This window comes from Rhyacophila brunnea, unplaced genomic scaffold (assembly GCF_057557595.1).
Source record: "Rhyacophila brunnea isolate RB1 unplaced genomic scaffold, BYU_Rbru_1.0 scaffold_4, whole genome shotgun sequence".
NCBI classification, from domain to species: domain Eukaryota; kingdom Metazoa; phylum Arthropoda; class Insecta; order Trichoptera; family Rhyacophilidae; genus Rhyacophila; species Rhyacophila brunnea.
Window position 1 is genome coordinate 20,095,362 of NW_028233068.1, and position 144,179 is coordinate 20,239,540.

The 144,179-nt window shown below is 33.4% G+C and overlaps 6 protein-coding genes across 11 annotated transcripts in view; 2 read left to right on the forward strand and 4 right to left on the reverse strand.

Annotated features, from left to right (window-relative positions):
* Positions 1-11,979, forward strand: part of gek (serine/threonine-protein kinase gek) — a 106,228-nt gene extending 94,249 nt beyond the window's left edge. For both annotated transcript variants that reach the window (XM_085953666.1, XM_085953667.1), the window contains exons 39-43: positions 1,070-1,235; positions 1,324-1,408; positions 5,050-5,143; positions 9,265-9,367; positions 10,930-11,979. In XM_085953666.1, coding sequence (XP_085809792.1) covers positions 1,070-1,235; positions 1,324-1,408; positions 5,050-5,143; positions 9,265-9,367; positions 10,930-11,040 — 559 coding nt within the window. In that variant the 3' untranslated portion in view covers positions 11,041-11,979. The remainder of the gene's footprint in view (positions 1-1,069; positions 1,236-1,323; positions 1,409-5,049; positions 5,144-9,264; positions 9,368-10,929) is intronic.
* An 18,863-nt stretch (positions 11,980-30,842) lies between these two features.
* LOC147067061 (uncharacterized) lies at positions 30,843-67,052 on the reverse strand. 3 transcript variants are annotated; one of them, XM_085954440.1, is made up of 21 exons: positions 66,873-67,052; positions 63,705-63,804; positions 63,027-63,172; positions 61,630-61,963; positions 60,957-61,397; positions 56,946-57,042; positions 56,490-56,641; positions 56,067-56,208; positions 55,455-55,607; positions 54,311-54,458; positions 53,021-53,144; positions 52,755-52,872; positions 51,952-52,089; positions 50,092-50,230; positions 46,716-46,857; positions 40,864-41,004; positions 36,568-36,696; positions 35,702-35,777; positions 33,927-34,055; positions 33,145-33,305; positions 30,843-32,270 (listed from the first exon to the last, which is right to left on the reverse strand). In XM_085954440.1, the coding sequence occupies exons 2-21, from the start codon at positions 63,801-63,803 to the stop codon at positions 32,190-32,192; spliced, it is 3,090 nt and encodes a 1,029-aa protein (XP_085810566.1). In that variant the 5' UTR covers position 63,804; positions 66,873-67,052; the 3' UTR covers positions 30,843-32,189. The 3 variants fall into 3 exon arrangements, with proteins under 3 accessions (XP_085810566.1, XP_085810568.1, XP_085810567.1); XM_085954442.1 differs by having other exon boundaries at positions 56,958-57,042; positions 66,873-67,045; XM_085954441.1 differs by having other exon boundaries at positions 56,952-57,042; positions 66,873-67,045.
* A 2,547-nt stretch (positions 67,053-69,599) lies between these two features.
* On the reverse strand, positions 69,600-81,321 carry LOC147067062 (damage-control phosphatase 1-like). 2 transcript variants are annotated; one of them, XM_085953848.1, is made up of 9 exons: positions 81,134-81,321; positions 78,392-78,497; positions 76,887-77,107; positions 75,728-75,878; positions 75,453-75,636; positions 73,108-73,403; positions 71,055-71,232; positions 70,673-70,799; positions 69,600-70,545 (listed from the first exon to the last, which is right to left on the reverse strand). In XM_085953848.1, exons 1-9 carry the CDS (start codon positions 81,223-81,225, stop codon positions 70,491-70,493), a joined length of 1,410 nt encoding a protein of 469 aa, XP_085809974.1. In that variant the 5' UTR covers positions 81,226-81,321; the 3' UTR covers positions 69,600-70,490. The 2 variants fall into 2 exon arrangements, with proteins under 2 accessions (XP_085809974.1, XP_085809973.1); XM_085953847.1 differs by lacking the exon at positions 81,134-81,321 and adding an exon at positions 80,447-80,680.
* Positions 81,322-87,039: 5,718 nt separating this feature from the next.
* On the forward strand, positions 87,040-92,530 carry LOC147067063 (uncharacterized). Its single transcript, XM_085954327.1, has 2 exons — positions 87,040-87,148; positions 91,037-92,530. The coding sequence occupies exon 2, from the start codon at positions 91,129-91,131 to the stop codon at positions 92,365-92,367; it is 1,239 nt and encodes a 412-aa protein (XP_085810453.1). The 5' UTR covers positions 87,040-87,148; positions 91,037-91,128; the 3' UTR covers positions 92,368-92,530.
* An 18,700-nt stretch (positions 92,531-111,230) lies between these two features.
* LOC147067064 (uncharacterized) lies at positions 111,231-117,604 on the reverse strand. Its single transcript, XM_085953670.1, has 2 exons — positions 117,312-117,604; positions 111,231-112,947 (listed from the first exon to the last, which is right to left on the reverse strand). The coding sequence occupies exon 2, from the start codon at positions 112,915-112,917 to the stop codon at positions 111,523-111,525; it is 1,395 nt and encodes a 464-aa protein (XP_085809796.1). The 5' UTR covers positions 112,918-112,947; positions 117,312-117,604; the 3' UTR covers positions 111,231-111,522.
* A 10,085-nt stretch (positions 117,605-127,689) lies between these two features.
* LOC147067065 (uncharacterized) lies at positions 127,690-138,459 on the reverse strand. 2 transcript variants are annotated; one of them, XM_085953713.1, is made up of 3 exons: positions 138,282-138,459; positions 128,670-130,204; positions 127,690-127,828 (listed from the first exon to the last, which is right to left on the reverse strand). In XM_085953713.1, exon 2 carries the CDS (start codon positions 130,172-130,174, stop codon positions 128,687-128,689), a length of 1,488 nt encoding a protein of 495 aa, XP_085809839.1. In that variant the 5' UTR covers positions 130,175-130,204; positions 138,282-138,459; the 3' UTR covers positions 127,690-127,828; positions 128,670-128,686. The 2 variants fall into 2 exon arrangements, with proteins under 2 accessions (XP_085809839.1, XP_085809838.1); XM_085953712.1 differs by having other exon boundaries at positions 127,690-130,204.
* Between the last annotated feature and the right edge of the window lie 5,720 nt (positions 138,460-144,179).

Below are 144,179 nucleotides of genomic sequence, written 5' to 3' on the forward strand. Positions count from 1 at the left end.
TAAAAAAAATACATTTCAGACAGAGGGCACAAGTCGTCCACCATTTCGAGTTGGTGTACATATTGTTTTTAGTTGTAATTATTCTGTATTTTACTTTTTTATTCTGATGTACGGTTCTGGGTTTTTACTGTAGATATCGCAAAGCGTTTTGCGTACTCGTTTTATATACAGTGCTTCCCAATATTTTTGCGTCAAGGCACTCGGCACACTATTCAAGTTATAAAATTTCCGAAACACTAAAGAATACGCATCGATCATTTTTTTCAAACTCTTAAATTGGCGTATTTTGCTTAGGTATTTAACCCGAAAAACTTAAACAGGTGCAATTCTTTGTAATAAAGGTTTTTCGTAATAGCATAATCTAATATTTAGGGGTCGTCTGTATATGACATCATACGGTTTTTGGTAGCCATAGTCACAAAATCTCTTATCCCCCTGTCTAATTAATTATGTCACATTTTGAACTTGTATTCATTAATAATCAAAATCGTCAATTTATTTGAGTTCGTAGGTACTTATTTTATTCTCAGAAAATTTGTTGGTTTTGTGATGTGTCTTTTTTACAACAAATCCCCTTTACCGCAAATCAAATTTCTTTTCACCCTTGTCTTGTGATATAAATAACCCCATATTGTGTTATATAAAAAAAAACACATCAAAATTGAATGTGCTAACAGGATATTCCATAATAATTAATAGATTGATACTAATGCTTATTATCAGTTCAGTTTAGTCATAAAAAACTTACCTAATAAAAAATCATTTAAACAATATTGTGTGGTGCACCAGTAAGATTTCTATGACCTTTTCTGGAAAATGTACCCATTTTCTGTCAAATATTGTATGGAATGATGTAGGTATTACTATAAAATAAATATATCAATGTTGTAACCTTATACTTACTTGATTTCGCATATATTTCTGTTGGAGGGACCTCAACATTTACAATTTTAAAACGGTTGGTTAAAAAGTGAAATCGTCATTATCGAATTATTGATGGCTTTATTTGATAACATGGCAATAAAATGGAGTGAAATAGGTATGCATATATTTGTTTGTTTTTCCCCAGGTCTGAGCGAAGATCTAAGCTAATCTCAGGGCCTTCTAACTTCAACCACATCTCGCACATGGGGCCCGGAGACAAAATTCAGATGCAGCGTCTTCTGGAGTTGCCGGCCGCCATCGAAGTGGTCAACCGCACCCGCCAACAGCCTCAAAGGCCTGGCAGTCATCAGGTGACATTGCTCATACCATTTTTTACCAACACTAATTTATGGCAATTTAACAGCTGGCTATTTTATACAATTTTTTGTGTGTTTTCAGATGTATGCCAACAGAGATAAGAGAACTTCCCCTCTGACAGTTTCACATATATCTCACCCCAACCAACACCTTCCTGCATATAATGGTCAGTTTAATATATATATTTAATACATAGTCTTTGAATTATTATTGTCATTTTAATCACATAAACATATCAACATCTTCCTTTTCTTTTGTTTCAATTAGGGGTTACTCACTTCTGCTTATGAATAACTTATGATCTTGGGTTGCATATTATGTAATATATTAACTTGGGTTGCATATTATGTAATATATTATATATATATAACTTAAATGTCAAATCCATTATTCCATACATTTTGCAGACCATTGATATTGAATTCGATGATCTAAGACAAATTGATACTGCAAAGATTATACATATAGTAGACCTTGAAATATTCTATATGACTGTGTTGTGTATGATTATTAGGAAAAGGTACGATTTGAAAAAAAATATTTATTCCGAAGTTATATAGATTTTTTTATTATTTTTTCGATTATCTGGACTTATTGTTATACAAACTATCGTGATCCCCAAAGAGTTCAGATAATCTAGGTTCTATTGTAGTACACATTAGTGCAGGAGAGATGACACAAGAGTGTGCAAAATAAATCACTCTTAAACATAGGTACTCTACAAACATAAAAATCTCATTTATCAGAGATCCATACAAAAAAATGTTTGTCTCACTTACATTATAATTGTAAATTACCAATGATTAATGTCGAACACTTCAATAATTTAAATATTGTTTGTATCCATAATGAAATCAAGTATCATTACACAATAACACCTCTCTGTATATTATGATATGTATGTATGACATGGCCCCACGATGGCCGAGCGACTAACGCGTCACCTTATTCAATTCAATTCAATTTATTTATTTTTACATATTGTGGACATTACAAATTATAAGTTTAAGACGTTCACAACATGACATAAAAAAAGAGATAGATAGTATGTTATTAAACAGTAGAAATATGTACATACAAAAATATTAATTATATAGGTACATGGAAATACACCGGATGAGTTAAGCAAACCCTATTTTAAAAATTTATAAAATAACGTCCACCTATACTCATCCTCACGTAGGTGGAATATATCAACACCCGAAGCAATTTCGTTGAACATAGTTATCGCCCTCCCAATTGGCATTACCAGTGGCAGGTTGGTTCTGCACCTTGGGAGAATAAACAACTGATGTTCTCTATTTCTAAGATAGTTATCAGGGACACACAGATCAACACTGCCCAGAATGGCAGAGTTCTCATTTATACCTCGTATAAGTCGAAAAAAATACATAGCTAAATAAAGATTTCTTCTAAATTGCAAACTGCAATATGTAAGCATGCCTAAGAGAAAGTCAGTTGGATAAAGCCACGGATAGTATCTGTACAACCTCAAATAAAGGAGTCTCAAGAATTTCTTCTGAACCCTCTCCACCATAAGGCCATACTTCAACTGATGCGGTGCCCAAACAATAGACCCACCCACAAGTCTACTTCGAACTAAAGAATTAAATAAAAGTTTTAATACCGTAATATCCGAAAAGACCCGGGAAGTACGCATGACGAAGCCCAACATTTTAAGCGCCTTGTTACAAATGGTAACTATATGGCTAATAAATGTCAGTTTACTCTCAAACGTAATGCCAAGATCCCTTACAGATGATATTCGTGACAAAACTCTGCCATGCATCGAGTATTGGAAAAACAACACTTTTGAGGCTCTGGTAAACGACAAAAGATTGCATTTATCAATATTGAATTCTAGTTTGTTACGCCTGCCCCAATCTAATATATTATCTATATCAAGTTGGAGCTGACGACAATCGTCCAAGGTGACAACTTCCAAAAAGAGTTTCAAGAGTCATCAGCGAACAACAAAAACATAGCATTTTTTATTACCAATGCTATGTCATTTATAAAAATCGTGAACAGCAACGGCCCTAAGTTTGAGCCCTGAGGGACACCAGAAAATAACTCCCGAATAGCTTCAAAAATCGATCAGACAATCCAAAAAGTTGGAGTTTTTCCATCAGGACATCATGATCGAATTTGTGAAATGCTTTCGAGAAGTCATTGTAATAACAGTCAACCTGGTGGCCTCTATCCAGGGCCGATGACACATAATTAGTAAATACCATCAGGTTAGTTTCCGTTGATCGGCCTGCTCTAAATCCATGCTGTTCATTTATTATAAATGACTCAATTTTTGGAGAAATCATGTTGTGCATGATCATCTCAAGAACTTTTGCTGGTGCAGAGAGAACAGGCCTGTAATTTTCCACTGATGACTCTGTACCACTCTTATGGATTGGAGTAACCTTCGACATCTTCCACGTTTCCGGAAAGATACCTGTCTCCATTGTAATGTAAATATATGCAAGTGGGCCTTTGATAAAATCAACACACCCCTTCAAAAAAAATGTAGGGACGTTATCAGGTCCCAAAGAGTGAGTATTTTTTAGTTTTTTAATAAATTTTAACGCATCACTCTCATCAACTGGAAAAATATCAATGGACTGGGCACCGCATGATGGCTGTCTCGACGCAGAGGCAACATCCAAATAAGGAATACTACTTGCGTAGACAGACCCGAAGTGACCAGCAAATGCTTCTGCCACTCCATATCCGGTCACCTCTTCGCCTTTCCAACTCATCGAATCGGCATACGCGCCATCCCTTCTTAATGATTTAATATAATCCCAAAACGATTTGGGATTTTCACGAATGCAATCTTCTACCGATTCCATATATGTTCGATAGGCCATTCGAACAGCTTGCCTCACTCTCAAGCGATAAAGGCTAAACATTTCATAGTCGCGTTGACCATGCTCAGCCTTCCAAGCTTTGTGATAGCAATGCTTGATCTGAATGTCCCCAATAATCTCTCGAGAAAACCACCTCGGGTATCGCCTTCCACCATGACATGGCAACCTTCTTGAAAAACATTCATCAAACACATTATATACAGTATTATAAAAGAATTGTACCGCCTCATTTACATCACAAATCCCGAGCAACTCACTCCAATCTACTTCACTCATTAATGAGTAAAGTAGTTTGAAGTTTCCACCTTCAAACTTCCATCCCCTGCACCGGTCGGTTTCATGTGAGGGTATTTCAGTTCGCAGCGGGCGAATCGACCGAAACCTGAGCACAAAAACCAAAGTAGGATGATAGTCATCCTCTCGTACAAGAGGGGACATGCATCGGGAAACTGACAAATTGATGTTGCTGAATACCCTATCCAGAAGCCCATTACTAGAGGCTCAGAAGGCTTAGCAGAGGCTCAGAAGCCCATTACTACTTATAATATCGTGGGTCCCGAGTTTAATCCTGGGTCTGGCAAACACACATATGGTTTTTCAATGTGTTTTTGGAGTATGGACCTAATAGGTTAAGCAAGTGCCTAACATCCAATTCTCGTAAAAACAATAATTTTTTGATACAAACCTCCACTCTGTGGAGGCCCATATGATCTTGTTAGGATCTAACATGGTCAAAAAAAAAATTATGATGGCCGCCTAATCAAGGGCAATCAGTGCAGATAGACAAATTCAAGAGGAGACCAACGACCGTCCCTTGGCATGGCCTCCTGTGTGCACCGCACACACTGCGTATATGAATACGGGCACCTCTGCATGGGTGTATGGTAATACCATTTTATACCGATGGAAATAATTATAAAGGATTTTGCATATATATTTCCAGGATCAAAGAGAGCTGCTCCAGTTAGACCCAAAGAGCAGCCTCCAGCTACCCCCGATTACATGCCTGTTGCGGGATCCCGGGATAACATGGACAGGTAATTACTTCACAAATATCACAACATATTGTTCATAACAGCAATAACGATTAATAACTAACACTGTTATTAATTTGATAGTCTTTCCGATTAATGGTTGTGCTTTAAATGTGGCCAAGATCCACAATGGATTTTATTGCCGATGAAAAATGAATAATGCTCTATATTCTATTCTCATCAGTACGAGTACAGTATTGGAAAATACCTTTATAAATGTATTATACTGAACTCTAGTTTGGTAAGGAATCAAAAAGAGTTTAGACAGAGTCCAACTGTGTTGAAATATTCACCATGAGGCATTATCATAATACATAATATCGTCGCCGTAGATGTCAAGGGAGCCAAGCCACAAATTGAGTAAAGTACACAAAAGCATTTTAAAATCATTAAAGATGCAGTGGTCAATGGATTTAAGCCATAAAGCTCTTTTGACTACATATTTTGTACATTTCAATATTCAGTGGTCAAGAGATATAACACACATAACTTCTAAGATACTAGTTATTTATGATAAGTTATTTGTATAAAATAATAAAAAGATAACACCACAAAGTATATTCTATGTTGAAAGTTTCACCGTTATATCTTTAAAAACAAAAAAGTTCAATAAAAAAATGTTACTTTTCTTTGTCACACAAAATCTTTGAGTGCCTGTTTCTCAACAATATGATTTTGTGGACTGGCTCCCTTGACATCTACGGCGACGATATGCTTCATCTGGATTTGAGTATCTATGATTTTTTCAAAAACCCCAAGCAACAAAACAATGATACAAATGCTTTCTATTATCTTCTGAGAAGAAGATAATAATACGAGGGTGGGTCAATAATTCCTTAGAAAAAAGCATTAAAACAGTTTTTATTTTTGTATTTTTTTTTATTTCTCAACATAATCTCCTTGGAGCTCAATACACTTGGTTAGACGTTTCTCAATTTTTTTTAAACCGTCAGAAAAATAAGTTTTCGGAAGGTCCTCAAAATAAGCATTTGTCCGATCGATGACTTCTTCATTTGAAAAAAAACCTTGTCCACTTAGCCATTTTTTTAAGTTTGGGAAAAGGAAAAAGTCACTGGGGGCTAAATCTGGCGAATACGGTGGGTGGTCGACCAATTCGAACTTCAATTCTTCAATTTTAGCCATTGATCGTAAACATGTGTGAACACGGGCATTGTTCTGATGAAAGAGGATTTTTTTCCTGTTTAAATGAGGCCATTTTTCTTCAATTTCGTTTTTTAGCTGGTCCAATAAAGATGCATAATAATCCCCTGTTATTGTTTTTCCTTTTTCCAAATAGTCAACGAAAATAATTTCACGTGCATCCCAAAATACAGTAGCCATAACCTTACCAGCTGATTTTACGGTTTTCGCCTTCTTTGGACATGGTTTGTCTTCGCAATCCACTGCTTTGACTGTTCTTTCGTCTCGGGAGTATAGTGGTGTATCCATGTTTCATCTACAGTCACAAAGCGACGAAAAAATTCATCCGGATTGCGTTGCATGAGCGACAACAGGGCTTTAGAGGCCACCACCCTATTGCGTTTATTGTCGACTGTGAGCAAACGCGGCACCCATCTTGCAGAAATATTTTTCATGCCCAATTTGTCATGTAAAATAGAAATGACGCTACCTTTTGAGATCCCTGTAACCTCAATTATCTCACTCAACTTTAATCTTCGGTCACTTAACACCATATCGTGGATTTTATTGATCATTTCTGGTGTAGTCACCTCTACAGGACGTCCTGAGCGTGGTTCATCCTTTGTTGATGTACGACCACGTTTAAATTCATTTAACCAGTTATAAATAGTTGCAAGTGAAGGAGCAGATATGCCGTGAACTAAATCCAACTCATTTTTTATTTCCTTTGCTGTTAACCCTTTTATATTAAAATGTTTAATAACAGCTCTAAACTCAATTTTCTCCATTTTCCATTTTTCCATTTTTAAATGTACGAAAAACACACAACAACCCGACCAATCTGATTGAAACTTCGCAGCATACTGAATCGGTAGTGCCGCTGCATGAAAACAAACCGCTGACAGTACTAGTCGCGCCACTTGTCGGCTTTTCTAAGGACTTATTGACCCACCCTCGTATATACCTACATAATGTGGTGTCCATATTCTGCATCTCTCTACCTTAGTATTGGTTTGTGACACAGACCACTTTTATCAAAAAAAACTTTTTTACGTAAAACGATCATTGAGTATTGTTATGTTACATATCCAGTGACAAAAGACCGAAAAGTATTGAAATAAACTAGTTTTAAGTATATTTTTGTTCCAAATCCATAAAAATAATACAAAAGATTGCATTGGTTTGTTCCATATCTGGATATAGAACAAACCAATAGTATTAATTCGCTACGCTATATTATAAGTTGTATTGGTTTGTTCCATATCCTTTTCGACCAATGGCATTGCGCATTTTATCTGGAAGAATGTGGGCAAAGAACAAAACAATACGTAATTTAGTGAGTTTTTTTAGTCATAGTTACATTTAGTTACGTCATGCATAACGTTTGACTGGCTTTAATTTGTTTGTGATTCGTCTTGTATTATTATAAATAGATATTTTAAAGTAAATAATGGATTTTTCTCCATCTCCCCGTAGAATTTCTGATAACATTTGATTTGGAAAATGTTTTTTTCTCTTCCGAAGGCAAACGTATAATTTTAAAGTCTTAACTACAGCTTATTGCAATATAAATAAAATTGTATACGATTGTATTTGGCACGAATTCCTGAATGGCAGATCTGGAAATATTTTGGAAATACTGCCGCAGATCATTCGTGACATTCCATCCATAAATCATATAGGTACTTAATAATTTTGTGGCCGGATAAAAATGTGTAGGTACCTCAAAATAAAAACTCTGTTTTGGACAAAATAAAAACTGCTCTCCTTGATATAGGTATTTTCAAATATTAACGTAATTGAACAAAAGTTTTCTGAACCTGGGCATGGAACATTACAAGAGGTAAATACTGTTCATAGCATAATTGAACGTTTCCTAAGAAATTGGGAGGTTTATTCTCCATTTTCATTGATTCGGTAGGTACTAAGGTATATTGAAAATTTCATCGAAAAAAAATGTTTTTTTTTTAAGTTTTACAGATGTTGAGGCTGATTTTTTCGACTACCTCCCAAACCATTGCAGCCTCTTATGCTTTTACCAATATTCAATTCAAAAAATTAAAGCATTTAAAATACGAAAAACAATCTCTTCTGTCAAATGTGAAATGGAAGATGGATTTCAACGATGACTTCATTGAAATAAATTTGATATGTCATAATATAATTATCCCTCCCAGTAGCTCTAGAAAAAAAAATGGGTTCCTCTTCCTATACAAAATAGTAATTGCAATATTTTACCTCAAATTCCTATTTAAAAAAAATATGTTCCAACAGGAAACTCGGAAATCGTTGACATTAATTAGTCACAAAATGATAAGGATTTCTTCAAAACATTATATGCATTGTATGCAATGAAAATTATATTAATTTTTTTTTCTGGAAACGTTTAATTGCCTTATTTCCCTTTATATTTCTTATTTTTTCGATGATATTGTATTATAATTTACATTATGTCCTTTTTCAATCACTTACCAAGATTAAGTATTTTAATATTCTTATTGCAACAATTTTTCTTATCGCAATTAATGATAAATATAATGACCTATAATGTGTATTTTATTATTGACGAAAACACAGTAACAATGAAATATTACGCGCGTTGTAACACAAAAATAGGAAAAAATATTATCTTGGTTTGTTCCATATCCACAAAAATGAAAAACATTTTGCATTTTGTGGATAAAATAAAGCATTACGGTGTATAAGTGCCATGTAAAATCACTATTTATAAGATATATAGCTGAATATAATAATATCCCAACAGAAAGTTTGTTTCTAAACCAAACGCAATCGTAGTAGTAAGCATGTGTACATGTAGTGCTCGTTTCCCGCTGATTATTGAAGTTATTTGAATTGGTCTGTGTCACAAACCAATAGTAGGTTAGCGATCTGTAAACGGGTGACGAGTTTATGGAGAGTAATTTATATATACATTTACTTACATTATGTCTAGGCGTATTTGATTAATGTTATTTGTTTTTCAGGTCTCTCGGAGGTGGCTCTCAGGGCAGCGGCTCACTTCTCTTGGATCGGTCTATCACTCCGCTCAGCCTTGGCAGCATGAGTTCGCTTCACGATGTTTTAAAGGTTCATAACAACTATACATTATAATTAGTCAGAATATTAAATCTAGGGTAGTTCTCCGTTTTTGTTCCTTTGCCACAGTTGGTCACAAACTTATATTACAACAATCTGGGTTATTGCTTTCAACCATCTTGATGAAATTGACCTCACAAGTAGTAGTTCTTTGTAATTATCTTTTCTATATAGTAAACATTATGGAAATATTATTGCCACAACCATAATACATACTGAGGCTATACTGACAGAAAGCATTAACTCATTAACACAAGTTCTGAGATAATCGCAAAAAGTAATTTTTTTTTCAAAGGGTTCTCCCACGTAGATTTTTTTATGATTTAAAAACATTTTTTCTACATTATAAAGACTAACCTTTATGGCAAACACAATATACGACATGTTACAAGTCCTGTATTTTGTATACGCAGAACGCATTAGGTCATTATCATGCTTTCTATCAGAATAAAAAATAACAATATGATTTAATAATGTTTCTATTTTCTCACCATTATATCCTATGCCTTTGTGCGTTTTACCAGGACGTGAGCGTAAAATTGTATACATTTTGGCATTTAAAACAGAAAAACAGCAAAAAATTAAATACTGCGTTCTGTCAGTATACCCTCGATACAGAGAAAAAAATGGGACGCATTCATCGATCATCTGAGGTTTTAGCGAATAGATAGGTATCTACACAATTCGGAACAGCCTCAGAAACATATACATACACCCCTTCTCTTGGCTGTGTTAACTTTTAGACTATTTTGAGAAATAATCTATGTCACGGGTCATGGCCGCCGCATAGTTCCCTGCGAACTGTCAAATATCGAGTTGCGAGTAATAACATATTTTTTTTAATACATACTGCAATGACATGACTAATAAAATTGTAGGTTATATTGATATGTTCAATTCTTGTTTGACATTTCAACACAAAATTTTGAGGTTTTGGTGGAAAAACCATATATACGCTAGGACGAACATTACCCGAATTTGACCAAGATCTGCAAATATGTGACATATTTCACACGACATGTCTACCAACTTAAATTTTCGCCGTATTACGAATTTACTAATTATTGTAAATAACCGCTGATAAACCGCCTTGTGTTTCGTGTTTATTTGGACCAATAAAAATAATGGAAACATGCTAAAGTCTTAACTGTTAAGAATAGCTATGCAAGTGTCTTGAATAAAAAAAAAAATACCGAAAGGAATATAACATATAATTTGTATTTACATATATATTTTCTTAAATTCTGTGACTCCTATCAACATTTTTATATAATATATAAAGTAAATTACCATGTTCGTTCCTAAATTAGCATATGGGTCTCCACAGGTGGAGGTTATATTAACAGACTTTTTATGAGGAATAGTTGTGTTAGCCATTCGCCCAACCCATTGGTCTCTGGATCAAATGCACAGTGAAAAAAACAGCATGCATTTTTTTCCCAGTTGCGGGTTTGAGCCTGCCCAAATATTCATCAAGAAAGACTGTATTCATTATTAATGCAAACTTTAAGCTCCAAACTTAATTGTATTAAAGGTGTTTTGTGCAATTTCAGGTAGTAGATCGATCAGCGGACTCAGGCGATAGTTCAGGTGGGCCATCGCCTCCCAGGCGCCGCAGTCTCAGCGCTGAAAGGGACCGCAATTCACCCGGTTACGATTCCTAAACGTTTCCCGTTATCAACACAACGTTACCTACCCATCCACCCCATTGTAAACGAAACACCCATGTGACAATATTTACATGGACAATTTGTTTGGACACTGTTACTCTTTTATACTCATGTTTTATATTGTCACTTTGCACTATACTTGTAGAAAAGCAAAAACTTTAATTCCAATATAAATCAAATGTAGCATGTGCAAGAAAATAATATTTAACCACATCGATTCAATTCGGTTACATCGTTATGGAACAAAAACGATGTACATAGTAAGTACTTGCAATAAATTTTGTAGTTTATAATTTTTCAAAAATTCTTTAATACTACAAAATGGTACCTATTTTAATGTTTGTACTTTAAAAATAATGTGCAATGATCACTTTTATAATAAATTATTATTCAGTCATTCAATACTCATAGTCAGAGTTTCTTACAATAATAATATTTATGTATTAGGTAAAATATCCTTAAAAATAGGTCAATATCAAAATAAATTGAATTAGTCCACGTTAGTTGTATCAATTTTATTTTTTTTCTCCATAACCACTCTGGAGTAGAAAGTGTGGCCTCCGAAATTAAGCGGACGTATCTTGACAATATTTTTTAGATGTTTTCTCATTTGTCATTCGGTCAAGTACATCATACAGTGACCGTTATCATATAACTCTGAAATAAGCAGAAATCTGTTATTTATTTTGATGTTGGTTTATTGTTAATTTATCACTAGTAATTTTTCCACTGAGGTTAACAATAATATTTACAGAAGTTTTCTGTCTTACGAAATATTTGAATTTACCTTATAACCTGAGATGTGGTAAATCACACTGATCTTAGAAATCTCTCTATCATGCCTTTACTGGCGCAATACAATTAATTATATCATACATTATATTGAAGTAATTTATAATCGCACTGTACATTTTTATATCGCAATTTTATATTAAATAATATATAAAAAAAAATATTAGGATGGTGTATCATTGGATTATTCAGTCGATAATTGCATAACAAATACCAATATACTAACCTATGCAAACAAATAATTTGTAGGTAAATGTTTACCTAAGTGTAATTATTAATTATTTTAGTAATTATTAATCAATTATATTTTATAATCTTGAGTGATATCCATTTTTTTAATGAAGTGGATTGCGTTACGTTTAGTTCTAGTCTTTTATAATACAATATCATTCATGATTTTACACCTGTGTCTTAACATATCTTGTCATGTATGGCCTGACAATTTGCTGTAATATGATTTTTTCTAATTACACGTTTTATCACCACAATATACAATGTAGGTTACCGGTAACAAAAATTCAATTAGTCAATATAGTGCAGTGGCTTAGTTGATAACATCTATAACAATTTAACAATGTCTGGTCATTATAGACCAGTTGGGCAGATACCCTAAACTATATCTGTATATTTATGTTACCATGATTTTCTGCATTTGAATATTGATATAGTTTATACTTTAAGCCACAGAACTGATTAAAGCACGGAAATGTGATAGCAAATCGGCAGGGAATATGGGTTTGAAGCCGGGTCAATTTATTACTATAAATGACAGTGTCAGGCCATGAAACCTGAGAAACAAATATTACGAAAATATTGAATGCACGTTTCATTTACTCGACAAATTTTAAAACATATTATGGTACGAGGGTGGGTCAATAATTCCTTAGAAAAAAGCATTAAAACAGTTTTTATTTTTGTATTTTTTTTTTATTTCTCAACATAATCTCCTTGGAGCTCAATACACTTGGTTAGACGTTTCTCAATTTTTTTTAAACCGTCAGAAAAATAAGTTTTCGGAAGGTCCTCAAAATAAGCATTTGTCCGATCGATGACTTCTTCATTTGAAAAAAAACGTTGTCCACTTAGCCATTTTTTTAAGTTTGGGAAAAGGAAAAAGTCACTGGGGGCTAAATCTGACGAATACGGTGGGTGGTCGACCAATTCGAACTTCAATTCTTCAATTTTAGCCATTGATCGTAAACATGTGTGAACACGGGCATTGTCCTGATGAAAGAGGATTTTTTTCCTGTTTAAATGAGGCCGTTTTTCTTCAATTTCGTTTTTTAGCTGGTCCAATAAAGATGCATAATAATCCCCTGTTATTGTTTTTCCTTTTTCCAAATATTCAAAGAAAATAATTCCACGTGCATCCCAAAATACAGTAGCCATAACCTTACCAGCTGATTTTACGGTTTTCGCCTTCTTTGGACATGGTTCGCCTTTCGCAATCCACTGCTTTGACTGTTCTTTCGTCTCGGGAGTATAGTGGTGTATCCATGTTTCATCTACAGTCACAAAGCGACGAAAAAATTCATCCGGATTGCGTTGCATGAGCGACAACAGGGCTTTAGAGGCCACCACCCTATTGCGTTTATTGTCGACTGTGAGCAAACGCGGCACCCATCTTGCAGAAATTTTTTTCATGCCCAATTTGTCATGTAAAATAGAAATGACGCTACCTTTTGAGATCCCTGTAACCTCAATTATCTCACTCAACTTTAATCTTCGGTCACTTAACACCATATCGTCGATTTTATTGATCATTTCTGGTGTAGTCACCTCTACAGGACGTCCTGAGCGTGGTTCATCATTTGTTGATGTACGACCACGTTTAAATTCATTTAACCAGTTATAAATAGTTGCAAGTGAAGGAGCAGATATGCCGTGAACTAAATCCAACTCATTTTTTATTTCCTTTGCTGTTAACCCTTTTATATTAAAATGTTTAATAACAGCTCTAAACTCAATTTTCTCCATTTTCCATTTTCCACAAGCAAATTTTTTTTTTAAATGTACGAGAAACACACAACAACCCGACCAATCTGATTGAAACTTCGCAGCATACTGAATCGGTAGTGCCGCTGCATGAAAACAAACCGCTTACAGTACTAGTCGCGCCATCTGTCGGCTTTTCTAAGGACTTATTGACCCACCCTCGTACCGAATATGTAGGTACCTATTGAAAATAACATATTCTTTAACACGTGTTTATGTTTATCCCATATTTCTCCATGCTCAAGAATTATGCCTACTATGCCTTATTTTGGTGTTCCTTACTTCAAACGTTCGTTCATTCATACATGAAAAGACATGTTCATTATATAATGTGTTTAAGATGTTGATAATTTGTATGTAATATGGTAAGTGTCCTTGGAAGGCGTATCAAAAATATGACTATGATCAAGTCAAATGTTTTTTTGTACGGCAGATTGTGTTTAGTGATAATTATGCATTTGAAGACCTATATCTGAGGAGACAGTCATTGTTATTGTAGTTAGCTATCTGTCTTTGGTGGAGCTGAGACATGTTTGCTAAAGATGACATGTAAATAAGATCACATACCTCAAATAATGTATCTACATTGAAGCAGAATAAAAATTTCTGTGGAAAAACCTAAACGGTCTCATTTTTGTTCATTAGGCTGTTCTGCTATAATGTATATATTCTAGATTTCAACAAGCTGAAATATGTTATTGCGTTACTATAAAAAATGAGCCATATTGTCAATTATTATAATATTTCCTCTGGATTGATTGAATTGTTATAAAAACAATATATTGATTGTCATTTGGATATTAAAAACCTTTGAATGCATAATTATTTTATTTTATGAATTGACGTATTATTATTGAAATGTAAGTAGTTCTTAAGTTATTTATTTTATTTTTAAATTATCTCAATTTTGGTATCGTGTCAGTGGTAAAAGTTTGTCATAAACTTTATAACTAAACATAAGCATAATGTTGTATCAGTATAATAATAAAAAAGATGAACATTTATGCAATTTTAACACAATGATAATATGTCGCTTTAAGGCTTTTTATGATCATGTGAATGAATGGGTTGTGAATTTTTAAATCACTAATGATTTTTGACAACGCTTATTATCAAATCTGTTTTGAGATATCTATAAAAAAGGTATTCCTCTCAAAAAGATCACTACTCATACCTACTGCTTTATCGAGTGTGTCCAGTGATAAAATTAATGACATCCGAAGAAATTATGCTAGAAACGAGTTTTGATTAAATTATATATTATATCATACGCTTAGTTAACATCGATAGAAGAATTGTGGTAAAAACCTGTAATCAAAAAAAAGATTTTATGGACACATTCACTATACTCTTTATAATAAAATAATGTCAATGTTTACAATCCGCATAAACGAGAATTAATATTTTTGACTGCGTTCAATAAAAAAAGGCTTTCTATCAGTCGGTCGCAGTATGGAATCGAAGCAAGTCTCGTGCGGCGGTGATTGCGACAGATTGCTAATCTCTCGTCCATTGCGGGACATGACTGGTAATATTATCATTTCTGCGTTTCCAAGCATATTTTGAAAACACGAATTATGGTCTCGTTGAATTTAAAAATATTATCAATGATGTTAAGGAAAATAAAATTACCCTATCGAGTTAGGCGTAAGTAATGCAAAATATGACATTTACATTTATAAATAAATACTTAAATATATTACGGTAACATAGATATGAAATTCTAGCTTTCTATACAAAATTACGGAAACAATAATAAATTATTATGTACTCGGTATCGTTATGGAATAGGTAAGTTTGTAAAATAATGACTAAAACTTTCACCGAACAAAAATACCACTTTGAAAATCGCAATTTTATCAAAATGTTATAATACGTCGTCAGATATTATCCTTCTTTTAATATATACGAACACTAGGAATCTGTCATTCCATAAAATGTGTATCTGAATTATGTAATACAATAAAGAAAACCATTGTGCAGGTGTGAAAGAGGACTAATATAAAATTATCTATTATACGACGACTAGCGTGTACTGTCGAACAATAATTTCTTGTCCACGTGTTAAAACTGTGAACTGACAATCCCCTCCAGTAAAGCTAATCGCATCTCCGTTTTCAAATAAGGAACGCCCCCAAATTTATCATATCATTTTACGCTTCCTTACTGCATGGATCTATCAATTTACATAATTTGAAGCTTTTTATAATTAAAATATGTCTAAAACGATCAGGAGTAACGTTAGAATTATTATTAGTAAAATTTTGGTTGTGAAAGAAGGGAGTCGCGTCTAAAAAGAGTGCAGTTACGTTATTTAAACGTACCTCTAGCACGTGTTGCCGCCATGACAGGTATCACTGAGAAGTCTTTTATATGCGACTACAACGGTTTCCTGTTGTCGCCGATTACTTGTTATCGGACTGTAGTAATCTGATATTTTTATTCGGTACAAGTTTTACATGTCATTATTTTTTACTTAGGTACCTTATATAGTAAAGCAATATCCAATTGGGGCAAAATGTATACATTGTTAAATTTTGTCACATCTTTTAATTAGTTACCATTTATTATAATTCCGTAATCAAAATACCTACATACCATGATTACGAATATAAGTGGGATTTTATTTAAAATTTAATATCTCAAACAGTCATGATATGACTTCCATTGGTATACTATGCTTAGGTACATGTAAAATTAATTTAACTGATTTAGAATTTACTTTTGTGGTGATTATTCAAACACAATAAATTCAACATTCTCCGTTAATATTGTATACTTTTGGACCTATTGGAATTGAATGAATTAAAACTTTTGCAAGTTAAAAATTGTTAATAATACAACTAGATTGCTAGACGTGACGAATGGCGAAATGAAGTGTTATTGTAGATTAGTGCAGTGCCTCTCGGAATGTGCACAGCAGTACCAGACAGAGCAAGTTATATTTCATCATTTGTTATTTTGGTTGATACTATAATATTATCTATGGCTACTTTGTCGAAATTCTCGTAAAATTCAATCAACAATGACATTTTGCTGAATCACAAGTATTTTCAGAGAAAATTATGCATAATAACATCATATCTCGTCACGCACATTCCGAGAGGGTCGCAAGTTTAGAGAATTAGATGTTTTCGCAAATTTTATACCATTTAAGAATATAAGAAAACGTTTTCTAGCTGTTTTGCTAACATAATAACAATAATATATAAAGTCAATTGAATATAATGTATATCCATTAGCGTTTAATAGATGGCATGTACAGTAATATTTATATTTATCAATGCCGCCTTATAGTTGCGTCATCATATAATTTTAAAGAATTTTATAGTGGATATTCAACGAAAACGTGTGAAAGTCTTCCCACTGGTTGACGAGTCTCCCTAAGCCTTTTATGTACTGCAATTATCAGTTTGACTCGCATGAAGGCATACTATAGTCAAACCGTGACACAAAACTATAAACTCTGATGGTAGTGCCACTTATTGCTTATACTTCAAATGCAATCTTCTTCTTCCACCCTGTCACGACCCAATATTGGGGCATAGGGCAAGCACAAGTTCGCGCCACTTCCCTCGGTCCATCGCCAACTCTTGCACCTTTCGCCATGTCAGACATGCAGCACGTAGGTCGCTCCTGTAGCACCGCTGCAGAGTGAGGGAGGGCCAGCCATGGCGACGGAACCCTTAAGGCTGTCCCACAAGGGTACGAAGTGTCACACTCTTTGGCACCATCCGGAATACGTGTCCTAGCCATGTAAGGCGTCACTTTGTGATAATCTCAATCACCGAAGGCTGCTTGCTGTGTCTGCTCACGAACTCGGATGTTTGTAACGATTTGAATGCAATACAAATGATAAACTATTTGTAGAAAATGGTAATTATTGCATATCGAAATAAATAGTAATAATTTGAACAAAATATGCAATCAAAAATCTTCATTTATTGTGAAAATGTTTATCACATTGCATTCGAAAATAATCAATAACTAATACCATCATATTCACAATTCAGTGCCACGGCCTGACTATAATCGGCCTTGCTTCCAGCCCTAATTGAAAATTGCATTTCTTTCGAAATATAAAATATACAATACCTTACAATTTTTTACATGAAAACTTTAAATAGTTTACTGTTTCGGAGGATTCGACGCTTCCATTGTAGATCGAAAGTTATGTTATTTGGCCTAAAAGTAAATGGAGACAAAAAACTATCATGCGAATATGAGACCTGAAAGGTAAATGTGTAATTCTGGACTGAAGAATTATGTTAGTGGAGAACGCAGCATTTTCAGTCACTTTGCGATTTGTTTATTTGTCGATGAGTACACAAGTGTACACAAGTTGTTATAATATGAATAAGTAATAATGGCGAATTTGGTTTTTTTATGTGATGGAAAAAGTTACGTTTTTCTCATGCGAGACACTCTATCCAGAATTATAATGTATGTATTTATTGTATTAATAGTAAACCTTATGGCGGAATATTTTGTCAATTCAAATTTTATATTACCTACCGACAGTACATTTACTTATTTAGAATTTAAAATAATATTATCGCATATTAACAGCCTGATTGTATTATTAATTTTTATTATAGGTTAACGAACGTTATGGTACAGGCTAACATTTCAATGATTATATTCAAATCATGTTATTATACTAAAGCGGCTATTTCTATTCTTTACATACCACATTTTAAAATATCAAACATTGCATTATATTTACGGACCATTCTAATTACAGATTTGAATAGGTAATCAGTCCTATCAAAGTTCTTAAAATATGCTTTGCTCCGTGTACATTAGACAGTTAATTGAAGCAGTTTGCTCGAAAGCTGATTGATTTATCGGTGGAAATATCTATCTATCATGCTCATAAAATTGTCTCGTTGAGGCATTGCAGAATCGACATTAGTGTTCTCGCTGCAGTGTTTTGTGAACTGATGAATCGACCAACTTACAGCTGCATACTCAATGTTTTATGATTTAACGATAATCATTAGAATAATATGTTTTATGTTACCATTTTTAATTAATTATTTAGCACACCAACAATCATTCTTATAAACAGCGAAAAAGTTCAATTATGTCTGCATTCCTGTTTTTTAAGATAAGGCATATAGTTACATTTACAATGGTAAATGATTTGCCTTTCTTCAACTTGATTAACCCAGTGAATTAAAAATTGTTTCAGCTCGCTTAGACATTTTTATTTTTCTTTAAGAATCTCCAAAAGTAATAATGCATTTATTAAAAGATTCTCATTTTTCAAAACATGCTTTTCTTTTGCACTATTTATCAAGGCTATAGAGATCTGTATATTCTTATTTCTGCTTACGTATAGTATTTTAAGGTTATCTGTACAAATGTGATTTTTTACTTTTTTCAAACATGTCCTCACATGTAACATTCATTATATTGCACATATTATTTCACCATTATCACATCATCTAAATTTACTGCATTATGTATTAGTATATTGTTTAATAGATGGCGGATTTATATCTCTCGACGTTGTATTACAATGCCCGTGCACTCTTAAATATTTAGTCTGGCCCAATCCAGGGAAACAAGTCCTATGAAATGACATCTGAAGCATGTGAAGTTTAATTATTTTTTATTGCTGAAGTCAATCTTCGCTTAGTATTTTTAAAAACATAATGTAATACTTTTAAGGCCTCTCCGTACAATGCTAGGAGGCTAGTCAGTTTTAAATGCATTTCACGTTACGCATCTTCAATGTGCTGTATACACTGACAAACGTTGTGTGAAACCGATTTTATAAACCCTTTTAGTTTTACATTTTCTACTACCCAACTGCAAATAATTTATTTATTTTACTGCGTAAACCAATATATAATCGACTAGCATTTTAATTTAAAAATTAACCACCGATAGACATTTCCAGACAAGGGCAGTGCATGGAAGTGAGCCATTTTATTATGTCGCAGTAAATAATCATACATAATTATTTATTTTAAAAAATAATGTATTATTTTGCTGTATAATTAATTGATTTAGTTTTTGTTTATTATATGAATATAAAACTGTATTCGCTTAATATTAATCTAGCAAATAAGTGCTTTGACTCGTTGGGGTCTGTCCTGTAATGTTTCAATTTATTAACAATACATTATTATCCTTCGAAAATGTCCATTGATTGACCCTAGAGATTAAATTAATGAATTTTTGTATTTATTGTTATTATTTAAAATTGAGAAAGCATGCCAACTAGTGATTATCGCTGTTGCAATTTAAAAAAATACTCAACTGAAATATTGTCCCTGTGTACCTATTAAAAAAATTCTTATAAAACCTTATCTCCAGCATATTAATTCCGTAAATAATTACATACATATTATTTTGCCATTAATTTATCACTCTTATGTAGCCCTTACAATTCAATACAAATTCACATTGTCATTAAAGTATATACGGTGTATATCCTGTAGAAAAACAACAGAACACGTTGAAGCTTGCAATATCTTATCAGTTAGCATGTTATAGATCTTCGAAATCAAACTTAATCTATCTGAAAATGGTTTCAGAAACCATTTCTCCCAGAAGCTCTAGTAGTATAAAATATTTACTGGGTAATTACGTTTTGGCATGTATTTCTTATATTCGATGAATATTGTATTTTTTTATTGTGATTTATATCAAATGATCTGCTATGTAAATTTTGTATTTAATAAATATTTAGAAATTTTCTTCAACTTGACAATAAATTATTGTTTCAATCTGTAAACCTTGATTTTCCTAACCTCAGCTTCTTTCGTATTGTGGTCAGAAAAGGCATGGATTTTTAAACAGTATGAAACTTATTCCGGAAGTAAAGTTTTCTATTATCCGGTCGCCACCCTAATTTTGGATAATCTGAATAATTAATAAGGTGAGTCGGGGTAAGTGTAGCTACTAAGATATCTTAGTATCTACTACAAATTGGATGATGCCACCTATGGAAAGGTGATAGCAAAGTCACCGATTTATAAAAATAATTAGAAATGGTGTCGATACCATGTTTTTTGAGGTGACTACATGGATTATTCTCCAGACGACATTTTGAAGTCGACGAGTGAGATGGTAGCTCAGAGGTCGGCACCATGCCCAGACCTATTTATGAAATGATAGGTGAAATAGAGTATTTTTCCTATATGGTATGTCACAATTATACACGTCGGTCGTTTTCTAACTCATGTTACAGTAAGTCAATGAAGGAATAAGACAGATACGTATCGATGAAGAATTTTTCAAAGTCGAGTGTGAACACACGACGCATAACAGATAAGACGGGGTAAGAAAAAAAGTAATCAAACCACAAAATTTATTTGTGTCTATAAATATAATATATTAAACTGCAAAATTCTTTAAAGTAAAAAATTATATTTGTCTGAACAAAAATTTATGTCAACAGCACTGGACCCGAGAGTATAGGTGTGGAAAACGTAACTTTTTCTGTCAAAAAAGCGAAATTATCTTATTTAAAACATATTCGCAAGTATTTGATATTCAATATAGGTACGTACCTGTTGTACCATAAAACTTATGTAGTTGCACTAAAAGCCGGCTGACACGATCATGTTTTTTGACGTAAATGAAAAATATTTGTCAAAATAATTGCTTATAATTAAGATTTAATACATAATTTTATTAAAATTGTAATTCTGTCGTCCAACATTTGGCACAGAGGTGCGGAAGAAGTTTCCCAAGCTGGTCCAACTGGTAAGAAATAACTTCACTTCGATTCGATATCTATTCATCATACAATCAATTCAAAATATATTTTCAAGTGAATTAAATATGTATAGCGAAAAATTAAACAGTATATTATACTTGATACTCCTATATTAAAATTTGATACAACCGGTTTTATAATAATTGCTGTGCTTGATCGCACTTTGGTATATAGAGATTGTACACAATCTATTTTTGAATCAAAATCTTTGTCCACCTTGTCTTTTAAGGTGGTGCAATTAATCAACTACAAAAACTGTCAGACGTACACACAGCAATAGACCATATTTTGCTACCATCTTTAAGTAAAGGCTCACAGATCCCTGTATAGTGAACAACCTTCTACAATACTAACACACTTTGCATTCACCTCAGGAACTGTTGTATGTTTTCTTCAACGAATAATGCACAAGAATTAAGAATTTAGTAATCTTTATTGAAAGCACAACATTGCGGGTGGGTTCATTTCCCACCCAGTAGGTATAAGTATTTTGTAAAAATCGTATGTTTCTAAATCTATATATATAAAACAAAGTCGGGTTAGTTACACCATTTATAACTCAAGAACGGCTGGACCGATTTTTATGATCTTTGATTTGTTGGATTTGTCTCCGCCCCGAATAGCAGAATAACTATTAAAACATTGGATAAATCACGGAAAAAAACAAATTATGAAGAAGATTAATTTTCTCATACATTTTGTATGGAAAGGCTTTTGACTGACATCGATGCATTTGAATGATGAAAACCTCGCGCATTCGAAAATAAAAGAAAATCACAAAAAATTTAAATCCGTATACAACGCCATCTCTGATACATGATAGAAACAATAAAGAAGAAACAAACAAACAAAAGAAAGAATGATAGTCGAAATGTCTAACTGTCAATTGTGTAGTGTGCCCAACATTTCGTGCTTCATGTTAACAGCTCAATTTGCTTGAAAACGATACTCATTGGGATATGACAATCGCTGAAGCAATTGTTTCTGCATCTCCAAGTCAGATACGCACATTATTTCGACATACTTCCCATCGAATCCACCTGAACTGTGGAACAAGTGAAAGGATGACATGTCAGAAGACATTTTACATCGAATTTGTGTCAGTTCAGGAAATCCCGATCTCGAGGTGAATGAGGAGATACATAACCAGGCTTTGCTTTTGATCGAATACATGTGTTACCTCATGTGCGGCAGTTTTTTAGTCAAGTTAGGAATGCCAACGCCACATCGTGGAATGAACGACGCTTTCAATCGAGAATTGGAACGTGATCGTGAATATGATCGAGATGCATTGAACCAATCAGTTCGAACGAATGTACCACTGTTGAACCCTCAACAGAAGGAAGTGTACGATACGTTAATGAAGACAATTGATGATGGAAATGGTGGGTTATTTTTCCTCGACGCGCCCGATGGAACTGGGAAGACATTCCTCATGTCATTGATTTTGGCTACTGTTCGTGCGAGATCCGAAAATGCTGTAGCAGTTGCTTCTTCTGTGATAGCGGCCACGTTGTTAGAAGGATGCCGAACGCCTCATTCAACGTTGAAATTTCCGACTGAAAAACTGACATGCAACATTGCGAAATACTCAGCAATGGCCAAAGTTCTGTTAGCAAGTAAAATCATCACCTGGGATGGATGCACAATGGCGCACAAACTCGCATTGAAAGCACTCAATCGAACTATGAAAGATCTGCGCAATGACTCAAGAAGTTTTGGAGGCGCAATGATTCTACTATCTGGCGATTTTCGCCAAACACTACCAGTCATTCCAAGATCGACCGCTGCTGATGAAATAAATGCTTGCCCCAAATCATCGACTCTGTGGTACTATGTGAAGACACTTCAGCTGATGACAAACATGCGAGTTGCATTGCTAAACGATCCATCTGTCGAAGATTTCTCCAAGCAATTGCTGACTATCGGTAACGGCCGTGTTCCTGTCGATAAATCGAGCGGATTGATTTCGTTTCCGCTGAATTTTTCCAATTTCGTCTTAACTAAGGACGAACTCATCAACAAAGTGTTACCGAACATCATTGCTAATCACAAACATGACAATTGGTTGAGTGAACGAGCATTCTTGCGGTAAAGAACAAAGATGTGGATCACTTAAACTTCACAATTCAAAATCAAATCGTTGGTCCACTGCATTCCTTCAAATCTATCGACTGTGTAACAAACGAAGACGAAGCAATCAACTATCCAACTGAATTTTTAAACTCATTGGATCTGCCTGGCTTGCCACCGCACAATTTACGATTGAAGGTTAGCTCGGTAGTCATCATTGAATTGAAATTGAATTACAATATGTGAATTTACCAGACCCAGGATTCGAACATGGGACCCTCGACACTATAGACCGGCGCTTAATCCACGCGGCCATCGTGTGTACAGTTCAATATAATTAAAATAATTTTCATTTTGATTTGATTTTTGCACATTTATTGAACTTATTCATTTTGAGTATTCATTTTAACTTAATAAAAAACTGAATTTAATTCAGCTAATAACAAGATTATCGATTCTGAGGCGGTACGAAGTTTGCCGGGTCAGCTAGTTGTATATAAAATTAATAATATATAAAACAGTAGTTGACTTGTTTACGAAATTTTCAATCTAGAAAAGAACATAGGTAAATAACAATGCCGCTAATACTTTTCGTTTTTATACTGCGTACTCTTGACTTTAGTTAGGTACTAATAAAAATAATGTACGGCAACTAAAAAAGCTGTAGCAGTAGCTAATTGAACATTAAATTTGATGAAACAACTTTACGAGCTCAAATAGTTACGCTAATCTAGAAATTGCCCACAGAATTTTCAGTACACAAAATCATTCCGCTTGCAAGTGTTTAGTGGAGAGGGAAACACTGAAGTTGACAGTATTAGATGATTAGTGAGCTATCGAAACACAAACTTCTTTTAGATTCAATTAAATTTGTCATTATTCACATTTATAGCATCACGTTAATATGATTGTAATTACTTATTCCGTGTGATTCCTTTATAATGTTTTATTTCTGAGGAACATAATATTATTTAATTATAATAGGTAGGTATACTAAAATAATTATTATTACAAGTATACGAAATACCGTAATTAAACATCATAAAATAGTTACCAAACAAATATGTATTTATTAGTTAGCACATTTTTTTTGTATATCATTGCCACGCATATTCATTTTTTATGAGTAAGACATAAAATTTAAGGTAGGCTAAGAACAATAGTGGTTTTGTGTATTGAAATAGGCCAAATAGGGTAACCCCCCAGTGCAAAAATATATTGTTTGTGAGCAGTTCTGTTAAAAGTTAATTTCAGTTTATTTATACCGCATGTTACATGATTGGTATGCACTAATCCAGTGTTTCCCAACGTGGGGCATACGCCCCACCGGGGGGCAATTTGAATGTTTTGTGGGGCAATGTGCAAATCATTAAATATTTGGTACATTTTTTTGTTAAAAAATGCATTTCTGAAGATTTTTGAAGCGTTAAAGTGGGGCATGGCACAAATAAGGTTGGGAAACACTGCACTAATCACACACATACAATCTTTGCATGCCTACCTGGCTCACAACAAATCAGTTGACTGTCTGTGCTTCTATTGAATTTAAGTAAAATGAGTAGCCAAAAATGTAAAGCAGGTCCGAATTCGTGAATATAAAGAGTCTTGGAAAAAATCGTATTTCTGCATTGAACGCGAAAACAATATAATATGTTTAAAATGTACATTAACAGTTATTTAAGCTTTTAGGGAATGCGTTATAATAAATCATTGCACAAAAAGGCACCCAGAATACGATCAAATGTACACATAGGCACAACAAACATTCCAGTACAATTTGAAACTTTAGGTTAGGTTTAGGTCGTTTAGGACAATAAACTGGACTTTGTATACCTCATCATGTTAATTTGTGAAAAATTGTATTGGTCTTAGTTAAGTGCATCTTTAAGAAGTAATGGCAGTGAATGAAATAGGTGTGGGGTTAGAGTGGTTAGATTGTTCTAAAAATCGGGATCGCAAATTATGTAAATAAGATATTATTGTGTCATATTGTTTAATTTCGTGTGGTCACCAGAGTGATTATAATTTCCTGTATAGATTGCTCTGTTGATGGTTGTAAAATTTGGTGAGTATATGTGTTTTGATACTCTGCTTCACGTGTTGTTATCGTTTTACTTATTGATAATCATTTTAAAGCTTTAATCGAGTAGACACACTTCCCCCACGAAAGTAAACGCGTGGGGTAAGTGTGCCTTTGTTTTGTGTCACACTTCCCCCATATTTTTTCTATGAATTCGCATAGTCATTATTTTAACTAGTGATGGGACACGACGCATTATTTATATTGATCGAAAAAATGTTCACAATTGAAATAAAATGTTTTTTTATGTTAGCTAAGTAGGTAGGTACTCGGAAGAGTGCATGTGTTTCAATTTAATACACAAGTTTTTAAAATAAGTGCTTATCTAACATGTGATAATAATTAATGCGCATTTTTTCCACATGTAAATATAAACGAAAGACAGATAAAGGAGCTTACGACCAAGGAAAATTACAAAAAAAAGTTGAAAGTGTAAAAAAACAGGATATGTCATATGGATATGTATAATCATGTTTACGAAAGAAGACAATTTTAACAGAAGTAAAATATTACCCAAAGAGATTGAAACATCTTTTGCAGAAAATTTGCATACGTTGGAAAAGCAAGTCTCACAAAAAAAGTAGTCCTCGAATTAATTGGACAGTATATTAAAGAAAATAATATTGACACACCGTTTAACCCTAACCCTAATCGTACCCGGACACAATTGGTTTATAGGTTATATTAAAAGAAATAAGTTATTATTTAAAGATGATGGTTACTTAAACCCTAACGGCTAAAATTATTAAACATGGAACATGCTTTGCCCACTGATTCTCTGAATGCTGGTTGTCCAAATTCTTGAAGGAAAATAAAAAAAATTGCGGGGCGCGGGTCACACGTTATTCCCGAAGCGACATTCGCGGCCAACTGAAGCCACTCCAACCCGCGCCGCGCTACTTTCGTGACTTTATTTTTTGTTTTCGTTACCGCTGCCTGTGCGATGTTTTCGTAACGCATCCGGCCAGGTGGGCAAGACAAAAGCATGTTCCATGCTAAAAACCGCAAGCCGTAGAATATGTTTGAATAAAAGTTTGCGATCCTTTTGTAATCAATTAGTACTATAACTTGTCTTATTAAACAGTACAATCATCAACCTGAATTTAAAGGATTGTCCACAATGGATATATAATGTTGACTTGTCAACATGACATAACAAGTTCTTCCCATGATCCTTCAAAAAGTTAGTGTCATCGGATTTCCATCAACTATCTACGTTAATTAATAAAAAATACGTTGTTTTTCTTTTGGGACATCACTAGCGCTTCATACATTAGTATGACACACCCCAAAAAAAATGTTTTAGTCCATTTTGTTGAAATTCTATACTGTAGTTTTAACTCAAGACTCAATATCCATTAAATGAAATATTACCTTTCTATGCATATAATACATTATGGTTTTGAAGTACTTTTGGAATAAAGATGAATTTAGTTACACTTGCCCCAATATTGGGGTAAGTGTAACAAACTGACTAGTGATCAAAAAATATTAAAATGTCGTATTATAGTAAGAGATTTGCAGTGGGTTCCTTCTGTACATATTAACCCATCGCACCCTATTGGCGCCGGTGTTACAGGATGCAGGATATGATGAAAATCAAAAAAAAATAATCATATTTTGATTTTTTTTAAAGTTGAAATTACTTAAGGGGACGTTCTACAGAATTGGCCTTGAGAATTGAAAATATGATTTTTTAACATGTGGTCCATAATATCTGGTCTACTAGTTAATATAAAAAGGTCATGTCAAAGTTGTTTGTGTCAATAAATTTGCTCTATGACTCGATCCGACTCATATTTCATCAGGGCTGTCGAAGACATAAATCATAAATATTTATAATTTTAAATTTTTATTTATAATATATTATATTATTTAGGTTTTGTGCATCTAATGGCGGGTCCACACTGGCAACAAGTTAAGTTGCTGGCAACCTCGTTAGATTTTACGATAATTATGATGATTATCGTAAAATTTCTTAAGCAATTATGGTAAGTATCATAAAATTTAATGTGGTTGCCAGTGTGGAAATCCACTGTGGTTCACGTAGTGGCATGGACCTGGGGTTAACTAATTCAGGAAGTCAACACCCATGATAGAATTTTTTCCAGTTTTGGTTGCATTATATTCCAAAACTCTTCTGTAAAAATCGTTTCCGATTTTATAAATGGAAATTTCTCGGTGTACATAGTAAACAAACCTACGAATAAAAAAAGACAAGAAGGAACATACTGATTCATCGCAGTAAAATCTGGCAATCAAATTCGCCATTTTGAAAAGCGACGATTTTGCGTAAACAAATATCACGTGGTCTGTACGTGTGCGGCAAACTTCGAATGTGTTAGTAATTTTGTGTATTTTATGTTTGTGTATCACGCATTGTCGGCCATATTTGCCGGCCTTTCTGATTGCCGTAATTTGTACACATCTTCCTTCCTGTCTTTTTTTATTCGTAGAAACAAACAGTATTTTTTATTAGTTACTAGCTGAAGTACCCGGCTTCGCACAGGGTCGCTTCGTGGTTATATTTATCTTAGATATTTGAAAAATAATAAGAGGTAATTATTTTTTTAATATTAAAATATCTGTGTAATACAATATGGCAATATGAAAATAATTCTAATAGGAGTAAAGGTCAAACATAAGAACACTAAATTAAAATCGAATCCAAAATATGAAAACGTTATTAATGTTATTAATATGTAGTAAAAAAAAAATCAAAATTGGATGGAACAAACAAACAACAAACTTTGTATGTTATATAATAATAATTTAGAAACCTTCGTAGGTGTGCGCACACAACTGACAAAAGTTTCATTGCAATTGGATGAATGGTATAAGAACGAATACGAATAGAAGAAGATAGAATAGAAGAAAAAGAAGAAGAAAATAGTTGTATCAATTCAGAAACCTTTGCGGGCGTGAACACAACACTTAATCAAATTTTCATTGCAATCGGATGAATGGTATAGGAACGCATACGAATAGAAGAAGATGGTTGTACTAATTTAGAACTCTTCGCGGGCGTGCTAACAACAACTGGTCAAAATTTCATCGCAATCGGATGAATGGTATAAGAACGCATACAAATAGAAGAAGATAGAATAGAAGAAAAAGAAAATAGTTGTAACAATTCAGAAACTTTTGCGGCGTGAGCACAACACTTCACAGTGATCAAAATTTCATTGCAATCGGATGAATGGTATAGGAACGCATACGAATAGAAGATAGAATAGAAGAAGAAGATGGTTATACTAATTCAGAAACCTTCGCGGGTGTTGGCACAATTACTGACGAAAATTTTATTGCAATCAGATGAATGGAATAGAAACGCATACGAATAGAAGAAGAAGAAGAAGAAGATAGTTATACTTATTCAAAAACCATTGCGGGTGTTACCACAACAACTGACGAATGTTTCATCGCAATCGGATGAATGGTATAGGGACCATACGAATAAAAGAAGATAGAATGAAGAAGAAGAAGAAGAAGATGGTTGTACTAATTCATAAATCTTTGCGGGTGTGCATACAACCACTTACCAAAATTTCATTGGAATCGGATGAATGGTATAGGAACCATACGAATAAAAGAAAATATAATGAAGAAGAAGAAGAAGATGATGATTTTTCTAATTCAGAAACCTTCATGGGTGTGCATGCAACCACTTACCAAAATTTCATTGCAATCGGATGAATGGTATAGGAACGCATACGGGACAGACACACAGACAGACAGACAGACATTCATTTTTATATATTAGTATAGCCTATACTCTTCCCGCAAGTGCAAGCAATAAGTTTACAAAGTTTTATCGCAATCGGATGAACGGTATGGCTGCGCATTAAATACGAACAAACAAACACACAAACACACAAATATTAATTTTTATATATTAGAAGATATGAAGTTGGCCTTGAATCTGTAATAAAATAATACACAATTAAAAGATTTTGAAATAGAAAAAAACACATTTCCAAGCTTTCAGCCATGCTCACTCATGAATGTCATTCGTAAGTATATACATATTTTGATGTTATCTTGCAAAGTGCGAATGTAATGTTTTCAAATAATTGATATGGATTAATTATACCATCATACTATTTTCTCGAAATCATAAACATACTATAATAGTATTTGAGTATCAACCTATGTTCAATTTGAATTGGGTTATAATAATAATATACCCGTATATATATCAATAGTATGTTTGCTACAAAATCCACCCAAGTTATCAGTACGTACTTGCACAGGTTTGATTAAAAACTACGATGAAATTAACATTTTAAAAATATTAATTCATGATGATTAGTGATTTTTGCGAAAAGATCGATTTAAATTAACTTACTTACGACGCCGAGGTCCTTTTTATACTAAATTATATTTGAATGTCGAGCTCTTCAGCCCCCCCTTAATAATATATGTAGCTATCTATCATTTTATGATGTTAGTTATATACAGTCCAATATATTTTTTTAGAAATATTTGATTTATAAATTTTTTTTTAATTTAAATTTGTCAAAATAATGATCAGTTTGCTAGGTATGAGGTGTTTGAGACAGTAAAAAACATAAAATGCCGCTCCATCTTCTAAATATCTTGAAGAGTATTATATTTAGCTCCAGTTTTAGTATATCTTCCTTTTATTATTTACTTCTATCATGGACTTTTTATCTGTCATTTTGTATAAAAAAAGGCTAAAAAACCCAAAAAACTATATTTGACATGTTTTTTTCATTCCACTTATACACAAAGTTTACTTAAAATGTAAATACTTAATAGAAAAATTCAAAACCTATAAATATTTTAAAGATTTATTTGAATTGAATGAATAATACATGAGTTATATCAATTTTAGTAATCAGTGTGCCTTTTTAAGTGATCCTGAAAAATTAATTCTATCTGGAATGGGTTAATTGTAATGCTTTTGTAGATCCTACGGTAAAGTTTTCAACTGTTTAAAACACACCTATTCATCATGAACCACGTTGAAATTCATCTCATTGAATTATATGTCACACTTCCCCGACTCATCTTACCCTCATATTTCTTTACCTAGTCGAGATGAAATGAATGGTAACTTTAAGAAAAGAATGCAAATCTTATTCATATATTTTATTATGTATTTACTACTTAAAAATTACTTTATTATGCATACATTTTTGGCCAAATTTACATTAATAATTTATAAAATTCATCTACAGTATAATTAATACAGGCACTAATCACAAAATATTTCATGAGTTCCAACTTTTCTCTAGGTATTTATTTACAAAATTAATAATCAGAATATTATATAATTCACACTTATATACTGATAATTTCGACAATAATAATTATTGTCATGCAAAAATACTATTGACTTTTAACCAGGGTTGTGGAGTGGGGTCATTAAAAAATATGAATCTGTGGGTCTATTATAAAAGGCAGCTATCGATGGTAGTTTATCATTAGGCTGTTTAGACAGCTAACTTATTGTAACAATTATAATACAATACATAAATATGATAAACTACCGTCGATAGCCGCCTTGTGTATACAATAGACACACTGACTCGGATTTCATAAGAAAGTATACCTACCACCAGTGGCGAAAGGTGGAGGTAGGCTGTTAAGATTCGCTATAAATAGTGCACAATAAACTTTTTTAGTCATATGTATTTGTTTTTATTGAACTAAGACTACAATTTACAGATGGTGTTAGTTAGTTTTTAAAAATCAATTAAACCCTGCCTAAACGAAACCATAATAGTTTTGGTCTAATTTGGGCAATATGACAAAATTGTGCAAACATTTTCATTCATAGTTATTTTTTTTCGTTGGATTAAAAATACATATTACACATATAGTTGGTTAATTTTTTTAATTCATTAAGACCTGGCTAAACCAAATAAATAAAAAAATATTATTCTATTTATAAAATATTCAAAGTTATGTATGATTTAATTGCATATTTTTATATATTTTATGGATAGACATGTATTTTTTGACTATTATCTATTATGGCTTGGTTTCTCAGGGTTTAATTGAATTTAAAAAACTGACCAACACTATCTGTAAATTGTAGTCTTATTTCAATGAAAACAAATATGTATGTCTGAAAAAGTTTAATGTGCACTGCTTATGGCGGATCTTAACAGCCTACCTCCACCCTTCGCCACTGCCTACCACACATAAATTAACATTATGAAATAATTACTTAATGAATGCATTTACAAAACGCAGTCAGAATCAAACCTAAAATACCTTAAATTATGACTGCCCCTCCCCTACCCTGGTTTAACAAAAAATAAAATCAATAAGCAACGTTTTAGTTTTGTTGGCAAAGTGTGTATGTACCAAAAATTATCATGCTATTGAGGCTTTTATTCACACAGTGAATTAAAAGCAAATTGGAAATCTTAACAGAGTGATGTATATCAGTACCCTCCCATAGATTTCCTTACAACTAAAATGTGGGCTGTTCATTTAATCTAGAGCTACCCATCCTTTTCCTCCATTTGGCATCCGTATTTGTACCAATCGTAAGGTACCCTCTGATTCAATTACCTGAAAAAGAAGAAAAGAACATTTATTACACTGGTACAAGCACAGGGCCGGATTAAACGTACGGCTAGAGGGGCCACATCAGTGATGCCAACCGTACTATAATTTTAATTCTGCGAAAAATTTAAAATACTATAATTTTACGCCAAATATACCAAAATACCATAATTTTAAAGGGTTCAAGACGAAAAATGTTCCTGTACTTATTTTTCAGAAATATTGTAATTTTTATGCCTCTGTCCTATTATCAGCATAGAAAAAGATGGCAACACTGGGCTACATAGCCAAGGGCCACGCGGAAAATAAATTCAACTGTAAGGCACCAATTTAGAATATAATTCTATGATCTACGATCTACTTATAAGGCGGTGTGTGTGAACTTCTGGAACCTAGAAGATGGGAACCCAATTCAAAGTACATATCGAATCATTTGAATCGTTTTTTTCTCACTAATTGGTGAGATAAAACGTCATTTTCCACATCGTTACAATTTAAAAAATATGCATTAATATCGGCTAAATTCAATTAAGTTCACTTGCTCTAATGTAAATAATCTGAAATCTGAAAAATAATAGCTTTTTAATAAGGTGACAAATGATTACGTTATATCAAAATTTAACAATTTTTCAAATTACATATCAGTAAGTTATTTTTTGAGTGCATCAATATGCATGTACATACCAGCCTTGTGAACTCCAATATGCTTGGCTTGCGAATAAAAAGGGTAATTTACCGATAGGTACAATAATTAGAAAATCATATAACCAACTGGTTGGTATCTTATAAAACATGAATTTTACAGACAGCCTTGTAATATTGTGCTAATACTGCTAATGGATAATAATAATCATCATAATAATAATATGAACTTAGTTACCTGATGTGCATCTCCGTCGATGACCTGAATCCTCTGCTGTGAAAGGAAATCTCCATCGGATGCGATAATGGTGCCCTCTGCCTCTTCATTGTCACCGCCCTCCAGGAACTTTTCACTATCTTCGCCTGCACTGTCTGAGTTACTCTTTGTCATCAACCCACCTGCACATCATTTCATAAGAAAGATATTAACTTGTAGAATGGTAAGTATAACAACTTCTTTGTGTGTAAACAATAGAAATTAAATCACCCGTATTCACAGGGATGCAAGTTTTCCAGTTGATGAAACACAGAATTTCAAGGTGTTCAAAAATTTACCATGTAAATATTATATTGTAATCAAATGGCCCAGGTATATACCCTGAAGAATTGTAGTTACACACATAATCAAGATTTTACTCCATTACAATTACTTATGTGCAAAAGGAAGATACAAAGTCTAAAATCACAACTTTGCAGAGGAATCGAAAGAAGATTGAGTTTTGGACAACTTTGTATGGGAATTTGTATATTTTTGTGAGAGTATTTAATACATAGTTCAGAGACATCGATTTGACTTGCTTTTACGCATACATGCATGATTATTTTGGTATATTTAACTCTTTTAGTAAATATCTCTTTTCCTTTCGCACACAAATTTAATTATCACACAAAATATAGAAATGGAAAGATCACTATAATAAGCAGATTCGTGTCATTTGCAATCTCCTCCTGCATTCTCAGGATGCGGTGATGCTAGCAAAACTGATAATTTATGCCGGACATAAAAATTTGTTGAATTACCTTGTATGATAATGTGATTGGTCATCTGAGAAGTGACAAACATCTTTCCGCCGTTTGCCTCATTGTCTTCATCCATTTCATCGTCCATCTCACCGCCAAACACGTCGGCTTCCCTCACGAATTCAACATCTGAAGTCACATCGGTAGAATATAAACAATAAGTTAAACGGTAAATTATGTAAAATAGGCAGTGGAATTTAAGGTTAACTAAAATTACAACAAACCGGTATAGAGAGTAATATATTAATTTTCCTCCTTTCTTTTTCAGCATGGCGATAATGTCATTGAGTGAAAGGGAAGAAGATAAAATAATATATTATATTGAATTTTAGTTTCAGAATATGTGCGCAATATGTTGGACCAAGCATCACGAACGTTGGCACCCTCTGATGCATGTAGGAACACCGACATGGCATCGAAGTACGGGCAACATGTGCCGGCCATGAGTAACAGGCCACAATGTGTATGTCGCTGTCGCTGATGGTGACCGCGAACAGTGCACCAGCACGAACCAATTTGAAGAGGAGCCATTTGATATAACTCCATTGAGTGCAAAATAAATACATTTGGTATGATAATACCACAAACGGTTTGACTATGAATAATATTGTGTTGCATGTTTACAAATTTGTTCTGTGCACACAATCACATTATTAAGCACCTCTCTTTTGAAATGAGATAATATATCGTCGGTCCCTATTAAAAAAGTCGGATCTGCAAAATGCTATTTTTCAGTACGAGCAATCAAAGATGTTTCATCAAATATCCTTTGTGACCTATTGCTTGCCATAATGAATAAAAATACGGGTTATAGAAACTTTTCTAAACGTTTATAAAAACATCCGTCTGTCCGGTGAACATAGCAGCAACTGTCAGATCCGACGCATCCTGCTCACCCACGCCCAGCCAACAATGTCGGTTGGTAAGAACCGACATTGTTATTCGGACACTCTCGGTAGATCCGTCATTTTTAACTTGAATATCTCGAAATTTTTCAAACAAACAAAAAAAACTGTGATTGTGGTATAAATGTTTAAAGTGTTTAAATAACTTTTACGAAATAATCCGAAAATGACAAAATTTCAGATCCGACTTTTTTAATAGGGACCGACGATATGATAGTTTTCTTATTATTTCCAAAGTTGAAGTGCCACAGAACAAGAAAGTGAATTACTTACATTCAGCTGATTTATTTTTAGTTAAAAATCTTATAAACGATATAAAAATCTTCAAAGGAAACAACCATTCGATGTTGTTTGGGTGCACCAAGGCCTGAACAAAAACGAACCATAAGTGCGAGTGAGAAAGCATTCGTGGAGTAAGATAGAATTTCTACATCTAAATTAAATAATATTTTTTGTACACGTCGCTTGTAAATATTGATTTGGATGACTAGTCACATAAAAACTGCGAGCACGCATTGCTGAAATTGACTGTTTTTGTGTTAAATATAAAGTTAGTGGTAAGTATTTTTAGTTAATTTATTAGAAAATATGGTTAACTATGTTGTGTTTAAATTTGGTAGCCGTACTGAGAAGTAACATGATACGTTTCATAGTTTAAAATAATAAAATTGTGGTTCTACTGTGCGTTATAAACAAGAAACAAGGCTTCATTTTGCCGAGCAATACTCACTCCCTTTATATTATTATTACTCTGAGGTACATACTGATTTTTTTAAAATAATAATATTTGCAAGGAATGAGTATTTTATAATATAGAATTTATGTATTGCATTCAATAAAAAAAAAATTTATCAATTATGAAATACATACCTTCGTGAGATTGTTGAGAAGTTCCGAGTTCAGAAATATCTTGCACTATACTTTCACAGTTTGCTTCTTCCTTTATCTGAAATTCAATATCAATTTATTAAAATGAAATATACAACCGCTACTTACCCGTATTAAACTCCTACGAATAAGGATGAGATATTATAACATACAACTTAAATCAGTGACCAGCAAGCGGTGCCCCGAGGGCCACTTAATATTAGAAACTTAGAAAAAATAAATGAATGAGTATTTTCCAATTTTTAACTCACTGGCACTTGCTATGCCTTGCTTGTAATGGAAAATGTAATAGACGTTATAAGACATTACGACAGTAAACACAAAAAGAAAATCGAAAATCAAAGATTTAATCTTATCGATGAAACAGGACCAGTTTTTTTAACCGGATGGCTGCCAATGGTGTCTTAAGATGCAAACTTTTCCGTGAACGGAACGCCGCTCATACAAAAATGACGTCTTTGGACGTCCCGCTTTAAACGGGATTTTAGATAAACGTTTAACGTAAATCAATTATTTTAAACATACAAATATGTTGAACACACAACGACATATATTGGGAATATCGTCACACACTCAGAATTGAAACAGAATTCATTTTTACCACTTGAAACGTAAATTGATTTTATTTTTGCAATAAAATTCGCGGCGTGCAAGGTATACTTACACCTACCGGAAGTAAAGAGGTTAACATGATGAAATTTCACTATTTATAAATAAAAAAAAACATTTTTTTGTCCCTTGCGGTGTTGATAAAATGACATATTCGTTCTTTTGCCGAAAGAGATTATTAGATTCTGCCTGCTGTGAGACCTCGCTATTCAATGAAATAAAGTAAAAACTAGACTTACATTTCTGATGATAACCTCTTGGCCGTCCTCCAAAATAAAAGTGCCACCAATGGAAGAGTATTTAGAGGGATCACAATTTTCCGCACCCAACCGTGGCTGGTTAACAACTATTGTATCACTCAAGTGTCCCTGGAAATTCAATCGGAATTAATTCAACTATTTTATATATTATTTATTACAAATTAAGTCTGTAAATATTTATGTAGAAATTTGCACTTCTCCAAGTATAGAAACATATTATTTGAGGGCAGTAGCGAAGGACGGAGGTGGAGGTAGGCTGTGGAGTTCCGACATAAATACAGTAAAACCTCATTAATGTGAAATCCACGGGACCGAAAATCGAAAAAGAATTCGAATTATAAATTATGAAATGTATGGGGGAAAAATATTAAAATTTTGAAATTTTTTTTTTGATTTTTATTAATATCGTTTACGATCGTAGATGTGCCTACCAAATTTCCGGTTCCATGTGTGTTAATAGGTCATAAAATGTCAGGATTATTTTTATTATCTTCTTAAAATAAGTAATTTAAGTAGTGCATACTAAAGTTTGTCAGTCATACTTATTTGTTTTCATTAAACTAATAATACAAATTGCATATGATGTTGGTTAATTTTTAAAATTCAATTAAACCCTGCCCCCGCATCTTTTTTTACGATCTGACCATTACTAAGTATGCTTGCCGGCAGGTGACCAAGTAGAGAGTTAAACCACTATCACCTCTCTACGCATCCAACCACTTTACCGACCACCCGCAATTATTGACGAAAGACACATCGATTTCACCCAACAAAGTGTCAATGATAAGAGTAACAATAACTTCCCTGCCTACCTTTAAAAAAATTAAAGTGACAGTTTATGAGTTCATCTAATTATTTATAAGTGTTAAAAATAAACCCTGTACAGGTCTAAAATTAAGTCTGTGTACTTCTTCATTAACATTTAAAGAGGCTTCGAACTTAGGCATGATTCTGCGCAGTACAGTTAACCTTTTCTATGCCTCACGATATTACTATGGCAGTATGACAGGCCGCAGATTTTTAACAACACGTTGAATGTAGAGAGAAGCTCTTACTACAATCGCTGTAATACCAATAATATGTGGCTTAGTATTTCATAATTATTCAAACAGATATCACTGTGTGTTTATTAGATTATGCAAATCAATCGACAGTGGCTAGTAATTTGAGCTTAACCCGGCCGGCGCCGATGTCACACACCTTGTACAAATCGGCCAAATTCGCAATGCGCATGTGTATAAATCGATGTCACCGCGTCCATATTTATCATACGGGACTGATTTTTTCACGTAAATTTGGCCTGATTTGTCCTTCTCCTGCCACCTATGACATATTTTAAAAGCATTGGTTCTAAATATAAAATAATCACCAAAGTTTCGAACCAATTCGTACGGCCAAGTTTTGCCGGTCGACAGAAATCAGTTTGAACTGCGCGCCGCGACTGCGCAGTATACGACAGACTTTCAACCGAGCGGGCCATTGCGCGGGATTGTATTTATCGCATACAAGTTGAATATTTACCGCAATCGTTGATAAATACTTTTTTTGCTGTCTGGTGTACTTATCACATTAAAACTGGCATGATTAACTATTGAACGTATGATTTTATTTTACCGCGATTTTTAAAATACTTTTTGTACTGTCTACCGTGTCCCATTTTAGTGAATGTGAAAATTAATACTGATATCAATAACTATTGTGTGTGAGTTTAATGGTTTCTGTGATTTGGCGTTCCCTAATACTGTAGTTAAACATTTTAAAAACATTTCATAGTTTTATAGTGCGTAAATATGGAGGAAGAAAATGTGCGTACTAATGAGGAATTGGACTCAGATTATGATATGTCGGAAGAGGAATTGGAACAGCATGAGACTGATCATGACGTCGACGATACGGACTCTGACGAGCCAATTGAATTTTTGCGGTCGTGGAGAACTGGCCCGTATATTCCAATAGTTCACGAATTCAATGATTGTCGATCTGGCGTGACATCGAACGACTTGAACGAATCCTCTCCCGAATGTCTTTTCTTTGAACATTTTTTGAATAAAAATATAATGTCGGAAATAGTGAACCAAACGAATACATTTTTTAACCATTCGTACAGTGCGGGAGACCTTGGACCGAAATCGCGATCACACAATTGGACAGACACGTCAGTGCCGGAGTTGTATACATTTTTTGCCGTATCAATGCTGATGACTCGAAATAAGCACACGTCGATAGAGGAACATTGGAGTACCGATCCTTACCTGCATGCAGACATTTTTGGGAAAATAATGGCTAGAAATCGATACCAACTTATTTTACAAATGCTTCATTTTTCTGATCCTAGTGTGACCGCCTCAAATGATAGACTAGCTAAAATTAGATTACTGTTAGAACACACAAGAACAATTTTTAGGGAAACGATGATACCGTATCAGAATCTTTGCATAGATGAGAGCATAATCGTGTTTAAGGGTAGATTAATTTTTAAACAATTCATTCCTTCCAAAAGACATCGATTTGGAATAAAAATGTTTGTGATGTGTGACGTAATGACAGGATATATTATTGACTTTATAATTTATTGTGGGGAAGGGACTGACATACAAGACAATGAAAATCTCGGTATTTCCGGTGCGGTAGTGACAACGCTAATGAAAGACTACATCGGGAAAGGTCACACCTTATGGTGTGATAACTGGTATTCGAGTCCGGCGCTTTTTAAATACCTTCACTCTCACAAAACGAATGCTTGCGGTACAGTGAGAAAAAATCGTAAAGATATGCCAGAGTTCAGCAAACTGAAAAAGGGAGATACCGAGTCTAAGTACAATAGTCCACTTTTGGCTCTGAAATGGCACGATAGGAGGGATGTTCACATGCTATCCACCCTCCACGATGCATCATTTGGACCAACGGGAAAAGTGAACTATAGAACTGGCGAAAACATCGAAAAACCAAAATGTGTTATAGATTATAACAAAAATATGGGTACGGTAGATAAGTCCGACATGATGCTTAGCAACTTGTCGTGTATGAGAAAGTCGATCAAGTGGTATAAAAAGGTCGCATTCCACATGATCGACTTATATTTATTAAATGCTTTTTATTTATATAAATTTATTAAATGTGACAAAAAAACATTGGGCGATTTTCAACTCTGTGTAATAAAACAATTAGTGAACAAATATTGTGTGAGAATTTCAAATGCACCCCTGCCCAAGCCGACAGCGTCAACTAGCGATAATCCCGTACGATTATTGCCCAAAAGTGCAACGGGACATTTGCCAGAATACATTTTACCGACACAAAATACCGATAAGCCTAGAAGGAGATGTTTCGTATGCGGGAATTCTAAAAAAAATCCGAAAAAAACAAAACTCTCTCGCTATATGTGCCCAACGTGTGATGTTGCGTTATGTCTGTCACCTTGCTTTAAAATATATCACACGTCAAAAGAATTTTAAAATAGGTTTATTATTGTATTTGTTTTTTTTTTAATATCTGAGTTCGTGTTAATTTATCAATAATATTCAATAAGTTAAGTGTTTGTGTAGTTTAAATATATTAAAAGGGTCCCCTTTATATTTGTTTACGACTCAACCCGAAGACATTAATATGTGATTTATCGATATGCACTTGAAAATTAGTAACACTTCAATTCGTGGGAACGTAATGCACAAGTGTCGAAATAGTACACACCGCGCAGAGCTCTAACTATTGGCTACAAAATGGCGTCTTACGGTGAGTTCTTTCAAATTTGGATAGCATTCGTTTGTTCGAGTGTTTCTGATATTATAACTGATTTATTACGGTTTTTTAGTGTGTCGAAATTATTTTAATGGTTTTGGGTTCTCGACTGGAGCTGTGACATATTTTTTATTGCTTTTTTAGTATAGAACAAAGACGATAATGAAATTCATGCGTAGTTATGGTGCGTCATACGATTTTTGAGGCAGGTGCCGGGTTAAAGTCGGGCGAGGGAACTCGCGAAATTTGTATGTGCGGCCTGTCGATTACGGCCTCATAGAGCGAGATAACTCGCTGAAGGCATAGAACCGGTTTAAGAGATTCATGTTAAAATAAATACAGTGAAAGAAGCATATTCGAATTTTGCGAAAGCAAACCCACGCAGTAACAAGGTTTATTGTATCTCCTCAACATTTTTATAGATATTGCACTTACAATGATACCATACCATTTGCAGTATTGGTGAATATCATTTTGAATGTTTCTATTAAATTGTTAATATCTTGACCTAGTAATATACATAGTAAGCAATCTCACCTGTGCGTGCATATGCGCATACAAAAGCGGTTTTCTCATAAAACCGGCTCCACAATCAAGACACTCATAAGGTTTTTTGTCAGAATGAACGAATCGGTGAGCATTTCTATTGTCACGGGAATTAAATGCTTTGCCGCACACCTGCCAAAACACCATAATAATATTAGGTATATAATATTTATATTAATATAAATTACACACCAACATGGTTGATTTATACATTTTGTTAGTGGTTCAGCACTTGTACTGTCATGTTATTGCATTTTTTATATAACTTTTAAGACGAGGTTGTATTCTACGGAGTTTTTATTATTCAATATATTTTAAGTGATTAAATCATAACAATCAAAACTATTTCATTTATTCAACGAATAATTTACAATATTTGAGAATGTAACATTCTTGATATGTATTAAACATACCTACAAAATTTGAAAACACCTCATATAATACATAAGTACTAGAAAAAACTTTTTTTTTTTTTAAATATGACACCCGATGAGACATGAACCTGTAACAATTGGATTGTAACTGGGTGGTAAAGCACACTTGCGTGAATCTATATAATTATTATCTGAGGTGTTTCCAAACTGCTTTTCTTGGACAATAATTGAAACACAATGGTCTAAATTAGTCTCAAGTTCAGAGGTACTTCAATGGACAATGGCTCTCGTGGTGCAGTGGGTAAGGCGCTGGCCTTCCACCCGAGAGTTCTGGGTTCGATTCCCGGTCATGACAAAAACATTTATGTGTTTTTCTCAAAGCCTGGGTGTTTGTGATTGTTCAAAATTACTAACAACCACCTTGTACGAAAAAGCAAGGACATGGTTATTAATAATTCAAAAAAAAAAAAAAAAAAAAAATGGACAAATAGATGGATAATAAGTATATTGAACTGTTGAAAAAAAAACACTGAACATTCTGACAACTTAATGAAAATTCAATAAAACATTTAGTTACTATTCACAAAAATATAGTAGGTAACTATCTTTTAAAAAATTATTTTGTTACAATTCATTAATGTTCTTCAACACGAAAGTGTCAAAAAAAATTGTTCACTGAAACTTCCCTTTAATATTTCTCCAGTTTCCCGATTTCCAGGTATGGTTACAATTTTTATACGATTTTCCCTATTGTTATGCAATAGAGACAATGGCCTATTTCAAGGCTATTCCATATATAGTTTACAGCTGTACAGGTGTCATAGAAATCGTCATTTTTTACCATACATCCTGCAATTGCATTTATCCAGGAAACAGTAAAACATTTTGTTTCAATGTAGTGGAGTTCCAAAATTCATTTATGAGGTATGAAAATTTTTCTGTTATATGTTAATTGATTTTTGAAATATAGATAGATAAAATAATGTCATTGAAACTAGAAAATTTTGTAACTCCAAAAACACTACTTACTTTACAGGAGAGACAAAAAATATTTTGGCTTCCTATACAAATATATCGTGGGTCGGGATGTGTAGTCAGGTAAGTCACAAAACAGCAAAAATGAGATATGAATGCCACTATACTAAAAAAAAAATTATCTTTCGTTGTGTGTAGTCAGTTAAGCCGTACGTCTCACCATTGGCGACATGCAGTTTCAGTCAAAACATATTTTTTATTTTACGGGGTGTGTACACAGTTAAGTCACATGAGTAGTCAGATAAGTCAACATTTTGTGTGACTTACCTTATTACTCATAGTTGGCTTACCTTCAAACGTCATACCTACTCAGTGTTGATTTTGGTGAATCTAACGTATTTTTTAAGATGTTTTGAGAAATTTTGAAAAAAAATAACAACAGAACCTAAGTAAAATAGTCATATTATAATAAATTATGACTTATATAAATAAGTATGTGTATTATTTGTAAATAATAAAAAATATCCCAAATTTATCGAATTTGATTTATTTAAATCTAAAAACACGTACACAATATCCAAACAAATAATCTTGCTTCTAGGTACAACCACATACGCCAATAACTTGTATGTTGACGATTCAATTGATAGCATAAAAGATCCTGATTTTAATATTCAAGAATTATTACAGTCTAATTTACCAACATTGAAGAGCCCCGCCCTTCATGCTCAAATAGTGCTTCCACGATTACACATCACAACAATGTTTTAACCTGTTACCCTCGTTCTCGATTGTAATATCGAGAAGTAATAATCACCAAAAATGTAACTTAAGGGATGATACAAAGCCTTCAGAAATGATAAAAAAGTTGCACAAAATACTGGAAAAAGTTACACAACAAGTACCTACAATGGAAGTTATGAATACGAAAAAAAGTTGTATCAGACAAAGCGAACCAGGAAAACAACATTATCGCCAAGTAACAGTTCAATATTACTTGACTGTTGAACTGCTACGGAAACCAATTTGTAAAGGTTGTACATTAAAAACATTAAGGGGGGACATGCTCGTCGAAGGTCAAAATTGAGTTTTTATTGTATTTTCAAACCATGATCCTGGACACTCCTTAAACGTTGTAGATAATCTATTTATATAATTTTGAAGCCTTATTATCCTTTATAGTTATTTTAAACATTTGATGACTGCATAAAGTATTTTTGTTACATAAAATAGTATTCTTTTAAACCTCTCGCTCTAATGTTTTAGAATATAGTCATATTTCGGTACATAACTGTGCAGTGGTGTTAAGATTTTTTACATTTATTAATTTTTAAACGCATTTATAAAACCATTAGTATAATTTATTAAGAGATAATTTTTGTAAAATATTCACGATAAAAAATTATATTGATAATCTCTGTGATCCCAAATTTGACAAGAATTAGGCATTTTATTATTCAAAAAATTGGCAAGATTAACACATTTGAAGATGATTCTAAAGATATTTATTATAAGCTATGTCTTTGACCATTCAAGTGTGATAAACATCCTATGAATAATGATTGCTTTATAATAATTATTGACCTAAGAATAAGGTAGTGTTTTTTTGAAATACGCCATTTCTTTTGTCATTTTCTAGTAGTTAAGCTACAACATAAATTGACAAACTATAATTAAAATAGAGAGTAAAATTTTGTTAACGCGCGTGTTTGAACATGTACCTAACCGATTTATTTTTTATTTTTTTTTAAACGGTACATGTTCAAACACGCGCGTCAATATCATTTTACTCCCTACTTCAATTATAGTTTGTCAATTTATGGCTACGGCCGTATATTGTAGCTTAACCACTGGGGAATGACAAAAGAAATGGCGTATTTCAAAAAAACACTACCTTATTCTTAGGTCAATAATTATTATAAAGCAATCATTATTCATAGGATGTTTATCACACTTGAATGGTCAAAGACATAGCTTATAATAAGTATCTTTAGAATCATCTTCAAATGTGTTTATCTTGCCGATTTTTTGAATAATAAAATGCCTAATTCTTGTCAAATTTGGGATCACAGAGATTATCAATATAATTTTTTATCGTGAATATTTTACAAAAATTATCTCGTAATAAATTATACTAATGGTTTTATAAATGCGTTTAAAAATTAATAAATGTAAAAAATCTTAACACCACTGCACAGTTATGTACCGAAATATGACTATATTCTAAAACATTAGAGCGAGAGGTTTAAAAGAATACTATTTTATGTAACAAAAATACTTTATGCAGTCATCAAATGTTTAAAATAACTATAAAGGATAATAAGGCTTCAAAATTATATAAATAGATTATCTACAACGTTTAAGGAGTGTCCAGGATCATGGTTTGAAAATACAATAAAAACTCAATTTTGACCTACGACGAGCACGTGGGCCGTTAAGTGAAAGTTACAATTTTTTTGAATATGTTTTGAAAAAAAAACGTGCGACTACTTCCGGTAGACTTATTCAAGAATATGCAAGAGGAAAAATATCTCTAAAAACAAAGATAGCGAAGAAGATAGGCAAATAGCAAATACACATACACTCTCAACTCCATCAGTATAAGATTCATAGCTCTAGAAAGGACTGTCAGAAAATACTTACCGCCACATTTGACAATAATTGTGATGTATTCTCAATATTTGAAGAGTTATTAGCTCTAATCCCATCAATATTCGTTTATATGCAGAAATATTCCATGGCATGAACTCAATATTCAAACGGCCAAATAAGGATACTTGCCAAAAATGCGATAAACTTAACTTAATTAAGAATTCCACCAACGATGAAGAAAGAAATAAAAATCGTTTGGAATAGAAAGAGCATCATGACGAAGCTGACTTTGTATATTCAGCTAAAAGTTGTGATAAAAAGTACTTGCAAGATTCCTCTTGCCAAATTGTAACATTTGACATGCAGCAAAATTTCCTTGCCTTTTACAAACGATATTTGACAGGGCATGATTGTGATAATAACCAGGGATATTGCTATGTGTACCATGAGACTCTCGCTAATAGAAAAGCTAACGATATCGCTTCATGCCTGTTCAAATACTTAACCAAGGGGATACATGATAATATTAAGCATTATGATCATGTATTCTGATAGATGTGTGGGTCAAAACAAAAATAGCTACGTAACTGTAATGTGCATGATAGCAGTAAAACATTCTGAGACTTTAAGCAAAATTGATCACACTTTTTAGTCCCTGGCCACACAGATATGGAGTGCGATAGTGACCATCACATAATTGAGAAGAAAAAAAAGAAATTTAGTGGAACGATCGAACATCCTCATGATTGGGCCAAATCAATGTGTGAGGCTGCAAAGAAAAATCCTTTTAAAGTCACTGAAATGACGCGTGCAGATTTTTTTAACTACTTGGATCGATTAAAAGGACCATTGCCACTCAGAAAAATAGACACATATGGGAATAATTTTGTTTGGAGAGATATTAAGTGGCTTCAATTCAACAAACACGAACCGGGAATAGTTAAATTTAAAAGAACTCTCGACGAGACGACTGCATTTTAACAAATTTCATATATAAGACGAGACAAGACGAAAGATTTGATAGACTTACTTCCATACATTTCACCGTATTATAGAGAATTTTATGAGTCACTTGAGACATCTGAGATAGTCAACGATATTTAACCTGATACCATTGAAGAAATCCGTACTGAAGTTTAATGATAACGATGAACCATTATAATATTCAGGTTTGTGTGCCTTTTCACTACTTAAATAACATTAAAGTAAAAAAAAGTTATAAAAATGCTACTTTTAAATTTATATAATATTTTGTTCAATAAACCAATAAGATTTATGTCTAAAATGTGTGTTTTATTGCTAATATTAGTCGGATTAACATGAAAAAATAACAATATTACATTGTGCGTAGTAAGGTAAGTCAATCATTTCTTGTGCAAATCCAGTTAAGTCAATTCCCTTTTTTTTAAACCAATTAAGTTTTAATGAAACAAAATAGTTAGAATACTTCTAGGACTTATAATTGAAAGCCAATTACATGTACTTTGATTTGTTACCCATAAAAAAACATAACTATTATTAGGGGAATGTGGGGAATTTTTTGAACTTTGTTTTTGCTATATCTCAAAATGACAATTTGTGACTTATCTGACTTCACATCCCGACCCACGATATGGTTTTGGAGTTGAATCATTCATGATTTAACAATCTTACAATTTTTTTGGAATTACAAAATTTGCAAGATGGATAGATATTATCAACGGCCACTAGATGGCATTCAAAGTCAATTTTCGATTAAAACAGAGTTACACAATTTTCTAGTTTCGAAAGACAAATGTAGGGTAGGTATGTAGACATTAAATTTGTTAATAAAAATCTATTTTTTGGAACAAAATAGGGATTACGAATTATACAAGATAATATGGTAAATTATAGAGATGGGAGTGGTCATTCATGATTTACCTCACAGGTGTATGGTTTTTCTCCGCTGTGTATTCTCTGATGCTTCTTGAAGTGCTCAGGATAAACAAAAGTGGCCTCACATATGCTGCATCTATACGGCCTCTCACCCGTATGAGACGCTTTTGTGTGATATTCTAAAAGTCTACAAAAACATAATATAAGTAAAGAAATTTCAGTAAATTATCATTTTCGATTATAACAAAGTGAAGGTTATAATAACATACTATTTTTGAACCGGAAATGGTTGTCTATTGGGTTATTGCTCTGGGTAAACTATGTAATAGTTTTCTGGCATAATACAAACAATTTTTTCTGCATCCAGATATGAAGGCAGTTCCATAAGTTCGCAGAATGGGACAGAAAGAAAAGAATATGTATATAATATGTTTTATATTTTTATTTTTTAATATAATCTCCTCGGACATGAATACACTTCTTAGATCTATCGATTAATATTTCTAAACCTTCATAAAAATAATTTTCCGATTTGTCTTCAAAATGCTCCTACACGGCTGCCTATAGGGACACATCATCATCAAAATGTTTTCCGTGTAAGTCTTTCTTCAAATCAAACTTCGAATATTAGCGTGTCTTCTGATATTGGTGCCTTTTGGTTTATATTCTTTTAACAGAATTCCTTGTGAATCCCAAAACAATGTTTCCACCCTTCCCAGCCGATGGTACGACCTTAAACTACTTGGGGGCTGAACCACCCTTTTTATGCTTTTATACTTTTACTATACTTTTTCCCTGTTTTGTGAGGAATTTAATTATTGCATGGAGCTCAATATTTGACATTTTTTAAATTATCATAGACTTGCATTTAAGTGGTTCACAAGCATAGTGAACCAAGTCCATTCTGGTTAGTTTTGAGTAAACTTGGTTCAAACATACATATTTGATTATTTCTAATTCTGTAAAGGTATGATTGCAATTCTGTTGAGTACATTTGTTGGACTTACTTTGTACAAAAGCACTTTTCTGTTAAAATTGAAACATTAACATAAACATTTTTTTATGGACTTGGTTCACTTTGTTTGTGAATTATTTTACTTTTCTTAGGAGCAAATAGAAGAATAATGACAGATGTGATATAAGTTAAATTTTATTTTATATTTTAACCCGGCCGCCGCGTCAGTTTCAATATGAAAGGGGCCCTCTCTGCTGTACCATTTTTCTAAATGCTATGCTTCGCTGTATTATGATAAATACGGCAATTAAAAATAGCTGGTATTACTGTTATCATGCCTAGATACATAAGGTTCGAAGTGCCACACTAAAAAATAGAATCGATTGTTGAATTTAGCTGTGAATACTTGAATAAAATCGTCCATAGTCCCTGTACCGAAAAATTACGCAGCCATGTTTGTGACGTAAAAACGCGTCATTGTGATTGTGCGCCAATGAAAAGAAATAAATCACTGACACTAATTTTATTTTAGTCATGTTAGAAACACTTAAAAATGCTGTTAAAAATATTGAAAATAATAGCTTTTATTGTGTCGCATATTATTACAAGTTTTATGGGTCGCGTAAAGTTGAGTCCACAGTGGTTGAAATATTGTAATAATTTCTTATGTTCTTTTTTGAGTGTAATTTGGATTTTTACTAGATTAAACTTTTCAGTTTTATTGAGCATTGTGTTATGTTAGTGATTGTCGTTTTATGTTTTATAAAAAAAACAATATTTATTTTGTAAAATCTGCTGCGTGCTTGTAAAAGTGCTATAAAAACATTTTTTGCGTGAGGTTTTAAAATTTTATAAACATTAAATTGCATACAAAGATAATATGTAATATAGTTGAAAAGTCAATATTCCATGATTTACATTTTATATTATGTTGTATACCCGTGTGTTTTTTCTTATACTTACGTTTATTTATACGTTTTATATATTCCTTCATAGTAGTTCGTAATTTATTGGTAAAACTCGCAATCGTCCTAACTAAAATATAATAAAATATTATATTTTTTCATTCCGTGTGGACGTATCTTTACGACATATTTATGACTTTCAATAACGAGCTCGATTTATGACTTTCAAACAATTGGGGTGACACATGACGACATGACCATGAGTAATAAAAATAAATGACATAATCCAGAACACAAGTTCAAGTACATATTTATAAATATTTCGACGACACAGGTTCGGTTTTTTGGTTGTATTTTATTCCCGCAAACATGGTGTTGTAAAGATCGCGGTGAATATTCAACTTGACACGATAAATCACTCGGCGCACACTCAACTCGAATGAAAATATTTTGTATACCTAGTCCGCAGGCGCTGTAAAATACCGCGTAGATTTGAACTGATGCAATCGTACCGGCGAATCTCAATAGATCGAGAGGGTTCGAAAGATCGATGTTTATGAAATTAAAACAACATATTTTTGACAAAGTTATATAGGTGGAAGTAGGCGGATGGATCGGGCTATTTTTTAATAAAATTCTCAATGCCGCATGAAAAATATTTCTTGCGTTATCCACAGGTCAAGGTTTGCGTATCTGACTGCTATACGGTCGCCCATGTGTTACGTACTAGCTGTATCCTACTGGAATACGGTCGCCGGGAAAGGGTTAATACCTTAAAATTGTGCTATATTTACGATCCTACTCGAAAACATTGATGCCTGATATATTTATTACCACTTGAGAAGTGCACCATGCAGTGCATACAATATAACGCCAAAAAGAGCTTATGGAATTTATTTGTTCGAATTTTTTTAACATTATGACTGATTTATTACGGGTTTTTAATGTTAATCTTAATGTATCTAGGTGTCCAATGAGTAGTAAAACTTATTTTTTATTGCCATTTATATTCCGAAGCACAGCAGTTAAACAATACGAAAAAATGAGTCGCAGAGAATAAATTCGTCATACTAAAATCGGCACGAGTACTGGGTTAAGGACTTGGTCCATTCTAGCTCGGAAGGATATTCATTTCTTCCGACCGCTCCAAACAATCAACGTTATTTATGATGAAACTAGTCAACGTAGGACTACGGTCACTATTGCAGTTAATAAATTAAAGCTTTTCGCACATCTTTTATGCAGTAATCTCAAAAATTATATTTTTGGATTTGGTTCACTATGCTTGTGAAACACTCATTTGTTCTTTTGAATATTGGAAGCGATTTAATGGAATATCAGCTCGAAATTGCACAAGTATACCTAAAAATTCTTGCAACTTTCACCACCATTTCGCGAACTTATGGAACTCCCCTCGTACTTCTCATTGAAAGAAATTATTTATAGCTAGAAGGTATAATATCCAAAAAATTATATCCAATATTTTAGTGTGCACACTCACCCTTGTATATTGCACAATAAGTAATGAAGTAGTAAAATTATAAGATAATTAATCATTTACCTTCTTCTTTTAAAGCTCTTTTCACATGCTCGACATTTGTATCGCTTGTCATCATAATGCGTCGCCCGCTTATGTGATTGCAAGTTACTTCGCTGCGAAAATGTTGATCCACACAAATCACAAATATACGGCCGTTCACCTAAAAACATAATCATAACAATGCCTTTTAATATTCTAATTAAATGTGGGATATAACAGAGGTGAAATCAAGTAAGCGTGTGGTGTTTTCTGTGCCAACAGTCATGTAGTTCGGTATTTTTAATCCAAAGAAAATCTTCTCGACTTCGTTGACTATAACTGAAGTTGTAGATTCGTACAACCTTCATCCAATCTCAGTTGGTTGTGATGGAGAGAGATGGCAGTGGCGAAGGGTGGATGTAGGCTGTTAAGATTCGACATAAATAGTGCACACTAAACTTTGTCAGTCAAACGTATTTGTTTTCATTGAACTAAGAGTACAAAATCTGTAGACAGTGATTGTTAGTTTTTAAAATTCAATGAAACCCTGCCTAATCCAAGCCATAGTAGACAATAGTCAAAAAATATTTGTTTATCTATAAAAAATCTAAAATTATGGCATAATCGCCCATAGCCAGTGACGTCCCGTGGGGGTAGGCAGATTGAGCGTCGCTTGGGGGAGGCAGTTACTCGAAGGGCGGAAAATCGAGGAGAATCATTTGGAATATATAGAAATAGCTACCTAAACTTAGTAATAACGAAAATATGTTTCCATTAAAAATACAACTCACTGGTTTTGTCGAGTTCGCAATATCTAGTTTACTTCCGTTGCCCTTCGACGTCCTTGGTGACCAGAAATGACGCGTGCAGATTTGCGAATAATTACAGTCTGATATTTTGTTAGTAATGTATCCATACAACACAGTTCTTAGATATTGGACTCATGAAAGGGTGATAAAAATACTGTATAAAAAATGGGACGGCATTTTGGCACTGCCTAGGGGCGGCATTTTATCTAGGGACGTCACTGCCCATAGCATACCTAAACTAGTCTGATTTAGGCAGGGTTTAATTAAATTTTAAAAACTAACCAGCACCATCTGCAATTAGTTCATCGAATACAAAGTTTAGTGTGTACTATTTATGTTGAATCTTAAACAACCTACTACCACCCCATGCCACTGCGAGATGGTATGATGTTAATATCGATTTGTCTTCTCGTTCACAGCAATGGCCAAGTCTTCATCAATTTTATTAATTTTATTTAATTGGCCAGGAAAGTGGGGATTTTTTTTTACTTGAATAATTTTATATTCTAGATAATTAATTCTGTAAGAATATTTTGGTAGTTCTTTAAATTATTTAATTATAATTCTTTTTGACTAGTTATAGAAGTACTGGTGGGGCCTGTGTCTCCTGATGACTAGCCAATCCTGATAATCACTCAGTTAGATTTAGTTAATACACTGATTAGCCACGTGGCCACAAATCAGATAACAAGAATTACCGACACAGACATTAATGAAACTCTAACGTATAACAATCCTAATAATAATAACGATTTGCATGTTTGATGATACTGTCCGAAAAGAAGATCTAGGCAATAACCGGAAGTCGCTGGAGTCGAAGTGCGATTAACTAAATAAGAGGGGCAGTTCTTAGTTCCAGTAAATAGTTCACAGTTTTAACACGTTGACAAGAAGATCTTGTTCGACATTACATTATCTCAAAACTCCAGACATCGTTAAGTGATTTCTACTTATAATATAAAGTATTCTGGCTGTGAAACTAAAAATCCCACCCTTGCACATACAGATCTATACCCACGTCCACTGCTTCCATACTTTCACAATACAAAAAAAACAAGTGCTAAAGTACATATAAGTACTAATGTGTGTGTACCTGTGTGTGTCCTCTCGTGGTCTCTAATCTCGGCCCGGCGAGCGAAAGCCTTCCCGCAAGTCCTGCACACGTAAGGCTTGTAGCCCGTGTGGACCACTCCGTGAACTTCTAGGTTATGTTGAGTGCCAAAAGCTTTGCCTGAAACACAATGTCATTTTTAAATATCTAATTTTAAGCATCCACTCGATTCGCGCCAATGTGCTTCACCAATGAAGCCATGTGCGTCCGATTATGACAAAATTAATTGGTAGTATTTAGATATTGATGTGCTCAACAAGCTTTCCACTGCAAGATTGAATGTTAGAAATTATAAAAATAACACTTAAAGTATGTAGACAATGGAAGTACATAATACATAAATTTATTATGCATTTTGTTTTGTTATTTTAAAATCAAAGGGGTCGAAAATCGAAAAAAAAATCAAATTACAAAATGTATGACAAAAAATCAATGTTTAAAAGTGTGTTTTTGTTACAATTTTGTAACATTATTTCTGTTTCCGATACAATTTCTTTCAGATTAACATCAGTGGTGACTATTACGGTTCATTCATTGAAATTATAGAAATTACTATAAATAAATTTTATGAATTTTAGAGAATATTTTATTTTCAGTGAATTTTCGATTAATTGTGTTTGTATTAATGGGTTTTACTGTATTACTTTCCTGCTCACTCTAACACTAACATTGTCTTAAATATAAACATAAATAAATCGTTCCACAGTATTTAATGTTGTAAAGATGAAAATCTTTCTAATCCCCAAACATGGCAGAACTGAAGCATAGATGTGGTGATGACTTACCGCAGACATTACAAATATGGTCTTTGATGCCAAGATGAGTTTTCTCATGCTGTGTTAGGTTCTGCATTGTGAAGAATGATTTCCCACACTTGGCACAGGTATACGGGCGTGGCCTATCCTGTAAACAAATAAATTTTATTCTTCATTAATAAAAAATACACTGAATCATTTATTTTCGTTCAAACAGCTACATAGTTTTAGTTTCTTCTGGTGCTGTCAACCTGTCGCACGACACACAGTTGTAAGTGAGTTTAAAGAATACTTGCCATATGAGTTTTCAAATGCGACTGATAAGTATATTTGGAGGCAAAGTTCTTTCCACAGAGTTCACAATTGTACGGACGGACCCCGATGTGGATATTATTGTGCTCTTCTAGTAAGTTTTTCGACCTGAAATAGCGGAAATCGAATTAGTTTTCACTTTTGTTTGCAGAATTTATCAGGCACACTTCAAATTATACATTAAAAATTGTTTTTTTAAGGCGGAAAATTTTGTTTCAAAAAAAAAAAGTTTCATAATATTTTTTTCTGCTATTTTTACCACGGTGGGGTAGCGGCAGAGTCCACCTCTTATTGATTCGAAGACCATTTCTGTTAAAATTCCCATATTGTTTTTTCAATGTATGTTTGATCCAGAGCAAAAACCTAATGAGTCGAATTGCTAAATACCATGCCAAATAAAATATCTGTTAAAATGACATCCACCCTGTGGAGGCACATGTATACCAACATAAAATAAAAATGTTAATTTATCTTACCTAATTTAAATTAAAAGTTCATAGCATAGAGCTTGGACTATAAGCACTTGCACTTGATAGTGTTTTTGGATGGTAAAACTGGTTAGACAAAGAAAATTAATATTTTGTAAGTTGGCATATTGAACAATACGGTGACATCATCTTTGGCAGTTGGTGTTTGATAATACGATGTGATATTTGTGATTTCTACATATTTCAAACAATTATAGTTCAATGTATTTTTATATACAATAATTGACTTGGTCTGTTCTTCCACAGTCTACATTAACTTGCATTACAGTAACATTATTTTTATTACCTTCCGGAGCACCGAAGTTGTGTAGTGCTCCACTGCTCCGGATGTTTTTTTTATTATTAAATTTTCGCCATAAAATCCAATGAAAATTTTATATTTGACACTTTGCAACACCGGAAGATGCAAATAATGAAAGACAATTTGCTGTCGGAATTTTGTTTAAAATTAATAATAAAAATGGCGATTTTAATACTTATTATTTATTTTTTTTATACATATAAACCCTTTTTACCCGGAGCGGAGCAGACCCTGGAGCGGACCTGGAGCAAGTATTTGGTCCCAGAGCGGAGCAAGTCAAAAAATGGGTCCGCTCCAACGCTCTGGAATTAACTGTTTTGAGTCAATCTAAAATTGCGTGCTTACAGTATTAGACAGATGCAGGCAATATAAGTGTAATGTTTGCTGTCCAGTCATCCCGTTTTCCTGGGATCCAGTCGATGCCAGCGAATCGTCTAATACCTTTATTAGAATAATAATGTTGTCATGAAAAAAATTGTAATCACCCGAATTTTTTATTGCAGACATGGCAAGTGTGCTGCTTGTGCTGCATATGATGGACTCTTCGGTGAATCCTCAGCAGCCGCACACTGTCAAACTCTTTGACGCATATGTCACATTTGAAATCTCCTTGGACGTTCATCACATGCTCGTCTGGAAAGCAAAGAAATCCATTTCACAACATCAATCCATCTTTATAGTAAGTCAAATTAAAATTTGGCATACTGAGCATCGACAACAAATGCTCGTGAAGGACACCACAGTCCAGTGGTATAATTATGTCAGGAAAAATGTGATATACAAAAAGTTTGGACTAAAATTAGAGACAATCATATGAAGTTGATGGCGAACGTTTGGTTGAATTAGTAGCCATAGAATATTCTGTATGTGTCACAACTGTGTCTATCTTTGACAACAAATGTCAATTGACTGCGTTATGTATGACAAATGACAAGATTGCTTGCAGACCCAAACCGGCAAGGAGCGCATATGGACACTTCAATAGTATCTTCAAAGGTAACCACCAATTGTGTTATAAAAGTGAAGTGTTACCAGTGCTCACGTATGCATGTCATGAACTCCGAATGTAAGAGAAATCAAAAATTTTAAGTTAGTGGCGCAAAGTGGTATGGAAAGGTGCATGTTGTGCATAATGCGGAAAGACCACAAAAAAAAAACAATGAATACAAAAGCAGACAAGGGTACGTGATGTGATAGATGTCGCTAAACAGATGAAATGGCAATAGGTTGGATGACACGTTGCTCGGCGAGTAGACAACCACTGGATAAATGCCGTCATGCATTGGTACCCAAGCGGCACCAAACGACCACAGAGATGCCTTAAAACCTGCAGGATAAGCAAACTTATAAAACTCTGTGGATGTATGCGGCAGCAAAGAACTAGGGATCGAGAAGAGCGGAGGGAGCTAGGGGGGGCCTTCAGATAGTAGTGGATTGACCCCGGAAAATGATGACGATCACAGTGAAAATAGCAGCTATAATTTTTTTATAGCCACCATAATGGTCTATTTTGACATTTTGCTATAATGTACTTACAGATTAAGGGAATCTAAATTGTGTTCAAATTCTTTCAGAAGAGCAAATGTATAAAACATTTTCAAGTGTTAATCAATCGAAAGATCTTCTTACCAAGATGTTGTGAAAGCTCCAACTTTTTCTTGAATACATCGCCGCAAATATCACAAATGTAAATTTTTTCATCGTGATCCATTTTCATATGCTGAATTATTGCTTTACAGTCGCCAGTGAATACATCTGATGCAGATGCTTCATCATCACCATCTGTGGAAAAAACCATTACATCAGAATAACACAATCAGTTTTCAAAACAAGTATTCAGAGAATCGAATTCGATAATGTTGAATAATATAATGGAACGTTATATCACATATTGAGTAATTAATAACGTATTCTGAAAATCTTCTGGACCCAGTTATATACCATGAATTAAAAATATGGCCACCCAGCGCATTCAGTAAACAGGATGGGAGGAAAATAGATATCATCCAGAAAAGTGCTGAGAAAAATCTTTCAAACTATGTATTAAAGAAAATAGCATTTTAAGTTAATATTATATAATGGCGAGCTATATTCACTTGTTTGATGGATCAGTCATGTAAATAGAAAGTCGGAGAAGCTGCTGAACGGCCGAGACTGAGATGGCTGAACCAGGCAACAGAAAAATTGACAATCCAATCCGAGTTTGATGTTTAAATTAAACCAGTGTCATAAATCACTTACCTAAAACCCTCTCATCACCTGACTTGTTTCCGTTTGCCTCGGAGACGGTCAAATCGTCTTCTCTTTTCTCAGGGTAATCAGATGACTTTTGTTTACTGTGACATAACAGGCATTCATAAAGGTCTCCCACCATCTTCACCATCTATAGAAAAAACATTTATATTCAATCAAATTCATAATATCACATTATAGTCAGTGGAAAAGAACAAATTCAATGTGCCTTCGAAAATTCCTTAACCAATGAATACTTTTTCTTAAACTTGTAAGAGTTTGCATTTACATTATATACAAAACAAACTATAATTCTTATCAACAGTTTTTGATTATGATCATTTTAATTCTTCAAATATGAACCTACAAAATAGTCCAAATTAGCCCTTTTAATGAACAACCAACGGTGTGCTCATCTGAAAAATTACTTACAGCTTGCGGGTTATCCAGGTATGCTTTCGTTATATCCTTTTCATCCCCCGAAGAAGGTTTTTCATCGCCAGTTAATTTATTCTCTTTTTTCGACTTGTACAAAACTTTTCCAAGTACAGAGTTAGGAACCAACTTGATGAAACCTTTCCGATCTGAAAATATATTTATAATCACGTAAGTGACAGAACGCTATTGTTCCATTTTAAGAGATAATGTAGTTAAGAACACACTTTGAATGCCACCGGCTGAAGGCATGAGACAGTACTTGTTTGTAAACTATTAAAGTTACACAAAATAATATGGATATAATTTTTATAGTAAATTAAATTTATGAAAATAAATATATTGTAGTCTTAACCGTTTTAGAGATAACAGCAAATAACTGCTTTTCGGGTAAATTTTTTCAAGATAAATAAATTCAAGCTAGTATTACAAAATGAATTTCAATATCATTACCATTACCATTACCATGCTCCAATTCTTCATAGTCATCGTTGTCACACTCCTCGTCCTCCTCACAATCTTCATCATGCGACGGTAAAACCATTTCCATCTGAAACATTTCACACCATTTATAAGAAGACTGACTGCCGTACTGGAGAGGATACCTATTTGACTTGAAATTGGCAGGCTACAAACAATGCAGGTTCGACAGGCACTGAACGGAACAAAACGGAATACAATTTCGCCAGAGACGCTAATGCTAGAAACACATTACCACCATGTAATGTGAGTTCATGTGCTTATAATCATCAAAACATTCAATACTAAAACTGACAACCTACAAAAATATTGTGTCTATCATCTGTCATTTGTAGCTCCCTTTTGATGTGACTCAACAATGTGTAAACTTGCGGGGGAAAAAAAACAAAGAGTGTATCACACGTCAGGTTGGTAATGTGACGTGACATCAGTGAGATGACCTTAGTGTGGTCTGATACATTTTGGCAGATTTTGCAAATTGACACTATTCGTTTTATGCTCAAGTGCTACGGGATGGAAGCATCTGTCCAGCATGTAAAATACCCATAAAAGTAAAACGATATTTCACACACTGTGAGCTCACGTGACATGATGATAATGTGTTTCTCGCATAGTTCACTTCTGGAGTACCTGGACGATTTTCCAACGGTTAACCAGATTCACTAATACATGGTAGGTATATTTTTTTTATTTTATTACAACGTTTTTCTTAGCTCATATTCTTATTTGTCCGGTGGTTGTTTGTCCGGTACCAATCTTGCAATCGATTTTTAACTAACTTCCCGACTAGCTAGACATTTGAAACGTTTAGAAATATATCAGAACACGATGCCAATGCATTTTTTTAATACTTTTAGCCATCTTTAAGTAGAATTTAATTCATTTTCAGTTAATTCTCTTTTGTATGAAAAGTTATTTTGGAAGAAATCCGTAATCCAATCCACTATTATTGGTTGCTAGGGGGTCCTAGCAACTAAATTATTAATATATACGTGCGTTACTATGGAAATCAATATGAAATGACATTTCATTATACAGTATTTCTATCAAGTACACATTTTTTTGATCGTTTCAACACGTTCGGTGAGTCGGACACGGCTCCCGTGTCCATACAAAAATTGTAGCCCCGCGTCAGTCACGGCAGCCGTGTTCATGTGTTGCTTTCAATGTTAGCAACCAAATATTCTACAGCATGTCTACAATTGTTATTTAGTCTTAGCACCCTTAGCACTGTAAAAAATCTTTCAGTGTTAGTAAGTACTTGCCACGATTCGGACGTTTCGGGACATTTCATTGAAACTCTCATGTAAAGGCTTGTTCACACTAGTGTAATCGGAATACGTACATCAAACGACTTATTATATTTTGTTGAAATATTGTTTACAGTTGTAAATTGGTTTTGTTTTATCAGTTTTTTTTATTATTTTGTAAATTGTGTATTTTTTATACCAAGTATATATTATTTTCTAAATTCCGTGTGAATATAAACTTTATCCGACGTATTAGTGCATGTGATCCCTTGTGTTTTAGTGATATAGTGATTTTCATTTTTTTCCCACTGACAATGGATCGGCCATCGTGTTCAAAAAGGCAAAGAGTAGAAGAAAGCGATGACCAAATGTACGATAGTGATTTTGATAATATTGTATATTGTATTGATAATATATCGTTGGTTTTATGGCACGGTCGCCTAATTATTCGGCAATACATGAAAGGCAAAAAAGCAAAATATGGCATCAAACTTTACATGCTCGGAGAGTCTGGTGGTTTAGCCCTAAAACTTATTGTTTATGGCATATTAGCAGATACGGAATTGGGGGGGGAGCCCATACCAAAAAAAGTTGTCCGAAAATTAATTGAAGGTAAAACACGAATCGGTCATTCTGTTTTCATGGACAACTACTATAAAAGTGTTCCACTGACTGAGGATTTACTCCAATATAAGACATTTGTCACGGGAACCCTAAGGACCAATAGAAAGGCTAATCCTGATACGGTTGTCAATAAAAAACTTAAAACTGGTGAACGTATTAGCCAGTACACGGATATGGGTATATGCGTTACAAAATGGAAAGACCGTCGAGAAGTAGTTACCATATCATCAGAATTCGATGGTGATATAACCGACACGTCCAATAGATTAGGAAAGTTATGTAAAAAACCTAAGATAGTAATTGAGTACAACCGTTATATGAGTGGAATCGACTATTATGATCAGATGTTGGCATATTACCCTTGTCAACGTAAAACTATAAGGTGGTACAAAAAATTGGGCATTCATTTATTACAAACAATACTTTTGAATGCGCATTATCTATATAATTCCGAAAATCCAAAAATGTCCTTGTACGATTTCAGACTATCGGTAATTAGAAAACTACTTGGCCCACCTCTGCTTACCTTGCCGAAACAGTCCAAGCAGTGCACTTACCAAGTATCTGTGAAAAGGATAGTGCAGGAAACACAACGAAGCGAAGGTGTAAACATTAAACATTGCTGGAATACTACCAAACAACGAAAAGCTTTGTTGTTCCATGGTCCTGATTGCCCGAATAAACCTGGGTGGTATTTAGAACCCTGTTTTCGACTATATCACGGACAAATTTAGTTTTGGTCAGAGTGAATCAGAAATTTATTCCATAAATATATGCAAGTCATAATATTTTTTTGTCTCGATTTATATGTATCTTCACAGATTTTTTAAAATGTACATAAACAAATGTGAATCTTACATTCCAACGTCCTTTCAAAGTAATATCATATATTGTAGTGTATTGTGATAGTGTAAATTACGTTTCAACTATTTTTATATCATAGTGTCTTTTTCGTGAACTTTTTCAACAATAAGAAATATCATCAACAACATTTGAAGTTGAATAAATTGCTGTAAAACAAAACATGGGAGTAAAAATGGTAAAATAAAATTCCGTTCAAAATAAAATGTATATAAACACATAATATTATGTTAGTGTGAATTTGCCTTTAGCGCGTTTCACACGGCGCGACTTCAATAATTACTGCACGTGTTTCGATATCTGGTAGGTAAACAATGCAAATATATGTGGCGCACAGATGCATTTTGTGTAAATGACATTCCAAGCGACAGAACTGAGATAAAATATAATAATAGTTTCTAATATTTAATAGAGTTTTGTGGTTTCGAAAGGTAGGTATTTTTCAGGTTCTCTGTAAAGCATGCGATATTTTTTGCGCAGCCAACGTGTTAAGCTAGTCAAGTCAAGTTTATATGATTCAACAAAAAATTTAAAAACGTTCTATATAAAAAGTTCTTTTTATCTTGTAATTATTTATTAATCATTCTAATTTCAAAATTATTTAATTATTTTATATTATTATTAACATACAGTAACATATTATTAGATTGAGAATAATAATAATAAAAGAGTAAAACAAAATGAGTGACAAAAGGTGTAAAATATAAGTACATATTATATAAACCAATAAATAATAATTATTATAAAACTATTGATATACTACGTTTCCCCGAGTCTATAAAATAACTCCTCCAGTCCCCTTGATACTTCAAGAGTACCTAAAACAGTGACTGTATTACCTCTTTGAATTGCTATTCGCTGTCTCAGGTACTAATAATTATTTTACTTTGGTATTCACCACATTATTGAATGATAATATGTGAACAGATAAAAGGGAAAAAAACAAATTTAGAGATCTTAATACAGTAAAACCCCGTTAGTATGAACAAGGCTAATTCAAAATTCAACGTAAATTGAAATATTCATAAAATCTATTTATTTAGGTAGCGATTTACACTAATTCTAATAACTGATAATCTGAAATGGAAACAATGTTACAAAATTAGAACAAATAAAAAAACTTTCAAGTTTGCTGTTTATTTGCCATACATTTTGTATTAAATTTTGTAATTAGAATTTTTTTTTTTGTTTTACGATCCTGTCGATTTCAAATTAACGGGGTTTTACTGTATAGTGTAATAATATTCACCTCCTGTTCGGTACTGTAGATAATATTGCCGTCCTCATCCTGGATCAAGTCCCCAGGATGATGAACAACCCGAATAATGCTTCCGTCTTCATCTTGCTCCATCAGAAATGTCCCTTCTTGGATCTGAATGCCGTCCGCCTCGCTTTCCTCAATTTCCCCCATCTGATTAATGACATACTTTCCGATTACATCGGGATTCTGCGCTATATCATCTTTGACATTTTTATCCAATTCTTCACCATTTGTCACAAAATTCAGGTCGGTATTTGGATCACCATCGTCATTAGTTACATCTTTGATTACTTCTGTTACATTCGGCGGAATGAGCTCTTCAAAATCTGGAGTTTGGACGTGTGGAACTACATTATCAGGAGATATTTCGTTTATATTTAATGTTACAACCTTTTTTGGCGAAGGAGGTATTTCCTCTACAGCGGGTTTCTGTAATCGATTAAAAATAAATAAAGTCACAAAGAGTTTAAATCGTTCACTTCTATATTGAATGTTATTGGAAACCAGGATTATGCAAGGTTTTGAAATGTATACCCAATTATATAATATTGTACAACCACATTTCTCAAAAATAAGCTTGTGTACTGAACATACATTAGTAGTTTATGAAAACTGCAAGATCTCTATAAAGTTTTGATGTAGAAACACGAAAAATACTCACTTCAATAATTTTGGGATTAATCTTCACAATAACAGGAGGCTTAGTTGTCTTTTGTATAGCAATTTTTTTCCCTTTATGCACAATGACAACACTAGGCGGCATCGGAGAAATTTTTCTAATAGCTGGCAATGTATTAATCTTTAAGTTGGGAGACTTCTCTGCCGGTGCAGTCGGCAGCTCTGACAAAACACTGTCATTGCTCACTGTAGCTTCCTCTTGTACAGGTTCCAGCTTTACTTTGGCAATACTCCCTACATATGTGTCATAATCTAAGCTGTACTTGGGTAGTGTTTTGCGGAATTGGGAAGTGAGCTCCATTTTAATCTCGTTAAGTCTGGAATAAACAAGGTCATCAGAAAAATATGTCAATTGGACACTCCCATTCTTTATATGAATAAATTTAAGTAATAAATAAAATCTTTTAAATAATTAGTCTAAACACCGCGAGCATATGTCACAAATCCCGTTAAAGTAACTTACAGAATAGATAAGTAAGATAGAAATGCAGAAGCCAGTAGCCACAGACCAAGATTTGAAGCCAGTTTTTGTTTATGACTTAATGGTGGTCAGGCCATAAAACACAAGAAATACAAAGTCCACTGAGTGTCCTCAAATATAACCTATATTGAAACATTAATACATATTATGATACAGACACAAACATTGAACGCGTGTTCAAGTTTATCCCATTAATAATAATCTCCACACTCGAATTGTACCGTTTTACATCCACAAGCAGGAAGTAACACACTTCCCTTATTTTTGTGTTCCCTAGTGTCACTTCATGCGTAGATGCAGTTTCAACTTTTTTATTCATAATTTTCAAATAAAACAATTTTTTTCACAGAAATTTTTATCAAAATGAATTTTCACATCAATTTCTACAATAAATCTATCATTAATTGTCATTGTTAATAATTTACAACACATATTAAGCTAATATTGGACCTATGAAAAAACACAGGACTATGGCCTCTAGCCTCGGGGCACGAGTCGGCAGGACTAATTAATTTAACCATGAATAGTAAAATATTTATTTTATATCGCGGAAGTATATTAACATTTAAATGTACGTAGCTGCCCGACGTGTACTACGTATTCTTCGATTTTTGATTATATTATAGTCCCTAGGGTTCCACAGAATAATAGCAGCACTGTTCTTAGCAATTGGTAAGGGAATCAACAGTGATCCTGGCTCGGGGGCCCGTGTCAGGATATGGGGCCATGGCCAGGACCCACCCTGGATGTCGTCCTCCTGATGATTATGAAATTTACTGCAGATTACCATTGGAGTTGCCAGAAGACTGGTAAGGAATAGAGCGATGTTGCATGATGGTCTTATTTATGCTATATGACTACAGATAGGGAGTGAACACTTTTGAAAGATTATTCCATACCTGCATTCGACTTCATCATACTCTTGAAAAAGCTTGTAGCACTTTTTACAAATGATATACGAGTGGACTGTTGGTCTACTGATGTGCTTGCCAATTACATCGCTGATCACAGACGATAATGACTTCTCCGATGCTGGCAACTTATTCTGAAACATTAAATACATTCTAAATACAAATGTGCAAATCACAAAAGACACCCAATATATGGACACACACCTCCACAATCAAAGCTAAGAGTTTTCTTAAGTGATCATAGAGATTTCAAAGCCATCTGCATTGAAAGAAAAAAAGAGATGGCACGAAAAATTCAGACTGTCACCATCCCAATGATCCCAGATGAGAAGCCACCTGGGTGTATGCAGGCTTTTGCAATTTGGAGGGTGATAAATTGTATATAGACTGCATTAATTAAAACCAAGGATAATATGAGGAAGTGGTAATACTCTGATACATCACATTTCTATCTTCTTCTTCTTCCACGGCGCTACATCCCGGGGTGGGATTTGGCCTCCTCCACAACCGCTCTCCACTCACTCCGGTCTCTCACCACACTTCTCCCGTTACTGCGTCTTCTATAGCCCGAGCATATAACCAGCTATTGTATACTAATTAATGAATTCCTCACCTCAAAATAATTATTAACATAAAAGTTACAAGGATGTAACGTAATATACTCACAATACTATTAAATATTTGTACGGCATTTCTAATGGAAACTCCGGCTCTGCTGCTACATATAAAGCAATGAGGATTATTTTTGGGGTCTGACTCCGACATTCTGAAAGTTAAATAATACATTCATAAAATTTATCTAATTTGATATCTCCAATTACCTATATACAGGGCTTTTTTTTTTTGGAGCGAATAAAAAAATAAACAAACAAACAAATAGGTACAAATAAACAACTAAAGTTGTAAAAAATAAAATTGAAAAACATCATATATTTGAATAAAAGTTTGTAGTGATTTCCATGGCCCCCAAATCCTGAAGCGTGCCCCCAGTCCAGGATCTTTGGCGGGCCCCCACATATCACTAAGATTAAAGGCAGTGTGGCAGTCTGTAGTAGCATTTTTCAAATGGTTTTCGAGATACAATCAAAGGTATTCAGTGTATCAAAAAACATTAACCAAAAAATGCAATTACACAACCACATATTTTAAAATGTTAATACGTCTGAAGGAAATTAGTGCCGCAGGCGATTTTTTTACGATTAGAGCAAATTTGTGATGTGCGTATATCTAACTTATCTGGTCGATCCCCCAGGCTAGAGCCCTGTCAGCCCCCCCTTTGTGGGGGCCATGGTGATTTCCAAAATTCAGTCCACTTCTCATTTAGTGCTAACACCGCGACTGGTGCGTTTGGAGCAGTTGGCCATTAGATATAATTAACGTGTTATTTAAATGTGGTAATGAAAATTTAATTAAAACTTCAGCAGTGATTTTAAAAAAATTATGCGAAATCTGTCGCTGGCTTTAGCTTTGTTTTAGAATCCTATTTAGACCACGTTGAAAAACAATAAGTGCAAGTGAAATGTCTGATCGTGGTTGATTTCGTCACGTAAAACCAACGAATAAAAAAAGAAAGGAAGGAACATACTGATTCATTGCAGTATGAAAACGGGCAACCAAATTCGCCCGACGATTTTGTGTAAACAAATATCACGTGATCTGTATGTGTGCGTATAACTTCGTATGTTTTTGTAATTTTATGTCTGTATCACACAATGTCGGCCATATTTGCTGGCCTTTCTGATTGCCGTGATTTGTACATATGCCCATTCCTTCTTTTTTTTATTCGTAGCGTAAAACCATTAATCCATTTTAAGAACAAAAACACAATCCACAAAACATGCACGAGTTTTAAAGATTTTATTGGAATATTTAGCATAATAGGCATTTGGACCCCAAAAATTCACAAACCACCAGAAAATTGCTGCAGACCACCAGTTGTCCATAGACTACCAGTTGAGAAACACTGCTCTAGACAACAACTATAACTTGATGTGAATATTGCTAGTATATTGCGAGCTACTTTCTCCAAACTCCATCACGTCAAGTTATAGTTGTCTGTATTTATGAATCTGTACATGGAATTTTAGTAGGTATAAGTACCATCAAAATTTATCTTGCTTATTATAGTGAATGACTAAAGAGTTCAACAATTTAGCTAGTAGCTATAGCATGAAACAATATTTATTTTCTCAGTGGTTATCACTCACCAGTCAACCCACACTTTATACGTAATGTAGTATATTTTTTATTTAAGGACATATCCGCATAATTATTCAGATACCTAGCTAAAGACATGGTTTAAATTTTAAATATATTATATTAACATTTTTATGTATATCTAATTTATACCTAAGTGTAATTAACTATTTTTGAAACTCTTTTCGTATTTCATATTTTAATAGACAGTCCGATCGGTCATTGATAAATTTGATGCGTAGACAACATCTGACAGTTCGTTAAGCATTCTGGTCCATTCATTGGTCGACAAACGGTATGCAGCCATAAGGGATCAACTGATTAGTATTGAGTAGTTTTCAGTCATTGCGACTTAATAATTAATGTCATCGTAGTGCAAGTTAGCCTAAACTGAAAGTGAAATGATTTTCATTTGTCTCCATGAGCACAGTGAAAAAACCAAACCTCATCACGGGTCACCTTATAATAATGTATCGGGTGGCATAATTATCGAATGGTGTTGAGTGGATGCACCATGCAAATATCAAGAGTCCCAATGAAATTGGATTACTATGCCGTTCTTAGATGGTTATCCGTCATTTGAAATTTAACGTCGGTGCAAATAGGTACATATGGATACATAATATATTTTTTATTCTATTGACCATTTTTTGCACACTTCCTGCTTTTCCTTACACTAACAGCTAACACCACTACTAGTGCAATCCCAAATCTACGGTTTTCGATAAAAATAGAAGCATCTGTGCATTCAGTTCAGGAAGTACGAACCGACAGACAAAATCAGACTGTCTGGAGGACACCTGATTTGGTTGGGCCAACCATACCACTAAAATATACTAAGTATATGTAGGGTCGTATAAATCAGGCTATCTGGGGGGCGTTTAGTTCCAATGAGTCGTGACATTATATCTGTAGGCATTTTACAACAGCTATCTCTCCATCTGTCTACGAAAATTTAAGCCGCCAATAAAAATAGCCAAATTTTAAATAAATATAAGTAACAATTTTATCTGCCTATAACTGTTTCACATTTACAATATTGAGTTTTTTGCATGTTACATTTACATAGATTTAGATTTTCAATTTAAGTTTTAATTTTGGAAAGTGTTTCTTTCTGTGCTTTTACTATTATTTTTATAACTCTGTTATTCAGGTACCTAACCTAATGTATCAGTAATCTAAATTTTATTCTGTAATTGAGATCTTCTGCATAATTAGTAGGTACTAATAAATATTGTAAATATCATGTCTAATTAGTTGTACAATAAAATAACTAATAATGGTCACAAACGCCGACGAATCTTCTATTTTTCGTTATTCATCTTATGCGATATGAAAATACGGCGCGAACGATTTCTTCCTTATTTTGATAAATGTATTCGATTTGAGAACTTTACTCCTTCGGTCAATTCAAATTCAAAAGCCTTATTAGTACCAACAAAACCAATCGCGATCTGTCAAACTTCAAACTTGCAAAAATGAAATGCCATGTCTGCTTGAAGTGGATGCGTAATTCTGTGTATGTCAAGTTAAATAATCAGGTAGCCATCTTATTACGGTGCATTTTTCGATTGTTTCTTTATGCTCATCGAAGTGGGACCATTCTCGTTGTTACTTATAGACCTTAGAGGAATTTACCTTATTTATTAGCTTAGTAGCATGAAAATCATTTCATTCCGCAAGGTTTGTGAATATTTTTTTCCAAAAATGTTGTCAGCATTGATTCAGGGACACACAGGACGCCACCATTACGTTACGAATTTATTTTATACACTTTATTATGACAGTGCTTCACTTGATTTTTGTTAAATAATGAAACCGCATTGATTCACCAAATGTATTTCCGGTTAGCTTCAGAGTTCAAATAAAACACTATTTCATATTATTATCATTTCGCTATATTATTAGGTATATTATGCTGATTGAAATAATATGAAAAAATAATATACAAGGAACTAAATACCGTGGAACGATTTTACTTATCTAAACGATATTTTGCGATCAGTATTATTTTACGTTTTTACTAAAAAGATATTTGCACGACTCAGTGGTACAAAATAATATACCGTCGCGCCCATAACTTTGCCGCCTGTATTTGAAGAAGTATGTAGTATAGAATTTTGTTAAGGTATGTTATTTTTAAAAAGAAATTCAATACACGTCATTCTGTCACATAAAACGTGCACCAGAAATATAGTTTAAATATTGGAGAACTTCCCACCTTTAATTTCACCTTCCCTCTCAGGCATTTCACTGAGTAACTACTACTTACAAAAATAAACCATCCGGACTTGAATAATTGGTAATAATGACTAATTTTATGAAATGTGTATAACTCTTCAGTAATTTTTTTAAAAATAAAAATAGCTATTTTATTACACGCTATAATCGCCAGTCTCAAAAATGCCAAGCATTTTAATACAAGTTTAGATCCACTCAAGCAGACAATTCCATTATATTATTATTATCTTAAAATCATAAGAGGTATTTTCCAATATTTATATGTCATCACCTCCGTTTCGGTTATTCCAATTCTACAATAATTCATTATTCGGAAAATCTGATACTCATATAATGCAAGATTAAAAAAACAAAATAAATGAAAACGATATCTAATATAATATGTTTATTATATATATATTTAAAAGTTAAAAGGAATGCAATTTAATTTTAGTCAGAAAGCGATTTCTAAAACATATTCAATATGACAATGATATTTTTATTTTCATTCAGCTCCTGATCTAATAGTGCCTGTACACGTGCATGGACTTACTGTCAGCGATAGTGCTTATTTTAAAATATCCTGACAATAACTTAATATTTACACGTAAAAGTGCCTTCTACTTGTAAATGCACTACTATTGCACTCGTGGTTTTTTCCTAAGAAAACAATTTAACAAATAAGAATAGCTTACAAAAACAAATTAACTAACCAATGAAAGAGGAAAAGGCTGCGATAAATACACAACAGTATATATATTATAACTGAGTGATAGGCGTCATCTAATAAGAATTATTACAGGGGATACCTACTCATTATCCAAGTCCCCGCAGTTACGAATTTGCAGGAAAATGCAAAAAAACTATAAAAACACAAGCGCAATAATAGCTCAGTCATCAACTGCCACTTTCAATCATTCAATCCCACACTCCTATGCTATTTCTGTCTTGCTCATGTGTCTTTTTCTTTTTTAAACGTGTCCCAATTAAACCCATTTGGTCCCCGTTTTAAGCGGAGAGCTTTAAGAGGTATTTTTTCGGTCCCAATTACCCTTTGATAACAAGGCCCCCTGTACAATAGGGGCTCAACCAAATTGTACCAACTGTCATCTATACAAACACACCCCCGACCACCTTGCTTCGAATCATATTCACTGTCTAGAATAGATTTTATCAGTAGCATGCATTGCCTCGTGATTCCAAGGACGAGGTCTCATTAAAATATAGCTTGCAAAAGCACAAATCGATTACAATTAATTTATCTAAGGTGTTTGAGACAACATATATACAATTTTATTATAAATATTGTAGTATTTTGATATCGTATCTTTAGTGCTCATGTGCTCCAATGGAGTAACCGCCACTTTCTAACGGAATATTTTATTTTGTTGGTTTTATCACCCCTAACCTTATCCATCACCAATCATCACATTATATAGTTAGTACACCACATTAACCTTAATACATATTATTATCATAAGTTTTTTATAGTGGAACAATTCTTTAGTAAAGGAATTAGGCAGGACTAGTGTGATTATTGCTACGGTAGCTGTGTATCATCGACAATACTTACAAGAATCAACAATATTGCATCACTGTCTCTTGCTTGGCGCCCCTGCAACTATACCTTTTCTGCCAAAACTATCGAACCTCACACTAATGTGGTGTTAATATTCCGAAATTTCTCAACATTATTGAGAGAAGCAAACCTACACATACTCAGCTCCTCAATATACGGAAGTAAGAATTCTTCAACAGTGTGTCATGATATTGAAATGTATTTAAGATATAAAAAGCAGTATTTTCCAATTTATTATTTATATTACAATGACATATAAATGGATGCAGCATATTATGAAGTCCTCATATCATGACACTGCTCACGCAAAAATGTCATTCTTTCATCAGCAGACCTCTACCTACATTGCAATATGACCGGGACATTCGGGTCCATGTTTTTGATGTATTCTGTTAACATGTCCACTTACACATTGAGATTTTGTATGTAAGGCAGCATTCTAGTAGAAGTCAATGATAGTGTGAGTGAAAATAGCGATTTTATCACATGCATACAATGTATTTTTACACGCTCAGTAATGTGGTTTTCAGGTACTACTGTACAAAAAAAAGCAAAAGATTTTTTTTAAGTTTATTGAATAAAAAACAATTTATGATCAACAATAGTATAAATTAATATAACTAAACAATAATTTGACGTGGATACCTTGTGTAACTATTATTATTTTTGAGAAGTAAGTATGTTGAATACAGTATGTATAAAAATCTAATTTTTAGAATATAATTCAAAATATTATAATATTAAAATTCACTTCATATTACAGTTGAATATAAAGTGAGATTTAGATTATAATTCGTTACACTAAAATTTCATACCAAATCATTTTCTAAGCTTGATGATAGTAATAGAAAAAATAGTTTTGACTCATTCATGTCGAAATAATGTAATCGCATACATACATACATACTATTATTATAGAGAAGGTCCCACAACCAGAAACAAAATTAATTTCCAAAATCCAGTCATTACTTGGTACAGTTAGGAGTTATACATTTTGATATAATATCTGTACCCGATAGCAAACTAAAAAGAATACTTTCAGGAAAACACAACAAATGATTTTTCAGCTACCTACTTTGATGTTTACAGAGAAATTCCGCTATGAATAAATTTTTAGGGTCAATTGACTCTGAAAGACACACATTAGGTGCAAAGGTACAGATTTTTTATTTTGCAATCATGTATTGTAAATTTTATCACAAAGTAAGAGAAATTCTTCTGGCTGCAGCAGTATGATAATGCGATAAATTAAAAGATGCATTACATAGATTAAATAGAATGGTAATCCATATTTGGATGGTTTTTAAATGTAGATGTAGATGTAAGAAGTCAAATTGTCACCATGATTATGGCATCTTAATGTAAAAAAATAAATAAATATGTGTTGCCATAATTTTTTTAGACTAGTATATGTAGTAAGCAATTCCCTAAACTTATCTATTAATTTCCCGAAGCTATCAGGATTCGACCAGATGTGACAGGATTATTTTCTTCGAGCAATACTGGATGATTCTGAAATCAACATCATGTAATTAGTGATCATTGGAAGAGGATAATATAAAACTAAAATAGGTATACAGTGTTACAGATTTTTTTTAATCAGGTCATTAGAGAAACTGTTCAATAAATTCATATTTACCCATAATCGCCTTTTTCCATCCACTTTTCATCTTTTAAATTGAGGTCCTCCATCTTGCCTTGGGGTAAACCGGATATCAGATCAGCTTTTACAGTCCTCACAGCAACAAGAGGTCCAGGAAAGAAGTCTGAAAAATTCGTGTGGTGTTTATATCATACCCATGATTATTTACATATTGTGATTTAAGGATGACCTTGGGATGTTCTGTCCAGTTGTAAATTTGAAGCAAGCAAATATTTTTTTATTTTTTGTTCAGTTATTATCATAGGTTCATAATTTTACTATTTAACAGTTTCTTTATACATACATTACAGAGTTTTTAAGGTAAAAACCTAGTCTTTATTACAATGAATGATAATATGTATTAGGAAAAAATAATTACCGTTAAGAGCATTTTCAAACGGAGTAGTAGGAGGCCAATTAACTTCAGCCATAAGTTTTCTATAATTCAGGTCTCCCTTGAAGAAAATCATTGCAGCTTCGTTCATACTTCTATACAATTCCTTGTCTACTTCCTTCATTTTGTAAAACTCATATGGAGTCGTCCAAAAGTTATTTACCTACAATAAAAAGGTATATAAGTTGCATAAAACCACAAATAGATCTAACCAAATCTTTTATTTGGAGCAGTGATGCACAACGCGTGGCCGGTGGGCTACATGCTATCGTACGCAAATATCGTGTGAAATTAAGTATTTGATAAGTAACTATAAAAGTAAAAATAATAAAATGTATGTCTAATCTGGTATAATAACATTATTTTTCAACACTTTGACTCAATGTGGCTTGTGAACAATTAGATAATGGATAAATTGGCTCTTATCTCAAATAGGTTGTGCACCACTGATTTAGAGCTATCAATGATAACTTTGTGTAGTATAATGTAGATAAGTAACGTTATGCTTTTTACAATCACTCTTCTCATGACTCAGACCGGATCTCTTTCAGCGGCGTTCTCAGCTAGGAGAACAGTGAAAAATCACAAGAACCCATGTTGTTAGAGTAAGGAGTGCTGTTTTTGGCCAGTGCAGTTTGAAACAAATCAATGAATGAGCTGGTGAATAGTCATGCTGTAGCTGCTACATTGCCATTGCCCGCAGATCCGGACTCATACGCTGCATGGCATCACGAACGCGGCGGAAGACCTATAGGTAAATGTTTTAGCCTTGCGGTGCATACTTGTGGCGCACACTCGTGGTGTACCACCTCATGAGAACCAAAAAAAACTTTGAACAACACTTTAACATTGTTCTGCACCAGATGTGCTGTTGACTGTATACTATACCATATTAACAAATGGCAAACATGGACGAATACAACCATCAGAAAATGACTACTAAAGTTTTCTAATAGGTATGTAACTATTAATCGACTCTCAAAAATATCAATCCCTATTGAAAAATGAGTAGTTACCATTTCAATGAGTAGTGAATATTTAATTAGATTTAATTAATGGGGCGAACACATTACTATCACGTTACGTGCTGTCATGCTGATAAATTTAGTTTATGGTTTCGTCATTCCACAATATATTTTGAAAGACCACTATCTATATAAATCCAATTATCAAAAGTAACAACTCGAGTAGTTCTTCGACTTGGGAAGAGGAGATCGAAACTGTTTGCTTTTGCAGTTATCGATCAACAAAATAATGAAGCGAAAAGAGCATGGGTCTATGAAATTATTAAAAAACAAGAAGCATTGGGTCAAGCAATTATGTGGGACAAATTTCATATTATGTAGTGCAATTTCCATTTTTATAGTGGCATGCTTTTATTTTTACAAAAAAACAGTTCTTGCTTGGTCTGTCGGTTGGTAATGCACTGTCGATCACCCAAACTAAAAATGATATCTTCGGTCTATAATTTTAAAATAATAAATTCGATAAGCTAACAACAACAATGTTTTACATTTGATATTTTGAATTATTATTCATGATTCATGGTAATTTAAATTAATTTTAACAGGTTTCTACATGTGCGTACGTCAAAATTACTAAATTTTTTTTAAAAACAGAACCCACCCAACCAGCAGATAATAGATAATATACATAAACACCAGATTTTTTTAATAGAAAATTCATGGAGAAAACCACTAAGAACACGCAGTGCGGTTATGACAGGAGTCGAAAATGTGTAGACCTGCAGAAAATAAAAACGTTCACTGACCCGTGCGGTTGATGATGTAGCGTGATACGCGTGAGGTGACTTTTTATTGTTGTTTTACCCATTTTGGCAGATTTTGCTGACAATATTCTTTTTTGGTTCAAAATGTGCTACGGAATGGGAACATCAGTCTGATAACATTTTAAATAGCAAGAAAAACAATATTGCAGACTATTTTCCTGTAACGAGAGCTTACCGTGAGCGCACGTGATGTGTTCGCCCCATAATATTTGTTTGTTAGAAAAACTGAGTCATTTTTAAATCATTCACCTGACAAGACCAAATTCCCTTCTCTACGTAGTCCTTCCATTTAGTGCCAAGTGCCTTCAGATTATTTGAATTTAACATGTTAGAAGCTCCAGTTTCTGACAGGACATCTTTTCTGAAATCCGCAGTAGAGCAGCTGTCAAGAGTCCAAGAGAAATCCCTCATCATGACATCGGAGACAAACCAAGGAATCGCTTTCACCCGAAATCTCACTTTAGAAGCGAGCTTCTTAGAAATGAGATAGTCAGCAAAGCATAAATCTACGTAGAGCTCATATCCTGCATTGTCGCAAACAAAATCTGAAAAATTAAGTAAAATATTGTCCAATTTCGATCATCTGCGCTTATGGTAGAAGAGGCATATAATTTCGAAAAACAGCATTAACCCAATCTTTACTCTCAACAGTGTATACAAATTATTATTTCTTAATAGTGTAATCCCTGTTGCCATTGCAACCATTCTTATGAGATCAGTAAATGATGGAATTCTGTTACTCAAGTCATTGACATTGTAATTTATAATAAAATTATGTGTAGCCCAGGGAACACAGAAATAGTGGGAAGTGCGTACCCTTTTTGGTATGATAGTAACAAGGTTTAATTCTAAGGAGAAATATGGGATAAACTTAAATAGATCTTAAAGAATATATTGTTATTTTCAATAGTCTATATGCATTAAAGTTTGTCACGTAACAGAAAACCGCATTTCATTTCAGTAATATTTGAGAAAATTTCGGATTCTTTGTATTTCAAGCATTTTATGGCCAGACTGTCATTGACTCATTTAGTGCTAACACCGCGACTGGCGCGTTTGGAGTCGTTAGCCATTAGATATAATTAACATGTTATTTAAATGTGGTAATTAAAAGGTTAGCAGTGATTGTGTTTTAAGTCAAGTAAAATACCATTTTTAGATATACACTATTTATTATCACGAAAAATAAATATTTTTTTAAATTCAGGTGTTAATTTTGTAGTTGATATTCTCAAAACTGCTTGTAAATGGGCATCAGAGATATTTGATCGTAAAGAATTTTTATTGAGGGCAAACTTTTTGGATGGAGGGCCAAATTAAAGAATTCAAAATGAGCGGCGGGCCGCAAGTAAAATACCATTGTTAGATATACACTATTTATTATCACGAAAAATAAATATTTCTTTAAATTCAGGTTTTAATTTTGTAGTTGATATTCTCAAAGCTGCTTGTAAATGGGCATCAGAGATATTTGATCGTAAAGAATTTTTATTGAGGTTCATGATCGAAAATGTTTGTTCACATAATATATAGGTTGATCCAAAAATAACGAACATTTTTCTTGCATAATCTTTAAGTTGATCGAATTTGTCTGAATTAAGGGCATTGTAAAATTTGGAGATTTCTTCACGACGATGCAATTCACTTAAATCAGTGTCACACTGCAGATCAATAATCTCAAGTTGTAGTTCTGTCGGTACACTATCAATATCTATTGAAAATGGATCGCGTACTATTGCTAAACTTGTCTCAATTCTCAAATCGTCATTCAGAGCTTTAATAATTTTACCATATTCTTCAAATTTATATTCTGATATATTCAGCAACTTTAAAGTTGGAAAGTGGTCCACGTTGTTATTCGATATTTGTCGAAGGAATAACTTGAGTTTTAATTGAAATCCATTCAAACTTTTTACCATATCATGGGCATATATTTTTTTTCCTTGCAACGCGTAGTTAAAAGTATTTAAATGTGTCACGATGTCCAACGTAGAAAATAGTGGTTACATAGTGTGAGACGAGACGCAAGGAAGACGTACTGAGATAATACATTTACGAAACAACAAATTCTTCAAATTTTAATCTATTGTCAATATTTTTTAAAAAATTATAAAAAAGTTATTCGTAATCAGAAGTACAATTAATGGTGGCGGGCCGCAAAAAAATACCCGGCGGGCCGCAGTTTGCCCCCCCCCTGATCTATGGTGACTGATATTGACATCTTGCTTTGGTTACTTCCATACTATTAATTGTGATCTTATGTGAGTGTCAATCAAAATGATGATACATTCTATAAAAAACGCCTTTTAAGGGTTGTAACATGAATGCAAGGGATTTTATTTCAATGTGGCCCTGGCCAATAAATCAACATAGCACAAGCATTTTACTACAAATGAATCTGTAATGCAAAATGACCTAAACCTAGACCTAACCTATTTTTCAGCCTCACTTTCATACATAAATAAATGGACTATCTGAAATAGATAAATTATTCTTCAAATATTTTGGGATAACCTATATTTCATATTTGGAGTAATAATATAAGATATAATATTGAAATGGTAAACTAGCGGGAATCGGGTAACTAAACTTACCAACGATGATCTCTTTTCCCTCAGCCTCCTGGGCAAACCGTTGCAGATCAGTAAAAACGAGATCACTATTGTCAATAATGAGATTATCTTGCCATAGATCAACCATAGTTATCGGATTTGTAGCTTGACTGACTTCAGTACCAGCAGATAATGACAGGTCACATTTGTTGCCCCATAACGTCATCTGTTGATCAAAAGAAAATACAGTAAACAAAATAACAAACCGTTATCAGCAGATGTGCACTCAAAATTAAACACATATCACTGTATTTTACCTTTAACAGCATGAGAAAATTATCTTTTAAATTGGAAGTGTCCTCCAAAGCTAAGGAAAGGTGGTCTGCGACGGAGCACATTGCTTCTAAGCTTTGCTGAAATGTTGTATCTTTTTGAATTCTGAACGGGTCGTAAGCTTGAAGGGATTTACTGGAAAAAAAAAAAATATTCTAATAATAAAATATGGTAGATTTTAATTTAACTAATTTTGGTTATAAACAAATTACTATGCATCCGATAGTGGCTAACTTATGTACAAATAATTCTTTGGTAAAATAATTTCTCCTAGGTACTTAATTTTTGTAATATGTAAATAATTATGTAAAATAAAAAAGGCCAAAAATTCCAAAAAATTAACGGTTTTAAATGAAGAAATTAATAGATTGGAAAAAAATCGTTTTTGGAAGTGATCAATCACAAGAACTTTTGTTGGCCATTTAAAGAGTATGGGTAATGTCACAGAAAAATTTTACATTTCATAATTGAGCTGTTAATGAAGCCACCGATGTGACAATTTTGTCAAAATGGTTTTTTTATATTTATTTTTTTCGACCATGTCTGATCCAAATAGGATCATATGGGCCTCCAGAGAGTAGAGGTTTGTATTAACAAATTTTGTTTTTTACGAGAAATGGATGTCAGCCACTTGCTCAACCTATTAGGTCCATACCCTAACCACCATACTATACCATACTCACACACAAATTGAAAAACAATATGTGTACATGCCAGACCCAGGATTCGAACCTGAGACCCACGGCGTGATAGTCCAACGCTTAAGCCACGCGGCCATCGTGGGTGTACTCTCTCTCTCTCTTTATATTTATTGTTCATTTATATTAATTACACTGCAGTTTAGTAAAGTCCTCGATGATAAAGAGTCCGTCACTACCTGTTATTTAGGTAAATCAAGTTATTTAGATATCACCTTATACAGTCTACCTTCATTTTGTGGTTATAAAACAGTTTTTTGTGTCTCCTGTAAAATTTTAAATTTGTCACATCGGAGATCTTCACAGTTCAATGACAATTTATTTGTACATTGATTTTTCAGCACCTAGTGCTTTTTATTATTTCATCTATTCATTTAGTTTCCTTCAATGTAGTCAATAAAACTGTGAACATCCACGGCAGACAATCATATTAAAGAGAACTAACGTGATCTGGAACGCCTCCCGTATTCTCCGGTAGACATAACATTCCGTAAACAGCCACACTGCCGTGAAATAGTAAGGATCCTGGTGATGCACTATCAAGGAGTTCCACTCATTGACATCCTCCCCCTCCACTGTAATAGGCTCCAATCTCTTATTCGTTTGGATTTCATTCTTTAGCTTAGACAAATACCCTATTGCTATTTTCACATCTTCAAAGGCAGCCTAGAAAGATAATAAAAAGAATTATGCTCTCACTTTTAAAACAATAATGTGAGATACATACATAGTTAAACTGTCAAATGTTGGATACCTATCTTAAGACTTTGACATTGCTTAATATATTACAGTAAAATAGAAAATAATCAGATCATTTTAATATCCTATGATTATGCAAACAATTTTAGGAATGGAAGTATTGATTCCTCTTCCTTCAGTCAAATAACTCAGTGATACGTATTTGTCATAATATGGCATACTACATTAATTTGGTGTATTTTATCATAATCAAATAATTTTTTATTCATTGCAACTATGAATACTGTGGTTAAATCAAATATTTTTGAATTCAGTGATTCCCAATACGATACTGCTCTTCTGGCCATAGTGATTGGCAGTGGAAGACTCAGTGTTGCTCAACTTATATGTTTTAGAGTCATTAGGAATCATAATATGATGTTAGAACAATCGCAAAATCGCGAAAAGAACATCGCATGTAAATGGTTTCTTTTCCAGAATGTGTCATTTTAAGTGGTGTATAAAAACAAATATCGAAATTTAAATAGATTTTCTATTCAGATTGAATTTTCAATATATCATTTCTTACTGATTTTATAGGGACTGATGAAATCTGTGACCGGCCATGAAATTGCATTTTACATTTTATTACGATTTCAATAAGTCAAAAAGATTCTGTACATTTGCATATAAGTACATAAGTCAAATATTGTACTACACACAAGCTTAATCACATAAGTTATCCTAGCTCTGAAAAGAAGGGTGGAAAAACACAAGCCAGACTTGTGATAAAAAATATTCATTTTTCTGTGTTCACAAAAACGTTTCTACTTACACAAAAATATATTTTTTGACTTATGCGATTTTACACCCCACCCCGGCCCGGCGGCCATAGAAGTATTATAAGCTCAGTAATTTGAAAAGGTTTAGGAATCTGATTTAGATAATGCATCATCACCATCATTATTCGCCAGGTTCGATCAAACCTGGATGAAAGCCTCCCTTAGCTCCTTACACTCTACTCGGTCACTAGCTCTCCATTGCTACTCTCTAAATTCACCAAACTTTATGAGTTTGTCTATCCAGCGGGTTTTAATGCTTCCTTGTGGTTATTTAGTGCGTTTAGGGTACCATGGTACAGCGATTTTCCACTCGCCGATGCAACATATCCAGTCCATTGCCATTTCATCTGTTTATACGACCTCTTATCAGATTCCGCTACTCGTACATAATAAATGATATAAATTTATAAAAAAATATTAATGTTCTCACCTCTCCGTACTCATTTGCAATCGAATCCCTAGCTCGTGACAGTTGGTCTATTATCTTTGTAACAATAATAGGCAAACGTTCCTTCACAGTGAAATATGCGAAACTTCTGCAATAGGAAATGTGATTCATTTGTTAGGAAGGCCAAGAAATGTATGTGAATGGATACTATGGTAAGTAATAAGAACACTGAGACAATCTAAAGGCTTAATTACATTGGCAGATGCGCAGGACCAACCAGATCCAACGATCCACGCCAAACGTTGTGACTAACGTCTTTACACTATAAACAATTACACGCAACGATTCGATCGCGTTGGTCCTTGCTTTTGATTGGTTTAAAATAAACATAATGTTGCTATTACTAAAGATATAGGTTGACCGAAAACTATTTCTTGATTGGTGGCTACACTGAACAGTTTTCCCTCGCAATTTGACGTCAAAACTCAGCTATCAAACATAACCTCGCAAGCGGGCAGTAGCTTTGGATATTTTCATACGTTCTTGGCAATCTTAGCTTGAATCTTCATGTATCGTGGCAAACGGAGATAGGATTGGTTCCAATTTGCTCACGATCGTTCACGATCCCGGAAAACCATAGATAATAGATTTTGGCAGACGATCGCGCCAGACGCAATCTGCCAATGTAATTTGAGCATTAGAAGTAATGGTAATTTGTGGTAAAGGACATTCTCTTTTCCGCACACATAGTGAAAGTATGATTTATTAGGATCACCATGACTAGATAAACATTGTTTGAATAGTCGCAATGTACTCATTTACTGATTTATTCCAGCATAAATAGTTAAGGCGATACTTCAGTGAAACAGCAAATAATTTTCAACTATAGGCACGACAAAATTTTGGTCTGGCTGGCAGTCTGAGAGCAAACGTCAAGGTGTAAATACGTCGATTTGTTTCGTGATGGCGACGAGGGTATTAATTCTTAAATCGTGTAAAGATGACTAAAAACGTTACCCATTTACTTTAAAAAGAAAACATGTCAATGAATATATTATTATTGTTACTAATAGAACAATAAACAGAACATTAAATGGACGGATGTTGGATTTATATGACAAATTACATTTCGTTCGGCATGCGTCATTTGCACCCGCGACCCACAATCCGCGCATCGCCTAGCCACGATCTTTTTAGACCATGCCTCAACTGAGGTATAGCCTTAAGTCTTTATAGTCCGTTTACACGTACATGGATTTACTGCCGACAGTACGTATTATTGCAGCCATTCAAAGTAAATGCAAGTAGGTATACACACGTATTATCGTGCAAGTTGCAAGACTGCACGTATGGATCAAAAAAGTTCAGCGGCTTCTGAATTTTCACATGATAGTTACAACTTGCATGATATCTGCGCATGCGCAGTAGAAATATAGTCGTGAATCTGGCAGAAAAAAAATGAACTACACCACGCAGAGCATTTTAATGTTTACAGATTTTCACAAGCTATCCGAACTTGCCAAATAGCGCAACACGACAACAATGCGTACACTAATACTCGACAGATATTCAGCACTTTTATGTGTAAACAATTATTATCGTGATAGTTGAAAATACACACTATCGGTGCAAGTAAATCCATGCACGTGTACAGGCACAAAATTAATCTTCTTCATTAAAGGAGCCTAAACATATGAAAATGAAGCATTAAAATCAAAGCCCATGTCTACTAATTTTCATAAAAACTCTGAAGAATGATAAGCTTATTCATGGTTTCTTTATTTTGTTCCAACTGAAACATGTTTCTGCGATTTTGATAGGCCATGGGTAAGCTTAATATGACAGAACACTTCAACATCTTTGATCAATACATTTATTATTTAAAATGTCTTGATTCATAAAAAATGTTAAGGTGCCTATATACCTAAATGCAGTTTGATATAAAAAATGTGTGTATTTAAAGTAAATATTATGTAAAATATATACCTACGAATTTAAAACAACCCTATTATTGTGTTTTTGAGGTTGATTGTCAATCTTTTTATTGAAATAACAACATTGTTTTTGATAACATAACCAAACATAAAGTAGGATTACCTTTTATAAAACCCTGAAAGTTGCACATTGTATGGGGTTACCGAATCAATTAACGGCATCTTTTCCACAGATTTGACTTTGGCGCCGGCGAACATGATCCTTTGCTGTTGCTCTTCGCAATTAACTTGAGATTTAATAAATCTTGTGACGTCCTGCAGCTGATATATTTTTTATTTTTATTTCATAATGTCAAAGTAATGTCAGGAAGACGGAACGAAATTCAAACGCAAACCTATCGATAGAAGGGAACTGCTTTACCGACCGATTTATATCTGCATAATATGCTACCAAAATATCCCCGGAAAATTTAAATGGACCAACAAATAATATTATGCTATAAAGTATGAACATTGTTTTATTATATATTTTTAGAAATAGCCTCTAGACGTGAATATAGGAAACTATAAAGAATACTAAAGAATTGAATCGCGAAATTATAAGTTTAATGTTTCGATCCAAAAATGAAACAGATTTCTACTATACCGACTGCCAGGAATAATATGAAAACTAAACTTGATGTAGTTTTCTTGGAAATTTTGATAATAATGTGCCTAACTTGAAAAAAGAAAAACTAGAGACAGCCGATTTTAAATATTATAATGTTATTATGGGTGCATTATGATATAATATCACTGCGGAGTGATTAAATAAATATTCACATGGAACAATTGACAATCGAAAACTTACCGCCCAAAAATGGCAGACATTTTCACACATCTCGGAGTGCGGATATTCATAACAGGCAACGAAGTGTCGACAAACCAATCGAAGGCTACCATTTTTGTAATTAATAATATTTGCTCACATTCAAGCGTGGTAGCTGAAAAAACGGCAAATATTTTCACAAGAACGGAGGCGTCAACATGAAATATATTTGCTATGTATCAGTCGACGCAGGTCCAAAAATAGTTCAGTCTATTTTGGAAATGAAGGACTATCAGATCCAACTACATGAAAACGCATATCTTTTAATAATGTTATCAGCCGTTTTATTGCGATCCAGTGCTCGACCATGATTTTGTCAGGGTTCTCAGTGCATCATAAGTCTAGTTTTGAATAGTAGGTAGGCACTGATGTCTGATTCTGTGAATAAATGTCAGGGGTTACGTTTTACTTTAATTTAAAAACATGTGGGTACTTGGATATAATGTATATTTTTCTTTTCATATAATATAAATTATAACTGTGGACAAATGGACGCAACAAAAATACAGATGAAAGTTTATTCAATACCAATAAATTGTCATGGGGTCACTTGCTTGATAATATATTTGGGAGTGGAACCGAGCCAGACGAAATATAGTAAACATCGATATAATAAACAGAACCGCTCCATAAAAGACTCCGAATTGGTGGGGACCAACGAATAAAAAAAGATTTTTTTTATTCGTAGGTTTTGATATATGTGTAGTTTGAGGGCTACTCTGGGCTACTCTGGGCTACTCTGGGCTACTCTCTTACTGACTCCATATTATACAACTATGCGGAATGACCAATAAACTGTTTATTTCCTAAATTTCAATGGTTTGTATTGATTTCTCATATTATATTATAATATCGAGAGTTTTCCTTTTAGACCAGTAATACGCATCATTTCATCATTCACCAAGGGTCACTTTATTAATAAGAGAAAATATCTAAAGTGCCACTGAGGAGTGTTATTTTTTTTTAACTGTCTCGTCTAAAAAAATACTTACAATATTATTTATTTTTATAGCAAAGTCGCCAGATCCATCGTTATATATCTCGGGAATTGTTAAATGCTTAAACATTTAAAATATAATAAAAAATATTACCTACCTATTATTATAAAACCATCCCAATAGCTGGGTTACTAATATCACGTTTAAATAATAAATTCCTAGTATGGACTCTGTAGCAAGAAGGAGAAGAGTTTTGCTTATGTTATTACAACGTTTTTCTTAGCTCGTATTCTTATTTGTCCGGTGATTCTTTGTCCGGTACAAATCTTGCAATCGATTTATAACTAACTTTCCGACGAGCTAGACATTTGAAACTTTTAGAATATATCAGAACACGATGCCAATGCATTTTTAATACTTTTAGCCATCTTTAAGTAGAATTGAATTCATTTTCAGTTAATTCTGTTCTGTATGAAAAGTTATTTCGACGCTATTATTGGTTGCTATGGGTCTGGGGTCCTAGCAACTAAATTATTAATATACTCTTACGTGCGTTACTATGGAAATCAATATGACAATATGTCAAAATGACATTTCAGTATTATTTCTATCAAGTACATTTTTTTTGATCGTTTAAGGGGGGACATGCTCGTCGAAGGTCAAAATTGAGTTTTTATTGTATATTCAAACCATGATCCTGGACACTCCTAAAACGTTGTAGATGATCTATTTATATAATTTTGAAGCCTTATTATCCTTTATAGTTATTTTAAACATTTGATGACTGCATGAAGTATTTTTGTTACATAAAATAGTATTCTTTTAAACCTCTCGCTCTAATGTTTTAGAATATAGTCATATTTCGGTACATAACTGTGCAGTGGTGTTAAGATTTTCTACGTTTATTAATTTTTAAACGCATTTATAAAACCATTAGCATAATTTATTACGAGATAATTTTTGTAAAATATTCACGATAAAAATTATATTGATAATCTCTGTGATCCCAAATTTGACAAGAATTAGGCATTTTATTATTCAAAAAATCGGCAAGATTAACACATTTGAAGATAATTTTAAAGATATTTAGTATAAGCTATGTCTTTGACCATTCAAGTGTGATAAAAATCTTATGAATAATGATTGCTTTATAATAATTATTGACCTAAGAAGAAGGTAGTGTTTTTTTGAAATACGCCATTTCTTTTGTCATTCCCTAGTGGTTAAACTACAACATACGGCCGTAGCCATAAAATGACAAACTATAATTAAAGTAGGGAGTAAAATTATGTTAACGCGCGTGTTTGAACATGTACCTAACCGAATTTTTTTTTATTTTTTTTTTAAACGGTACATGTTCAAACACGCGCGTCAACATCATTTTACTCCCTACTTTAATTATAGTTTGTCATTTTATGGCCACGGCCGTATGTTGTAGCTTAACTACTAGGGAATGACAAAAGTAATGGCGTATTTCAAAAAAACACTACCTTATTCTTAGGTCAATAATTATTATAAAGCAATCATTATTCATAAGATGTTTATCACACTTGAATGGTCAAAGACATAGCTTATACTAAATATCTTTAAAATTATCTTCAAATGTGTTAATCTTGCCGATTTTTTGAATAATAAAATGCCTAATTCTTGTCAAATTTGGGATCACAGAGATTATCAATATAATTTTTTATCGTGAATATTTTACAAAAAATATCTCGTAATAAATTATGCTAATGGTTTTATAAATGCGTTTAAAAATTAATAAACGTAAAAAATCTTAACACCACTGCACAGTTATGTACCGAAATATGACTATATTCTAAAACATTAGAGCGAGAGGTTTAAAAGAATACTATTTTATGTAACAAAAATACTTCATGCAGTCATCAAATGTTTAAAATAACTATAAAGGATAATAAGGCTTCAAAATTATATAAATAGATCATCTACAACGTTTAAGGAGTGTCCAGGATCATGGTTTGAATATACAATAAAAACTCAATTTTGACCTTCGACGAGCATGTCCCCCCTTAAGCTAGTCAAGTCAAATTTATATGATTCAACAGAAAATTTAAAAACGTTGTAAGTATATAAAAAGTTATTTTTATCTTGTAATTATTTTTTAATAACTTTTATCGATGAAATAGATTCTTGACTGACGAATATTCATATAAATATCTATTTCTAAAACAGTAAATATGTCCAAATTAATTTACGTTGGGATAACTTTCAATGGGCAAGATATTACGTTACTTTCCAGTTGGCAAAGAAGAGATAGAGCTCAGTTCACTTATCAATGCCAAATCATATTATTTAAAACGAAGATTTCTATTTGTAATTTTCATTGCTGGAATTTCACTTTCGCTGTAATTATTAACGAATTAAATTAAATAAGACTCGAATAAATTTTCAAATGTTTTTATTTATTTTTCAATATGAAGCTTGCAGTGAAGCCAAAGCGTCGAATTCAGATAGGTAGATACATACTTAATTCTTCAAAGTCAAAAGTTATTTGAATGTGAACAGGTAGGTAACTAATTAGATAAAATCAGGATTGAATTTAAAGTTAAAAACAACTCATATTAATAATAAATTATTTACTTAACAATGGATCTGCAGTGAATAAGTTTTAATACCATAGCGCAAATTGTATTGTCATTTTATCCCTAACTATTTTCAAAACTTGGCTACAGTTTCCTGTAGTTTTAATAGGGATCGGCAATATTTTCACACTTATGGCACATTCATTTTTTAGTTTTAATCACACAGCAACAACTGTTTAAGAAAAGATAGGGAGTCTAAAAAACTATAAATATTAAATGAATACGTGTATTAATTAAGGCTCTAAGTACCAAAAAGTAGTATTACCTGTGGTTACAAAATACTGAGTCATTGCAGTAAAATTGCATGAAGCAGACCTTTTGAAAAATGTGTTTTCACAGTGTGAAGCAATCTCGGCAGCTTTCATAATTTTAGGAATTAAGAACTCGCGAGTGTCAACACACCTTCTTCAGCCAATTTATATTGAATGCCGTTGACCACTGCAGTGGTATTTACACCATTATAAATAAAACACGCCAACGGACTTACAACGTTGCCAGATGTAAATATTTTGCTTTATTTTTTTTTACTTGCTTGAGACACTTAGACATGACGTTATTGGCGTTGGTATGTAGAAAATTTTTCTATAAAAATGTCAGTTTTTATTTTTTAGCACTTAGCGTCTTAATTAATACACGTATTCAAATATATAAATATTTAAAATATGAGATATAGAACAAACATGATATTTATTAAACGCAACCGAAACTGAATGAAAAAATGTTATTGAGGAAACGCAAAAATAATAGATTAAAAACAAATAGTTTATACAGCACTGTTTTTTTTTAGGTGTCTTGCATGGAGTATATCTTTTGTTTACCAGGCACTTTACTTAACCAGATTACATGTGGGAAACGACATTAATGTACTTAGAAGTCCCAACCCCCTAAATATAATTAGCCAGGAAATCGTGGTTTGTCTCACAGACCTGACAGACTTCACAAGGTTTCATTGGACAAAAACTTTCGATTCTGTCGAAAGGATCGTCTCAATCAATGTTTTGTCTGAAGACAGAGGTAAAATGAGTAAATCAAGTCAAAAATTGATCTGTTAAATCATCATAGATCTATCATATTGTGTTGATTTTTGAATAATTAGTCAACATAAAATCATTTATATTACGAGTAATACTTACCTATCAATATTCAATGTTGTGTTTTTCTTTCATTCAATAAATAATTCCCGATTTTTTAAAGAATGCTAATATCTTTTCCATACCTCGAGTTTTTTTATTGAATAAAATTAATTTATTATTTTTAAATTTAATATACAAATGAAATCGCACACTTGTAAAATCGATCAGGGATCTCAACAGAAGAACCAACAAAATTGCGTTACTGATTTTGCACACAGGTGCAGATTTTAATAAGCAGTACAGAGAATACATATTCGATTCATTATTCATAAGGACCCTTAGGCAAGACCAGGGCCACCACATTTGTATGTGCGATTTTTGTGGGCGGCTAAAAGATCTATCATTGTGTTTCATTTAATGTTAAGTATAAAAAATCACGGTAAAAACTACCTTTTACCGTATCACCAACTCAGTGTATTATAATACAATAAGGTAAATTAAGATTTAGTCAACTTCATAAAAAGATGAATGGTAGCGGGCGTGGATATACATTGACAGAAGTGGATGCTGAAGAAAGTTAAAGCCCACATAGGTTTGTAATGCTGAAAAAAAGAAAAAAATATTATGTCCCATACCTATTTTGAATAAAAAGGTAACAGTTAGTTGTTAATAAATATCGTCTAACTAAGTTAATTTGCGCCGACCTAACCAATGCTCTTATGGTTTACAGTGAGTTTACACCATATAATATGGGCAAACCCCACCCCGCGAGCCGAATTCGACCCACTGCTTCTTTTGGTCCGGCCCCGAACAATCCCAGCAAAGCTAAGCATAAGAAAAATTTACAAGTTTACGCGCCTTTGCAAGAAAAATCATTTTTCCTGGCGGCCGAATCTGTTTGAGATCAAATTCGAGATCTGTATTCTTATGTGAAAAAATCCGTTCCTGTTTCCAAGTTTCTTCATAACTTTGCACTTTTTCTACACTGATACATCTCTTTGTCTGATAAAATTATTTCAAATAATATTCATTTGTATTAATATAATATATAGTAATAAATACATAAAGATAATATGTAGGTATATGTAAAAATAATCTCAATGTCGCCCTAGGGCCGGAGTGCAATATTATGAAACGTATACTATACATGTGTTCTGCGAATTTTCATTAAAATGCGTTGATAAAAATTGACAAATTGCGATTTCGTCGAGTTTGATTGTGAGAGCCCGCTAAAGATACCAGTTTATTATTTTATCAAAATTGTTGAAGCGTCCATAAGTTGTTTTGAAGCCGTTCTGTGAAGTTTAATTTAATTTTGCAATCTGTGAATATTGTTAATACAGAAGATTGACTGTGCCAAATATTAGGCGAATTATATCTGAGGTATTTCTACAAGTTTATATTTTTTATTTTTGCTTGAATTTTACGGAAGATTTCATTAATAAAGATTTATAAATGAATGCCAGATTCAAAGTTTTTGTGATGAGGTATTCGATAATAATTTAAACAAGACATAGTAGCATAATAATGATTCATTAGTACAGTGACAAATAAAAAGAGCGTCATTTCGGGTACCACGGTCTAACTCCTTTCTCAAAATGTATAGTGCTGAAAATATTTGAATGAATCTGCTGTATCACGGCTATAATGATATTTATAAGCAGTATTTTTTATTGTGGGAAACTTTTTATTTAAATATTAAGTTACAGTTCAATGAAATTGATTTGTCTTATTTCAATAAGTTCAAGTTCAGTTAGTATGTAGATATCAGTTGACAACGTCTCTCGAAGGCACAGTGATTTTCAACCTTTTTTGTTGGTGGAACCACCACATTAAGAGTACTACAATCTACAAAAATACGTGTACATTCTGTAGGTTACCTACCACAGAACAGATTAATAAGATATATATGTAAAACCCATCGCCATGGACCAAGGTTTGATACCGGGTACTTTAATATGACGGTCAGGCCAAACAACCTAGTATATCAATGAAACAACCTAACTAAAACTGTCCTCAAATATTCCACGCGCGTTACATTTACGTCATTGCATTTACGTGACAAGCTTCAATATTACATTAGTATTATAGAGACGTAACCTGTGACGTGTTTAGTGACATAGAGGCCCGATAATGACTTATTTTGAGGGCCCCTACGATACAAAACGAACAAGCAAATTTTATTTTCCCTAAATAAATCGATGCGTTCAAAGGTTTTTTTTGTTTTCTTTAAATTATACAATCTTAAATCAAAATCTTAATATAAGTAAGTATATTATCTTATATACTTCCAGTAATAAAATTCATGTCCAAGGAATCTACTATCAAATATGTATAATTTAATATTGGAACTATCTGCCTTAATTTTCTGTCCCCAAGCAGCGAATGGATATTACTGATTTTAACATGATCTAACAGTGAAATCTAATTTCATATTATTTAACAAGCTACTTGCAGGTTTTCCTAATTCAAAATAAAAGGTTACGTACTTTCTTCCTATCTGTAACTACTAGGTACTAAACTATTTTTAATTTCATCAGATCTATAGAAACACTACTTTTTTATAAGCAATATATATTTTTATTAAAAATATGTATTATATTATTTTATATTAAAAAACTAAATATTTAAATTCAAGAGTTATGAGTAGTTAGTTATACATCATACCCATCCCAGGCGGAGCATATGCACACCAGAATTATACTGTTACTATTAAACTGCTTACAAAAACATGTAATGTTGATAAAGTATAGATACCTACCTATAATATTTCATTTACAATATTCATGCCTACGTTAAAATAGGTAGGTACCTACCTAAATGACAATTAATTAAAAAAATATATGAAATGTTAAAAAACAATTAGGCATTAGAAATTGGAAATCCGGTTCAGACAAAAATATCTGGTACAGTTCGGTTATGAGGAATACAGCGGCAAACGCATTTTGAAAATAGCCGATATACTGGATTATTTGTTAGGTTAACCTAACCTAACCTAACCTAACATAACCTAACCTAACCTAACCTAACCCAACCTAACCTAAGCTAAACTAACCCAAACGAACAAAATAATCCAGTATATCGGGTATTTTCAAAATGCGTTTTCCGCTGTATTCTTCATAACCGAACTGTACCAAAAATCTTATTTCAGCTGTAAAGAAAAAAAATGTTTATATTACTCGCCTCTAAAGTAGGTACTCATTGGACCTCATGGCCTCTTGTAGTGTTAAAAATAATATATTATTTTTATAAGTAGTTATTATGTAATTCCATTGTCATCCACATTTTATTATATCAGCAAGGACAGCAAGGCTATCGTTATAGGATTCATGCAAACACATTCTTTAATATAGTGATATATTATATTGACCATGTCCGATCCTGAGATGATTATAATATTATACGTGGAGGTTCGTATTAACAGATTTTTGTTTTTACGAGAAATATATGATAGCCACTTGCTCAACATATTAGGTCCATACTCTGGGTCCATATTAATATGTAAAGAAATCGGGATTCGAACCCGGGACCCACGGCATTATAAGCAGGACGCGTTAGTCCTCAAATATTCAATTAGCGCCACATAATCAACAAAATCAATAAGTACTAAATTTGATTGAAACAGTTTCTTTTAGATCATAATTTTACGTTATTCCATAAAAAGTGTTCACTGTGCTTGGTGCTTGCTTATTTCCTTACGTATGATAAAATTTTTCGTAATTTTATGAATTATGAATTCAATACGACATTGACACAAAAATGGCAAAAATCTGCGAACTTCTAGATTTTGGGAACCCACTGTTAAAAACATTTCCAAACATTTGAATTGTTATTTTAAAAAAATTGATAATAAGAAAAGTAATGGGTAACTGGTTCCTTTCTACAAGGCATGCTTACTTTTCACTCTCTTGAATCTCGTCGGTCTCTTCTTCGCTGGAAAGGAAAAAATTGTAATATTTGTTATAATGTAAATCTCATGTTGTGGACGTCTTGAATTTAGATTTCTTATGTCCACAATGTTTTGTATTCTTAAATAAAAATAATTAAACTGCTCCTGAGACATTCCCAGTCATAAAATAATGATGCTTCAAATCAAACGTAGGGTCCCGTGATCGCCCGATTAAGACCGGGTGTGGTGCGGGTCTGTGCAACCATCTGAGGCATCCATTGTTTGCTTTAATATTCTCACGCAGCATGTCTAAAGAACAAGGGCGCTGAAACTAACGAAATTAGTAATTATGACCGTTAGGCCATGCACATTCCATAACGACTTGTGGTTGCAACAGGTCGCAATAACTCGTAGGCAAGCACCCGTAGTAAGGTGCTCATCGGTAGACTCAAATTGCGGGATGATCTGGGCTTGGGGAATATTGCCGGAAAATGCGAGGGGGGGGGGTCCGTGGTTGAAGCGACTAGAAGCTATAAGTGTCTAGTAGCGGGATATTTGCGGGACTCAGTCAATAAATTAATATGGATATTTTTCGAAATCGATCCGACTATAGGCTGCACACTGCCTAGGGATCTCGCCATATAGGTGTTAGTATCGATTAAAATCGCGTTACCTTCGACACAGCGGAAATTTTCTTTGACGCCATCGGTTTGCCAGAAAATTTGAAAGGTGGCCTCGAAACAATTCGATCAAGTCACACAATTATTTAATTATAATTATACTTACGAAAAGATGCGTTTTCACGCGTTCACAAATTTAATATGAGCCCAAAGCATAACATAATCTTTGTAAGTAACATCCAAGGGGTCCATAACATAATAATAATATTATTATGTGTCATCACGGTCATCTTCAGTAATGATTATTTTTTAATTACTGAATGCGATTTTAGGAAAGATATACATTGATATTTTTACTAGGTAGGTACGTTGGTAGTTGGAACTTAAGGTTTTTTTTTAACGTGGAGGAGTGCTTTGTTTTTTTAGTCACTAAAGTCTAAACCACGGTGGCCGCGCGGCTTAATCGTTGGACTATCACGCCGTGGGTCCCAGGTTCGAATCCTGGGTCTGGCAAGTACACATATTGTTTTTCAATTTGTGTGAGTCAGGGTATGGACCTAATAGGCTGAGCAATCACAAGCTCCATTTCTCGTAAAAAACTAAATCTGTTAATACAAACCTCTACTCTGTGGAGGCCCATATGATCCTATTAGGATCGGACATGGTCGGAAAAAAAGTCTAAACCTACAACTGTTTTGACAGAAACCAAGATCTTTATATTATATCTTATATCACTAAGCTTTTTTCTCATTTCTTTTTCAGATATGATTTGCAACGACTATTGAAGACAGAAACACGAATTATAAAAAGTAATAAAGTGTAGTCATATTAATTTAGTGACAATAATAATAATTATGCGTCTGATTAACATGAAACTATTACTAGTTTTTGGATTTATTTTTGTGGCACATTTCATCGACTATTCAAATGCCGATGAAACCCAAAATAAAGCCTTATATAATTGTTTCAAGGATACAGATCAAGATGGTGGCACTTGTGAGGATACCCGAATCACAATCGGCGGAGAATTCTATGAATGTGAGACGGTCATTGTATTAAGCTCTCCTCCAAAACGTATCCTTGAAAGCAACGGGGAAGTTTTCTTTTCTGTTGAAGGAAGTACGTACAGAATTTACAACAATACTGAAGTTGAAAACATCCAAAAGATCATTCCACCTTCAGGCGAAGTTTCAGACAGCAATGGGAATTTATATTTTGGGGAAAGTGGAACGACATTTGTCATAGAAAAGAAAACAGGCAAGGAAATTAAAATTATTACCAGTGACTATAATGGATATAGTCAATACGCCATAGATAAAATTGATAATAAATTATTTATTCTGTCGTATTTTCCTGACGCCGATGCTGATAAAACTGGGCAGCTTTTCAGTATATCTACGGATCCATTGAATATCATAGATGGTACAATCAAGGCTGAACTTGTGAAAAATGTTGGAGATCGTATCACAGCTTTGGCAGTTCAGAGTGAACAACACTTTTTAATTCTAGGCATGAAAGAAGACAAAGGTGGTAAATTGATAAAATTAACACGCAAACGGTTCGATCCATGCTCAAAGACAGCCACAAATAAAAATGCTATTCTTGACATCATCAAAGAAATGCAAGACAAAATCGTCAATCTGATTGACACGGTTGAACCTTTTTCAAGTAACCGGTTTATGATCACTGAAAATATTCCAAAATCTCTGACTAGAGAAAATCAAAGACTTAAACGAGAACTTCAAATAACGAATGAGAAATTCAAACTCTTTTCAGCCAAGTTGGCCGGCATCACCAACAGACTACATCCGCCAGCAGGTTTCGCCCCCCAATATAGTCCTGGCCTTGCTGGACCCCCTAATTTACCTCCATTTCAAATCAGTAATAATAAGCCGCAAACCAGAACTACTAGACGACCAAGTACACTTGATGGAATGTCAATAACTGACGTGGCTGAAGATGTACCACTCGTTGAAAGTGACTTGAGTGACTGCGAGATTGAAAACCAATATTTGAAAATCGAAATAGAGACTTTAATGAAAAAAGAAGCGGAAACTCAACAAACTCTTGCTGATCTTTTGAGGGAGGTTTAAGACTTTTGCAACAGTGACAGTACCTACGTAGAATTATGGGACCAATCAATTTAATATTATAAAATAAAGTAGCAATAGTTATAGGTACATGTTTGAAATTTGGTAGCTATGTAATTTATTAACTATTTTTTTTTATTGAACGAATACAAGATTTAAAAATGTTTTTTTTTCCTTCTTTATTTGGAAGCAATTAAGCTCTTCTCTGAATGGAAGGCTATTCTGCTTTACAATGGTTTACAAAAGTATACATACATTTTTTTAACTACAGGCATAAATAGTTACATTATTAATAATACAGAATTACATTTTTGTTACACTATACACTAGACATTTACGTTACATTTTTGGAGAAATTCATGTACAATTTTCATAACTGAAATATTTGGTTTTGCCAGGAACGATTTAAAAATGTTACATTCTAATTATTGAACATACTTACATAATTTTGAAATTACTTCTGAGAAAATATATAACCAATAGAAAAAAATCTTTTTTTGGAAAAAAATACGACACCCAACAGGATTCGAACATAGACCACTAAAAAAATAATAAATTTACAAATGACATCTCTCTCCCGGTTAGACGGACGTGACGTATCGCTTCAAATAATTTGGTATATTTCACACACATAAACACAGGGCTCGAAATGGATCAAAGCGCACCAAATAATTACATATTATGTATTGTAATTTGTAACAAACACATATTAAACACAATGTCAAAACCAGTGTCATTTTATCACGTGACCTGAGGCTTTATGTGTAAAGTCTGATATGCCCTTAGTTTTCTATATATATAGTGTATAGGTAAAATTCATTCCGACTCTAGTGATAGCACAATTTTCTAAATAAAATTTGAATTGCGGTTGAGGCATTACTTTTTGAAATATATATTTTAGTGCCTGTTGTCTTTTTTCGTTTTGGTAATATTTATTATAAAAAGGTAAAGTTAAACAATTTTGTTGAGTAGAATTGAAGATGAACAAAATTCAAATTCAAGTACCTACTGTGAACATGCTCCTAGAACTTGTTTTCAATTATCTACCACAGCATACCTACCTTCAACATGCACCCTTCGCCACTGGTAGGTATAATCATGTGGTTCGGAGCTCGAGCTGTGAGAATTTTCGGAATTGGTTGAAATGTACTGGCATACTATTTTGTAGTGTTTTTGTGTAGAAACAGTACATCTATGTATTTAAATTAAACTTAATCTGAGGTTGGATTACCTAGAGGCAGAGCTTTCATCTTTGAAGCCACGGGTGCAAGTACGAATTCCGCGTCCGATGTGTTTTTTTTTATTTCAATTTGTGGCTGACATTAATTTGCGGACAAAAGTAAAAGCGAATTGTACACTTTGTCCGCAAATGTCAACAGGACTCCACACCAAGGAACTCAGAAATAATTATTATTATTATTATCATCTGTTCTGTGCCCCACACCTTTGGGTACTTTTGCGTACGCGCCCTATTCAATAAAGTATATTTTCAATGTCGGATTAAAAATAGAAATATTCACATACATTCCTAACTATGAAAATTGTATTGAAGAAATCTAATGTATTTCTTACATAGTTACGACGCTCATATATTATATTTTTATTAATAAAAAAACATAATTACATATTTCTAATTATCTGTTTCATTATATCAATGCTTTTACATATTTTTTAAAAAGACCATTAATACAGAGTTATTAACTATGAATTGTTATAAAATGGAACTAATAATATATATTTGTGATATATATTATGTAGAACGTCTGTATATTTAAGTTAGCTAAGTTCATTGCAAAAAAACTGTCCGCCATTCCCTTTTTGGCTATAAATGTTCCCCTGATGAAAATAAGGTTGGGAACCCCTACAACACACCGATACATACGTACCTACTGCATACTTAAAAAACACAATCGTACTAAAAATATGGCAAAAATAGAACATAAATATTTGTGTCAAGAAATCTAGATACACAGACATTTTTTAGAGTAAATTAACAGTATATTTAATTTGGTATAAAAATAAGAAAATAAATAAAAGGAGCTTTCTGTGGTTACCCTATCAAAATTATTGAAGCAAGTTCCAGTTTGATGTAAAAGTACATTTACTATGCTAGCCCAGTATTCCGGTCTCAAATATTTTCATAGTTAGTAGACCAGGTCCTTTTTTATTCATTTACTCATGTTCACGCTTCATAGCTATAGAATAGGATTTGTTCAACATCTTTGTATTAAGCCCACACACATTACATAAAAACAATTCCTTTTATATTTCGGGTACCTACACAAAATAATACTCTCGTGTTAATCGCAATATCTGCAACTTACTTATATTTACAATCCACTTCGCGACCCCAGTTTTCACTAGATGTAAGTGATTATAGTTTTTTTTTTTTTTAAATCGAGTTTGGCGATTGAATCTAAATATTGGTATTAATATTGGTGGCTATTATATACGGCAGAATACAATGCCGCGTAGCAAAGATTTCTGCAGATTGATGAAATATGGCATTGGAGGAAAGGTCAAGAATATAATAATAATTCATGCCTACAAACATGTTTTATAATAATTGCTGGCAATTGTTATTCAAAAGCCATATTTCCCTTATTACCAAAGTAGAAACGGAGTTGTATTTTGCCACCGAGGTTCAAAACCATATTATTTACATCACCATCATTCAAATAGCTCATCATGTCAACATTATCGACTTTTTGTAGTTTATTTTTAACTAAACTGGTTAATATTTTATATTGCTGCATTTTCTAATGTTTAAAATGAATTAGGTCGGTAGGTACCTACCATGCATACTTCAACATTACTTATTATACTATTTCATGATTCCGTAGGTACACTTATGTATTCGTGTTAAATTTATATGTTAAAATACATACCAACTATAAATGTCATTCAATATTAAAATATATATGAAATAGTAATATGTGATTTTTTTGATAATGTTGATTTCACGGAGTTGAAGAAATACTAAATGGGGAGGGGGGATGGGGATGTCGATGGAAAACCTCTTGGCTGAGTGCTCTTGGGTGAGTGGCCGAAGAGTGTTTCTATGTTTTATTGAAATGTGACCACCCTTTAAATTTAATGAGAGTCACGTTCTGTCTTCAACATTTACAGAGATCAGGAAAACAACCAGTTTTATTTATTTTCAACAATCTGTTATATATTTCAAACAGATTGTTAACTTTTATTTGTCTGATTATCGACTCATTTCATATTAAAAATAACACATAATATATAAAATGCAGTAAAGACAATAATATAATAACTTTCACAAATATAATATGATCGATAGTTCCTAGCAGAATCTCGTGTCCTCTCCCATTGAGCTGTGCGAGTAATCGGCAAGAGCGTGCGACGGAGATGTTATTTTGATATTGACTCGCGAACGCCGCTCTAAGTCGGCTCTCACATCTAAACTGGAATCGTTTGCCGCACAGCCATAAACCAAACCTTCCAAGAACGTCGATCCAGTGTTGCATATGAAGACCGCGCAGATCTACCTAGCGACAGTCGCACGTAACCTTCGAACCGTATAGATATTTGGATGCGGCGATAGGAGAGCAGGTATAGGAATGACCAATTCGTAGGTGTTTGTATGCGTCCTGGCGTCTTCGGCTCATAGCCCGAGAAGCATGCGACTTGTCGAATGCAACAGCAGTGTTTTTTCAAACTAAAAAGTCGCATTCGACCAATCTGTCGAACTCCATTTGGCAACATGTGTTTTGTGAATAACGATGACGTCACATCTACGTATTCAACACGTTCAGAACCGGCTAAGTTTTAACATTAGAATTTTTGCCATAAAAGTTTATAATATACAATTTACTACTACCCACAAAACGCCGATTGTTCCATATAGCAACAAAAATAATATGGTCGAAATAAATTTGATCAGATTGGAGAGGACGTCATCTAGTAGTGAATTGATCCAAGCTTCATGTTTCCAGTTACATGGCGTCCTTTTGAATACATGGCCATTGATTTTGATCGATCATTAGATGTGTGCAGTATTTCGGATAGCTTTTGAATGTGTTTAAGTAAGACTACCTGCCCGGAACAACTCCCTACGGGAATGTCGCAAATGTAATGTGGTGTGAGATTTGCTATTTAATAATAAAAAATACAATTAGTATAGTGAAATAGCTCTGCGTTTAGCTTGCCCACTTCACACGCACTTTTGTTAGATGGCAATTCTCAGCTCTGTAACGACTGACTAAAAAACTGAACACATACATGTCAGAAAAAATACATTAAAAAGACTGAGGGCGCCCAAGATATTATGTTGAACCAATAATACCAATCCAATCACTTCAATATAATTACATATTATTATGCTGGTGTAGTGCATTTGAATTTATTTGATGCAGATTATTTAGCTTGCTCACTCCACATGCAATTTTATTAGGTATATAATAAATAATTCGTAGATCTGATCGGAAAAAAACTGAATGAAAATATTATATCATAATATTAAATAGAAAGAGAAAATACATTTAAAAAAATCTCGAAACACCCAAGTTGTTTCGATAGTATTATTTAATTTTCAGTTTTCAAACTCGGTCTCAGATGCATTATTGGTTACCCTGTCAATCTCAATAACAAAAACCATACTGGGAATCATACACTTTGTCCATGGCGGCCATTACCTACCTATTATGGGAAAAGCTATTTACTACTAAGGTAAACATTACATTACAATCACCATGTTCGATCCTAAGATTCCTAAGAGGAGTATAATATGTGCCTCCACAGATTTTGGTTCTTACGATAAATGGATGACAGCCATTTGCTCAACTCACTATACCCATACTCCGGTCCATCGAGACCGGTGAGTCCAGGACCCACGACATTATAAACCGATACGTTACCTGCGTAAGCTTACATAATTGTCAAGGATAGGGTTACCTATGTCTGTCATATTATACAACTTTATGCCGATACATTATAATAGTATTCCGTCTGTACTCAAAACGCATACAAATGGCACATATTATTGTTTGTAATAAAACAAGGCCCTTGTTATTCCTTTACGGAGAAGGGAAAACATCCCGGAGCTTATATGTATTTGGCAACTGATAAGATCCAACAATTATTATATAAATTTTATGTTTATTTTTTCCACAATCTGTAGGTATTTTATGACAAAATGTTGTCGGTGAACAGTATTTCATTCTACGATATTCAATTTTCTAACACACCAACATCTGCCAGTTTTTCTAATTGTTCCAAAAGTTCTGAAAGTGTCGATTTGGTATCCATCTCTCGTTTATTCGATTCTTCAACTTTTAAATAAAGATTATTAAGTTCATCTCGTGGTATACAAGAATATGGTATGCGAAAATTATCCGGGCTCGAACCGATTGGCTTTCCGTAAGAACCTGACCCACCATATGAAGGACCACCTGAACCACCAAATGAAGGACCACCTGACCCACCAAATGAAGGACCACCTGACCCACCAAATGAAGGATCACCTGACCCACCCAATGAAGGACCACCTGACCCACCATATGAAGGACCACCTGACCCACCAAATGAAGGACCACCTGAACTACCCCCTGAACCACCCCCTGAACCACCCCCTAATCCACCCCCTGATCCACCTCCTGATCCACCTCCTAAACCACCACCTGAACCACTTCCTAAACCACCTCCTGAACCACCTCCTGAACCACCCCCTGAACCACCACCTGAACCTGCATAACCACCACTATTTGATGGTAATGGCGGAGAAGACTCCTTATTATATCCGTAGCCGAATTGATTTGTGGTCGATGTAGGACGTTGAGGAGCTCGAGTAACGGGAGGAAGAAATGCTGATTGTGGCCTCGAAGGTAGGAGGTGACTCGGCTTGGTAGAGCCTCGGACTCCCATTAACTTAGCAGATATAACCTTAAGTTTCTCAGTAGTAAATTTTAAGTCTCGTTTTAAATGTAGATTCTCTCTAGTTAAGGACTTCAGTCTTTCTTCAGCGTGAACTTTGAATCGAACTTCATCCTGGTCAGGAGACTTTTCTATTAATTCGACAATCTTCTTTCCGATATCCATAATGTAATTTAGCACAGCCACTTTGGTGGATTCTTTTTGTGAGCACGGATCGAACCTTTCTCTTCTCAATCTGACTAATTTTCCATTAAGATTGTCTCCCACGACCATACCAAGTAGAAGAGACTCTCGATCGGTGTCAACCGCCAACGAAGTAATGCCATCACCCAACATCCTAACTAGTTCAGCTTTGGCTTTGTCATTTACTGTAGTCAATGGATCTGTAGAAATTGAATATAATCTTCCTATCTTATAACTGGAGTCTCCTCCAGAATCAAATGCCAATATGAAAAGCTTATTTCCTTTGACATCAATTGCATGTTGATTAATATTATTTTCTCCAGTTGTAACGATCTCAATCTCTTTCCCAGTATTCTTCTCCACAGCATAAGTTGTCCCGTATCCATCGTAATAGATATTTCCGTTCTGGTCGAATGTTTCTCCTGGAGGAATGAGGGTTCCAGCTGGTTCAGCTTGTGATTCATTGTTGATCTTGAATGTTCTTCCTCCTGATGAAAAAAGAATATCGCCATCCTTATGGCCAATACGCTTTGGTGGCGAATTCAAGTTAACCACTAAGTCACAAACAAAAAAATGTTCGGAAATCTGAATACGTGTATGCTCACACTTCTCTTCTCTGCCATCTTGAAAGCAATTGTATATTAGTGATTTACTCTGTACGGTGTTTTCAGCAAATGAAATGAACATGAAAATTACAAATCCAAAGATAACGACTCTTGGCAATCCCATGGTTTCGCGATGAACTGGGTAGTTAGCAGAGAATCTAAAATAAAAAGGTAGTCTTTTATAAATTCTTATTCCTATATCCATAATAATTTCTCAATTTATTATAAACAACGAAATAAATACTTAATTGAATTAAATTATTTAATTTCATATCTACAAAAACAATGAATTTATTTCATATGGTTAACTCAGTGATTCTCAAACTTTTTTAGTCAAAGAAACATTGAAAATATTTTGTATTGGGTACTTGACACATAATGAGTTCGATGAGTGTCAAAAAATGACTATGTCTTTACTTTTGCGCCTAGCTTACTGATTACAAACAAAAAAAGACATTTCATTACACAAATTAGCTTGGTTACATATTTTTTATAAAACAATAAATCTTTTTAAAACTCAATTTTGTTATGCATTAATTATTTATTATTGTTCAACATTATATAAAAATAATTACAAGATAAAAAGAACTATTTATATACCACGTTTTTAAATTTTCTGTTGAATCATATAAACTTGACTAGCTTAAACGATCAAAAAAAATTGTAAGTACTTGATAGAAATACTGAATAAATATACTGAAATGTCATTTTGCCACTTCATATTGATTTCCATAGTAACGCACGTATATATTAATATTAATAATTTAGATGATAGGATCCACTTAGCAACCAATAATAGTTTTACTTTTTACGGATTTCTTCCGAAATAGCTTTTCATACAAAACAGAATTAACTGAAAATGAAATCATTTCTACTTAAAGATGGCTAAAAGTATTAAAAAATGCATTGGCATCGTGTTCTGATGTTTTCTAAAAGTTTCAAATGTCTAGCTAGTCGGGAAGTTAGATAAAAATCGATTGCAAGATTTGTACCAGACAAATAAGAATACAAGCTAAGAAAAACGTTGTAAAATAAAATAATAATAAAACAACCTGTGATAATAGTTCATTTTTATCGAATTGTTCTATAATCGTTTGTAGTTAAACGTCTATTTAAATGTCAAAAAGTGCTACCTATGTTTCAATAAATGCTGCATTTCAGTGTGATATCATATCAACACAGAATGAATATTATTTATTTTCAATATGAAACTAATAATATTTAAAAGACTATTTGTTATCAAAATTCTTCTTCTTCAAAGGGAAAATTATTGTATGCGGCATTATTAATTTACAGCGAGCATGTTGTGACCTTCCAAGATAAAAAAGCTCCTTCACCTCGGGTTTAAAGGAATGATATGCATACAATATATTGAGCAGGGTTTGCAATTGGCCGGAGCACACCGGAACGCAGCTCCGGTTCGTAAAATCATCGAGACTATCGCTCCGTTTCGTGGAACATTTATAAATTTTATTCTGGTTCGTGAATTATCAAGAAAATGTTAAATTCATCGAAATTACACATTTTTCTGAGAGATTAACACAAATCGCATGGTACCTATGTATATAACAGAAAAATATTTTTAGAAAATTATAGAGCGCTCCGGTTCGTAAATTTTTACATTTCGAACACTGAAATTGAGTCAAGTGACTTTAATTTACATTCCCATATATTATAGTAAAAATACAATACAATCTTGTTAGTTAATTACTGCACTCATCTAAGAAAATACATTTTTACAAAGCGGAACCCAATTACTTGTGTGATTAGTTTATGTACTGATTATTATGGGACATTTATTTTTGATGGACGTTGACACACTTATAGTCTATAAGTTTATCAATAGTATTATGTTTTCATCATATCATTATGTAATAATGTGTGCTTTATTTTATTTTAAGTAAAACTATATTAGACATCATGGTATTATAGCTAAATACTTCATATGAATTTCACTTAACGGCTCTTTCGCATATTTTTTCCGTGTACCTAAAAACTTGAAATTAGATCCGCACATACGGCAATACATAGGTACTACTTACTAAAAAATATCAGTTCCGGAACAATCAATATAACAAAAATACAGAATCAAATATAATTGCCACAAATTTGGTCGAAACGTCATAGCCTAATATACCGATTTAATGAGTACATAATCTATAAATGCCTTAGTGTCCTCCCGACCTTCCGATCTCCGTATAAAGTAGAATTTTAACAAAATATAATATATTATGAGTCTTAGCTCTTCATTAAATAAATATGAGTTATTGATAAAAAAAAAAATACTTACATAGTTCACCTTCAAACACTATTTTCTCTCTCATTTAGTAGCTTCTCTAAAATAATTTTGGTTTAGCATAATATCCTAACACAGTTGTGCATAAAAACCATATAAAAAAATCAGTTTTTAAATCATATTACTCTTTTTATTTATTATCAAAATAGATACACACCACAGCCACCGAATGAGAAATAAATGTTTCAGAAATAAAAAAGATACATCTTGAGGTCAATACTATGTATAGTCCGACAAGTGAAACTAGTTAGTATCTTAGTTGTCTGAAGGAGGTGGTAAACTTAAATAATATGACTGCATAATATTATGTCTTAGACAAGTTGATTGCAAAAGACGTTATATCTGCCGTACCATAATAAACAGGCATTAATTTAAAATCTCCCATCACGATGATTACACAACGATCACTTCAAGCAAGGTCGCAGTGATGATAGAAACAAGATTATATTATTCATAATAGTAATATGGCAATAGTACGAATTGATTATGACTTGCGCAGAAATCATCAATCCCACAATACAAAAAAAATACATTACTTAATAATAAATTGACAAAGCCTGTATTAGTATTTGCACATAAAAACGATTTTCAAACAACAAAAAATATTACAATATAAAGTGACCATCTTTGTCCTGATGTCACCATAGAATTAATTAGTAATACTGTAATAAATCCAGTGTCGGTTTTAGATAACGACCGTGTTTAGGAAAAAGGACGTAACCCTCACTGAACAAATTTTACAGGATAGGCATAAAACGTTTTTTGAGAATTTTTAGTTTAATATTTCTTAAAAAAATAGGTATTGGGTGCATAATAATTGATGATTTGGTGTAATATATTTTCGATCTAATAATAATTAATGAAGTAATTACAGAAAAATCATTAAAATTTAGGATAAATGCTTTTTTCCATAAATTTAAAATTAATTAATCTCAATTAAAACCTGAATTTAGATAATAATTCGGCATTTGCGGCTTACTTCCTTTTTATAGAACGTGTATTTAGTTGTATACATTGTTAATATCTAATAAAAGCACTTTTCGAAAAATCGAGGGTTACGCCCTTTTTCCTAAACACAGTCGATATGTAGATGCTTGACGCACTGACTGATTTTGAGGCCTCCCATGATATAAATTAAAATTAAAAATCCTACACTCCAACTATCAAATTACCTAAGTGAATCGGGATTGCAATACCGAATGAAAATATCAATACCGGTATTTCTTATATATAGGGAATCTAAGTACCTTAGTAATATTCTTTTGACGTTTGAAAATATGTACAGGTGATAAATTATAGAACTGTTGATTTTTACAAATACATTGCAAACATTATATTCGTTTTCCAAAAAGTAAATGTGTCTTAAAAACGAATATACCGGTATTTTACCACGTTTTTATTAGTTTGTATTCTTGTTTGTCCAGTAGATACAATTTTTTCTTGTTTGTCCAAGATACTATCTTCCAGACTACTAGACATTTGAAACGTTTAGAATATATCAGAACACGATGACAATTCATTCTTTTAATACTTTTAGCCATCCTTAATCAGAATTGAATTCATGTTCAGTTAATTCTGTTTTGCATGGAAAGTTATTTCGGAAAAAAATTCGTAAAAAGTAAAACACTATTATTGGTTGCTAAGGGGGTCCTAGCAACTAAATTATTAATATAAACATGCGTTACTATGGAAATCAATATGAAATGTCAAAATGACATTTCAGTATTCTTTATTTATTTAGTATTTCTATCAAGTACAAAAAAAGTATTTATTAATACATAGAATTGTCAAGTTTATATGATATAACAGAAAATTTAAAAACGTGGTATATAAAAAGTTCTTTTTATATTGTAATTATTTATATTTAAAACCAGTATTTCGTTATCGATATATCCTGGAATACCGATATTGCAAACCATACTAGCATAATATATACCTACCTCTCCTTGAATCACGTGCAATAACTAAAAATAATTTTATATTGAAGATGACAGTGATGACTGTGATAAGTGATGAGATGACACATAATAATATTAGTCGTTTATTTTTTGTATAAAAGTACGTATTTGCTTGAGTGTTTGTGTTATAAGCCCCATCGATGTTAGTTATAGGGATTTTTATTATGCTTTGGATAGTATTTTATAGTCAATTTGTGAGAAATACGCATCTTTTTAAGTTTTGGTATAATTTAATAATTGTATGATTGGTTTGTACTGCTTCTTTTTAAACCATCTAACGAATCGATTGCGTCATCTGCGTCAAAAAAATCGCCGCTGAATAAAATTTCAGAAATACATAGGTATCTAAAATTTAGATACTTAGTTGCCATAGTTATTGGAACCTCCTTTATAAAAAACAGTTTTATCTATGTTCGATTATCATTTGGAAATAGCTGCTTTATGAATTTCAAAAGCAAACGTTTGTCATACCAAAACTGGTTTTTGAAAAGTGAAGATTCCATTTTATTGTATATGCCTGCTAGATCATCTTCTACTATTGTAATTAGAGCTAGGCAGTATTTTATAATTATGTTAAATAGCATTTTTTATTATATGCATACTTAATAGATTTCCCATGGATGCGGTATTTTAATGTTCACAGAGGCGTGTTGAATAAATAATTTTCTATCGCAGGATTGATGCATTTTACTGGGAAATAATGTAACATTGGCGTAGCAAGGCCCTGGGTAGAAGTGGACTTTCGTTGAACGTGCAAAAATAAAAATTCATAATAAAATGAATGTCAAGAACTCTAACGATAGTCTAATAAATATTCAGAATCACTGATCAACGAAGAGACGCTTCACGTGGCTGAGACATGACGTGTTCCGGATGCTGCCAGAGAGTGCAACACTTCGTACTCTTGTGGTACATTCTCAAGGGTTCTACAAAACCGACCTTCCTGCTGCAGGTCTGACATGGCGGTAGGCGCCAAAGTTGGCATTGGACCGAGGGAAGTGGCGCGAACTTGTGCTTGGACTATGACCCAACGCTGGGGCATGACAGGGTGAAGTAGTATACGATCTAATGTTATCGCTTCCCCAGTTTAATCTGCTTAAATATTGTAATTTCATGGCTATGTTGCAGCGGCGAAGGGTGGAGGTAGACAGTTAAGATTCAACATAAATAGTCCACAATAAACTTTGTCAGTCATGCGTAGGTATTTGTTTTCATTGAACTAAGTCTACAATAATTTTAAGATGGTGTTGGTTAGTTTTTAAAAATAAATTAAACCCTGCCTACCCAAACCATAATAGTTTCGGTATATTTTGGGCGATACGACAAAATTTTCCACACTTTTTCAATTATACTTATTTGTTTTCGTTGGATTAAGAATACATATTACACATATTGTTGGTTATTTTTTAAAATTCATTAAACCGTGCCTAAACCAAACTATAAGTAGATAAAAAATATTATTCTATCTATAAAATATCCAATGCTATGTCATATTATTTAATTGCATAATTTTAGATAATTTATAGATAGACGAGTATTTTTTGACTACTATATATTATGGCTTGGTTTTCGCAGGGTTTAATTTGATTATTGAATTATAAAAACTAACGAACAGCATCTGTGAATTGTAGTCTTATTTCAATGAAAATAAACACGTATGATTAACAAAGTTTATGTGTGCACTATTTATGGCGGATCTTAACAGCCTACCCCCACCCTTCGACACTGCTATATTGTAACTACATCTTCAAATAAAACCAGTTCACATACAAACTCATCTAGACTGTTCACAAAACTCCTCAAAGTCCCATTCACAAAGCAATATACCGCCGCACACAACGCCGATGCAACATTTTTGGTAGCGAACAAGTCTACTGTCGCATGAAACAAATTTCACTCGATACGCGCCGAATGTCAAACGTAGCTAATGCCGGGTCCACACTGGCAACATGTCGCGCGACAACTTCGTTAAATTTTATGATAAGTATGATAATTATCGTAAAATTTAACCCGGCATAATGTTACAGAAACGCATGCGCAGATGCTGCTCTTTGCGGTCAACCATTCGTTTCATCACTATCCTAGTATGGTCTTTCTTAGCTGTATCTGCATTGCTGACAATTTTTTATGTGCGACCGGGCTTAATTATTGGACAGGCCTTAGGCATATCGCATCATCAATCATAAAAAATAGACATCGGCTCAGGGCCCCGAAATTAATAGACGTGTCACTATTACACAAATTATCAAAAATATGCACGCGTCTGACCTAAGCTATACGCTTATTACATTATGGGAAAGGGCTAAAGGTAAATCAATGTTTAATGCAGTTTCTTCAAGGTACTAATAAATCTCTTACCTTGTGTGTTTTCTTAGCTTGTTGGTGTACTGATAATCGGTTTCGATATTATATTATGTATTAAAAGAATATTAGGTATATATAACGGTTATATGCAACATAATATTTTGTTTAATACATTATTAATTGTTTTGTTATTGTTTAATAACATTATACATTACTTATATTATACATACACATATTCATTTTTATATTCTACAGTGACTTGCAACTTTTGAATTTATTTTAAGCCTTTACGTGGTGGTCTTATAATTATTACAGTAAAAATTCTTTACAGTCATTAAACAATAATCAATTTAATTTATTTATTCAGCGAATAATTAAAATGGTTTGAGAATGTAGCACTCTTTATTGAACATACTATTATGAATACGACGCCCAGCACAACTGTACGTCCGCATCCACTGGATTCGCTCCAATATGCTTTACCAATTGATTCAGTGCGTCCTATCTAATTATAATGAAATTAAATAGTAGTATTTACATCTTGAAGTGCTTAACAAATTGCATCAAGTTTTGAAAAATAAGCGGATTAACTTATGACCAAAACGAATCTGTGAAAAGTTACATTATGAAGGGTTGGAAGGTCTAAAATTTTTTTGTAAAAATTTAATCTGGTGGTTGGGTGGTGTAAAAAAAGATACAGCATTACGGATGTTACGGTAGTGGTGGTAGCTAGCATGCGGCAGATAGACGCTATGAACACGTTTCCCCAAAACGGCCTAAACCGACATGACAGTGTAATGCCAATGGTCATAATTTGGAAACAATATTTTGTAACAAGGCTTAAGGACAGTTTCTAAAGCCTCAAAAACATTGAGCTACTTTACAAGCTGCTTGTTGGCGAATTTAAAAGCGGGAGAGTCAGCTAGTGCGATTGTGATGATGACACACAAAACTTTCCACTCACTCGGAAAGCAAGATCCTAGTGAGTTGAAACCGTCATTTTTGGTACTATTTTTGACAGGTCGTACTGAGTACGTTTTTTTTACCGGGAGGTCGCTACTATCGCTCTACTGCGCAGGCGCAACTTTTCTCAAGTTCAACTTATCGCAAGTTCAACTTTTCTCGGTAGATTGTTTACAGTCTGCTTGTTCGATGATGAACTGGGTGAGTTTACAAGCAGATTGTAAATTCGCCAACAAGCAGCTTGTATAGTAGCTCAATGTAATTCAGTTTTCATAATAAAATCATGCGTTTTTAATAATAACATTTGACAAAGAGCTTATATTTATATTGACATTGCTTACATATGACATTCAAATATTATAATAAAGTATACATAATTTTGAATACACTTCTGAGAAATGTATTATAACTAGGTTTAGGATTTTTAGGTGCTAAAAATGAATAATAGATACCTAAAATATGTAGATATAATTGGAAAATATGTTATTAAAATTTCATATGTATGTGCTAAAAAACAAAAATCGGTGCTAAAAATTTAAGTAAGTATTACAATAAATCATATATATTTCAACAGTTTATTTTATCATTTATTCACAAATAGAAAACGCTTTATTACAATAAATAATAAAATAATGCTTCAAATTTTCGAAAGTGAATCTTTGACTATTTGATCCTAGCAAATATTTATGCATGGAAAAACTTCTTTCCACTTCAACAGATGTTATTATTGCGTATGTAAATGAAACTATTTCTGAAGTAGAAAAAATTGAAACATCTGAGGCATCTGATGGATTTTCCAAAACAGCTTTAATATTCTGCAGTGTTGAATTTCAGTATTTTTATTTAAAATCTTGTGAATTATTCGTTGAATAAAAAAAATAGTTAATTATAAGTCATAATACTTATATATTATTATATTTAATAAAATCTGTGAACCCTTTTTATCACATATATTTTGGTTTGCGTCCGGGCAAGTAGTATAAATTTTATTTTTCATGACTACGACGTGTCAGGGCGCCTTAGACCGGCGTGAAAATTATGTACCTACCGAGCTCCGGGATGAGCACTTCTTGTAAATTAGATGTAGACAAAAACGCGACTCTGTCGTATCCTGACCCTGACTTGACTAAATTATAAATAATTACAAGATTGAAAGAACTTTTTATATACAACGTTTTTAAATTTTCTGTTGAATTATTATGCTCAATATACTCAAACTTATACTTGATATGAAGTAAATAAAAAACAAACAAATATAGAATACTGAAATATCATTTTGACATTTCATTGTGATTTCCATAGAAACGCACGTATATATTAATAATTTAGTTGCTAGGACCACCCACTCAGCAACCAATAATAGTGGATTGGATTACGGATTTTTTCCGAAATAACTTTTCATACAAAACAGAATTAACTGAAAATGAATTTAATTCTACTTAAAGATGGCTAAAAGTATTAAAAAATGCAGTTTCATCGTGTTCTGATATATTCTAAAAGCTTCAAATGTCTACCTAGTTGGTAAGTTAGTTAAAAATCGATTGCAAGATTTGTACTGGATAAACAACCACCGGACAAATAAGAATACGAACTAATAAAAACGTTGTAAAATACATGATCATGTCAATCGAAATAGATCATTACAGACTTTCTTAAGCGAACCTCCGGAACCTAGCGCGTTGACAACCGCTGAACTTACTGGACACTTCCGCTTGTTTGAAACGGGTGATAAGCATAGGTTGATCATCGCTGTCGAATATGTGAATTTCACACAGAAATATAGAAATTAACATAAAGTTGTCTAAAACTCGACTTTCGTTTGAGTCTCCTGAAAAGTAGTGGTCTCTCGTTTCCTTGCATACACTAAATGTATCGTCCATAGCAGCGCTGTCCAACTGGCAGACCGCCAAATTTTTTAGAGAGAATTACCCATCATACATTATACATCGATATTAGCTTTGTTGATCCTAAATATCAATTGGAATTATGCGACCTGCAGGCTGACCCATTTATTACATCTAATGGAGCAACTGGAATAGAAGTGTTCAAACTTTTGGATATAGAAAAATACCCAAAAATGAGAGATTTTGGACTTCAAATCATTTCTATGTTTGGAAGTCCATATATCTGCTAGCATGCCTCCTCTCTGACATGAAATACATAAAATCATATTATCGAAACAGCTTGAAGGACTTCACGCTTGAAAATATAATTAGACTTGCCACAACAAATGTTGATATTGACATAAAAGAAATTGTTGCTCAACAACTAAGACCACAATGCTCCCATTAAATATCTCATATGTACATATAAGTATAATCTTTCTTTTGTAAATGTAATTAATTTATGATGAATAAACATTTTTACAAAAAAAAAAAAATTTAAAATATTATTGTTTTTATTGTTTCTAGTTATGTACTTATGTGTTATTTTTGATTTTTTTTTTTTGCATAAAAAATAACTTTTGAATTGACATTAACTGACTTTTCATTTACCTATCCTCTTCGGCCGCGAAATGTTTGCTAATGAAAAAATGGCCCGTGGCTTAAAAGAAGTTGGACAGCGCTGGTCCATAGTAATAATTACTACTAGCATTGGCGGATTGACCTACGGCGCCGCAATTACCAGGGGCGACAAAATCTTAAATAAATAACCAATGCATGTTTTAAATAAATTAATATTCTTGAAATGAAAAAAATGCCTGCAATATAGATTTCTCCTGCATGTTAAATTGAATGAATGTATTAATTTCATATCAAGAATAATAAGTAGGCACAATAATAAAATAATAGCCTATTCTTTCTTCCTTTCAAGGAAATCCTACTTTGACTTAATATAAACTTGTACTTGTGTGGTTGTGGTAATTCCTTCCTTTTGTGGAAATGCTAAAAGGTACCTACGCTTGAAGTTTAAAGAGATCTCTGCTCCGCCACTCAGGGACGAATTGGTGACGTGAACCAGGTGCGGTAAATTTTGTAGTCATGCGGTCCGATTCATTTGCATATAAGAATAACCCCCGTTTCAGACGGGACACCGGTGTCGCGCTCGTATATAATAATGAGGCCTTTGTATTCGAATAATGGGGCATTTGTATTATGTTTATGAACGCCCAAAGCTAATGAGTCAACGCATAATTTTGCGATATAAATTAGAACATAAAACTGGCTGCGGTCATAAAAACATGTGTATCGGCGGCTTGAGAATGTAAGGGCCGACGGAAAAGTGTACCGGACACGCTTTGACTCATTAGCTCGGGGCATCCATAAACATAATACAAAGGCCCTTTTATTGGAATACAATAGCCTCCTTATTATATAAGAGTGCGACACCGGTGTCCCGTCTGAAACGGGCCTAACCTAGGGACGGCAACGTATATGAAAGTATGGTGAGGCAGGCTGGTAATCAAGTTATGGTAGCACTTCAACGTGCGTCACATTGACGTTCAGTTTGCATTGGTAAATCAACGTGGAAGGTTCGCCTGAGCTAGGCAATATTCAGTAAAAATGGTTGTGTGTAGTGTGTTAAATTGTAAAAACGACAGTAATGAAAAGAATAAACGCTTAGGAGCCGTGACGTATCACAAATGAGTATATTTAATTAATTTTATACATGTTAAAATAATAATCTAAAATAAACTCGGCTGCATAACGCATGCTTAAATTCGTTCCGAATTACTCTGTTTACATACCATTACACAGCAGTCGTGTTTGTATTGCTCAGGACCGCATTTAAGTGAACGCATTGATTATTAATATTATAATTGAATATAAGTAACACAATTTGATTGTATCGTATATTTGAGCATTGTTATATCATTGTATGCGTTGACACTTTGATATTATTCACTTTTTAAAAATTGTGAATAACGTGATATATATTTATTTATTTATTTATTTTGTTTACAATATCAATTGATTATGAGACGTGTTTGTGTTCAGATATTTATAATCCATATACCTACCTATAGATATGTACGTACTATATATTATATAAGTTAGGAAAGGAAAGTGGTTTACTTATATATTATATACATTGTAGGTATATATATTATATTGTAGTATAACTTAATTAAACCCGAACTAATTATAAATGTGTAAGTTAAACTTAATTAAGGCTGAATTAATTACAGTGATGGGATATTTGCAAGAATTTAATAATGTGTTTTCTATATCTTTATGTAAACTTTATTTTTGATTAATATAATATGACATAATATATATTAATAACCTTTTATAATTTTATTTACTTTAATTACTTTATTGCTATTATTATAATTACTTTATTACTTGTATTAATTTTGAAAGACATATAGAGTAAGTACCTAAATAACCTACCTATCTTTTCATAAATTCCCAACATTCAAATATAATTATACTAAAATCCTAACAGTGTTATTATTTTAAACCTTCCTTCCCTGAAAATTATTATATTATATGAGTACGTAGTAACTACGTAAGGTACTACGGTCAAAGGGCCAACGTAAATCCTCAGTGATGCCCTGCGTTTTTTTTATCGCGTCGCTTTTTCTCGTAAGTTGTCGGCTGTCGTCGACATGCTTCATTTGGTTGCATGAGTAACCCACTTCGTTGCCTATCTCTATATTTAGAACATCTATGGGCCTAAAATTAAAAACAAAGTATTAACGCCAGCAGTAGAATATTGAACGCCTCGGAAGAAGACGATAACATTTATTAAACACAACACGACGGGAACAGGGAATTATTGCGTATGCTCACATTCAACAGTTTGAAATATGTCCGTGATATCAAATTTGAAACTATGCGTGCCGTTTGTTTACGATTTGTAAAAAACATTTTACATTTTGGACTCGTCGATCCACGGGGATTTCTCACGCTGGACCCCTGCCGTGATCGATACTATTAAATTGTCTCTTTATGCAATCACAAATAAAAAAGAAGAAAATTATAACCGGAATTTATTAAATGGTATATCAATTTTCAAGAAATGTCTCGGGTGAATTATTGTTTACTACCCCGTCAAGTTGCCCTATAAGAACAGCAAATTTAAACTGTAATTCCCTCTCTCGATCTGTCAATATGTTAACCTGGTTTCTAAGCCTGGTCAGATCTTGTTGCGGGAGACATTCGATAAACGAACTTTCAGGCAATTTTGCAACCTCGTAAGTAGGAAAACCATAGTCGTTGCCATCAGTGGTAGTCGAAGGTACATTAGTTGTTGTCTCTTGTTTAGAAAGAGCGACTGGCGGATAGGCTGACGTCGGCATTAGAGGAAAGACTGATGAGAGGAAATCTTGATCCAGCTTTGGTACCGACTCCTCGCGTTTCGGATAAGGCCGTTCCGTCTCATAAACTTCTGGTGACTGCTCGCGTTTCGGATATGGCTGTTGCATCGGATAAACTTCTGATCCACTTCTAAAATTTTTCGAAAATCCTACCAACCTATTTGAGAACATTTTAAGTTTGTCATTAGTCATTTGGACCTCTCTTTTCAGTCGCAGGTTTTCTCTCGATAGATGTGTGAAGTCTTTATCAGTGTATTTGGTTGCAAACACACTGCCTCTCGTCATTGGCTCCGGAACTGCATCTATGATTTCAATAATCTTACCCCCTACTTCCTTCATCAAATCGAGTATAGCTAGTTTATTGGATTCCTTTTGAGAACACGGATCATATTTATTACGTTTCAATCTTATCAACTTTCCACCATCGTTTTCTTTTGTGCCAAGTAGTAAAAATTCCAATCCTCCTTGTACAGCAAGAGCTGTGATTTTATCACCTACACCACTCACTAATTCAGCGGTTACTTTATCATTCACAATGGCCAGCGGATCTGTAGTAACAGCGTATATATGGCCGGTTCTGTCATTTGGATTAGCATCGGAATCGAACGATAGTACAAACAGTTTATTTGCTTCAGCATCAAGAGCGTGTTGGTTATAGCTATAAGATCCAGTCGTCACAATTTCGACTTCTTTTCCAGTACCTTTTTGGACCACATAAGTTGTTCCATCACCTCCGAAGTATATATTTCCTTTCTTGTCAATAAGTTCACCTAAGGGCGAGATGACTTTGTTGACCAGTTCAGCTTGACTACGTCCATTGCTGATTCCGTACGTTTTTCCATCAGCAGAAAATAAAATTTCTCCATTCGTGTATCCGATTCGTTTTGGTGGTGAATCCAACTTCAATACCAAGTCACACGAATAAAAATCCCCGCAAACCTTAATGCGACTCGCTTCACATTGTCCTTCGTGTGATTCCGTGAAGCAGTTGTATTTTAATTCTTGATTTTGTGCGCTGATGTCAACAATTGCATATTTCATCAACATGAACACGGTCACATACAAGTATTTGATGCGTGCCATTGTCTAATTTGTTTTAAACAGTAGGTATATCTGAAATTAATAAAAAAATAAATATGTAAGAACTGAAGAACAGAATTATATACCGGTAAAGCAATAGTTAATTAAACATTTATAAGTTAATATATTATGACATACCTACAACTTTTAGATCAAAATTTGGTTTTGAAGATAATAATCATACATAAATAGTACATAATATGTAGGTATAATAAATACCTATAATTAATTATTAATAATTGCAATATGTATCCGCAATAGTTTGTTTTATTTCCATACTATTTATTATCAATTTGACGGTAACTTCATAGCAATAACACTGTTAAGAGGTCACGAATGGGCAATGTCATTAAGATATTAATATTATTGAGGATTGTGTTATTTAATCATCATCAATCATAATCATATTCAGGGCTCGAAATGGACCGGAACGCAACGGGCACCGGTTCCGGTTCATAAAATCCCCAAAATGATCGTTCCGTCTCGTGAAAATATTAATTTGACCGTCTGAGCTAGATATGTCATATAATAAAAATCCAACACACTTATTTTTATAAAAAATAAACACATAATATCAGATAACTATGTTATTATTTTCGTAAAATTATCGAGCGCTCCGGTTCGTAAAATTTTCCATAGCGAGCGCTGATTATTTCATAACATAGCGCAGGATTGGCAGGCTTAAAGTAGGCTAATAATTATCTCATTTTGTGTATTTCCGTATAGCTATCTACTTTATAATATTTGTATATTTTGGTAGGTAGGTACTGTTTTAATACTATTCATTTATTTTTAAATGTCGTATTATGAACGTCATGAATTTGTAATTTGTAAAGTTCACTATATGTATATTATAAAAAAAATGAATGAAAACCTATAACGCGCGGGCAAAGTTTAAATTTTGTATGCAAAACTTTAGTATGTAATTGTTTTATACGTTCTATACTTGTCTTATACATTTCATTGCTTCATTTGACTATACTGGCGTTCGGATAGACTACGCACAATTTGATAAATATTTTTTAATCGATATAGGTATGCAAAATCGTCGCTGTAGGATTGGTGTCCCGAATAGACCAAATGTTCAGGAGACGACAAACAAATTTCATAATCCTATATTTAAATACATGGAGATATTTAAATTGTTATTTTTACAGCATATGAATGATGTATCCATTACCATTACAAAGTTATTTAAAGAAAGCGATGGTTCTCGTTCAATTAGATACAAAAAAACATTCTGCATCAAGAGGTCGATTTCGACAAAAACGGATATTCGGGAAGCCAATCCTATAAAGACGAAATGTCTGTGATTAAAAATATATATATTATTTCAGAATGTTAAGGGAGCTCTTCACATACTTTATAATAGCATAATGCTACGTTGACCATCATTGAATTTATCCATATGACTGTGAATAGAGGGTGTGATCGAGAAATCTGGTCTCGAGAAATAATCAGAAAAAGCGAACCTCTAGAATTCGATAAATTGTTACTCGGTAATAATAATAAAGGAAGTTAAAAGGAAAAAAGAAAGCAGCTGCCGACCGAAACCGGAATTAAAATAATTCTTTAAAAAAATCTTTGTAAAATATGGCCAAAAACAGGTAACACAGATTTAATGGGAACTGAAATACCTAGCGGGTGTGGACTAACAACCAGCCGATCTCGAGTGTGTAAGAATATGTGATACAGTTAAACACGTATCAAGAATACGTCATTCCAAGCTTGTACTTCGTTTTGACAACTGCTCTCGGCTTGTGCACTGACGCTCATTCAATATTGGTGTAGGTATTTGAAGGTTGCAATACACACCATTTCACGTCTATTATGTGTGTTTCATTATCGTAGGACACTGACACATTAAAAACTCTGCTTCAAAATGTAGTGTATTGGGTCTATAGATATTGAGTATATAGATAGCCTACCGGAATTCTATTTATTAATCTGTTTTGTACCAAAAAACTTTGAACCGGAACGGAATTTCTTAAATTCGTCGTTGGAATTTTTTTTGTAAGAAAAGCCCAAAAAACAAAAAATAGTATTAAATTTGATCTCAAACTGATTCGGCCGGCAGATAATTTGGGATTCGAGAAATCGACAAGCCAACTTCGAATTCTCGAGAAAAAATCTTGAATTAGAGAAATCTCGAGAAATGTGAAAAGTAGATAAATAATTAAGAGCTCTAACTGTGAACAACTACCTTCATTGATGAATTATTTCAAATCGAAAGTAAATCATCTCTTCATAATACCATAGCTATTATAGTAGAATTACACGTGGTCTATGGACTGAACCACATAAACCTCTTCATTAATTTTATCTTTGAAAAGTCTTGAATTATAAACCGTAAATTGGCGTAAATAAACAAAATTAACTTCGGATAAATAACAAATATCTCACTAAGTTGTAAACAAAATAATTATTGTCGATAATTTATAATATATGATGGGCACTGACACCCGCCCCGATCCTGAAAAAGAGCGGTCATGAGGACTTCATTTTAGGTTTTGTGTTGAGGGAGGCTTGCATATACTTACGTGGTTCACATAATATTATTATTGTGTATCTACTTATTTATTTTTTCAGAAAAAAAACAGGGGCTGGATTACCTATATTACTTTTAATACAAAATCATTAAAAAATTAATAGATAACACATAGGTATGTATGTACTCACTACTCATTTATTGTGAAACGGAAGTGTTGAATAACTTTATTGCTCACTTCAATATTAGTGCGGTTTAGTGGTTTAGATAAGCTTGATACTCTTGATAGTAATTGGATTTGTATAATTCATGTATCCGCTTTAGGAATTTCAATAAACTCTCGATTATACGGGCATAAAATGAACAAGGTTTCAATATTTTCCCTTCAGAAAATAATTCCTAATGATATTAGAAAATCGAAGGTTGGATTACAAAAACAACATATTGTGTCAGTTTTTTTCACATTTGAGATTTATATGTCATTTTATTTATTTTAATGTTGTCCATATGCTTTCTTTCAAAAATAGGACATACTCGTAACACGAGTTAAGAAGTGTTAAAGTTGTTTTTAATTCAGCAAAAAAAATCATATGACAAAAGAGTATCTACAAATACATCATAATGATTAAGTCAAATGACATCCGTCTATTTCATATTTTTTCAGATAGATACTTCAAAAGTTCAAATGATTATTATTTCTCATTAAAAAATAAGCACATAATATTGTCTCACATCAAAAGACAAATAATCATAATTCACAAGGATGCTCTCCTGTAAAATTTTTCAGTTCTGACATTTATGTTGTTTTTGTAGTCCACAATTCATTCTTTATTATGATTCTCAAAAACAAAAAAAACACATTTTCTTAATAAATAATATTTATTAAACATGTGAAGTTGGCATTAAACGTAATACTTATATAATAGTATTTTAAAACGAAATTAAAAATAATAATTCAGATTATCCATGCCTCTCTCTTCGTCACTATCCCAGATAATCGAAAGTTTACTGTATCAGCAAACACCTACCTAATGCAAGTCGGGAGTCAGAGGGAATACGGTAATGAGGCTTACCACAGAGAATTTCTACTTTTATTACATAATAATAAAAATTAATTCGTTAAAAATGTCAAAAGTACACGTAGGCATGAAGTAAATATATTATTCTTATAAAATATACACTTTTAACGTAAGAAAAATAGTGCTCGAAATGGTAAATTTTACAAACCGGAGCGCTCGATAATTTTACGAAAATATTAACATAGTTATCTGATATTATGTGTTTATTTTTTATAAAAATAAGTGTGTTGGATTTTTTTGTTATAATATGGCCTACCTAGCTCAGAGGATCAAATAATTTTTCCACGAGGCGGAGTGAAAATTTTGGGGATTTTTCGAATCGGAACGGTGCTCCGATCCATTTCGAGCCCTGAAGAAAAACTAATTAAATATATATTTATCTCTTTTATTTATAGCATAAATATCTAATTATTTTTTACTTTCCGAAATAAATCAATAAAACAAGAAATTTGTTATACCTATAGGTGGGTACGCAAATAAAGCCAGGAATCTACTCCAACCACTGACCCAAGGATTAATATCAAATATGTTATATGGCATTTAACAGTGTGACCTTTAATTTTATTCAAACATAAAAATATTCATTATTCCATGCTCTGTGGTTCCTAACCTAATCTAATCCAACGACTATTTATTTAACTATACTATTGTCTATTAGGTATGTAGAATTGTAATAATTATATGCAATGATATTTTAATAACAGTAATTAAGTCAATGTATGATAGTAGTTATATACATTTGAATACGTATAGAAGTGTGAGAATAATAAATTGTGAATCACTGAATGGCAAGCAATAGACATATTATATTTCAATATTAATTATCTTACCGGTTTATTGATTTAATTTTCCAGATGTCAAACTCTTCGCGTCCAGTTATTCTTTAGGTTTTGCGCGAACCAAAGGTATCTCCGAAATAAAATACAATATTATATTCAAATATTAGTTTATCCGTAGGTATGTATCACTTAATTATGTTAAATATAATTTCTCATTTATTGACTTGCGGTGTTGTTATAACAACGAACCTTCGACACATAGTGGATCGAAGATGTTGCTTGTATACGAAGTAAATACAATATTTATTGTTATTATTTTAACAGGAAAATGTTACGGAGACGGGGATACCACTAGGGTATTAATAATTATATAAAGTTTGCGTCATATTATATTTCTAGCGGTCGCCATCCTTTCCGCTTTCGGCGGGACTGTATTGTTAATGGGCATGCCGTCTTATTACCGAATAATTAATAACCGAAAATTCAATCTGAACGTCTATCTGTACAGCAATATTAAAATTTGGAAAATTAATACACAGATGTTATTAATACGAAACAGTAATCCCTTACATATGAATCCAAATGATAAAATAGTATCGATTGGCGTCTCAGAAGACGAAATAAAAGATCTTGCATCTCATTCCAAAAGATTTTTTTTCTAATGTCAGGAGACTAAAATAAATCCAAGTGAACATTAAAAATTACTCCTAATTCATCGTTAAAATTGGTAAAAAGTAAATTGAGATCATAGGATATTTATTATGGAATGTAAAATCAATTCTGTATGTAATTGTTAATATCATTATTTATTCGACAAATTCAATGATTGTTTTTTTAGTATTTTATCGCTGTAATGCGTTTATCAAACAGTGAAATTTGCGTTACTGGTTATAATAATATATTTTAATAATTTATTTATATGTATATATTATATTATACGAAGTCAGTACACTCGAATGAGGAGCGGGATAGTCCCGACTCCTCTGTAGACTCATCCATTTCAATTCGTGACACTCAGTATGCGGGTACACAGGGCGCTTAACGTCAGCGGACAGCTAGCAGAGCCAGTCCAAAAACAGAAAAAATCTTTCTTAACTTTCTTCTTTAAGCACTACGGTGCATGGTTGCAGCATCAGTCCCGTGCGGCTCCGTCTTGGGACAGAATGAGCACTTAAAATCACTTCTTTCAGACACGTTTAAAGCGTCATGGAAAGCGGCCGTGCATATCCACGGCTGTGCATATATGACGGGTGGTGGTGGGAACTTTAACGTAGTACACATATTATAATATGTATTTTGTACTCAATTAAAACCGTTTGTTAATGTGTCTATATGAAACATATAAAAATAAATATTAAAAAGTATCACAATCTGTTATTTTCCACTAGTTTTCCAAAAATCTGACTATGAACGCTGTGCATTTAACATTATCTTTAGCAGTGACGTCCCTAGACAAAATGCCGCCCCTAGGCAGAGCCAAAATGCCGCCACATTTTTTTATACAGTACTTTATAATATCATCCTTTCATGTCTCCAATATATAAGAAATATGTGTTGCATGGATACATTACTAACAATATAAATCTAATTTAAATGCCATCTCTGCTGCAATAGACAATATTGCGAGTCTACGGTTTCAGATAGGTACCTACATTTGACAACTTCCAAAACTCGCGAGTGACTGGCAAACATATTTGGATAAATTTTGAATTAGGTATGCACGTGTCATTGCTGTTCACCAAGAACGTGACGTCCAAGGACAACGGAAGTAAACTAGACATCGCGAACCCGACAAAAAAATCCCTATTCGTACCTAATTAATACATTTTGTTTCCAACCAGTGAGTTGTTACTAAGTTTAGGTATCTATTTCTATATATACCTAGTGATTCTCCTCGATTTGCCACCCTTTGGGTAACTGCCGCCCCCAAGCGACGCTCAATCTGCCTAACCCCACGGGATGTCACCGATCTTTAGATATCAAAGCAGAAAAATTCAATAGTGAAGAATATAAATGTATTAAAAACAACATGAGCGTCTTGTGGTCACAGTCACGGCCACAGCCGATAAGCCAGTGTATGAAATTAGAGGTCAAATTAAGTGATTCCCCGTAGCTGCGGTTTCTGACGAATTTCGATTTGAATATGATTACGAGTAGAGTTTTTCAAATTTCTATAAATCAAAACAAAGTGTGATATTAGGCAGTGACGTGCGCAGTGAACAACAAACTATCAATAGGGAACTCCGTGATCTGCATATTTTTATGTGCTTTTTTCCACAAAAATAAGACACATGTAGAATTTATACTAGTAGACGTCTTAACGTTAGACTCGAAACCAGGGGTAACGAACCTCAAACCTGCGGCCTTTTAGGGTCTCAAGTGCAGCCTTTTGACTGAATCCAAATTTTACAAAATACCTAAATCCTTTTATTTTTTATATATCTTTTTATTTAAGGGGGGACATGCTCAGCGTACGTCAAAATGGAGCTTTTATGCTATTTTCAAAGCATGATCCTGGACATTCCTTAAACGTATGTAAACGATAATCTATTTACATAATTTTTAATCCTTATTATCCTTTATATTTATTTTAAACATTTGATGACTGCATAAAGTATTTTTATTACATAAAATAGTATTCTTTTAGACCTCTCGCTCTAATGTTTTGGAACATAGTCATATTTCAGTACGTCCATGTGAAGTGGTGTTAAGATTTTTTATATTTATTAATTTTTAAAAGCATTTATAAAACCATTAGTAAAATTTATGTCAACATTATTATAGTGAAATATTTACAATAAAAAAATATATTGATTATCTCTGTGATCCCAAATTTTACAAGAATTAGGCATTTTATTATTCAAAAAATGTGCAAGATTTACACATTTAAAGATACTTTTAAAGATACTGATAATAAGCTTAATAATAACCATTCAAATGTGATAAACATTCTACGAAGAATGTTTGCTTTATAATAATTATTGACCTAAGAATAAAGTAGTATTTTTTTGAAATACGCCATTTCTATTGGCATTTCCCAGTGGCTAAGCTACAACATACGGCCGTAGCCATAAATTGACAAACGATAAATGAAGTAGAGAGTAAGATCATGTTAACGCGCGTGTTTGAACATGTGCCTCACCGATTTTTATTTTTTTTAAACGGTTTTAAAACATATTCGAGTCATTTGAAGAATACGTAGCTGTTATTGACGTATTAATAATTTATTGTAGAATACAATGAAAAGTTTACCGATTTTGTGTTTCATGTTTCACAGCACAAGTTTAGTAGTCTGCTTTGAAAGACCTGGAGAAGGAAGACATGATGATTTTTAATACCTGGAATAGTATACCTGACTCATATGATCAGTTGAAAAAACTAGCATTTGCTGTTCTTTTCCTTTCCGGTTCTACATATCCATGCGAAAAATCTTTATCAAGCATAAACTTCATCAAGAGTAAATTGAGAAGTCGTCTTATTTATGAGAACCTGGAATGGTGCCTAAAATGAAAAACAACAACATACAAACCTGACTTACCCAAACTTTTCAAGGAGATGCAAGGCCATTGTTCACATTAAGTGTTTGTCAGTCATTGTCATGATTTAATTTTATGTATACCTTACTTACAATTTAATTTTTATCAATAAATACGATCATTATTAAGAATGATATCACGTTAACAGTGTACCTACCTATATAGTAAGTTTAAGGCGTAAAGCCCATCAAAGCGGTGCTCGGTGCGCTCTCTACACGAAGGAGGCCCCCTCCCACCCGCGCATTACCCTTCACCTATGTAATAAGGGGCACAAGAAGCACAAAATAATTATTATTATCAGCGTCTCTCATAACAAAGCAATAAAAATATTATTAAATTTCTCGGGGCTTGTAATTAATATTCACGATGACATCATTCTACCAGCGAAATATTGGACACGCAATAACTAAACAATGAGTTCACTGTTATTAAATAATGCCTTCTCGCCCGTCTATCTACGACGCTTCCAGAAGCGTGATCTTGCTTGCCGTGTTCAAAGAATGGACTACGTTGTATTTTCGTTAATTCGTGCCGCTGAGAAGCCACACAACGGTGAATCATGGGGCGGGCGGGCACAATGCGTCGTCAAATCCAGTGTGCGCTGGCGTATTTGATTACGTTGTATTTTCGATGATTTATGCGCCACTTGTGAAATTTTGAGTGCCCCACTCGCTGCGTTAAGTGGGTTTTACGCCTAAGAAATTTGACTCTTAAAGAAAGCTCAATCGTTGTACTGTTGATATTTGATTCTGTTGACCAATGAGTTTGCCGACCACTGACCTAGTTAGTTGATGTCATCAAGACACCTAAAGAGCTACAGATGGAATTTATTGAGCTCTCGGTATATTATATTTTCAAGTCATTGTTTGATGATAAGAAAGATCCAATTGAAATATGGAAAAATGCCGTAAAATAAATACCCACGCCTTCCGCAACATGCACGTAAAATGCTTTCCTGCTTTTCAACCACATATTCCTGTGAATATACATTCTCCTATCTAACCCTAATCAAGACACGATTAAGGTCACAATTGACAGATACCCATTTAGAGGATCAACTGAAACTGCGGACCTCTACGCTGCGAACCAATATTCTAATGCTTTCCAAGAAAAATCAAACACAACCCAGTCATTGAAAGCTCTCAAATTAAAAAATGTATATTATAATGTATGTATACATTTTAAAGGGTAAACCCCTAAATAAATAAAATAATAAATTTCGTTGATTTTCTTCATTTACAAAATAATGTACACGCATCCCTCAATTTACGCACTCTTTTACGTGATCGAGAAAAAATAAAAAACGCATTTTTTTGAAAAAATAACAATTTCTTTCCTTAAAAAATCCTTTGGAACCTATCTTCCGCATAAATTGAGGGATGGCTGTACATCCATAGGTATATATGTTTCTTCAATGCGGCTTTATTTGATTTAAGATAAATGAAAGCAGCCTTCCGACAGGAAAAGGTTCGTCACCTCTGCTCTAAACTGTCAAAATAATCGATGTTTAAATCACTCTGAAATTGTTGCAACACATTAATAAATAATATTTCCTCTCTGTTCTGGCAGAACACATTAGCTGGAGAATACTAGTTTTGAGTAAATTGACTTTGAAGTTGTTAAAATGTTTGAAATGGTCTATCATGCGAGTTTATTAAGTAATCGTAAAAAGGATGACTTTAAAATAAAGACTGTTTATTTATTAAGATGGTTTCCAGACGGTAAAATTTGAAATAAGGAACATTTTGGTATAACTAACTCAATATGTCATTTTTTCGAATTAGTGTCTTCTGACAGAACAATGACGATTTACTCTTTATAATATAAACTTAATAAAGGGTGTTTTTTTAGAGGTATAGAACTTTAAGCTGGCAGCACTTTTTTAATTGGCGGCCATTTTGTCAGCTGTTAAGTGATTTATGTTTAGTTTGGCTTGGCATTTCAACATGAATAGACTGACGCCTGAACAACGCTTCCAAATTCTGAAAATTTATTTTAAAACATGATTGCCGTTGATCCCGATTTTCATAAGCGAATTTTGTTTAGCGATGAAGCTCACTTTTGGTTGAATGGATACGTCAATAAACAAAACTGCCGTATTTGGAGTGATGATAATCCTCAAGTGTATGTTGAGACACCGTTACATTCAGAAAAATTGACTGTTTGGTGTGCTTTATGGGCTGGTGGAATAATTGGTCCGTACTTCTTTAAAAACGATGCTGGCCAGAACGTTACAGTCAATGGTGACCGCTATAGAGCCATGATTACTGACTTTTTCGTTCATCAATTGAACAACCATGATGTGCAGGAGCTGTGGTTTCAACAAGACGGCGCAACATGTCACACAGCTCGTGCCACAATTGATTTATTGAAGGAAACGTTTGGTAACCGCATAGTTTCACGTTTCGGACCCGTCAATTGGCCTCCAAGATCGTGCGATTTAACGCCGCTTGACTATTTTCTGTGAGGATATGTGAAATCGCTAGTCTACGTCGATAAGCCCGAAACGATTGTCTACTTGGAGGACAACATTCGCCGCGTTATTGCCGATATACGGCCACAAATGTTGGAAAAAGTCATCGAAAATTGGACCTCCAGATTAGACTACGTCCGAGCCAGCCGTGGTGGTCATATGCCAGAAGTCATATTTAAATTATAATGCCAGAAGAGCATCTTTCGAATAAAGTAAATTTCATGTCAATATAAAAAGTCATCTTTGTTTTATTCCATTTCAAAGTTCTATACCTCTAAAAAAAACACCCTTTATAAACTCTTTTGCGCTACTAAAACTACATCTCAACATGATTATATGCCATCTTGGTATAACACTTGACGGCGATTCTCCAATGATTTTAGCGTAAGTGAATTGGTAGTTATAGTAAAATTGATATTCTATTCGTTTGCACATTGAAATATGGTGACTATGGCACACCAGTTAGGAAGCTCTGGTATACGATAGTGACGACCTCATTCTTCCGCGCCGACCTGTTGAATGTTATCCTTAAAGATTTTGAATAACCCACGTAGGTATGTATTATCTAATCGCCATTTTGTTGATTTTTTTTTTACATTGTCACTCTCTCTAAAGATCTGCAATAATTTGAATCGAACATAATATCTGTACCTCAGAGGCAGACGGATGCAACTCCATTTTTGGGGGAAATGAGTTTTTTTAAGAATCGTCATGCTAAAGGCTTTATCTATTAGTGGCAGAGAGATGAAAGTCCGAGTCCAAGATATGCATAGCATAAAGATGCAAATGCCATACCTACCTTAGAAGCAGAAGGATGCAAATCCAATAATCCACTAAGATAAAATTCTCTCAAACCGTCTGCAATATGTACTAGACGAGAACCAGCCAGGAGAACGAGCTTTAGAGGAGGATACAGCACTATGGACCATATAATCCAAGTTATCAGAGAAATCAGAGCGGTAACAGGAATACAAGCTGCCGCTATCCATGGGTTTTATAGACTATGAGAAAGCGTTCGATTCCATAAAGAAATTTTCAATACTCGATGCACTCAGAAATCAAGAAATCCCGGGCGCTTTATAAATATGTTCAATAATATATACAGTAGCGCAACAACATTTCCATAAACCATCGCGCATTTCCTATCAGCAAAGGAGTCCGACAAGGTGATACAATCTCACCTAAACTATTTACAGCTATATTTGAAGACTTATTTAGACAACTTGACTGGAATGACACGGGTCCCCATAAATGGAGAATACGTGAGTCGTCTACGCTTTGCCGATAACAATAAATAGTAGTTTGCAAGACTCAGAAGGCCTCCGAAGCAGAATGCAGTAACTCACTGGAGTAAGCAACAAAGTAGGCTTGAAAATAAATGTATCAAAGAATAAAAGTCATGTTCAACTGCTTTGCGGGCCAAAAAGAGATCCTCATCAATGGCATTCAGCTCGAACAGGTGAAAAACTACATCTATCTGGCACAATAAGTGTCTATAGATGGATGTATATTTGATGAAATTGTTCGCAGAGTAAAGCTAGGCTGGAGTGCTTTTGGCCGCCTGAATAATTTCTTCGAAAATGCCTAAAGTGCAAAGTATTCAACCAGTGTGTACATTGAGCCTAAGTAAAAGAGAGATCCAGAAACTTAGAGTAACACAACGTGGTATGGAAAGGTGCATGCTGGGCATAACGCAAAAGGACAAAAAAAGGAATGAGTGGATAAGGGAACAGACAAGGATTATTGATGTGATAGAGTTTGCTAAAAACCTCAAATGGAAATGGGCTGGAACATGGCTCGAAGAAAGGACAATCGTTGGACAAATTTAGTCATCCAGTGGTATCCAAGAGGTAAAAAACATCCGCAAGGTAGACCTAGAGGCCGCTGGATCGATGAAATGATAAAGTTCTGCGGAAAAACTTGGCAACGCAACGCACAGGAACGAGAGAAGTGGAATCAGCTTGGAGATTAGCGAGGCCTTCATTCAGCAGTGAATAGATTCAGGCTGGTGATGATGATGATGACACAATAAAAATTTAAAAAAAAATATGTTTTGCTTTGTTATATTTACACATATAATTTTTTTTAACGTATAAATTGTTTTATTTTGGCTAGGTAAATAAGATACAAATCCACATTAACAAAATATCTTTAGAGGCAGAAGGATGCAAATCCACACTACTTTTTTTATTTTATTTTTTTTAGATATAAAATTGTATTATATTGATTCCTTTCTTACATATTCCAGAAGTACTTTAATTGAATTAGAATAAAAAAATAATGATCATTATATGTATATTGTCTTAGAAGTTATGAGTATTCGTTTAAAATAAAAATTGTTTTTTGGCTCTCCTGAACATTGGGTATTTGGATTTGCATCCGTCTGCCTCTGAGGTACAGATATTATCTAATACTATTATTATCTTACAGCCTTTTCCGTTTTGGCGAGCGATTGTGTGCCTTATTTGTCATTTCCGATAGGTTCAAAAAAAATCATCCCCTGTACATAAAATGTAGGTAATAAATACAAAATTGTCCTCAAATATTAGCAATATTGAACGAATTTTATTACCTACATTATTATTAACCAAGTGTAACTATTTAAAATATCAGTGTTTAAATGTATACCTTAGTTTTATACACTCGAGAATTAAAGTTTTTTTTATAGGATCATCTATCAACAGAAAATATAACTATAGAGCTCAAACGATAATTACGTACCTACTCGTCACTCGAAGTTCATATTAATCAGTCGATATCAAACCTTCCAATCAAGCAGTTAAAAATTAACCTCTCAATTAAATATTCGTTCCACGCAGCTCGTGTTTGTCCTAATATGACATAAAACTATTAAATACTAAATTCACATAGCTACATAACTAAATTAATATTATCTAAATCTACATCCTCAAAATGTAATACAGTGGACAAATGCATACAATAAAAAACATATATGCAGTTCTGTCTATCAATCAACTATATATCCACTTTTTAAACAAAAAATAAACTTAGTAGTTTACTGGCAGCAATAATAAGTATTTTAAACTATCGTGACAAAAACCTGTTTACACGTAAAAGTGCTGACTGTCTCTCCAATCTCATTCCGAGTGAGCGAGACGCGATGTTGTCATTTTATGGTACTATTTCGTACTATTTGACAGGTATTGAAAATCGGTCATCCTGAAAATTCGTTCATAGTTCGTTTTTTTGCCGGCAGGTTTGTCGCTATTGTTTTACTGCGCAGGCGCAGATCGAAAAAATCCTACTATCGCATGAAAATTCTAAGCTTCCAAACTTTTTTGATTCATGCATGCAATCTTGCCAACTGCAGGACAATACAATATGTTTACCCATACATTTTCTTGTTATGGCCGCGATAATACTTACTGTCAACAGTAAATCCATACACGTGTAAACGGGGTATAAAGCAACGAAGCTCGTCTATTAGATCCACAATTATTATAATCATGCAAGGGACCCCTCTCAGTGTGTCTAAAAATCGTTTCCCGACGAAAATACGAGAGCTTCTCTTCCAAAACAACTAGATTTCTGTAAACAAGATAGCTGCTGGCCGACATCGATCTTAAATGGAAACTCTGAAGATACGTGTGGAAAAAAGCTATTGGCTTTGAATCGGACGAAATTTTAAATTCACCGGTGAAAATTTTTTGAAATCAAACTAATCTCAAAATCTTCTGAAAATACTCTTAAATTCGAGAAACAAAACAAGTTGATAATTAATCACAAGCTTTTGACCCAAGTGCACAATGATGTCCCTAGATAAAATGCCGCCCCTAGGCAGCGCCAAAGTGCCGCTCCATTTTTTATACAGTATTTTTATCATCCTTTCCAATATCTAAGAGATGTGTTACATGGAGAAATTACTAACAAAATATGAGACTTTAATTATTCGCAAATCTGCACGTGTCGTTTCTAGTCACCGAGGACGTCGAAAAGCAACGGAAGTAAACTAGATATCGCGAACCCGACAAAACTAGTGAGCTGATTTTTTTAATGGAAAAATATTTTCGTTATTACTAAGTTTAGGTAGCAAATTCTATTTATATTTCAAATGATTCTCCTTGATTTTCCACCCTTCGAGTAACTGCCGCCCCCAAGCAACGATCAATCTGCCTACCCCCACGGGCCGTCACTGCAAGTGCACGACTAACTGACTTAAGTTGAGTAAGATTTAAATATATACTTCAAAGTTACAGTATTTTTAGATATATTTTCCAGGAGCAAGTTTTATATTATATTATAGGCTCATAGCTTTTCATACCAACATTAGTTACCTTTATTTTAATACATATGTGTGAATCTTCTGCCCCTCCCCCAACTTATAGAAGAGGTAGTATTGCAAGCACATGATCGAACTGGACGACAGTACATATTTCTTGTAGAAAAGAAAACACGGATAGATTATATAGTGCCTTCGTAGCACGCGTTTATTGAGACATTGGTTATAATAGTTTACACATATTATATCAAGGTTAAACAGTTCACATGGCGATAAAGATGTTGATGAAAACCTTGAAAAACACAACAGTGTCCGACCGCTAGAAGAGAAGGTACAAGATTATAATATTGAAATTCACGAAGTTCAAATACCACATGACCTATTATCTATGTTAATAAATTAATGACAGGCTATATTATCATGAATATTTTATTCGTTCCAATGGGTGTATTTTATACTTATCGACCGCTAAAGTAATAAAGTGATAAATATTATCAAACTTAGGGTAGGTTTGTATCAAAATATTAGCACTTATTGTAACAATTACACGAAGTTGGTTTTTATTGTTGCAATAAGTGCTATATTTTAACAGCAGCTATCTTGCTGCAGATAGGTGCTGTTAAAATATCGCACTTATTGCAACAATAAAAACCAACTTCGTGTAATTGTTACAATAAGTGCTAATATTTTGATACAAACCCACCCTAAGTTTCATTCTATTTATCACTTTAGTGTTCGATAAGTATAGAATAGACCCACAAGAGTTGTTGAAGAAGTGCATTTTAACAGTTGGCGGACTATATTAAATAATACATCGTTTTGCATCGTTTTGCACTCGGGGTGGTTTGCTGCGGGAAAATTTCTAGTCATTCGGCCCATAAGCCGGCTAAATTTAAAAAAATAGTATTAGAATTAAATAGAAAATGAATGAATCCTATCGTCAAATATTGAATACCATGGATAAAGATAATATTTAATAAACACACCATGACGAGGGGCCAGGAATTTTTGCGTATGCACGCATTCAACAGTTCCAAAATCTATCCCGTTCTTCACGATTTGTAAAAAAAAAATCTGCTGGAGGAATTCGCCCCTACTGCCACTGATAATATTAATGTGTATGAAAATATGGCACAAAAAGACAAAAAATAAATACATACGGATTTATTAACGTAGATCAATTTTCAAGATATGCCTCGGACGAATTCGTGTTTACTACCCCGTCCAGTTGCCCTATAAGAACAGCAAATTTAAATTGCAATTCCCTCTCTCGATCTATCAATATATCAATATGGTCTCTTAGCATGTTCACTTCGACTTGCGGGATACAATCGATAAAAGGAATATCAGGAGAGTTTGGAAGATTATGAGCAGTGAAACTACCTTCCTCGCCTTCAGTAGTAGTAAAAGGTCCATGAGTTGATGTGCGAGTAGGATACGGTTGTGGAGGATAAGTTGGCCAAGTTAGAGGATACATTGGCGCTTTTGGACGATGGATTTGCGCAGGCGGCAGATGTAAGGGTGGCGTTGGACGGTAGGTAGTCGTAGGCGGAGGCAGTGGACGGTAGGTACGCGGAGGTGGAGGTGGAGGCGGAGGTGGAGGTCGAGGTGGAGGCGGTGGATGATAAGGAAGCGGGGATTTATTTTCCGGCATCATCTCCTCTGGTAGATTCTCGCGCGGATAAGGCTGTGGAATTGGATAATGTTCTGATTTAAAATTTGTGGAAAATCCCATCAACTTATTTGAAACCGTTTTAAGTTTATCATTAACCGTATTTAGCTCTCTTTTTAGTTTCAGGTTTTCTCTCGATAGTTGTGAGAAGTCTTTATCAGTGTATTTGGTTGCTAACACACTACTTCTCGCCACTGACTCCGGAGCTGAATCTATAACTTCAATAATCTTGCCCCCCACTTCCTTGATCAAATCGAGTATAACTAGTTTGCTGGATTCCTTTTTAGAACACGGATCAGATTTGTGACGTTTCAGTCTTATCAACTTTCCACCGTCGTCTTCTCTTGTACCTAGTAATAAGAATTCCAATCCTCCGTGAACAGCGAGAGCTGTGATTTCATCACCCACCCCACTCACTAATTCAGCAATTACTTTATCATTCACAATAGCCAGCGGATCTGTAGTGACAGCGTATATTTGACCAGTCCTGGTCCTTGAATTAACGTTGGAAGTAAATGACAATACAAATAATTTATTTGCTTCGGCATCAAGGGCGTGTTGGTTATAACTATAAAATCCAGTCGTCACAATTTCGACTTCTTTTCCAGTACCTTTTTGGACCACATAAGTTGTTCCGTCGCTTCCGTAGTATACATTCCCTTTCTTGTCAACGAGTTCACCCAAGGGCGAGATGACTTTGTCGACCAGCTCAGCTTGACTACTTCCATTGCTGATTCCGTAAGTTTTTCCATCAGCAGAAAACAAAATTTCTCCATTCGTGTATCCAATTCGTTTCGGTGGTGAATCCAACATCAATACCATGTCACACGAATAAAAATCCTCGCTAACCTTAATGCGACTCGCTTCACATTGTCCTCCGTGTGATTCCGTGAAGCAGTTGTATTTCAATTCTTGATTTTGTGCGCTGATGTCAACAATTGCATATTTCATGAACATGAACACGGCCACATATAAGTATTTGATGCGTGCCATTGTCTAACTTGTTTTGAGCAGTAGGTATATCTGAAATTAATAAAAAAAATGAAAGAACTAAGTTGTAGATAAAATATACACAATAAGGAAAATATTATGTCAAAATCTATGTGTAATTAAATAATATTAAACTTTTAGAATGAAGTCACAAACGTACAAAATAAATTTAATTTGTTTTGAAGATAATATTCTTCTCATACCTAAAATATACATAGCATGTGCTAAAGAAGCAAGAAAGTTATTTTGAATCTCTCTATAATATTTAATTATTAATTACAATAATTTATATTGGCAGTATTTTTTTTAATTGCATATTATTTTGTCGTTTTCCGTAACGTCATAGTGGTATCGAAATAATTGCGGTCATGATTGGGAAATATTATTGAATATTTATTATTAAAATTTACAAAAAAGGACACACGAGTGAAACACAAAAAATCGTAATGTCTCGCGACGATTATTTCCATACCAGACAGCTTACGAATAAAATATAATATAATTATTTCAAAAAATACATGCAATTCTGAATAATATTAATTTTTAGATAATATATTCGTTTATTTATTGATTGTTTTCTAACCCATCGCAAACAAAATACCAAATGTTTTCGTTGAAATATGAAGAAGAAATGAAAGCAATAATCGGCTTGTTTTTATACTTATTCTACCATACTAATAGATGCGTTTTGATTCTCTTCATAATTATATCGATAATACATCAATATTTGCATTATTCTGGGACTATTTAAAATTGGGTATAGAATCTCCTATTTTCGGTCTTTCCGGCTGGGACGCTCGATGGGCTATATTAGCGCCGATGTCAATTTACTTACAAAATTGAAATAATATAATTACAAAATAATGACTAAAAATATCGGTACAAGTCGGTTATGGGGAAGCCAGCGGCAAACGCATTTTGAAAATAGCCGATATACTGGATGATTTGTTAGGTTGGGTTAATTTAGGTTAGGTTAAGTTAGGTAAGGTTTGGTTAGGTTTTCATTTTTGAATTCATGAATTCCAAAATCGGCTATGCCAATTAGCGCGGTTCTCGAACGGCATCCCCATAGACATAGTACCAAAAAGCATTCCAATGAATATTTAACTTAGCCTAGCACGAAAATAACGAAAATAACGATACTTTTAAATCTATTAAATAAAAAATAAGATTTAAGAAATGATATATAGCATGCCGACAGTCAATTTAGTCACCACATAGGAATACAATGAATTCGCGATCATTGCATGGGCACAGGGCCGACACCACCATACAGGCGAAATAGGCAACCGCCTAGGGCGTAAAACATAAGGGTGAGCATAAACGGAGAACTAAAATTAACTTATTACTTTTTATAACTTACTAGCTGAAGTACCCGGCCTCGCACAGGGTCGCTTCGTGGTTATATTTACCTTAATCTGTGTTATACAATATGGCAATATGAAAATAATTCTAATAGTAGTAAAGGTCAAACAAAAGACCACTAAATTAAAATTGAATCCAAAATATGCCAACGTTATTAATGTTATTAATATGTAGTAAAAAAATCAAAATTGCATGGATCAAACAAACAATAAACGTTGTATTTTATATAATACTAATTTAGAAACCTTCGCAGGTGTGCGCACAACAACTGACAAAAATTTCATCGCAATCGGATGAATGTTATAGGAACGCATACGAATAGAAGAAGAAGATGATTTTCTAATTCAGAAATCTTCGTGGACATGCGCACGATAACTCACCAAATTTTCATTGCGAATAGAAGAATATAAAATAAAAGAAGAAGATGGTTGTACTAATTCAGAAACCTTTGCGGGTGTTACCACAACAACTGACGAAGGTTTCATCGCAATCGGATGATTAGTGTAGGAACCATACGAATAAAAGAAGATATAATGAAGAAGAAGAAGAAGATGGTTGTACTAATTCAGAAACCTTCGCAGGTGTTGGCACAACCACTAACGAAAGTTTCATCGCAATCGAATGAATGGTATAGGGACCATACAAATAAAAGAAGATATAATGATAAAGAAGAAGAAGAAGATGGTTGTACTTATTCAAAAACCTTTGCGGGTGTTACCACAACAACTGACGAAGGTTTCATCGCAATCGAATGAATGGTATAGGGACCATACAAATAAAAGAAAATATAATGATAAAGAAGAAGAAGAAGATGGTTGTACTTATTCAAAAACCTTTGCGGGTGTTACCACAACAACTGACGAAGGTTTCATCGCAATCGAATGAATGGTATAGGAACCATACGAATAATGTATAAAGTATAAAGAATAATGTATAAAGTATAGGAACCATAAGATATAATGAAGTAGAAGGAGAAGATGGTTGTACTAATTCAGAAACCTTCGCAGGTGTTGGCACAACCACTAACGAAAGTTTCATCGCAATCGGATGAATGGTATAGGGACCATACAAATAAAAAAAGATAGAATGATGAAGAAGAAGAAGATGGTTGTACTTATTCAGAAACCTTTCCAGGTTTTACCACAACAACTGACCAAGGTTTCATCGCAATCGGATGAATGGTATAGGAACCATACGAATAAAAGAAGATATAATGAAGAAGAAGTAGAAGAAGATGGTTTTCCTAATTTAGAAACCTTTGCGGGTGTGCGTAGAACCTTTGCGGGTGTGAGTGTGTGTGAAGAAGAAGAAGAAGATGGTTGTACTAATTCAGAAACCTTCGCAGGTGTTGGCACAACCACTAACGAAAGTTTCATTGCAATCGGATGAATGGTATAGGGACCATACGAACAAAAGAAGATATAATGAAGAAGAAGTAAAAGAAGATGGTTTTCTTAATTTAGAAACCTTTGCGGGTGTGTGTACAATAACTGAATCGGATGAATGGTATAGGAACCATACGAATAAAAAAAATAGAATGATGAAGAAGAAGAAGATGATGATTTTTCTAATTCAAAAACCTTTGCAGGTGTGCATACAACCACTTACCAAAATTTCATCGCAATCAGATGAATGGTATAGGAACGCATAGGGGACAGACAGAAAGACAGACAGACAAACAGGCATACAGACAGACAGACATTCATTTTTATATAGAAGATATAGCCTATACTCTTCACGGAAGTGCAAGCAATAAGTTAACAAAGTCTTATCGCAATCGGATGAACGGTATGGCAGTGCATTCAATACGAACAAACAAACAAATATTAATTTTTATATATTAGATAACTTATTATTTCAATAAGTTTAAATAACTCGTTTTATTTTATTTTGATGTTTTTATCTGTTCGTGATTATCCAAACAAAAATTCCGATCACTAATCAAAAGTTGTAAGCTATTCTCGAAAAGAAATATGCAGCCTCTTGCAGCCCCGAGACTTTCTTAACAATTATTTTTATTTGTATGAATATATTTTCTATCGACCGTTTTTGTTAAAACTACGACATTTCCAGGTAGGCGGACTAAGCTAATCCAAGATAAAAGAGACCGTATACGCTTTTATCTCAGCAATTTATCATGCTTAAATCAATACACATGCCATCGATTATTTTGAATTAGTATTAAAAAAAAAAACCCACCAATGCACGTGGTAGAACTTTCTGCAACTTTCCAAGAAATGGAATCCCTTATAAACTCATAATATTTTCAAACCGATCTGCCTGGAAGTGAAAAGAAATACCATTTATATAAGTCAGTAGTCAGATCTTATCTATGGTAGTCAGTCTCTCTACAGCAGCTGTTGTAGCAGTTGGTTTAAAGTTGCAATTAAATTCAAAGTCTTGTGGAAATTCGGTCTCCCAAATTTTAAAACCTACTTTGAAGTAATTGTGTAAATGCATTACTTTGTTTCGAATTAACCCGAGCATATAACATTAATAGTGAAGTTGGTCTTTATACTGTCATGGCTTAATTACATTGGCAGACGCGCAGATCCAACCAGATCCGCCGACCGTCGTGACCAACGTCTTACACTATTTGTGACTATTTGCAATTACACGCAATGATTCAATCGCGTTAGTTCTTGATTTTGATTGGTTTAAAATAAACATAGTGTTGCTATTATTAAAAATATAGTTTGACCGAAAACTATTTCTTAGTTAGATTGATGGCTACACTGAACAGTATTCCCGCGGAATTTTACGTAAAAGCTGAGCTGTCTAACCTAGCGGGCGGGTGTTCGGATATCTTCGTACGTTCTCGGCAATCTTCGCTTGCTAATGAATGGATCGCGATGACGGAAAAATAGATTGTTTTCTACTTTGCTTACGATCCTGGAAAACCATAGATAATAGATTTTAATAATCGTGGCAGACGATCGGGCCTGTCGCAATCCGCCAATTTAATTTGATGTTTAGTGAAACTTGATTTGAAAACTTAAAACGTGAAAATTTGTGTTTATATTTTATCCGCCAGTGCACGTAATTGTGAACTACAGATTATCATATCAACATGTTATATCAATATGTTTTTGCTGTACGATGTACGATGTTTTTTTAAAAAAACCTTAAAACTATGAATTAGTCAAAAATCTAAACATTGAAAATTTTAAAACTTAGTAAACTAAATTTTAATAATAAATATAAGCATTAAAATAATGTAATAATAACGAAAGCTATGTACCTACCAAATATGTGACAAATTCCATTTTTTTACAATTGTAAGTTTATCTTTGACTTAAGGGGGGACATGCTCACCGTAGGTCAAAATGCAGCATTTATTGTATTTTCAAAGCATGATCCTGGACATTCCTTAAACGTTGTAGATAATCTATTTATATAATTTTTGAAGCCTTATTATCCTTTATATTTATTTTAAACATTTGATGACTGCATAAAGTATTTTTATTACATAAAATAGTATTCTTTTAAACCTCTCGCTCTAATGTTTCAGAATATAGTCATATTTCAGTACATCCATGTGCAGTGGTGTTAAGATTTTTTACATTTATTATTTTTAAACGCATTTATAAAACCATTAGTATAATTTAATGTTGACATTGTTATAGTGAAATATTTACGATAAAAAAAATATATTGATAATCTCTGTGATCCCAAATTTGACAAGAATTAAGCATTTTATTATTCAAAAAATGGACAAGATCCCATTTGAAGATAATTCTAAAGATATTAATTATAAGCTATGTCTTTGACCATTCAAGTGTGATAAACATACTATTGACCTAAGAATAAGGTAGTGTTTTTTTTTAAATACGCCATTTCTTTTGGCATTCCCCGGTGGCTAAGCTACAACATACGCCGTAGCCATAAATTGACAAACTAAAACTGAAGTAGGGAGTAAGATCATGTTAACGCGCGTGTTTGAACATGTACCATTTAAAAAAAATGATTTCATTTTCGGTTAGGTACATGAGCATGTCCGCCCTTAAGAATCTGAAAAAATCTTTTTAATTTTTTCAGATACATATTTATTAATTAATACAGTTGAAATTGTAAATTATCGAAAAAAATCTCAAATTACAAGCTTCGTATTTTTCCGCTAGGTTCTCTGATGTTAAAAATGATTGGATGACTAGGTACAACGAAATAATGAGTTTAATAATTCTGCAGAGATAAAAACGGTATTTTAGTTATTTGAATATAAATATTGTAATCGATCTATTAGCAACATATTAATAATATTTATTTTATTTATTTGGTCAACGGTAGCCTTTTTTCAGCATTACTAGGAAGATTAAAAAGGAATGGATAATATCAGGTTTTCCGTTGAATATGTTATAGGCACATAGTTTGCGGATACAAATTATTTCCAAAGCGTCATAAAATAAATGCATTTTATAAATCCGTTCCATATTATCTTGTATTTTCCCAAATTTAATTATTTGAGTGGTTTTCCAATAAATGGTGCTAACCTACTGATTTTACTTAGGTACAATTTTTAAAATATTAAATATTTATATATATTTCGTTTATAATTTAATTAATAAATAGATTCCACAGAAATGAATGTTTTATTTTTCCCCTGGCTATTCTGTTTTGTCACTGTTCTGTTTTGTCATATTCTGTTTTGTCCGGTTACCAACATAACCACTCAAACAGATAAGTGAGTTCTCTGGATAAGTACTACGTACGTATGCGTAAAAAATAATCCACTATTGTCTTCAGTGCCATCTTCAATAATAATTATTTTTAGTTATACGGTGTGCTTCTGGGGAAAAGATACATTGATATATTTACTAATCAATCAGTACTTCGGGCCTCAAGGCCCTTAAGCACATCACTTTAATGATTACCTCTGTCAGTGATTTTGGGAGCCTAGGTACCAATTTAATAATATGGATTGAACCAACAGACTGCACAGCCGATGCCGAATTGCGACAGTGAATAATTTTATTTTAAATCCATTCCCTGGGAACTGGGGTCGAACTATACTTACTTGCGTTAGAGCTAAAAGATTGTTTAAACGGCACTCCAGTATAATTGCGCAAATGTGACTTCCAGACTTTTAGTTCTAAGGTAAAGAATTTATTCTGTCTGTGCTCAATTAAATTGTCTACGGCCATGAACCGTCCAACCTTTTAACTTGAGACGGTCGGCTACGGCTATTGCGACGAGTGACGACCTGGCTTATAGGTACTGCTAGTTAATTAGAATTTTATAGTCAGGCTCAACCGAAATAATAATGTAAGTAAAACTAAAAATCCTGCACGGTCAATTGCACCTCATTGACAACTAGGATCTTGAAAAACTCTTTGTGACAAACTCCCAGCAAAACTTAGCACAACATAAAGATGATTGTGAAGATTTGGCAGCTGATCGAGGGAATGCAGGCATGATGATACTTTATTTGACGTTTGCTTTCCCTGAAAACAACTTAAAGTACGTTTTCGCAAGATTTTGAGAATTCTATTGGAACCCCCTACAAAGCAGACGGAATTCTGGTTGAGAATTACTCTACGACCTACCAACGTAAAAACTAAGAGAATGTTAAAAATATACCTAAATTGATAGAATTCCTATTACAACAGGAGTTATCACTGAATTGTATTTGTAATACATAAATACATATTAAAATTCATATCGATGAAGCCATACCTAGAGCGGAATGCACAATCTAAGATTTCGATCCTAAGGATAAGTCGCCGAAAAGCATGACTTAACAGACAATCCTGAGTATAGAGTTAAGGAATCCTTAACCATAGACTACTTTTGTTATGAACACGCCCCCGTCTGTATTACCATTTACCACTGACAGCTGCTGTCAAAATAAATTCGCATGTCTATAAAACAGTCCATACATCCAAATTCATTTAACAATGTATCTCAATATGGATATTGATGGTGTTAATTCGTTTGGCATGTACTTGGAGAATATTATTTTACATTTATACGCCAGCCCGCAGAAATACAAAATGCCAGGTGAAGAATGACACTTGACGCTAGTGTAACCATGTTAAAAAAATATCTTGTGGTGCCTGTGGAATCACGTATAATGACTTATAACGGAAACATAAGAGTATTATAATTAAATATTAATATTTATTTATAGTTATTGCATTTGTAAAATGCAGTTGTCATATTTTTGTCATCGTTTAACAATTATAAAATAATTTACCTAAACTATAGGAAAGAGAATTTTTAGATATGGTATTATTTTCAATAGAAATGGTCTTAACTAAGGACAGTGTTTCTGCATTCCGCTCCTAATTTGGGAGGTAGGTATTCTTTACTGCATGATACCAATCACTCACAGACGATGAGAGGGGGGGGGGGGATCAGACCCCCCGAAGAACGAAAAATTGCAAATTATATTGGTGAATGGAATAACATTCTTCTTCGCCAGGTCACCATGACTGAGGATCGCGACCCAAGTTATCCTTCTCAATGGGAACAAACGGACACAACGATCTTAATAATTATGCCATGCGCAATGGATAACCACTTGTGGATGTGACAGGCCGCAATAATATATATGCATATATAATTACAATGAGAGAATTGGTCATGGTAGTTATAGGCATTAACATATAAGAACTATCAAAAAAAAACTATTTTAAATAATATTATATATGCCTACCGAACAAAATAATCAAACACTACGATAATATGGATTAAGAATAGCTGAATAGCAAGCGAAAATAAATGTGTTAATATTAAATTGTCTTACCTGTTCATTGGTTTAATTTTTTGAGTTCCATCTCATCTTGTTTAGTTTATATTTCCATTTATCGAAACGTATCTCCGAAATAAAATGCAATATTACTTTCTAATGCCAGTCTAAAAATAATTTATTATTTATTTATTAGTGGTGTTGTTATATCAACGAAACTTCGACACGCTGTGGCATTAAGATGTTGCTGACATACGTAAAATAGCATATTATTAGTATTTTAATAATAATTTTAAAGATAGGGAGACCATACTGCTATAATAATTAATATCAGGTGCAAGTATTAATATTTAATCTATTAAGCTGGGGTGACCATTCTTTCCGCGTTCGGCAGGACAGTATCGCTTATAGAGTCGGTTATGAGGCATGTCATAGTCGGATCCAAGGTTGTGGATATTGGTTCTATGGCCACCTCATTTGACGAGCTTAATTTTAAATTCATGTGAATTAATATTTCACCATTGGCTAATATTATTCATAGTGGAACTTTATTTTGTATATTATGTATTACACTTTACATACACAATCGAATGACTACCACCACTAACTACTAAGACTAAACCGTAATGCATTGAAAGTGAGCATTCGCGCTATTATCTCAGGGAAGATTTAATTTAGGTACATGATCCCTAAAATGTATTTCTATATATTTTTAACAATATCATTTTAACCATATATATACAGGGCTCGAAATGGACCGGAGCGCTCCGGAGCGCCATTCCGTTTCATAAGATCTCTAAAATTATGACTCCGTCTTATGGAAAAAATAATTTGACCGTCTGACCTAAATAGGCCATAATATACCAAAAAATCTAACACACTTATTTTTATAAAATACACATAAAATTAGATAACTAGGCTAATATTTTCGTTAAATTATCGAGCGCTCCGGTTCGTAAAATTTTCCATTTCAAGCGCTGCATATATCCCATTTACCATCGAGATTCTTTTAAATATAAAACGACAATTTAATTGCAATTGTTGTTTCAAGGCACCCTAGAACAGGGGTCGGCAGTTTGCCAAGTGAGAAGAGCCAAAAAAAAAGTTCAAGATTTTTTATTAAAAAAAAATTTTAGAACGACGTCCATGCATCGCCTTTGATAGCTCTAATATATCTGGCAAATAGCTACTTATTTTAAATTGAATACTTGGTTTAAAATTTTCATCCGTTATTTCGCTTCTAAGTTTATTTTTTATTTGGTTCATAGATGATATTAATGTTTGTTCGCATATATATGTAAAGCCAAAGATTGTGAGAATACCAAAACCTAGTTTTCTTAACGCGTCATAATAAATGTTTCAGGCAAACTATTCCATGTATCAAATAGTATTGTTTCTATTTTATGCAGTTGTTTTATAGCGCTCCACTTGTGCTGAGAAATCAAATTAGATTTCTCTCTTTCGAGTTCTTCCAAGCGGCTGGTCAGATCTGTGAATTTGTTGCTCTACAGTACCTTTCTTTTTAAATATATTAACTGCATCTGTTTTTGCAACAGAATTTTTCTGCTTAAAATTGAAAATACTCACTTTTTATGCCTGTCATTCTTTTAGCTCATCAGTAGCAATGGAAATTATTATATTTAGGTCAATTTCAGTGTTTTTCAGATATGTTTCTATAGCAATATCTTCTCCGCGTGTTTGACCCTTGAGTCCCTTTGCGGCAGCAGTCCAAGAAGTTCTTCTTTGGGACCTTGTGCCGATATATATCGCACAAAGAGGATTACTTATGAAAAAAAATGTGAAATTGGACTTCACTGCTTTTGCTGCCAATATAATATTATATTCTCCAAGATGACCTTACTTTCTAGTCTTACTATAAAGTAGCATAATCAGTGTTGCCAACTGTCGTTGCCAGACGGTGTACGAAAACAAACAAGGTGTTTGGCAGGAAAAATGCTGAATTTTGTGTAAATAAAATTGCCTATCGAAAAAAAAGTGCAAAAATTAAAAAATAATGGATATAATTACGGCTAAAATCACACCACATTTTTCCAGAAATAGATATAATTCAAAATTGTCATTTTTTTATTTATCTAACAACTTACGATGAGTAATAATTAGACAATACCAGATAGTGGAATCCCCGATAATCGTCAATCCAATGCCACTTGCCTAAGCACATATTAAATTATAAAATCTGATACCATTATATTACTATTATGCTAAGAATGCTCATATTGTTTCTCTGTGTTATTTTATTTCTCAAGTACCGACCTACCTTCATTAATATCTGATGGTCAGGAATGTGCACGAAAATAAATAAACTAATAATATCTGGCTTATTTTCAGTACATTTAAATCTGTTGAAGGCAAATAAAAAACGCTAATAAAAACGCCATAAGCTAGATGCATTTTTTGCAAGCTAGATGCATAGGTATCTAAAAATGCTCGATCTGGCAAGAAAAACGCCAAGTTGGCAACGCTGAGCATAATATATTGTTATAATAATCAGTTTTTTTTATAATGCCGAGGGCTATTATCAAATATTGCTATCTGACATTTAATTATGTGGACGTGCGATGATGTTATGAACTATAAGTGATTTTGTTGTTTAAACATAAAATAATCATTATTTTGGATGTCCTGTGATTCCAAACATGTACAAAAAAAATCTGCCATTTTGAGAATATAATAATTACAAGATAAAAAGAACTTTTTATAAACAATGTTTTTAAATTTTCTGTTGAATCATATAAACTTAACCTTAATGGCTTAAACGATCAAAAAAATTTGTTCTTGATAGAAATACTGAATAATGAAATGTCATTTCATGTTGATTTCCGTAGTAACGCACGTATATATTATTTTATAAGTTAGTTGCTACGATCCGCTAGCAACCAATAATGGTATCGAAATAACTTTTCATACAAAACAGAATTAACTAAAAATGAATTCAATTCTACTTAAAGATGGCTAAAAGTATTTAAAAAAAATGCATTGGCATCGTGTTCTGATATATTCTAAAAGTTTCATATGTCTAGCTAGTCAGGAAGTTAGTTAAAAATCGATTGCAAGATTTGTACGGGACAAACAACCACCGGACAAACAATAATACGACATAAGAAAAACGTTGTAAAAATGATTCTTCGTCATGACGGTTTTTTGGCGGCGGATTGAAATCCTTTAAAGAATTTTCAATCCTGCGATTTCGGGATTAGCATTCTTTATCATGATCCCAGGATTTCATAATCAGCGAAAATATTTTTTCGTTTTGTTCTATTTTCCAGTATTTGTAATTAAGTAGTTGATATGAAAAACAATACATACGTTCAGAAATTTGTAATATTGTTATTATAACTAAGTAATAATGTAGCAGTATGTTTCATTACAATTTTACATACTTAAGACAAAACAAAAAAAATTATATCGACGATATTTTTTAATGTCGGTCAACATTCTCGCCGAGACGTTTCGCCGAGCCGCTCGACGAAACTTTTGGTACACGCAGGGGGGGGGGGGACGAGCGCACATACTACACTCTCGCATTTGTCCTTGCTCGGATAGTCTCAGCGAGTGTATGAACGACATAAATATTATAAAAAATGCGATATTCATAGATGTCATTTTATTTTACAATATAAACAACTGACAAATTATTGTTATTAAGTCAAGTATATATCTCTTCGTTCACAAAACTATACTATATTTGACAAAAAAAACATCAAAACCAATCGATAAATACCGGGAATCTAGTATTAACAATCCCGGGATCACACACGTAACATTATTATAATGATATATAAAGTTCCGTACATACATGCAACCATTTATTTATTTCGCTGTATTGGTCTGGAATACGTATTACATACAAGGCGTTTTTAAATAAGACATATACACCAATATATTTATCATCGAGGAAATAGACATTAATATTAATTAATATAAAACACAATATGTAGTACTGGTTCTGTCTGCTTCAAAGGGACACTGTCAATCTTTGAAAGGGACGAAACCGCCCCTGATTATTATTAAACTAAGTAGAATTAGTGGGTATGTACCTACTACATATTACGTTATATTTTAAATAATACAATGTAGCTCCAGCAATAATTGACAGTTAACACGTTTAGCGCTGACAACGCGCCTGTCGCGTGGCCATTAGATGGCCATTAGATACTATTAGCATGATAATTAAATGGTAATTAACTAGGTAGCAATGAATGAACAATTACATAAAAAGACAATTATTATTACTTTCTTATACCATGTGCCAACACTCAGTCAAAATGTTAACATAATAATATAAGTGTATAAAAATACACTTTTTCAATTTTTTACCTACTTTATTAACCTATCTTAATTCTAATCAAGAGCTATTAGAACCCCTACTTTTAGGCAGGGATTTTGTTATACTAGGCAATATTTATTTTCTACCCATTTTGTACGAAATATGCATCTTTTTTCAAACTTCAATATTATTTAATAACTGAGTGACAGGTTTTAACTCTTTGGAGGCCCCCTTTTATTTTTTTCACGAATCGATTGCGTCATGTTGCGTTATAGAAACGCAACTCTGACGCCATGTCTATTCCCACAGAACGTCACTGCTTTATACTTAATTATAATATTAGCAATGTCTTCTTTTCGATCGTTTGATTAGTTAATGTGGTGATAACACACGAAATATTCACAGACCCTGAAGACGCCGGAAGGTGTACACGACATTTTCAAAAAAACTCACGTCAAAATAACAAATGATTGCATACCTCTATGACCTTATATAAATCTAAAACCAATTTGATATATTTGAACGCAAGCTAGATAACAACAGTTTAAGAGCGTACATAAGTGAAACGGCAAATAATTTTCAACAGTATGTGGAACGAAATTTTGCTGTCGTCGCCAATCGGAGACTGTCAGTCGAGGTGTGAGCACGTCACTTGTTTTGTTTTGTGATGGCGTCTGAGGAATATATTCTTAAATCGTGTAAAGATGACTAAAAAACGTTCCGCATGTACTTGAAATAGAAAACATGTCAATGAATATACTATTATTATTACGAATATAATAATAAACATAACATTAAAACGACGCATGTTGAATTTTTATGACAAATTATATTTCGTTCGGCTCGCGTCATTTGCACAATGCGCGCATCGCCTAGTCACGATATTTTTAGACCATGCCTCAGCTGAAGTATACCCTTAATGAATAAAATATGGTAAATTTGCAAACACCAATAACTTTTCAGCTTACAATATTCAATGATCTGTTTTTTGTTTGGGAAACATATTCACATTTTGTAATAGATATTCTTTGTTAAGTGCATTTTTATAATATTCATTCACAGCATGCATGTTTTGTTGTAATAAAATATTGTGTCGCCATGTGTATTTTTATATATGAAGTCAGTATGTATGCAAATGCGAAAAATTTCAAACTGGTTTCCAAGTGGAGGAATCAATCGCGTTAAAATGACATGAAATTTTTGACATTTTTTCTGCACGAATCTCCAACGACAACGGAAGTCGGGACGGACTTAAAATATGTTTAGTCGGCGCTGTCGACGATATTATAAACTTACTATTTTTAATACCTCTATGCTTACTATAAAGCTTCGTATCCACTACGTTCGCGAACCAGCGCTTCACAATCGTTCCTATTGGATATGTTCTCTTGCTCTGAGCGTACGGTTGAACCACATAATGCATTCCGAATGGTGTCAGTTTTATTGCGACCACAAAGCAGTGTTGCCAACCATACAATAATTATAGTATTTGCACTATAATAAATGGTCGTCTGCGTACTATGCACGATATAAAACAGGTATCATCGTAATCAGGGGCACGACAACCCGGTGTGGGTCTTGGCCTCCTCCAACAGCTGTCTCCATCTGTCCCTATCCAGTGTCCCTATCCCTATTGCCAGACATCACTCTCTTTACCGGTTCATTGT

Coding starts and splice junctions, on each gene's coding strand:
- LOC147067062 (XM_085953847.1), bottom strand. CDS start 80,541: ATGTTCGCCGGCGCCAAAGTCAAATCTGTGGAAAAGATGCCGTTAATT. Junction 78,498..80,446: donor CTTTCAGGGTTTTATAAAAG/GTAATCCTACTT, acceptor TTCCTATTGCAG/AAGTTTCGCATATTTCACTG. Junction 75,879..76,886: donor CGGGAGGCGTTCCAGATCAC/GTTAGTTCTCTT, acceptor TTTTTTTTCCAG/TAAATCCCTTCAAGCTTACG.
- LOC147067063 (XM_085954327.1), top strand. CDS start 91,129: ATGCGTCTGATTAACATGAAACTATTACTAGTTTTTGGATTTATTTTT.
- LOC147067064 (XM_085953670.1), bottom strand. CDS start 112,917: ATGGCACGCATCAAATACTTGTATGTGACCGTGTTCATGTTGATGAAA.
- LOC147067065 (XM_085953713.1), bottom strand. CDS start 130,174: ATGGCACGCATCAAATACTTATATGTGGCCGTGTTCATGTTCATGAAA.
- LOC147067061 (XM_085954440.1), bottom strand. CDS start 63,803: ATGTCGGAGTCAGACCCCAAAAATAATCCTCATTGCTTTATATGTAGC. Junction 53,145..54,310: donor GTCTGCAATAAAAAATTCGG/GTGATTACAATT, acceptor CCGCTATTTCAG/GTCGAAAAACTTACTAGAAG. Junction 33,306..33,926: donor CAATCACATTATCATACAAG/GTAATTCAACAA, acceptor AATGATGTGCAG/GTGGGTTGATGACAAAGAGT.